This window comes from Jaculus jaculus, chromosome 1 (assembly GCF_020740685.1).
Source record: "Jaculus jaculus isolate mJacJac1 chromosome 1, mJacJac1.mat.Y.cur, whole genome shotgun sequence".
In the NCBI taxonomy this organism is placed as follows: domain Eukaryota; kingdom Metazoa; phylum Chordata; class Mammalia; order Rodentia; family Dipodidae; genus Jaculus; species Jaculus jaculus.
This window is the reverse complement of record NC_059102.1, coordinates 262,125,334-262,268,750: the sequence shown is the minus strand read 5'-3', so window position 1 is coordinate 262,268,750 and position 143,417 is coordinate 262,125,334. Positions and strand designations below refer to the sequence as shown.

The following is a 143,417-nucleotide window of genomic DNA, read 5'->3' as shown; positions in this document are numbered from 1 at the left end:
CAGGATGCCCTGGTGTACCCATTCTTTCTCTCTTTTAATTTTCTTTCTTTTTCTTTTTTTGGTCTTTTGAGGTAGGGTCTCACTGTAGCCCAGGCTGACCTGAAATTCACTAAGGAGTCTCAGGGTGGCCTCAAACTCATGGCAATCCTCCTACATCTGCCTCCTGAGTGCTGGGATTAAAGGCGTGCACCACCACACCCAGTTTTCTCTTTTAATTTTCTTTCTTTCTCTCTCTGTCTCTAGAGTTACAAAAGATTTTTTAAGATTTTATTTTTATATATTTATTTATTAGAGACAGAAAGAGGGGTGAGAGAGAGAGAATGGGAACGCTAGGGCCTCTAGCCACTGCGACGAACTCCAGATGCATGTGCCAACATCTAATCTGTATTACATGGGACCTGGAGAATCGAACCTGCGTCCTCAGACTTCTCAGGTATACGCCTTAACCACTAAGCCATCTCTCCAGCTCAATTTTTTTTTTTTTAAGTAGGACACATTCCCTGCCTCTAAAACTGAAAAAAGAAAAAGTTGAACACACTGAGAAAACTGCAGGTCACTCAATATGACTGAGAAAAAAAAAAAAACTAGGCCAGGTGTGGTGGCAAACACCTTTAATCCCAGCACTTGGGAGGCAGAGGTAGGAGGATCTCTGTGAGTTCAAGGCCACCATGAGACTATATAGTGAATTCCAGGTCAGCCTGAACTAGAGTGAGACCCTATCTTGAAAAACCAAAAAAAAACAAAAAAAAAAAAAAACCTAGAAGGGAGTGAAGTGATATGATTTTAGGATGATGAGGTAACCAAGTCTTGTTAATATTTTTCATTTATTCACAGAGTGAAAGTAGGGGTGTGCCAGGGCCTTTAGCTGCTGCAAAGGAACTTTGGATACATGCACCATTTTGTGCATCTGGCTTGACAAGGCTACTGGGGAACTGAACCCAAGCCAGGGGACTTTGCAAGCAAGTGCCTTTAACTGCTGAGCCATCTCCTCAGCCTGGGGTAACCAAGTCTTATCAAATTTTAAAAACCTTGGGCTGGAGAGATGGCTTAGTGGTTTAGCGCTTGCCTGTGAAGCCTAAGGATCCCGGTTCAAGGCTCAATTCCCCAGGACCCACGTTAGCCAGATGCACAAGGGGGCGCACGCATCTGGAGTTTGTTTGCAGTGGCTGGACGCCCTGGCACGCCCATTCTTTCTCTTTCTCTCTCCCTCCCTCCTTCTCTCTGTCGCTTTCAAAGAAATAAATAAAAATAAAAATAAAAAAATAAAAAAATAAAAAATAAAAAAAAATCTTACTAGTAGACACTTTGAATTTATCTAAAAGGAAAGCTCGATGTGGTGGTGCACACCTTTAATCCCAGCGCTCAGGAGGCAGAGGTAGGAGGATCGTTGTGAGTTCGACACCAGCCAGAGACTAGATAGTGAGTTCCAGGTCAGCCTGGACTAGAGTGAGACCCCACCTTGAAAACCAAAAACTAAAAAAAAAAAAAAAAAAAGGAGAAGAAGAATTTGTCCAAAAAGCAATGGATAGTGCATAATTTTTTTTTTATTTTTATTTTTTTTTAGATAGGGTCTTACTGTAGCCCAGGCAGACCTAGAATTTACTATGTAGTCTCAGGGTGGCCTTGAACTCCTGAGTGCTGGGATTAAAAGTGTGCACCACCATGCCTGGCAGGGCTTAAAATTTTTTTTCTTTTTCAATGCTTTTTATTAATAACTTCCATGATTGTAAACAATATCCCTTCCCCCCATTCCCCTTTGAAACTCCATTCTCCATCATATCCCCTCCCCCTCTCAATCAGTCTCTCTTTTATTTTGATGTCAACATCTTTTCCTCCTATTTTGATGGTCTAGTGTAAGTAGTGTCAGGCACTGTGAGAGGTCATGGATATCCAGGCCATTTTCTGTCTGGGGGAGCATGTTGTAAGGAGTTCTACCCTTCCTTTGGCTCTTACATTCTTTCTGCCACCTCTTCCACAATAGACCCTGAGCCTTGGAAGATATGATAGAGATATTGTAGTGCTGAGCACTCCTGTCACTTCTTTCCAGCACCATGATGCCTTCTGAGTCATCCCAAGGTCACTGCCATCTGAAAAGAGAAGATTCTCTACCAAAAGTGAGAGTAGCATTATATAAGGGTATGAACATTAAGAGAAATGCTAACTGGGCAGTTTGATAAGCCTAGTATATACATTTAGCCATACAGCAGCAGACGTTACACCCCTAGAGCTCATGACTACCCCTGTTTTAAGTTTTCAGTATCAGGGATGTATTTCCTCCCATGGAGCGGGCCTCCAGTCCAATTAGAGGGTAGTTGGTTTCCACCATGACAGACATGCCACTATTACACCCGTTAGCTCATTTGGCCTGGCTGGCCAAATATAAGGCTTGCAGTGTCCACTGTTGAGTATCTTCACTAGTGAGTTCTCTTTCTCCCATTGAACTGTATGCAGAATGGCTTTTTCCAGCTTTCTGACAGCTGGTCTACATGGAGGAGGTTATCAGCTCAGTTCCAGCAGGATTTCTCAGTGGCTTTGCAGCCCAAGTATGTGGAGTCTTCAGCAATATGGTCTTGTCATCTATTCCTGGTGGGAAGCCAAGGAGCTAAGGCCCCTTTTGACGCCATCTCTAAGACCTACAGCTATCTGAACCCCGACCTCTGGAAAGAGACTGTGTTCACCAAGTCTCCCTACCAGGAATTCACTGATCATCTTGTGAAAACCCACACCAGAGTCTCAGTGTAGAGGACACAGGCTCCAGCTATGGCTACCACATAGGGATTTTATACAGAAAAATAAATAAAAGTGGATTAAAAAAAAAGTTTGGCTGGGCGTGGTGGCGCACGCCTTTAATCCCAGCACTCAGGAGGCAGAGGTAGGAGGATCGCCTGAGTTCAAGGCCACCCTGAGACTCCATAGTGAATTCCAGGTCAGCCTGGGCTAGAGTGAGACCCTACCTCAAAAAACCAAAAAAAAAAAAAAGTTTGGCATCAGCTGAGTGTGGTGGCCCACACCTCTAATCCCAGCACTTGGGAGGCTGACGTAGGAGTTTTCACTATTAGTCAGGCCATCCTGAAAGTAGCCCAGATTAGCCTGGGCTAAAGCAAGACCCTACCTCAAGAAGACAAAATAAAGAAAAGAAATTTTAAAATTTGGCTCATTAATGTCATTTCCATGAGTCAGATGACCGCCCCCCAGGAGCACAGCTCATTGTCATGTCTATGCAGGCAAGGGTAGTGAGAAAGAGTTTCCTGGTTCTGGTCTTTGTAGGGCCTGGTACCTGCTCCGCATTTGCCAGGTGCCTGTCAGGCCCAAGGTCTCCACACTCATCTTCAGTTTTCCCCCAGTCTCCTACGTGGAGCTCTGGGTTTACGGCCATTTTTTACACCTACAGCAGGAAAGCAAGCTTGGAGTGTAATTGGCAGCCAAAGGCACTGTCCTGGACAGAGAGGTGCTAGAGTTCATCAAACCACAGGATCTCTGACCCCTCTGTCCACATGGTCTCAGGATGACGGTGGTGTGGATTTCCAAAGCCCAGGAGGAATATAGAAGGATATGGGAGCTTGGACACACCTTGCCACTTGCCGGGCATGTGCTACCACAGGTGACTTCTGTGCAGTCTTGTCTGTAAACCTGGTGGATGTGGCTATGACATTCATCCAACAGGTATGGAAGCAGCAAGACTTGACCCAGAGGACCTTGCTCTAAACACCTGTGGGCTCCTGATTTCTCTGCACAAAACCTAAAACTGTTGGGGGGGGGTGCAGGGGTTGGGGGACTGATCTCTGAGGGGGGGGGGCGTTAGAAGTCACTAAGCCAATGGCTCTCATGTTTTAAGTTCTTATCTAAGAATTGAGAAACACAGACATTAAAAAGGATAGATTATGAAAGATTTAAGTGAGAGTAAAAATAGGAGAGCAGAAAAGCACCCAATCTAAGAGGGGTCTCCTGCCTTCCAGCCAAGAGTGGGGTCCCCAAAGGGAAAGGCTGGGGAAATCCACATGCAACTTGAACAGGTCTTTTTGTAAATTAGGCATCCAAGGAGGCCTCATTGCCAAGTTCAAATGTCTATGAAGGACCTTGATTGGCTGGTGGGCCCAGGAGGAAAGCACGACCGCAGAGAGGGCCCACCAAGCCTGGGAAAAGCGGAGGAAGAACTTTTCAGAAGACCCTGCAAGCCGTCCTTATCACTATCTTCAATCAAACTGGTTCTAGCCCTGCCAGAGCAGGGTGCCACCCATCTTCTTTTGATCTGTGTCCTTAGCTGACTACCTGCAAAACAAGCAGGATGTGGTGACACACACCTTTAATCCCAGCACTCAAGAGGCAGAGGAAGGAGGATCACTGTGAGTTCAAGGCCAATCTGCGACTACATAGAGAATTCCAAGTCAGGCTGGGCTACAGCGAGACCTTACCTCGAAAAAAAAAAAAAAACAGAAAAACAAACAAACAAATAAGTAAAAAGAAAAAGAAGAGAGAAAAAGAAAAAAAAGAGCAACTTTTCTCCTAATCTATATCAAAACCATAGATCCAGGGATGGAGAGATGGCTTAACAGTTAAGGCACTTGCATGCAAACCCTAAGGACCCAGGCTCAATTCCCCAGTACCCACATGAAACCAGATGCACAAGTTGGTACATGCATCTGGAGTTCATTTGGAGTGGCTACAGGCTCTAGTGTGCCTATTCTCTCTATGTATATCTGCCTCTCTCTTTCATAAATAAATAAACAAAAATTTAGGAAAAAAATAAAAAGCATACAGTCCAGTCCTACCACCCTGCCTGGCCTAAAGAAGCCTCATTCCAAGAGCCACTGACACAGAGAGCCGGAGGCACTCTCTCTTGGGGCAGCCCAGGGATCAATCTGGACTATATGAAATGAAGAACTCATTCCGGGCATGGTGGCACACACCTTTAATCCTAGCACTTGGAAGGCAGAGGTAGGGGGATTGCTATGAGTTCGAGACCACCCTGAGACTACATAGTGAATTCCAGATCAGCCCTGGGGTAGAGCGAGACCCTACCTTGAAAACCAAAAACTAAACTAAACTAAAATAAAATAAAAAATAATAACACATGGAACCAGAATGAAGCTCCCTGAGAAATGAGCCCTGAGCACAGTATATGTGTGTTCCAGGGCTGTCCAGGAGCACACCTTCCCCAGGTGATGGTCCTTGTCTGCGACTCACATGGGCCAGCTATGGACCCCTTGATACATGAAGAGTAAACTCCCTCCAATGCAAGGAATGCAGGAAAGTATTTAACAGGAAATGCCTCCTTGCTTAACATGACAGAATCCACACTGGAGTTAAACCCTGAGAACCATAATGTGGGGAGACCTTCAGCCAGAGCACGTACCTCCTTCAGTACTATATGGTCCATACTGGGGAGAAGTCCCAAGAGTGCAGGGAGGGTGAGAAGGCCTTCAACCACAAGTCACACTTTATATGGCACCAGCAGGTTTACGTGGAGGGGAACCTTACAAGTGCAATGAGTGTGGAAAGGCCTTCCCCCAGTGTTCCATTTCTCTCTTGTATAACAAAAGCCACATGAGAGAAACCTTTTGGGGTGCAAAGAATGTGGCAAAGCCTTTTGAGATAGACCAGGTTTCATTTTTTATATCCTCCACACAGGTGAAAAGTCCTGTGAGTGTATATGATGTCACATCATGATTCAAGCAGCAGGAGTGGAGTCACTGGGGAGAAATCATAGACATTCAATAAATATAAAAAAGGCCTTTGCTTTTGTCAGGCATAACAAGGCCCATGCAGGAGGAGAGCCTTGTAAATGCATGGAGGGTGGGAAGGCTTTCAACTGAAGGTCCCCCAGAAACAGCAGGTTCACAAAGGGGACATGCCCTGTAAATGTGTTGAGTGTGGCAAAGCCTTTTGCTGGAGTGCAAACCTATTTGACAGTCCATCATGCACACTGCTGAAAGGCCCTGTGAGTGTAGTGACTGGGGAAAGGCCTTCAGTTGCAGCTCATCTCTCACTCATTATCAAAGAATTCATACTGGGGGGAAAGTCCCTATCAGTGTAAGACATGTGGGAAGAGGGATCACTGGTAGGCAAAAACTACAGTCATGGCTGGAGAGATGGCTTAGCGGTTAAGGCATTTGCCTGCAAAGCCAAAGGACCCAGGTTCATTTCCCCAGGACCCACATAAGCCAAATGCACAAAGTGGCACATATGTCTGGCATTTGTTTTCAGCAGCTGAAGGCCCTAGTGCACCCATTCTCTCTCTCTGCCACTCTCTCTCTCTCTCAAAATAAATAAAAATAGATAAATAATTGAATAAAATAAATTTTAAAAACTACAGTCAACATCTGAGAATTCATATTAGGGGAAGATTTCATGTAACCCCAGAGGAAAATCGGTGGTCAGAGGAAACATCTAACTCAGCCTCTGGCTATTCACACTGAAGAGAAACTCCCTTAGCACAATCTCTATGTGTTTTTTTGTTTTGTTTTGTTTGGGTTTCTTTTTAGACCCAAAACAGGGTCTTCACTCTAGCCCAAGATTACCCGGAACTTACAAACAAAGATGTAGATAAGTTGTCATCTACAGTCATGTTTAGAATTGACCCAGCCGAATTCTTCTAATTCTGTCTGTGTGTGCGCCCACACGCGTGTGTGCATGCGTGTGTGTGGTGTGTGCACATGTATGTGTTGACCGGGTGTCCTGCAGATTCACCTGCGGAGGACTGAGGAGAACATCAGGTACCCCCCGTCTGTCATCACTGTTTGTTCCTTGTGAAGAAGGAGTCTCTTACTGACTTTGGAGCTTGCCATTTGTGAGCTCCATTTCCAGCCTCCCGTTACCCACAGGAGTGTGGCTACAGGCTATGTGGTCATGCTCCGTTGTTGATGTGGGTTCTGAAGACAAACTCCGTAGTCTCAGGTCCCCTCAGCCCCTCATGCTTACGCAGGCAGCACACTTAACCACTGAGCCATATCTCCAGCACAACTCTTCTAATTATTTTTCTTCCTCCTCCTCATCTTCTCTCTCTTTTCCCTCCTCCTCCTTCTTCTGCTTGTTTTGTTTTATGAGACAAGATCTCATATAGCCCAGGCTGGCCTCAAGTTCAGTGTGCAGCTGAGGTTGGCATTGAACTTCTGATCCTCCTGCCTCTACATTCCAAGTGCTGGGATTGGAGGCATGAGTCACCACACCCAGCTCACAGTCTTCTACTCTTAAGACTGTATCCTGGAGAAGTATCCCAGGTGGTGGAGTACTTACCTAGTATACACATAAAGCTTTAGGTCCAATCCGTAGCAGGACCTTACACATACTAAGCATAGGCTCTACTGTGGAGCTGAACACCCATAGCCTTACACTCCTCTACTTGGAAAATGTCCTTGAGCCGGGCATGGTGGCGCACACCTTTAATCCCAGGAGGCACAGGCAGGAGAATTGCCACGAGTTCAAGGCCACCCTAAGACTACATAATGAGTTCCTGGTTAGCCTGGACTAGAGTAAGACCCTACCTTGGAAAACCAAAAAGAAGAAAGAAAGACAGAGAGAGAGAAAGGAAGGGAGGGAGGGAAACAGAAAAAGGAAAAAGAAAATATCTTTGAACCAGGCATGATGACACATGCCTTTAATCCCAGAGCACTTGGGAGGCACCATGGTAGGAAGATTGCCATGAGTTTGAGGCCACCCTGAGACTTCATAGTGAATTTAGGTCAGCCTGGACTAGAGTGAGACCCTACCTCAAAAAACAAAAAAAACAAAAAAAAAAAAATGAGGAAAAAGAAAATAATCTTTGAGACAACATTTCAACATTAACTAAGAAAGATGTGCCTGAAGGGTTGTTCTAATAGATTCTAGTTTTTATTATTGAAGAGTTAATGAACCACTGACCTTGGTAGACCATAAAACTTTCCTGGACCTTAGCATGATAAGGGACATCTGTTACAAAGCGAGCTCATAACCCAAAGATGGGGCCTCAAGAGCTATCAGGCCACCTGGGCAGGTAATTAGTCCATACCTTCACCCCCGTTCCTTACTTCCAAAGACCCCCATCCTACACCCTTTATATCTGTACTCCCTCCCACATTCAAAGGCAGTAGTTCCATCCTGGCAGAGCCGCTGTCCTTCCAATAAAGTCTGTGCTGTTGAGGCTGGCTTTCTTTTCTCTTATATTTCTCTCTATTCACAAAGTGCTGCGAGTGAATGCACATCAGAGCTGGGGGACCTCTGAGGGCAACCCCTGAACTGTACGAACTATACAGAGTGTCAGCTTTTATTGAAAAAAAAAAAAACTACAAAATGTTTATCGCAAAAACAGGATGGGGCTGGAGAGATGGCTTAGCGGTTAAGCGCTTGCCTGTGAAGCCTAAGGACCCTGGTTCGAGGCTCCATTCCCCAGGATCCACATTAGCTAGATGCACAAGGGGGCGCACACATCTGGAGTTCGTTTGCAGTGGCTGGAGGCCCTGGCGTGCCCATTCTCTCTTTCTTTCTGCCTCTTTTTCTGTCTGTCACTCTCAAATAAATAAAAATAAACAAAAAAATTTAAAAAAACAGGATGGGAGTTAAACCATAAATTACAATTCATATGTGACAGCTATAGCCATAAAAGTAATTTTAAACATAGGGAGGAATTTGGTGCATCTTAGAAGATGATAGGGAAGAAGGGGGGGCGACTTGTGAAAGGCTCTGTTTGTCAGTTACAAGGAGGCACCTTGGGGTGTGACATAGGTCTTTAACCAGGAATGTCCCAATAAAACAGCTTATCTCTCCTTAAGGAGTTTGCTTAACATAGCAAGCCCAGGTAATGCTATTCAGACCAGCAGAGCTTCCTGCTTACCTGCCATTTGCTTCCTAGAAGGAAATGACTTCTATATTTCTCAAGAAATATAACATTTTGCTCTCCTTACATTAGCAAATATTAAACCAATCTCCTAATATATAATCCCTTTTCTTTCTACTAGCTAGATCTTCCAGTCTGGGGACAAATATAATGATACAAGAGGGCATGCTTGCCTTATTCATGGTTTTGGGGGAACCATGTCAATAACTGTGGGTAGACATATTTCTTATCTAGTTTAGGAAGTTTCCATTCAAAGTTATTTAGAGCTTTTGTTAGGAATGAGAGTTTCAGCTATGTAACCTGCAGATAAATGGATTGCTTTGGCTGAGTTTTGAGTGTTGAGCCCAGTTTACAGTCCTGTAATAAACTCCGCCCATATTGTCAGAAGGAAATAAAGCAAAGTCTTAGCACCTCTGCCACCATTTTGCGCCTGTCCTCTTTGCTCTGAGATCTTACTTATCTTCTGCAGTCACCTTGCATTCCAGAAATAATGGATCTGATGGATAAACATCTTGCCATAAGAGTGGACCCTTCCCCAAAGCAAAGGTAACTTTCTTATGGAGAACAAGACCCGACCTGACCAACACTGAGATAATGGTCCACCAGACCACAATGTGGCCAATACTGATGAACTGGATTATGCTTCCTGCCTCTTCTCTCCCTCCTACCTATCATCCTGTAGCTCATGTCAGTACCCCAGAAAACATAGCTATGGACTCTGGGCTCCTGGTCTTCCCAGTACAGCTATACTCATTCAAAAAAAATTCCTTTCCTGGTTTTCACTGTTGCCTTTCTCATTTGGATCTTGGACAAGTGGTTGGACCTGATTTGTTCAGATTCCCAGAAGAGGGCTTGTGGCTGAAGACTCTGGGATCATGCACCTCTGCATGTTAGTATAAACTAACACGTATATTCCTTAATGACATCATAGAACTTCTCTAATGATTGTAATATTTGACATTTAGCCACTTTAGTATTTATAACCATTTAGGTATGTCATACCTTTTTTTTTTTTTTTTTTTTTTTTTTTTTTTTTCCGAGGTAGGGTTTTACTCTAGTCCAGGCTGACCTGGAATTCACTATGTAGTCTCAGGGTAGCCTCAAACTCATGGTGATTCTCCTACGTCTGCTTCCCAAGTCTGGGATTAAAGCCGTGAGTCACCACGCTGGCAGGTATGTCTATCTTTATAAGTATGCTATTTTTATTTTTTTTTATTTTTTACTATTGACAACTTTCATAATTATAGACAACAAACCATGATAATTCCCTCTTTTCTCACTTTCCCCTTCATAACTCCACTCTCCATCATACCCCCTTCCCCTCTCAATCAGTCTCTCTTTTATTTTGATGTCGCCATGTTTTCCTCCTATTATGATGGTCATGTGTAGGTAGTGTCAGGCACTGTGAGGTCATGGATATCCAGGCCATTTCATGTCTGGAGGAGCACGCTGTAAGGAGTCCTATCCTACCTTTGGTTCTTACATTCTTTCTGCCACTTCTTCTCAGCATTATGGTGCCTTCTGAATCATCCCAAGGTTACTGCCATCTGAACAGAGAAGGTTCTCTAACCAAAAGGGAGAGTAGTATTAATATATGGGTATGAATATTAAGAAAAGTGCTCACTGGGCAGTTTGTTGAGCATAGTATGTGCATTTAGCCAGAAACCAGCAGGCATTACATCATTAGGCCTCATGACTTTCCCCTATCACAGGTTTTCAGTATCAGGCATGTATTTCCTCTTGTGGAACAGGCCTCCAGGCCAATTAGAGAGTGGTTGGTTTTCCCATACCAGATATGCTACTATTGCACCCATTGGCTCATTTGGCCTGGCTGGCCCAACTTAAGGCTTGCAGTGTCCACTGTTGTTATCTCCACTGTTGACATCTCTCTGTCCCATGGAACTGCATGCAGCATAGCTTTCTCCAGCTTTCTATCAGCTGGTCTACACAGAGGAGATTTTCAGCTCAGCTTCAGCTTGATTTCTCAGTGACACTGCAGTCAAAGCATGTGGAGTCTTCAGCAATAGGGTCTTACCATCTATTCCTGGTAGGAAACCAAGAGCCTTAGCAATGGCCTGTAATGTTTTGGGGGTATCAGGGACCTCTCTGGCCAACAACTCACTTTAAGATATCCCATCTGTGGCTCTGAAATTTTTCTAGTAACAATCTATGGCTTCTGGATGCAACATTGTCAAAAAAAAAAAAGTAGGTTTCCAGTAGGTCACTTATTCATACCCTCTTGGATTTTTTGTTTGTTTTTTCAAGGCAGGGTCTCATTCTAGCTCAGGTTAACCTGGAATTCACTATGTATTCTTATGGTGGCCTTGAACTCACTGCAATCCTGTTACCTCTGGCTCCTGAAGTCTTGTGTAGGATGTGTCAGGCACTGTGAGGTCATGGATATTCAGGCCATTTTGTGTCTGGAGGAGCACATTGTAAGGAGTCCTACCCTTCCTTTGACTCTTACATTCTTTCGGTCACCTCTTCTGCAATGGACCCTGAGCTTTGGAAAGTGTGATTGAGATGCTTCAGTGCTGAACACTCCTTGTCACTTCTCATCACCATGGTGCCTGCTGAGTCATCCCAAGGTCACTGCCATCTGAAAAGAGAAGCTTCTCTAACCAAAAGTGAGAGTAGCATTAACATATGCATATGAATTCCAGATTAGCCTGAGGCTAGAAAGCAAGGCCCTACCTGCTAAAACCATATATGTATTAAGAACTGGAAGCCGGGTGTGGTGGCACACGCCTTTAATCCCAGCACTCAGAAGGCAGAGGTAGGAGGATTGCCAAGAGTTCAAGGCCACCCTGAGACTACATAGTGAATTCCAGGTCAGCCTGTACCAGAGTGAGGCCCTACCTCAAAAAAAACAAAACAAGCAAACAAAAAAAAGAACTGGAGAGATGGCTTAGCACTTGCCTGGGAAGCCTAAGGACCCAGATTCAATTCAATTCCCCAGAACCCACATAAGACAGATTCACATGGTGGCTCATGCTTATGGAGTTCGTTTGCAGTGGCTTAGAGGCTCTGACACACCCATTCTCTCTCTCTGTCTCTTTCCCTTTCTCTCTCTCTCTAATAAAAATAAACATAAAAAAGGACATTAAGGGCTGGAGAGATGGCTTAGCGGTCAAGGCGCATGCCTGCGAAGCCTAAGGACCCCGGCTCAATTCTCCAGGTCCCACGTAACCCAGATGCACAAGGGGGCGCATGTGTCTGGAATTCATTTGCAGTGGCTAGAGAGCCTGGTGCATCCATTCTCACTCTCTTGCCCTCCCTTCCTCTCCCTGTCTCTAATAAATAAATAAATGAATGAAAATAAGATCTTTAAAAAAATACATTAAAATATTTTTTATAAGCCAGGCATGGTGGTGCACGCCTTTTTCAATCCTAGCACTTGGAAGTCAGAAGTAGGAGATTCACCATGAGTTCAAGGCCAGACTGAGACTATAGTGAATTCTAGGTCAGCCTGGGCTAGAGCAAGACCCTACCTTGAAGAACCAAAATATTGTATGCATTTTTTTTTTTTTTTTTGGAGAGAGAGGCAGACACACACACATACACACACATACACACACACATACACACACACACACACACACACACAGAGAGAGAGAGAGAGAGAGAGAGAGAGAGAGAGAGAGTCTCAGAGCTTCCAGCCATTGCAAACAAACTCCAAATGCATGCATCACTTTGTGTGGATGGCTTTATGTGGGTACTGGGGAATCAAACCCAGCTATCCAGCTTTGCAAGCAAGTGCTTATAACCACTGGGGCATCTTTCCAACCCTATATTTATACATTTAAGAAAGAAAAATTCTGGCCTGGTGTGGTAGCCCACGACTATAGAATCTTAGCATTTGAGAGTGGAAATAAGAAGATCAGGAGTTCAAAGTCATACTCAGCTAAATAGTGAGGTTGAGGCCAGCCTTAGCTGAGCTACATGGAACTCTGTCTAAAAAACTAACAGGGGCTGGAGAGATGGCTTAGCGGTTAAGGTGCTTGCCTTTTGTGAAAGTCAAAGGATCCAGGTTTGATACCCCAGGACCCACATAAGCCAGATGCACAAGGTGGAACATGCATCTGGAGTTAATCTGCAGTGGCTGGAAGCCCTGGCACACCCATTCTCTCCATATATCTGCCTCTCTTTCTCTCCATCTCAAATAAATAAATTAAAAATAACTAATATATATATGTATGTATCATTCATATATATATATGGCTGTTAACCTCTCCTAAACTTCCAGGTCCTTGCTCTGGGAAGGCCCCTCATCTCAGCCCAACTGGACTGAGATGTGAGGGGGGTGGGGAATCTTACTCCCATGTGGGCTTTACTACCTCCTGCCTCTCTCTTGGCAGGGTTTCTCTGTACTTCCTCCTCTTAATCTAATAAAGTCTCTCTAAACCTTAAAAAAATCAGTTCTGGGGCTGGAGAGATGGCTTAGCAGTTAAGTCACTTGCTTGCAAAGCCTATGGACCCAGGTTCCATTCCCCAGTACCCACATAAGCCAGATGCCCAAGGGGGCGCATGCATCTGAAGTTCCATTTACAATGGCTAGAAGTCCTGTTGTGTCCATTCTCTACCTGCCTCATTCTCTCTCCCTCTCTCAAATAAATAAATAAATAAAATATATTTTTTAAATCAGTTCTGGGTCTGAAGAGATGCCTCACCAGTTAAAGGCACTTGCTTGCAAAGCCTGACAGCTCAGGTTAAATTCCCCAGTATTTACCTAAAGCCAGATGCACAAAGTGGTTTATGCATCTGGAGTTCATTTACAATGGCAAGAGGACCTGGTGCACCCATATTCACTAGCTGTTTGCCCCATCTCAAATAAATAAATAATATTTAAAACAATTTTTAAAAATCAATTTATGACATATTGAGCTGACAGTGTTTGCCTAGAATATGCCCTTTGGTTTGATCCACACCAATACCAAAAAACAAGTTATAGAAAAGATACTTAGGGGGGCTGGAGAGATGGCTTAGCCATTGAGGCACATGCCTGCAAGCCTAAGGACCCAGGTTCGATTCTCCAGATCCCACATAAGCCAGATGCACATGGTGGCACATGCGTCTGGAGTTTGTTTTAGTGGCTAGAGGCCCTGGCATGCCCATTCTCTCTCTCTCTCTCTCGCTCTCGTTCTCTCCCTCTCTCTGTCTCTAATAAATAAATAAATAAATAAATCTGGAGAGATAGCTTAGTAGTTAAGGCACTTGCCTGCAAAGCCAAAGGACCCAGGTTCAATTCCCCAGGACCCACATAACCCACATGCACAAGATGGCACATGCATCTGGAGTTCATTTGCAGTGGCTGGATGTCCTGGAGTACCCATTCTATCTATCTATCTCCTTCTCTCTCCCTCTGTCTGACTCTGTCTCTCTCAAATAAATAAATAAAAATAAAATATTTTTAAATAGATAACTTAGTGAGAGATGGCTTAGCTGTTAAGGTGCTTGCCTGCGAAACCTAAGGACCCAGGTTTGACTCCCCAGAACCCACTTAAGCCGATGTACATGATGGCATCTGGAGTTCGTCTGCAGTGGCTAGAGACCCTGGCATGCCCATTCTCTAGATATAATAAATAAAAGTTTAAAAATTAAAAAAAAAAAGATACTCAGGAGCCAGGAAGGTGGTTTGCCAGTTAAAGATGCTTGCTTGCAAAGCCTGCCAGCCTGGATTCAATTCCCAAGCCACCCATATAAGCTGGCTGTAAAAAGTGGTTCAAGTATCTGGTGCTCATTTACAGTAACAAATGGCCTTGGCATACCCATGCACGTACACACACACACACACACACACACACACACACACGCAAATAAAAAAAAAATAAAAGGCTATTTAGGCAGTGAATTTTCACCTTTCTCATTGATGCAAAAAAAAAAAAAAAAAAAAAATGCCTGACAAATCCCAGTGTAGTGGTGCATGCTTTTAATTCCAGCACTCAGGAGGTAGAAGTAGGAAGATCAATGTGAGTTCAAGGCCAGCCTGTAACTACAGGATGAGTTCCAGGTCAGCTTGGGCTAGAGTGAGACCCTTCTTTCAACCTCCCCCCACAAAAAAAAAAAAAAAAAAAAAAACCTGACAAAAGTAACTTAAGGAGGAAAGGTTGATTTTTGCTCACACTCCAGGGGGTTACAGTGCATCTTGAAGGGAAGGCTAAGCAGCAGGGCCTGGAGGCAGCTGGTCACGTTGCATCCATATTCAGGAAGCCCAAAGCACTGAATGCTGGTACTCAACTCCTTTCTCCTTTGGAAGCATCAGAGGATCTCGGCCATGGATACTGCCCACATTGAAGACTGGTCTTCCTGCCTTAACCTAATCTAAAACATCCCACACAAATGCTCAGAACTTTGTTTTCATTATAATTTTAAATTCCATCAAGATGACAGGATTAACCATCACAGGTGGTTAAGTCAATAGGCTAGCATAACTATTTGAATAAAGTCCTTGACACTACCTAGCTTTCTGGCCTTAGTAACTGGTTGGCTAATGGATGATGCATTTACAAAGCTGGAGACCTTAGGAAGAAATGTTGGGCACAAGGTGATGATTTCAGTTTTTGGTATGTTGAACTTAAAAGTGTTCTAACTGGAGAATCCTATAATACAGTTGAACAGAGATCTGGGTCAGAGACAAGTCTGAGTCACCACATATAACTAATTCATAACTTGAAACCATGGAAATGGAGGAGACACCTCAGAGAGAATGCAGAGTGAGCTCAGATGGGGGCTGAGGACAGAGTTCCTGGCATCATCAGCTACGCAGTGAGAGCCAGAGAAAGAATTTGCCAAGGACCAAGGGAACAAGAAGGCTTTGTGGTTTTGTGAGGAAAGCAAGATAGAAGTGTGTTAAAAGGAAGGAGAGGGCTGGAGAGATGGCTTAGTGGTTAAGGCACTTCCCTGCAAAGCCAAAGGACCCAGGTTCAATTCCCCAGGACCCTCATAAACTAGATAGATACACAAGGTAATACATGTGTCCAGAGTTTATTTGCAGCTGCTAGAGGCCCTGGTGGGCTCATTCTCTCTTAAATGAATAAGTAAAATAAATATTCTGTTGTTGTTGTTTGTTTTGTTTTGTTTTGTTTTGTTTTTTCATGGTAAGGTCTCACTCTGGCCCAGTTGACCTGGAGTTAACTATGTAGTCTCAGGGTGGCCTCAAACTCAAGGCAATCCTCCTACCTCTGCCACTCAAGTGCTGGGATTAAAGGCACCACCACGTCTGGCTGAAAATAAATATTTTTAAAAAAATAAAAAATAAATGAAGGAGATGCTGTGCACATGCCTTTTTTTAATTTTTAAAATTTTTATTAGCATTTTCCATGATTATAAAAAAAATCCCATGGTATTTCCCTCCCTCCCCACCCCCCACACTTTCCCCTTTGAAATTCCATTCTCCATCATATTACCTCCCCATCACAATCATTGTACTTACATATATACAATATCAACCTATTAAGTACCCTCCTCCCTTCCTTTCTCTTCCCTTTATGTCTCCTTTTTAACTTACTGGCCTCTGATACTAAGTATTTTCATTCTCACGCAGAAGCCCAGTCATCTGTCATCCACATATGAGAGAGAACATGTGGCTCTTGGCTTTCTGGGCCTGGGTTACCTCACTTAGTATAACCATTTTCAGGTCCATCCATTTTTCTGCAAATTTCATAACTTCATTTTTCTTTACCGCTGAGTAGAACTCCATTGTATAAGTGTGTGCACATGCCTTTAATCCCAGCACTTGGGAAACAGAGGAAGGAGGACCGCTGTGAGTTTGAAGTCAGCCTGGGACTATAGAGTGAGTTCCAGGTTAGCCTGGGCTAGAGTGAGACCCTACCTCAAAAATCAAAAAACGACTGCAACTTTTTTAGAATTTGAAAATGTGGGTTTTTTAAATAGTTTACTTATTTATTTTATTTTAAGAGAGAGAGAGAGAATGGGTGTGTCAGAGCCACTAGCCACTGCAAACAAATTCTAGACACATGTGCTACCTTGTGCATCTGATTTTCATGGATTCTGGGTAATCAAACCTGGGTCTTAGCCAAACATGGCAGTGGTGCACACTTTTAATGCCAGCATTTGGGAGGCAGAGGTAGGAGGATTGCCGAGAGTTCAAGGGCACCCTGAGACTACATAGTGAATTCCAGGTCAGTCTGGGCTACAACAAGACCTTACCTCGAACAACAAACAAACAAACAAAAAACCTGGCTTCACAAGCAAGTGTCTATAACCACTAAGTCATCTTTCCAGTCCTATAATGTGTTTTCCTTACTTATTTATGTGTTTAAACAGGCTGTCACGTATCTTAGGCTGGTCTGGAACTTGCTATGTAGCTATGACTGACCCTGAACTCCTGATCCTCCTGCCTCTACCCACCAAGTGCTAGGATTAGAGGTATGTTTCATCATGTCTGATTTCACAACTGTTTTGTTTTTCTTTTCTTTTTCTTTTTCCCTTTCTTTCTCTCTTTCTTTCTTTCTTTCTTTCTTTCTTTCTTTCTTTCTTTCTTTCTTTCTTTCTTTTTCTTCCAGTTTTGCAAAACAGCAATGAGTTTACGTCGGTTAGTTACAGAGCGTGGATGAGATGAGGTGGTTCACTTACAGGAGCATTACAGTTTTCTCCCCCGCCGCAAGCAAACAGCAGCCCCTGAACTCAGAATAGCTCATCTGGCAGCAGTTTAGAGTGGCCGCAGTCAGCCTGACCCTGCATGTGTCTGACTTCTGCCACTGTTCTGTTTCCGTTTTTTGAAATAGAGCTTACTCTAGCCCAGGCTGACCTGGAACTCACAACCATCTCCAACCTCGGCCTCCGGCGTGCTGGGACTAAATGCATGTGCCATCACACGCCCTTCTCCCAGATGCTTTCAAATGTGTAATTTGTTGTGATTTCTTTTCCCTAGTCTATATATAGTCTCTTGAACCTAATTTGGTCTAAATAACTTCATATGTTTTGGAAAGGATTCTGCAAAACCTTTGTTCTCAAACCAAAATCCTAGTGAACATCCTCAAAGGTTTTTATCAATTTTTACTAAAAGGGTCTAGAGACTGAAATGAATGAAATTTATAATTTGAGATGCTTTATATAGAGGAACCTGGCCTTTGGTGGAGACCCTTTACCCTCATAGACACTCGTAAGGACAAGCCCATTCCCGCCCCTCACAACCTTGTGTGCATATACTGGCATAGAGGAAGCACATCTGAGCTCTCCCTAACTCTCAAAGAACATCCCACTAGTGCTCCCTCTGTACCCTTCCTTCCTTTTTTTTTTTTGGTTTTTCTAGGTAGGGTCTCACTCTAGCCCAGGCTGACCTGGAATTCACTATGGAGTCTCAGGGTGGCCTCGAACTCACGACAATCCTCCTACCTCTGCCTCCTGAGTGCTGGGATTAAAAGCATGCACCACCATGCCCAGTCCTCCTTCCTTTTTGAAACAGGGTCTCACTCTGTAGCCCAGGCTGGCCTAGAACTCAAGGCAATCCTCTCGCCTCAGCATCACAAGTGCTGGTGTTTAGGCATGAGCCGTAATTACGGCTCGCCCTTTTTCCAACAGCCTTGGGTTTTTTTTTTTTTTCTCCTTTTATTTTTATGTATGTGTGTGTATGTCGGGGGGAGGGGGGCCATATGTGTGTGCATGAACACATGCGTGCACATGAAGGCCAGAGGTCAATCTCGGGTGTCTTTTTCTTTTTTTTTTTAAAAAATTATTTATTTATTTATTTGAGAGCGACAGACACAGAGAGAAAGACAGATAGAGGGAGGGAGAGAGAATGGGCGCACCAGGGCTTCCAGCCTCTGCAAACGAACTCCAGACGCGTGCGCCCCCTTGTGCATCTGGCTAACGTGGGACCTGGGGAACCGAGCCTCGAACCGGGGTCCTTAGGCTTCACAGACAAGCGCTTAACCGCTAAGCCATCTCTCCAGCCCTCGGGTGTCTTTTTCAACTGCCTTCCACCTTTAAAACAGGGTTTCTTGTTGAACCTAGACCTCACCAATTTGGCCAGACCTGATAGTCAGCGTGCCTCAGGGATTCCTTACCTAAACCTCACCAGTACCGGGATTATACGTGGGAGCTACCATTCCCCAAATTTTTTTTCTTGGTTTTCTGAGATAGGGTCTCACTCTAGCCTAGGCTGACCTGGAATTCATTATGTAGTCTCAGGCTGGCCTTGAACTCACAGTAATCCTCTTACCTCTGCCTCCCAAGTGCTGGGATTAAAGGTGTGCGCCACCACACTCGCCTGGCTCCACACCCAATTTTTTTTTTTTTGGTTTATTTTTATTTATTTGAGATAGAGAGACAGAAATAGGCAGGTATAGAGAAATAAACAAAAAAAAAAAAAAAAGGGTGTTCCAGAGCCTCCAGCCACTGCAAACAAACTCCAGATGTGTGTGCCGCCTTGTGCATCTGGCTTACATAGTCCTGAGGAGTTTAACCTGGGTTCTTTGGCTTTGTGAGCAAATGCCTTAGCTACTAAGCTATCCCTCCAACCCCCAACCTCAGGCTTTTAACTCCTGCCTTCTTAAAATTTATTTATTCATGGAAAATGCTAATAAATTTTTTTAAAAAAATTATTTATTTATTTGGCAGAGGCAGGTAGAGAGAGAGAAAGAACGGGCGCACCAGGTCCTTTAGCCACTGCAAATGAACTCCAGATACCACCTTGTGCATCTGGCTTACCTGAGTTTTGGGGAAGCAACCTGAGTCCTTTTGGCTTTGTAGGCGATCCTCCTACCTCTGCCTCTCGAGTGCTGGGATTAAAGGCGTGCGCCGCCATGCCTGGCGAGATTCTATCTTAAAATAAAGAATAAGAAAAGGGGGCTGGAAATCCAGGCATGGTGGTGCATGCTGGTAATTTCAGTACTCAAGAGAATCACAAGGATCACAAAAAGGATCACAAGTTCAAGCCTAGGCTACAGCACACAAAAAGAGAAAGAACAGAGACAGAGAGAGAGAGAGAGAGAGAGAGAGAGAGGGAAAGAGAAGAGGAGGAGGAGGAGGAAGCAGCAGCAGCAGCAGCAGCGGAAGAAGATGGAGGGATAGCTCAGTGGTAAGAACAAGGACAAGGACAGAGATACATAATAGAAGCAGGAACAGTTTTATCAGGAAAAGATACAATCCAAGGAAGGAAGTGGAACATAGCAGGGAGAGTTTAGCAGCTCAAATTAAAACACTGTACAGTGCTAGAGAAGTGGCTTATCAGTTCAGGTGCTTGCCTGCGAAGCCTAAGGACTCATGTCCTATACTCTTCAGGTCCCACGTAAGCCCGATGCACAGTGACACAAGCATGCAAGGTTGCACATGCATACAAGGAGGCACATGCATCTGGAGTTCAATTGCAGTGGCTGAAGGCTCTGGTGCACCAATTGGCTGTCTCTCCCACACACATTTAAAAAAAAGAGGCCAGTCTGTTGGGCTTGCCTCAAAAAAAAAAAAAAAAATAGTAAGGAGGCCTTTGCATCTAATTTTATGGGCTTTGGGGGGCATTTGCATAGCACAGACTTTGTCTCATGCCCTGTTTATTTATATATATCACACACATATACTTACACAATGTATCACATATCTCATTAGCATCTTAAATCTCCACCTAGAAGTATGCAATTTTGTGCCACACCAGTGGCTCCAGGTAGTTCTAGTGTGTGTATTTCTAGCCTTCTTTTTGCATTATTTATTTTTTTTTTCCATTTAGTTATTTATTTATTTATTTTTTAAAAATATATCCCATGGTAATTCCCTCCCTCCCCACCCCCACACTTTCCCATTTGAAATTCCATTCTCCATCATATTATCTCCCCATTACAATCATTGTAATTACATATATACAATATCAACCTATTAAGTATCCTCCTCCCTTCCTTTCTCCACCCTTTATGTCTCCTTTTCAACTTACTGGCCTCTGCAACTAAGTATTTTCATTCTCACACAGAAGCCCAGTCATCTGTAGCTGGGATCCACATATGAGAGAGAACATGTGGCGCTTGGCTTTCTGGGCCTGGGTTACCTGACTTAGTATAATACTTTCCAGGTCCATCCATTTTTCTGCAAATTTCATAACTTCATTTTTCTTTACCGCTGAGTAGAACTCCATTGTATAAATGTACCACATCTTCATTATCCACTCATCTGTTGAGGGACATCTAGGCTGGTTCCATTTCCCAGCTATTATAAATTGAGCAGCAATAAACATGGTTGAGCATGTACTTCTAAAGAAATGAGATGAGTCCTTTGGATATATGCCTAGGAGTGCTATAGCTGGGTCATATGGTAGATCAATCTCTAGCTGTTTTAGGAACCTCCACACTGTTTTCCACAATGGCTGGACCAGATTGCATTCCCACCAGCAGTGCAGAAGGGTTCCTTTTTTTCCACATCCCCGCCAACATTTATGATCATTTGTTTTCATGATGGTGGCCAATCTGACAGGAGTGAGATGGAATCTCAATGTAGTTTTAATCTGCATTTCCCTGATGACTAGTGCATTATTTATTTTTGAGAGAAAAAGAAAGAGAGAGAGAATGGGCACACCAGGGTCTTCAGGTGCTGCAAACTCAAGATGGGTGCACACGCTTGTGGGCATGTGTGACATTGTGTGATTGCATCACTGTGCGTCTGGCTTACGTGGGACCTGGAGAGTAAGTAGTAGAACATGAGACAGGCTTCTAAGCCATCTCTCCAGCCCCCTAGCCTTCAACTTTGCCAAATGGCTTCTTTCACATGCTAATTTTGCAGCCTTGGCACAAACCACTCACGGTGTTCCTCTCTACCCTATTCTCCTTCCTCACGAGAACAGTTGCCTAGCACGCATGAGGATTCAATTCCTAGTTTCCCATACACAAAGAGCCTTACAGCAAATAGGATGGAGGTGTTGTTAGGATAGGGCTGGCGAGATAGCTCAGATGTAAGGTGCTTGCCTGCAAAGCCAGAGGACCCAAGTTTGTTTCCCTAGTACCCACATAAAGCCAGATGCACATGCGTCGGAGTGGCACACCCATTCCTTTTCTCTCTATCTGCCCCTCTCTCCCAAATAAATAACTAAAAGTAAAACTTTTTGTTGTTGTTTTTTTGTTTTTCAATGTAGGGTCTCACTGTAGCTCAGGCTGACCTGGAATTCACTATGTAGTCTTAGGGTGGTCTCGAACTCTTGGTAATACTCCTACCTCTGCCTCTAGAGTGCTGAGACTAAAGGTGTGTGCCACCACACCCTGCTTAAATTTTTTTTAATTATTTATTTGCAAGGAGAGAGAGATAGAGAGAGAATGAACATGCCAAGGCCTCTAGCCACTGCAAACGAACTACAGATGCATGTGCTCCCTTGTGCATCTGGTTTACATGGGTAGTGGGGAACTGAACCTGGGTCATTTAGCTTTGCAAGCAAATGCCTTAACCTACCGCTAAGCCATCTCTCCAGCCCCTTAAAATTTTTTTTTAAAAGAATATGATAAAGCGGGGCATGGGGGCACACACCTTTGGTCCTAGCACTTGGGAGGCTGTGAGTTCAAGGCCAGCCTGAGATTACATAGTAAATTCTAGGTCAGCTTGAATTAGAGTAAGATTCCACCTCAAAATAAATAAATAAATAAATAAAAGTTGGGCTGGAGAGATGGCTTAGTGGTTAAGGTGCTTATCCACAAAGCCTAATGACCCAGGTTCCATTCCCCAGTACTCATGTAAAGCCAGATGCACAAAGCGGTACGTGTATCTGCAATTTGTTTGCAATGGCACCTTGCTCTGGTGTGCCCATTCTCTCCCCCTCTGTGTTGTGCCCATTGTGTGTTTATCTCTCTCTGCTTGCAAATAAATAAATGTTTAAAAAAACTTAAAAAAGTTAAGATAGGGCTGGAGAGATGGCTTAGTGGTTAAGCACTTCCCTGTGAAGCCTAAGGACCCCGGTTCAAGGCTTGATTCCCCAGAACCTACGTTAGCCAGATGCACAAGGGGACGCATGCATCTGGAGTTCGTTCCTTTGCAGTGGCTGGAGGCCCTGGCATGCCCATTCTCTCTCTCTCTCTCTCTCTCTATCTGCCTCTTTCTCTCTGTCGCTCTCAAATAAATAAAAATAAACGAAAAAGTTAAGATATATTTAAATTAGTAAAATTCTATTTTCCAGAAATGAAAAAGAAAACAAAACAGATTTTAATGTTTTACTCTGTATTTGTTATCTAGGTTTTTTTGAAGGAAAAAAACATTCAAAAGGAAGAATATAGGATAATGTGAATAACAAAACAGAGTTAAATGTTCTTATTTTTCCTTATTGTCCTCCAAACCTCATGATTTTTTTTTCCCCTTGAGAATTGGGAATTGAATTAAGGGCCTTGCACATACAGGCCCTGTGCAAAATGAGATATGTCCTCAGTGGCCCCCTCATGAATCTCTCAGCAAGCATGAATTAGTTTTCTAATACACAAATATGTGGGGGGGGGTCTTTTTTTGAGGTAGGCTCTGGCTTTAGCCCAGGCTAATATGGAATTCACTCTGTAGTGTCAGGCTGGCCTCAAACCACCTGTGCCTCCCAAGTGCACCACTGCTCCTAGCGCCTCGGTGTTGCTGTTTGTTTGTTTGTGTGTTCTTTGTTCTTTTGATGTTTGAAACACGATCTTACTTATGTAACCAAGGCTGAACTATCTCAGGATGAACTTTAACTCCTGATTCAACAGCCTCTATCTGTCAGAACTTGGGATCACAATCCTGTGCCCTGACCAACAGTTTATTTATGTTTTTTTGTTTTCGTGAGGTAGAGTTCTCTCTGGGCCACAGTGACCTGGAATTCACCCTGTATAGTCTCAAGGTGGCTTCGCACTTGCTTTTTTTTTGAGGTAGGGTCACTAGTCCATGCTGACTTGTAATTTACTATGTAGTCTAAGGCTGGCCTCCAACTCACAGCTTCCCAAGTGCTGGCATTAAAGGCGTGTGCCATCACGCAGGGCCAGTTTATTTTCAATTAAATTTACACCTGGATTAGTCACTACGAAAACCTTGTTCATAGTAAACTGAATGCTTGATGTCTAGTAGCGGGTTTCTTGCTTCTCTCATTGATTTTTTTTTTTTTTTTAAGATTTATTATTTACTGGCAAGCAGAGAGACGCAGAAGAGAGACGAAAGAATGGGCACACCAGGGCCTCCAGCCACTGTAAACAAACTCTAGATGCATGCGCCACCTTGTGCATCTGGCTTTATATGGGCCCTTTAATATTTTATTTTTATATTTTATTTAAAGGCCAGGGCCTTTAGCCACTGCAAACAAATTCCATGGGTATGCCACTTTGTGCAGCGGGCTTATCTTGAGGAATTGAACCTCTTTTCTTTTCCTTTTTTTTTTTTGGTTTTTCAAGATAGGGTCTCAGTCTAGCTCAGGCTGACCTGGAATTCACCCTGCATTCTCATGGTGGCCTCGAACTCACTGCGATCCTCCTACCTCTGCCTCCCCAGTGCTGGGATTAAAGGCCTGCGCCACCACGCCCAGCTTTTTTTTTTTTTTTTTTTTTTTGAGGTAGGGTCTCACTCTAGCCTAGGCTGACTAGGCTGACCTGGAATTTACTATGTGGCCTCAGGGTGGACTTGAATTCATGGCGATCCTCCTACCTCTGCCTCCCGATTGCTGGAATTTTTAAAGACGTGCGCCACCACGCCTGACTTTTTCTTAGGCTTCGCAGGCAAACCCTTCACCGCTACCCTCGATTGATTTTTTGTTTGTTTGTTTTGTTTGTTTTTTTCGAGGAAGGGTCTCAGTCTGGTTCAAGCTGACCTGGAATTAACTCTGTCATCTCAGTATGGCCTTGAACTCATGGCAATCCTCCTACCTCTGCCTCCCAAGTGCTGGGATTAAAGGCGTGTACCACCACGCCCGGCTCCTCGTTTGATTTTTAAAACAAATACAACAAAACTTTATTTAAAAGTTTACTGTCTGCAGCAACTTGAAGGAAATCCTTCCGGAACAGAGAAGGAACCCCGCGCCTAAGCACCTCCCTAACCCCCCCCCGCCCCCGCACGTGACCCCGTGACCCAGGAAGCCATCGCTCGCCGCGCCTCCCCTCGGAAACTACATCTCCCAGAATGCCCGCGCCTCGCGTCGCGCTGGCACTTTCACCGGCTAGGTGTTAGAGCGGAGCCCGTCGTCGGGCGCCATCTTTGACGCTGGCACTCTAGGGTTTCTGCTGGCTCTGCTGCTGTTGCTGCTGCGAGGACGGCGGGCGGCAGCGGCTGAGAAAAAGAAAGAAAGGAAGAAAGACGTGGCAGCCGGCGGCAGTGGTAGACAGTGTCTTCGGTCCGGTAAAGTTTCTGTTCTCTGGTAACTAGACCCGTTTCTTGATTCCCGGGTGGCTTGGGGCCTGGGAGGAGGTTGGGGCAGAGGGCGAGGGGAGTGGCAGCGGCCTCCCCTCGCCCCCTGGGTCTCGGCCTAGCCCGGGGAAGTCAGAGCGGCGGCGGGCGAGAGGGGGACCCTTGAACGACCCTCGCCCGTCCCCGGCCCTCGCCACCGTGGGGTGGGAGCCAGACTCCCGCTCACTCCTCCCCGCCCCACCCCCACGGCGCCTGCTCCCTTCCCAACCACCCTTCCTCCCCTCCCCCACATCCGGTGTTCGGGAGCCCGGGATCCCCGCAACTCACACCCCCGCCGCCACCACCACCGCCGTCACCCCGCAGCCCCAGACAAGAGCGCCCGCTCCCGACCCCGGGACGCGGGATTGACACTAGATTGCTTTCTTCTGAGCAGTAGTTTCCGTAGCTCCGCCGACCCTCGCTGCCTGGCGCCAGGAGCCGAGTTTACCTACTCTACTTCCTCTCCAGGGTCTTACCACCTGGGAGATTTTTTTTTTTAATCCCCCCCCCCTCTTTCTCATATTCCACGTACAAAGGAGCCGCTCACTCACTGTATTCCTGTACCCTACACCCATCCCTACCCTAATTACACTCCCACTCCCAGCCCTCAGCGTCGGAGTCAAGAGCTACAGGGACACTTTGTTCTCCTTGTAGGATTGGTGAGAGCGTAATGAAGAGCACCCTAAACTCCCATAATCGGTGTGGATCCTATGGGAAAGGCTCTTATTGTTGACATCTACCAGGCTTGGTTCTGAACCTTGAGGAGGAGGCTGTGGAACTAGGGGTAGTCATGGTTTCTTTTTTTTTTTTTTTTAGGGTAAATATGTAGGTATTGGGAGAAGGGGAAGGAATCAATGGAAACTCATATTTCCGTTTTTGCTGTTAATGTAATGTCAAGTTGAGTTATTTACAGGCTGTAAAGCTGCTTCCATCTAAAAGTACTAACTTTTGATAGAAACAGTATGTGAAAAATACAGCTTTGTTACCTTGTTAAATTTGTTTTTCAGCTACCTACTTTTTTTTTTTTTTTAATGTCAGAATTGAAAGGGCCCAACCATGACCAGTATGTGGAGTCTGATTTAGCTTTCCAGAATTGACTTTTGGGGTTGTATTGGCAAATCACAGTCCTAAACGATGAATGTTGAATGATGCACTATGTTTTTGTTTAAATGAAGTTTCCTGAAAATAGTTTCAGATTAAGGGGAAAAATCACTGTTGCTATCATGAGGAATCTTAAGAACGTATATTAAGAACTGAAGGCATGTCCAGCAGATGTAGTTCTTGATACAGCAGAAAGAACATGAACTTGAGGTTTGGAAGACCTGACTTTTAGCTGCTACTAATCAAGTCCATGACTGTGGGAAAGTGGGCCTCAGTCCTTTTTTCTATAACATGAAGACACTGGACTATTTGAATTTAAAAAATTAGAAGGGAACTTAAGGCCCTCTGAGAAAGTTTGGGAATGTTCTCCATTGCTGTCATTTTTCCTCCCAAAATAATCTGGCTTGGAAGTCATTGGTTCGGAGGGAATTTGATGATTCCCCATAGAAACTGGAGAAAAAGTAATGTAAGGAGACAGGAAGAGCTGTATTTCTGCTTGAATAATAAACGCATGAGCAGGTTCTGGTACGAGTTTTGGAGACATAAGGAGAATGAGTCTATGTGCTCTGAGTGTTCCAGTTTCTTCACTCTCTCCTGGCAGAAGATGCAGTGCTTTCAGTGGTGCTGAGGTTCTGGGTTGTGTTTCCATTAATTCTAATACCGATGAAGATGTGGTAGAGGGAAAGATGGTGGCAGAAGGAGTGGATAGAGAGGCAAAACTGCCCTCCAAAAAGAAAAAAAAGAAGGGTTTGCGAATTAAGGGGAAAAGGCGCAGAAAAAAACTGGTCCTTGCCAAAAAGTTCAGTAAGGATTTGGGATCTGGGAGACCTGTTGCAGATGCCCCTGCTTTGTTGTCGCCCAGTGCCCCTGAGCAAGATGACGAAAGTCTGTTTGAGAGCAATATTGAAAAACAGATTTATCTGCCTAGTACCAGAGCCAAGACGTCTATTGTGTGGCACTTCTTTCATGTTGACCCCCAGTATACCTGGCGGGCTATTTGTAACCTCTGTGAAAAAAGTGTCAGCAGAGGTAAGCCAGGCAGCCATCTTGGTACATCCACTCTTCAAAGGCATCTGCAGGCAAGACATTCCCCTCACTGGACCAGGGCCAACAAGTTTGGAGTCACTAGTGTGGAGGAGGACTTTTCCTTAGATCTATCTTTATCTCCTTCTTCTCCTGGAAGCAGTGGAAGCTTCGAGTATATTCCTAATGATTCACTAGATGAAAATAGAATGGGTAAGAAGCGAGATAAATCTGCATCTGATGCCCTGAGGGCAGAAAGAGGGAGATACCTCATCAAAAGTAACATTGTCAAGCATGCCTTAATTCCTGGAACCAGAGCCAAGACATCTGCAGTTTGGAATTTTTTTTATACTGATCCTCAGCACATCTCCAGAGCTGTGTGTAACATATGTAAAAGAAGTGTGAGCCGTGGTAGGCCAGGTTCCCACTTAGGAACTTCAACACTTCAACGACACCTGCAGGCCACACATCCCATCCATTGGGCAGTAGCCAACAAAGACAGTGGTTCTATTGGAAATGGATTGGAGGAGACTGAAACTGAGGGCAGTGATCACTTGAATGATACTTTGCGTGGAGAGAAGTCTACAGGCAGCCAAGATTTAACAGCTGAGGACCTCAGTGACTCTGATACAGATGAACCTCCTGTTTTAGAGGTTGAAAATAGACCTGAGAGTCCTATTCCTGTTGTAGAGCAAGATCAACTGGTGCATGCACAAGAGAGAGAAGCAACACATTGTGAAAACCCAGCCTCAAGTCAAATAAGTCAGGCCATTATTCAAATGATTGTGGAGGATATGCATCCATACAGTTACTTCTCTACCCCAGCTTTTCAGAAGTTTCTTCAGATTGTTGCTCCTGACTATAGGTTGCCATCAGAGACTTACTTTTTCACTAAAGCTGTACCTCAGTTATATGATTGTGTCAGAGAAAAAATTTTCTTAACTTTAGAAAATGTTCAAAGCCAAAAGATCCACCTGACTGTTGACATATGGACACATGATCCTTCTACGGACTACTTCATTGTGACTGTACACTGGGTCTCTCTGAACACTGCATCTTCTCCCGATAATGGTGGGACCGCCAATTTTAGAAAGTGGGCTGTGCTTTGTGTTACAGGGTTAGCCAAAGACTGTCTGATAACTAATATTTTACAAGAATTAAATGACCAGATTGGTCTGTGGCTTTCTCCTAATTTCCTCGTCCCTCGTTTCATTGTTTCTGACAATTCCTCTAGTGTGGTACATGCAATCAAAGGTAGTGGTTTTACTCATGTGCCATGCTTTCTGCATTGTTTAAATGCAGTGATTCAGGGCTTCTTCTGTGAGCACAAAAGCATTGAGAATATGTTAGTGGCTGCTAGGAAAACCTGTCATCATTTTAGTCATTCTGTCAAGGCCCGCCAGATACTGCAAGAGTTCCAAAATGATCACCAGCTTCCATGGAAGAATTTGAAGCAGGATGAAACAGGCCATTGGATTTCTACTTTTTATATGCTAAAATGGCTTTTGGAGCATTGCTATTCAGTTCACCATAGTCTGGGTAGAGCCAGTGGAGTTGTGCTGACCTCCCTTCAATGGACTCTAATGACATACGTTTGTGATATTCTTAAGCCTTTTGAGGAAGCCACCCAGAAAGTGAGTGTAAAGACCACAGGACTGAATCAGGTGCTGCCGCTAATCCATCATCTCCTCTTTTCCCTGCAGAGACTGAGAGAAGATTTCCAAGTCAGAGGTATTACTCAGGCCCTCAGTCTGGTGGACAGTTTATCTTTGAAACTTGAAACTGATGCCCTACTAAGTGCCATGCTCAAATCCAAGCCTTATGTCTTGGCTGCTTTGTTAGACCCTTGCTTTAAGAGTAGTTGGGAAGACTTTTTTCCTCAAGGAACTGACTTAGAAACTTACAAACAAATCCTTGCAGAAGAGGTTTGTGGTTATATGGAATCTTCACAAGGGGCCTGCCGAGTTGCAACCTCAGAAGCATCTGGTTCTTTAGTTAGTTTAGGCACTGACACATTTCCCTCTTCTGTGGAAGAAGGCACCTCCAGCTCAGCTTCCATGGGGAGCTCAGCTGCAGACAGTGTGGCCATTGGAAGCAAAAGCTTGTTCCCTTCTGCAGTAGCAGTAGTGGATGAGTACTTCAAAGAGAAGTGTTCAGAGTTCTCAGGTGATGACCCTTTGATTTACTGGCAGAAGAAGGTGAGCATATGGCCAGCTTTGACCCAAGTTGCCATTCAGTATTTAAGTTGCCCCATGTGTAGTTGGCAGTCTGAATGTATATTTACTGCAAACAGTCACTTTCATCCAAAGCAGATCATGAGCATGGACTTCGATAATATAGAACAGCTGATATTTCTGAAAATGAACTTGAAAAATGTTAACTATGATTATTCTACTTTGGTTCTGAACTGGGATTCTGAAAATAAGGCTGTTCAAAACCATGAAAAAGAAATATTACCTTAATTTCTTTTTCTTTTTTCTACTTAAAATAGGCAACTTTTGCTATGTCACTGTATCCTTATTGCTATTACTATATTAGTCATACTAATTATCCCACACAGCAGGATGTGGTCACATGCACCTGCAGTTACAGCTATTTGGGAGGCCGAGGCTGGAGAATTACTTGAGCCCATGAGTTTGAGACCATCCTGGACAACATAGCAAGATCCCATCTCACCAAAAAATAAAAATAAAAATAAAACAACCTAGGAAACCTAAAAACACAAAAAGCCTGAAAATTCCTCAGAGGCAGTCTAATGTTGGTAAGATGTTAACAAGTTGCAACTCAGTGTAGCTAGGGTAGAAATTGCTCTACCAATTGAGAAAGAGAAAACTTTTAAAAATATAGTGCAGCATTGAAAGGCTTTAGTTATTTCTTGCTTGCAGATTGAACTAATTGATTTGAAGTAAAAACTTTAAAACATGGGATGTTGGTTACTTGGAAATCAGTGATTTGAGGGGAAAAAATTAAATGTTAGTCTTTTCCCCTCCTATTTTTTAATTTCATTAAAAACCTTGATGCTTATGTAATGATTTTTTTTAAAAAATCACAAAATTGTCTTTTATTTGGAAATTCCTAATTGCCTCCTCATACTGGTCAGTTTATAATGTCAAATTACTACTTATAGTAGAATTACCCTTCATATTTAAGATTAGGTCTATATAAAGGGGGAAACATTAGAAAACAATTGGGAAAAATTACTGTTAGTCTTTGAATTGCCTTTTAAAATCTTTAATACAGTATAAAAACAATAAAGATTGTCTAGGTTAACTAAAGATAAGTAGTCAGTATTTCAGCTTGTTAGGAACCATGGGTGAAATAAGTGAACACTCTTAGTGAATCTTAAGGTTCCTTTCCACTCTGATTGTACATTTCTATGATTGAGTGGAATGCCAGAAAATGATGACTTAGTGAAAGTCTATTAAAAGTTTCAGACTGAATAACTAATGAAAGATCCCAATTTTTCCTTTTTTTCATTTTAGATTTGGGGATATTCCCTGCCCAAAAAAATCCTGGAAAATTGACTAGTATTAAGTGTGAGTAAAAGGTGTCCACTTTTTTTAAGTTTTAATTTTAGTTTTGTCTTGGATAGTATTTGGCAAGATTTAGCCTAGAAAATATGTAGTATTTATAACATAATCAAAATTGCTGTTACTGGGCTGGTTTCAAAGAATTGGAAAACTCATTTCTGTGTATCAAAATATTTTTAATTTTTTAATTTTTGATTTCCTAAATGGTAAATATACCATTGTAAAGTGAAATTTCAACTCCCAAAAGTTTGCCCTTTTACCAACTGGAGTAAAGGGATAATTATAGTCTTTAGCTTTAACCATCACAATAAAGAATTTGGAGCTAGTCTGTATAAGCAAGCCTTTGCAAGGTCAGTATTGACTGCCATGCTAGTGATGCTGGTGTTGATATAAAAGAAGAAAGGAAACCTTCCTTTAGATGCTTTCTGTGTTTGAACAGTGCTGGTTCAGAATGGCTATAATGCTGCTCTGTCTTCTACAGCTTGCTGCACCACTCTGTAGTTACTCTGTAACTATACGCTTCTGTCTTTTTTGGCTAAACACTCCCTGATAATGATGAGTATATATACCATATTCATTGATGTATGTAAGGATTTTCCTTCATCTTGATTTTATGGCTGGGCAAAACATAGTGTAACATGAACTTCATGGTACTTTGGTATAAGAGTAAGTTCACGATTTTCATAATGAACCCAAATCTAAAGGCTTTTATAGTATATTTTAAAAAGGGGTAATCACTACATGTTTTATTTCTATACATTTGTGTGTGTATAAGCCAGTTAGTATATGTGTATAGTATATGTATGTTATATACATAAAACACTTTATTTTTACATACAGTATGCTTTTATTATACAAATAATAAAGATGGGGGAAGATTTCTGTTTTTTTCTTAATAGGTGAAGAAATCTTGGAAGACCAGAAATTGGATCTTACTGAATTTTGGTGTTATTTTTTTTCTTTTTTTCTTTTTTCTTTTTCCTTTTTTCTTTTTAAATCATATTGTTCAGCTATGGAAGATGGATTAAAAAATTCTTTGAATCAAGTTCATCTTTAAATGAACTTTAAAACTTTTTCTTTTTTTTTTTTTTTGGTTTTTTGCTTTTGATGAGATAACTAATGCTAGCTATCTCCAGTTCGACAAAGGTTATACAAATGGACTTAATCTTCCAGAGTTGGGAGATGTTTTAAAAACACATCCTGTGTTTGAATTGTGGCTGAGAGGTTTCCTTGGCAATGTGAGGAAGAAAATTCTTTCTGCCTCATTATTATTAATTCATGGATTGAGTGTTGGTTCGACCTACAGGCGTAATAGATTGGAACTCAATGAAGACACAGATGTTCCTATTGAGAGTAACCAGCTAATGTAAGTGGGTAAATGAATCTATTCTTATTAAAGGAGTAATCACTTTTTGTAATTTAAGTCATAATTTTCCTGGACTAATAAGAAAAAGCCATTTTCTAGACCTTTTGTTCTTGTAATTATTTACAGGGTTTTGGGTTTGGATAGGTCCTTCTTTCCCTTCCATATACATACATACATGCATGCATGCATGCATGCATACATACAGCACCAAGTTGAAGTCTTCCTATAATTCTGCTTCCTTGTAGAAAAAGCACTGATAAAAATTTATCACAATTGCCGGGCGTGGTGGCGCACGCCTTTAATCCCAGCACTCGGGAGGCAGAGGTAGGAGGATCGCCATGAGTTCAAGGCCACCCTGAGACTTCATAGTGAATTCCAGGTCAGTCCGGGCCAGAGTGAGACCCTACCTCGAAAAACCAAAAAAAAAATTATCATAATGTAGTCTTTGTCCATACACACAGCTGTGCCTCTTTTTTTATTGGCTATGTAGGGTTTCATTGGTTGGATGTGCTGTGACTTAATAGATACTCATTGATGGACATTGGTTGTTTGCCATTGCCAACAAAATAGCCCTGCATCCAATAATAGCTTTATGCATGCATGTGTGTGAACTTAGAACAAGTTCTTGAATACAAATACAAATTTATTGAATTGATTTTTGTTACTCTCTAAAGAGGTTGTAACACTTTACTAAACAACTAATAAGTCCTATTTGCAAAAGCTCTCAACTATATCCCCTTTAATAAAGATACTAATCTTAGCTATGTTAGTGATAATTTGCTGTAAAAATGTTTCCCTGAATGGCTTAGCAGTTAGGGCTCTTGCCTACAAAGCCAAAGGACCCAGGCTTGATTCCCTAGGACCCACGTAAGCCAGATGTACAAGGTAGCACAAGTGTCTGGAGTTCGTTTGCAGTGGCTGGAGAGGCCCTGGTGCGCCCATTCTCTCCCTCTGTCTCTCTTCTCTCTGCAACTTACTTTCTCTCAAGTTAATTAATTAATTAAAAAAATGTTTCCAGTTGGGCATGGTGGCACATGCCTTTAATCCCAGGACTCAGGAGGCAGAGGTAGGAGGATTGCCATGAGTTCAAGGCCACCCTGAGGCTCTATAGTGAATTCCAGGTCAGCCTGGGCTAGAGTGAGACCCTACATTGAAAAACCAAAAGAAAAAAAAATGTTTCCCTGAGATGACAGTGAATTCCAGGTCATCCTGGGCTAGCGCAAGAAACTACCTCAAAAAACTCAAAAAATGTTTCCAGGACTAGAGAGATGGCTCAGTAGTTAACTTGCCTATAAAATCTAACGATCCAAGTTCAATTCCCCAGTACCCACGTAAAGCCAGATGCACAAAGTAGCACATGTGCCTGGGGTTCATTTGCAACAGCTAGATGCTCTGGTACATCCATGCTTACTCCCTGTCCTTCCTCTCTGCCAGGTGTGATGGCTCATGCCTTTAATCCCTGCACTTGGGAGGCTGAGGATCACCATGTGTTATAGGCCAGCCTGGGCTAAAATGAGACCCTTCTTTTTAAAAAATGAAAGAAGAAAAAGTAATAAGAAGGCTGGAAATGGACCTCAGAGTCATAGTGCTATGCAGGCTGCTAGGGGAGAAAAGTCATCAATAGTCTTAACCAGCAGTAGATCCTGTAAGCTATACAGCCAGCCATCCCAGAGCAAGATATGCCCACTGGTGTAATGGTGGAAGTATTTATATTTTATTTATTTCCCCGGGGGGGGGGGGAGTGTGTGTGTGTGATGGTTTCTTGAGGTAGGGTCTTATTCTAGCCCAGGCAGACCTGGACTTCGCTGTGTAATTTCAGGGTGGCCTTGAACTCAAGGCCATCCTCCTCCCAAGTGCTGGAATTAGAGATATCTGCCACCACGCATGGCTGGATTATATTGCTTTTTGGCATGCTCTGGAATACAAAAGTCATTCCTAGATTCAAGATCAGAGGCAATCCTACTAGCAGATTGGTGAGGTGTTATTAATAGTCCAGTTCATCTGGGTGTGGGGGTGCACTCCTTTAATCCCAGCACTTGGGAGGCAGAGGTAGGAGGATCACTGAGTTCAAGGCCACCCTGATACTACACAGTAAATTCCAGGTCAGTCTTGGCTAGAGTGAGTCCCTACCTTGAAAAAAAAAAAATAAATAAAACAAAAGGTCCAATCCAAAAAAAAAAAAAAAAAAGGCTGGAGAAATGGCTTAGCAGTTAAGGTGCTTGCCTGCAAAGCCAAAGGACCCCAGTTAAATTCCCCAGGACCCACATAAGCCACATGTACAAGGTGGCCCATGTATCTGGAGTTTATTTGCAGCAGCTGGAGGCCCTATGGCACCCATTCTTTCCCTCTTTTCTGCACTCCCCCCCCCCCCCCCCGTAAATAAAGTTCTGTCCTACCTGGGCATGGTAGTACACACCTTTAATTGCAGCACTCTGGAAGTAGAAGTAGGAGGATCACCATGAGTTTGAGTCCACCCTGAGAATTCCAGGTCAGCCTAGAGGGAGGCTCTACCTCGAAAAATAACAGTAATAACAAAAAATCCAATCCTTGTCCCATGCTGTAGCCAGCCAGTTGTAATCAGGCCAGCCAGGGCAGGATTAAACTATATTACATACAAAATAATTTTCTATGTTCTTCCACATTTTGTTGTTGTTTGGTTGACTGGTTCCTTTTTCTTTTTGTGTGAACATTCAGTTGCTCTGCTATCATATATTGAAAAGACTGGTTTCTGCACTGAATTTTTTTTGCTGTTGCATAAAAAAGGTCATTTGACTTTTTGTTATGTTCTGTGTTAGTGTCCTCAAGCTGCCATATAGAGTGCCACAAACTGAATAGACCAAAATAAATTGTTCATCTCAGTCTTGGAGGTTCAATGTCAGAAAGATGGCAGCAGGGCATGCAAAATTTGCATGGAAATGATCTGTTCTTGCCTTTTCTAGCTTGTGGTTTGGCTAGCAATCCTTGGCATCCTTGTAGTATAGGTGCCTGGTACAGATACATAGCCATCTTGTGTATCTTCACGTCTTGCCTCTTTGCTTGTCAGTCCTGTTCAGTTGGAAGTGGTTGATGGAACCTATGTTCACACAGCAAACACCCTTGGGGTTCTCTATAGAGCATGCTCTTTCCTCTTGCCCTCTTCCCTTTTCTCCCCCTTTTTTTTTTTTCAATATAGTTAGAACAAAAATTTTCCATATCTTCATCTTCTGCCCTTTTTACTTAGCTATGAGCAGAACCTGGGCATGGTGCTTCATGCCTGTTATCTTAGCACTTGAGATGTCAAGTTCTCTGCCGTTGTGAGACCTCAACAGAAGCATCCTTACCATATATTTTTTTTTTTCTGGGCTGGAGAGATGGCTTAGTGGTTAAGGCACTTACCTTTGAAGCCTAAGGACCTGTGTTTGACTCCCCACATCCCACTTAGCCAGATGCACAAGGTCGCACATGTGCCACACATCTGGAGTTCGATTTCAGTGGCTGGAGGCCCTCACGCACCAATTCTCCCTCACTCGTGCAAGAATGCACAACGCTCTCTGTCATAAAATAAATAAATAAATAAAAATAGCCAAGTGTGATGGCACATTCTTTAATCCCAGCACTTGGGAGGCAGAGGTAGGATTGATGTGAGTTCAAAGCCAGCCTGAGACTACCTAATGAATTCCTCCTACCTCTGTCTCCAGAGTGCTGGAATTAAAGATGTGCACGACCATCCCAGCTATTTCTTTATTATAAGTAAGGTAAAGATATATTCTCTTGTGCATTATTATCTTGAATTTTCTTAAATGTTTTATTTATTTTAGAGTTGGGCAGGGCAGATAGGAAGAATGGGCATGCCAGGGCTTCTAGGCACTGCAAATGAACTCCAGACACATGCACCATCTTGTGCATCTGGCTTACATGGGTCCTGGGGAAGCGAAGCTGGGTCCTTTGGCTTTGCAGGCAAGTGCCTTAACCACCATCTCTCCAGCCCTTATTTTTACCTTAGCATAAATTATAGAAGTGGAACCATTGGGTCAAAAGTTTAAACATTTTGCCGGGCATGGTGGCGCGTGCCTTTAATCCCAGCACTCAGGAGGCAGAGGTAGGTGGATCCCTGTGAGTTTGAGGCCACCCTAAAACTTCATAGTGAGTTCCAGGTCATCCTGGACTAGAGTGAGACCCTACCTCGAAAAAAAAAAAAAGTTTAAACATTTTGATATATGGTTAGTCATAGTCATAGTCTTTTGGTCTTCATTCTTGGATTAGGAGTTATTAGTGAAAGATACTGGATTTCACCAAATTGACCTGATCTGGCGTATGAGTCTGTATGACCCCTTACATATCTCATATGTGCTCTTACTATGTGCTTGTGCTTTTGTAGAGGCTGGCTGGCTTTCTTTCTATTTATTTATTTGGTTTTTCGAGGTAGGATTTCACTCTGGCTCAGGCTGACCTGGAATTCACTATGTAGTCTCAGGGTGGCCTCAAACTCACGGTGATCCTCCTACCTCTGCCTCCCGAGTGCTGGGATTAAAGGCGTACACCACCAACACCTGGCTTAGAGGCTTTTTAGTGTGTGTGTGTGTGTGTGTGTGTGTGTGTATATAATATATAATATATAATATATAATATATAATATATAATATAATATATATATATGTATGTATATATATACACATATATATACATATATATACATATATAATATATAACATATTATGTATATATATATATATGTGTATATATATATATATATGTATATATATATATATTTGGGGGGGCTGGAGAGATGGCTTACTGGTTAAGGTGCTTGCCTGCAAAGCCTAAGGACCCAGGTTCAATTTCTTAGATGCAAAAGGTGGAGCATGCATCAGGAGTTTATTTTAAAAATATTTATTGAGCCAGGTGTGGTGGCAAACGCCTTTAATCCCAGCACTCAGGAGGCAGGGGTAGGAGGATCACTGTGAGTTCAAGGCCACCCTGATACTACATAGTGAATTCCAGGTCAGCCTGAGCCAGAGTGAGATCCTACCTCGGGAAAAAAAAAAATTAATTAATTTGGGTAGGAGAGATGGCTTAAGGGTTAAGCTCTTGCCTGTGAGGCCAAAGGACCCTGGTTCGAGGCTCAATTCCCTAGTACCCACGTAAGCCAAATGCACAAGGTGGCACATGCATCTGGAGTTTGTTTGCAGTGGCTGGAGGCCCTGGTGTGCCAATCTTTCTCTCTCTCTCAAATAAATAAAAATAAACAAAAATTTAAAAAATATATATTTATTTTGAGCCAGGCATGGGGTGGTGCACGCCTTTAATCCCAGCACTTGGCAGACAGGGAGGAGAATAGCCGTGAGTTCAAGGCCACCCTGAGACTACATGAGTTCTATTTCAGCCTGAGCTAGAGTGATACCCTACCTTGAAAAAAAAATTATTTTATTTATTTATTTGTTTATTTGAGAGAGAAAAAAATGCATGTGGTTTATGTGGGTCCTGGGAATTGAACCTGGGTCCTTTGGCTTTGCTAAACCATCTCTCCAACCCTGTAGAGGCTTTATTAAATGCTATAGTATGGGGTTGAGTATGGCAGGACTAGGGAGATAAGAATCACTACAGTGTTGCCTGGGTGTGGTGGCGCACGCCTTTAATCCCAACACTTGGGAGGCAGAGGTAGGAAGATTGCCATGAATTCAAGGCCACCCTGAGACTACATAGTGAATTCCAGGTCAGCCTGAGCTAGAGTGAGACCCTACCTCCAAAAAAAAATTATTACAGTGTGGATCTGGTCCTGAAGACTTCTTTTGCTCCTTGTTTATAATGGTTCTTTAACCACTTTCAGTTTATAAGGTAGCTCTACAATTTTTTTTATATCTTATTTATTTGAGAGAGATAAAGGCAAATAGCCAGGGGGAGAGAGGGTGTACCAGGGCCTTTAGCCATTACAAATTCCAGATGCATGTGCCACATTGTATGTGTACATGGGTACTAGGGATTCAAACCTGGGTCCTTAGGATTCCCAAACAAACACCTTAACCAGTAAGCCATCACTCCAGCTCCCACAAATGTTTTCAAAGGTAATTGCTTCCCAATTATAGCTAAATAAGATTTTCCTCAGTTATAACTGTATACTTTGATGTAACAAATGCTTGTGAAGATACTTGAACTTTTTCATATCAATAAAGATAGTTTCAATATAATTTCATTTCAGTAAAGCAAGTATGTTATATAAAATAGTTTAGGTCCTATTAGTCTGAAGTGTAGATCATGTGTTTTGTTGGTAATGCTTATTTAAAATTTTTCAAGCTAGCATCATATAAAATACAAAAGAAAAAGAGTATGGCTGTCCATGACAAAAATCTTAATTGTAGATAGGCATGCATAGTATTCATATTTAGTTTTCTTATAAGGTTCTGTATAGGCAAGCATTTGTTAATACTATTGAAATTTTGTTTTAACAATGTTATCTCATTAGTCAGTAATTTGGAGAAGGAAATTGGAAGAATTTATTTGAAATACTTTAATTGGTTATCTCCTCATTTTAGGATTACGGTTTAAAGACTGTTTCTGTGGTTGAGTTGATATTTAGAAGATTAAACCTGTTTCCAGAGCCCTTGGAGCTGTCCTCACGTTGAAGAACCAGTGACTTTATTTTAGGAAGCTACTTCTGGTTTGACAATTTACCCACCATGCCTAACCAAGGAGAAGACTGCTATTTTTTTTTCTATTCTACATGTACCAAAGTAAGAATTGGCATCTCTAAATAAGCTCTTCCTGCAACTCTTACATAGTTGGCTAAATTTTCCATACATCAAAACTCTGTGTATGTTTGCTCAGCTGCTTATTATCTGCTGTCATTAAAGGATAATGTGTCTAGGCGAATAGACTTCATATTTTTCTCTCATCTTATGCATAACTATAGTTTTCTCATAGTCCACAGACAGAAAATGCCTCTAGCACATAGCCATCAGTCATTGCTTTCTTACTAAAACCTATATGACTTGGCAACTTTGATTTTTATTTATTCATTTTTGAGAGAGAGAGAGAATGGGTACACCAGGGCCTTTTAGCTGCTGTGCATAAATCCAGACATGTGCATCCCCTTCTGGGCATGCGTGGCATTGCATGCTGGCATCACTGTTGCATCTGGCTATCCCTGGGATCTGGAGGATTCAAGCAGGAGTTTTTAGGCTTTGCAGGCAGGCATCTTAATCCTTAAGCCATCTGTCCAGCCCAGCTTTGATTTTTATGTTTTGTATTAAAGGAGCGGGTCTAGAAACCGTTAATGGGTTGAATTTGACCTTTGCTCAAATTTCCTGCTGCTAAGAATACAATATTATCTTTCAAAATACACTGTGGGGTTTTTTTTCTTTCTCTTTGTCAAAACATTCTATTTTTCTGTTTGAGTCCTTGATAGCTCTGTTTAGGTGTATCTGCTACTTTATTTTGTTATGGCTTATTCTATAAATTTGTATGTTACAGCAACTTGCTCTTAAAGCATTTTGATGATGTGTTTAAAATGGTGACTTTATCCAGACATGGTGTTGGTAGGCAGACTATAAATTCAAAGCCAGCCTGGGCTACATAGCAAGAGTCTGTCTCATAAAACCCGGTTTGGGTGTGGGGTTGGTCTGTTTTACAACAAAGAGTGTAGCTCAGTCTTTGCTAATATGCCTAATATGGAGGAAGCCCTAGTGCAGCTCCAGCACTTGGGGAGGAGTTAAAAAAGCAAAGCCCTGGTAATGTCATTTTATCTATCATAAAAGTTTGTATAGTAGCCTTTTGTTTTAAATATTTTTATTTTTCCTATCTTTTTGTTGTTGTTGTTTAATTTTCAAGGTAGGACTTCACTCTAGCTCAGGCTGACCTGGAATTCACTATGTATTCTCGGGGTGGCCTCAAACTCACAATACTCCTCCTATCTCTGCCTCCTGAGTGCTGGGATTAAAGGTGTGTACCACCATGCCCGGCAATATTATTTATTTATTTGAGAGAGAGTCAAAATGGGCAAGCCAGGCCTCTAGCCACCACAAATGAACTCCAGACACATGCGCTACCTTGTGCATTGATGGTTTACGTGGGTTTTGGGAAATCGAACCTCGTTCCTTTGGCTTTGTAGGCAAGGACCTTAACTGCTAAGCCATCCCTCCAGCCCCAGCATTTTGTTTTAGATAAAGTATATAAAGGAGCGTAAGTATATTAGTTATACTTACCTCTTATCCTAACTTTCTTGATTTTCCTATCAAAGGCTAGAATTGCTTGAATCAGCATATATGAAACAATTTTGAAGATGACCTATAAGCTATGTTTTCAGGGAGTGCATTTCTGACACTCTTTTTCAGCCTTGTCACTCATGGTAGACCAGGTGAAGAGTACTAGTTAAGAAATGGGTTGTGCCCAGGCATAGTGGTGCACACCTTGGGTTGTGCCCAGGCATAGTGGTGCACAGCTTTAATCCTAGCACTCAGAAGGCAGAAGGGGAAGATCACTGAGTTCAAGGCCCCCCTGAGACTACATAGGGAATCAGGTCAGCCTGGGCTACAGTGAGACCTTACCTCGAAAAACAAAACAACAACAATAAAAAAGGGTGGGTGTTGTGGGCTGGTGAGATGGCTCAGCAGTTAAAGGCGCTTGCTGCAAAGCCTCAAGGTCTGGGTTCAGTTCCCTAGTATCCATGTACAGCCAGATGCACAAAGTAGAACATGTCTCTGGGTTCCTTTGCAGTGGCAGGAGAATCTGCTGAACCCATTCTCATTCTCTCTCTCCCTCTTTTTCTCTGTTTTGCTCTCAAAAAAACAAAAGTATTTTATAGAAAGAAATAGATTGTAGAATACTATAAAGTTCTTGTGGTCACATCAAGTCTTTTTCTGCTCTTTCTGTCTTTTCTTACTAATTTGTGCTTGTCTTAATTCCAGGAAATTCTTGTGATGGACATGTTGCCTGGGATATATTTCAGTGCCACAATTGTTTCCTCTGTCCTTTTTGGTTAACAGGGTGACAGCTGCCCATTTCGTCACTGTGAAGCTGCACTAGGAAATGAAACAGTTTGCACATTATGGCAAGAAGGACGTTGTTTTCGACAGGTGTGCAGGTTTCGCCACATGGAGATTGATGTAAGTTTTCATTTCATTACCATAATATTATAAGCATTCTTATCAAAATGATTTTTCCATGTATCTTTGTTTTTTGAGTAGGGTCTTACTCTTGCCCAGGCTGACCTGAAATTAACTATGTAATCTCAGGGTGGCCACAAACTCATGGTGATCCTCCTACCTCTGCCACCTGAGTGCTGGGGTTTAAAGGCATGTGCCACCACATCCGGCTTAAATTTTATTTTTATTTATTTATTTGAAAGAGAGAACAAGGCAGAGGAAGACAAAGCAAGAGAATGGGCGCACTAGGGCCTCCAGCCACTGCAAACGAACTCCAGATGCATGCACCACTTTGTGCATCTGGCTTACATGGGTCCTGGAGAATCGAACCGAGGTCCTTTGGCTTTGCAGGCAAGCGCCTTAACCACTAAGCCATCTCTCCTGCCCTCAGGTATCTATTTGTGTTAGTGTGAATTCATGGTTTTGTTTTACTTAGTGTTGTATCCTATCACTCATTCAGTATGGCCTGCAGCACCCTGTTTGATTGATTGATCCTCATTCTTGGAGCTCTAAGGCTTTTTGGCCTATCAAGATTTTCCAGGCTCAGTCTGTAATTTTTCTGCTCTAGTCCTAGAATCTGCCTTTTCTTTTTCAGTTTTATTTGAGAGAGAAAAAAAGGCAGATAGAGAATGGGCATGCCAGGGCCTCTAGCCACTGCAAACAAACTCCAGTCACATGCGCCACCTTGTGCATCCAGCTTTAGGTGGGTACTGGGGAATCGAGCTTGGGACGTTGACTTTGCTGGCAAGAGCCTTAACTGCTAGCCATCTCGTTAGCCCAGAATCTGCCTTCTCTGTGTGGTACAGTTCTGTGTTTTGAAGAATGGCATGTAGACACTAAGCTTTGGTCTGTTGCTGCAGTATTATTGCTTTTCAAGTTCTCTTAGTGGAAAGAGCTATGAAATAAATAAATGTATAGACATGTACATAATTATCTAGTGTCTACATATTGAAATCCATGAGCTTATATAGATGACTCTAGTTCATCAGTGCCCCAAGATTTAGTCCAGGCTTCACATATAATTCTTTCTCCAAAAATGAAAAGCTTGGTTCCATTGTCATGAATACTTTTACATTTGTGGTGAAGCTCCTAGTGTAAACCAGTACTGTGTCCAACCTCTCTCTGATTTACTCTTCTTTCTGTCTCTCCTTTCCTTCCTTCCTTCCTATGTTTTGGCACCATTTGAGGCTGGTTGTTTTGATTGTCTCCTGTGTCAGGCTTCCCCCTAGCTCCAATGTGAGGGCCCCTTGTTTGGATCCACACATCTTACTCTTGATATCCCACTCTTTTACACACTTGCATGTTAGTTCTCTGTGCTAGCAACTCCCCATGTAAGATGCTGTCCTCACCACACTCATTCTCCTTCTAGACACTAGGTTCTCTGAGACCCTTCTTCCCTTTTTTCACTCAGCTTGGTCTTGGATGCTTATTCCACACTGCCTCCGAGAATATTCTCTGATCATTATGTTGAGATCTCTTCTGCATAGAAACTTTGCTCACCACTTGGGCTCCCAACACTTGTCAGACCATCTTCTGTGTGATGTCCTTCTAAACCTTCCTGGGTTCCAGCACCACCCTCATCTCATTCTGGCTCCATATACTGCTTTGGGTCACCTTGCTTTTTTGTTTGTTTGTTTTTTGAAGTAGGGTCTCACTCTAGCCCAGGCTGACCTGGAATTCAAGTATTTCAGGGTGGCCTATGAATTCCAGGTGAGCCTGAGCTAGGGCAAGGCCTTACTTCAGTAAATTATTTTGTAGTTTTTATTTATTTACTTGTTTACTGCCTTTTCAAGCCTCACTGTAGCCCAGGCTGACCTGGACTTCACTATGTAGTTTTAGGGTGGCCTTGAACTCACGACAAGCCTCCTACAGTCTGCCTCCCTCGTACTGGGATTAAAAGTTTGTGCCGCCATGCCCCACTTTTTGTTTTTTTAAAGATTTATTTTTATTTATTAGAGACAGAGAGAGAATTGAGAATGTGTGTGCCAGGGGCTCTAGCCACTGCAAATGGCTTCAGATGTATGCACCATCATGTGCATCTGGCTTAGGTGGGACTTGGAGAATCAAACCTGGGTCCTTAGACTTTGCAGGCATGCACTTTTACTGCTAAGCCATCTCCCCAGCCCAGTGTTTTTCTTTAAAATATTTTTGCAAGCCAGGTGTGGTCTTGAACTTCCTGCCTTCACTTCCCAAGTTTTATATGAATTCCTGGTGTGTACCATCATGCTGTACTTCCCTCATAATTTTAAATTTCAGGAGTAATGCTACCTGTTCTTTTCTGGAATTCTGAACAAGCCTTGGCTGCTTCCTATGATGAAGCCTCCAGCGTGGTGCATTTTACAGTCTGGGTTAATGACTTTGGAGAAGTGCTCTTTTTTTCTCCTTTGTGAAGCTGTTAAAGTAGTAGAGAAAAAGCCTCTTGTTCAAGAGCTAGAGCACTGTCTACATTCTTCCTTCATCCCTTCATTCTCAAAACTAATCACTGTCCTGCTTTGCTGTGGAGAAGGGTTAACCATTTTGATTTGCTCAATTTTGGGGGGTTTTTCAAGATAAGGTCTCAATCTAACCCATCCAAGTTGACCCGGAACTCTGTAGCCTCAGAACTCACGGCAGTCCTTCTACCTCTGCCTCCTGGGTGCTGGGATTAAAAGCATGTACCACCATGCCTGGCTCTATTCCTGACTTTTTTTTTTTTTTTTTTTTTTTTTTTTTTGGTTTTTCGAGGTAGGGTCTCACTCTGGCTCAGGCTGACCTGGAATTCACTATGTAGTCTCAGGGTGGCCTTGAACTCACGGTGATCCTCCTACCTCTGCCTCCCTAGTGCTGGGATTAAAGGCGTGCACCACCACACCCGGCTTTATTCCTGACTTTTTAAAGGTACATGTGACACACTAAAGATGGTATCTATCCTACATTAACACTAGTGTGGACACACTGTGGTACATACAATAGAATACCAACCATCCAGTCATGAAAAGGAGTGAGTGAATGGGCTGGGGAGATGGCTCAGTGGTTAAAGGCACGTGCTTGCAGAAAGCCTGTTTGCTGGGGATTGGTTCTCCAGTACCCATGTAAAGCCAGATGCACAAAACAGTGTATGGGTTCATCTTAAGTTTGATTGGCAACAGGCCCTGGTGCACCAGTTCATCTTCTCTCTCTGCTTACAAATCAAAAAAAAAAAAAAATTTTTTTTTGTTTTTTCAAGGTAGGGTCTCACTCTGCTCCAGGCTGACCTGGAATTAACTGTGTAGTCTCAGGGTGGCCTCAAACTCATGGAGATCCTCCTAGCCCTGCCTCCTAAGTGCTGGGACTAAAGGCGTGCACCACCACGCCTGGCAAAAAAAAAAAAAAAAAAAAAAAAATTTTAAGTAGGGCTGGCGAGATGGTTCAGCAGTTAAGGCACTTGCCTGCAAAGCCTAGTGACCCAGGTTCCATTCCCCAGCAGCCACATAAGCTAGATGCACAAGGTGGCATATGCACCTGGAGTTCATTTGCAGTGGCTAGAGGCCCTGGTGTGCCAATTATCTCTTCCTGCTTGCAAATAAATGAAAAATTAATTCTTTTTAGGCCGAACATGGTGGCACATGCCTATAATCCAGCCACTCGGGAGGCAGCGATAAGAGGATTGCAATGAGTTCAAGGAGACTACATAGTGAATTCCAGGTCAGCCTGGGCCTAGAGCGAGACCCAACCTCAAAAAAAGTTTTGTTTTGTTTTGTTTTTTTCCTAAGAAAAAGTACTAATCAATCTATTTCTGTACTTAATACCACAGGCAAAAATGAAAGGCAGGTCCTGGAGAGATGGCTTAACAGCTAAGGTGCTTGCCTGCAAAACCTAAGGACCCATGTTCTACTCTCCAGGTCCCATGTTAGCCAGATAAACAAATTTCAGGCTAGAGAGATGGCTTAGTGGTTAAGGCGCTTGCCTGCAAAGCCAAAGGACCCAGGTTCAATTCCCCAGGACTCATGTAAGCCAGATGCACAAGATAGTGCATGTATCTGGAGTTTGCAACAGCTAGAGGGAGAGAAAGAGGCAGAGAGAGGGAGAGGGGAAGTCTAACTTTTTAAAGTGTGGACATTTAGGGGTTTCGGAACAAGGACAAAGGAGAAGATTCTTTTATTTATTCACTGTGCCTAAAATATGTCATTTTTAACAACTTTGATTTGCTGAATATCATCTTACCTGTCTCAGATTTTTGGATCCTATATAAACTGTTCAGAAAGCTATTTATCTACCAAGTCAATGTAAGTCTTCATTTCTTATTTGAAAACAAATATGTTTTTTCTCTCTTACAGAAAAAACGCAGTGAAATTCCTTGTTACTGGGAAAATCAGCCAATGGGATGTCAGAAGCTAAACTGCGCTTTCCATCACAACAGAGGACGTTATGTTGATGGCCTGTTCCTACCTCCCAGCAGAAGTAAGATCATTGTTGATGGATGCATGATCTTTCAAATACAATGCCAACTATCCTGTTATTTTATGTTGCCCTTTTTTACTTTCATAATAAAATTCTATCTTTAAAAATTGAGATCAAAGCTGGGACATGCCTTTAATCCCAGCACTCAGGAGGTGGAGGAGGAGGATCACTGTGATTTGAAGGCGAACCTAAGACTACACAGTGATTTTGAGCTCAGCCTGGGCTAGTGTGAGACCCTACCTTGGAAAAACAAAAGGGAAAAAGAAAAAAACCGAGATCAGGCCAGGCATGATGGCATAGGCCTTTAATCCCAGTACTCAGGAGGCAGAGATAGGGGGATCACCATGAAGTCAGCCTGGACTAGAGCTAGACCCTACTTAAAAAAAAAAAAAAAACCTTTTAGTTTAGTGAAAATAGTATTAGACACTTGAGAAAATGAAACCTTGTTAAGGGTAAATGATGTGCCATATTTTATTGCTGCAGTTTGTCTTGTTTTCTTACCAGACCTATACAGGTTTTCAAAAGAAAAGTTTACTGTCCACAGCAGGGATTGGCAGATCTGGTCCTCTGCCTATTGTGTAAAATATTTACTGGAGCTTTGTCAGTTCATTTCCATATCTTCCCTGACCAGTTTGGTGTTAATGCTGTGGAACTGAGTAATTGAGATAGAGATCATATGGCCCTCAAGGCCTAAAATACTAACTATCCAATTGGTTTTTGTTTGTTTTTGTTTTGGGACAGGATTGTGCTTTGTTGCTTAGGTCTGCCTAGAACTTGCTATCAAGAGAATCTTGAAATTGAGTCCAACCTAAACTATATATATAGCAAGACCTTGTCTGGGAGGTGGAGGGAAAACAAAGACACAATTGAAAACAAATACCAAAGCTGTATCTAGGACTGGGGAGTATACTCTGAATGGTAGAGTGTTTGCCTAGAATGTGCAAGGCTCTGAGTTTGGTTCCCTGCTCTGTAAAAGAATCTAAATAAGCTGGGCATGGTGGCGCAGGCCTTTAATCCCAGCACTTGGGAGGCAGAGGTAGGAGGATTGCTGTGAGTTCGAGGCCACTCTGAGACTCCATAGTGAATTCCAGGTCAGCCTGGGCTGGAGTAAGACCCTACCTAGAAAAACAAAACAAAACAAAAAAATCTAAATAAAAGGCATATTTGAGGCATATGTGGTGGTACACGCCTTTAATCCCAGCACTTAGGAGGCAGAGGTAGGAGGATCACCTTGAGTTCAATGCCACCGTGAGACTACATAGTCAGCCTGGGCTAGAGTGAGACTCTACCTGGGCAGGGCGGGGGAGGGGGGAGCGGGGAGACAAACAACACAAAAAGACTCTAGAATCTCAAAATTAAGTAGCTAAAATTTTCCAGCAAATCCTTCTGTGTGTTCTGTTTTCATTGGTGCCGTGTGTTTAATACACAACGAAGAGTTATTGGCTAAAGGCATATTTTATCATTTCTGGGAGTTTAGAGCAGCAATCAACAAATTAGGCATATGTACCTAAGGAAAAGGCACTATAGTTCTTACTAAAGGACAAGGATTGGGATTGTATCTTCTGTGTTTGATTTCTGTCTGTTTTTTTGCGTGTTCAGCTGTGTTGCCCACTGTGCCCGAGTCACCAGAAGAGGAAGTAAAGGCCAGCCAGCTCACAGTCCAACAGAACAAATTGTCTGTCCAGTCTAACCCTTCCCCTCAGCTGCGGAGTGTTATGAAGGTAGAAAGCTCCGAAAATGTCCCTAGCCCCACACATCCACCAGTTGTGATCAATGCTGCCGACGATGATGAAGATGACGATGGTAAGTTTTGGCCCTTTTTGTTTGTTTGTTTTAAACACAGATAAGGTCATGTAGTGAATTGATCAGGATCAGGTAAAATTTTAGACCTATTTTAAAATAGAAATATGTTTTAAATGTCAATTTACAGATCAGTTTTCTGAGGAGGGTGATGAAACCAAAACACCTACCCTGCAAACAACCCCTGAAGTTCATAATGGATTACGAATGGCCTCTGCCCGGAAACCTGGAGTCAGTTTAAAGCCAGGTGAGAAGAGGCTGTGTCCTACCTAAACCTTACAGCACCATTACGTGTGTCCACACTGCTCTCTACCTTGGAAATTTAGTTCATAGTCCCAGCCTTTTCCCTCCGTTGTGCTGCTCATAAATACTGGTGTGTAGTTTCTTATCCATTCAGGATATATGTGAGTACCTGCTATGTACTGATCATATGCACAAGTGAAAAAGCTCTAGTGATATCCTCATGTGATTTCTTTTCCCCTCTCATTTCTCAGGTGAAGGTTTGAATTTTGGAATAAAAACTCTTGAGGAAATTAAATCAAAGAAAATGAAAGAAAAATCCAAGAAGCAAGGTGGTAAGTTATTACAAGTTTATACATGAGTAGTTTCATGTTACCAGAGAAAAATAATGACATTCTGTCAGCCATAGCCAAAATGAGCAATACAGATTTTAATATACGTGGCTTCTTTAAAATTGAACAAATTTCCTATGGTTGTAACTATTTAGAGCTAAGCACATATAATGAGGAGCCCAAACAGGGCCTGGGGAAATGGCTCAGTAGGTCAGGTGCTTATTGCCCAAGTGTGTAGCAAGCATCTGTAATCCAAGCCCTGCTTCACCAAGATGGGAAACAGTGATGAGAGAATCCCCAGCAGCTCATGGGCCAACTAGCCTGGCATATGTAACAGGAAACAAGTGACCAGACCCTGTTTCAAACAGAGTGGAAGGTGAAAACCAGCATCCAAGGTTGTCCTCTGATTTCCACATCACATGTTCACACTTACACACATGGACACACAAACACAGCATTCACGTGTAGATAGATATATAGATAGATTTTTGATTTATTATTATTATTTGGTTTTTCGAGGTGGCATCTCACTCTAGCCCAGGCTGACCTGGAACTCACTATGTAGTCTCAGGGTGGTCTCAAACTCACGACAATCCTCCTACCTCTGCCTCCCAAGTGCTGGGATTAAAGGCATGCTCCACCATCCGCCCAGCCCAATAATAAAATTTTTTTTTTTTTAATTTAAAAACTGAACAAACCTGTGCTGAAGAGATGGCTTAGCAGTTAAGGTGCTGACCTGCAAAGCAAAAGGACCCAGGTTTGATTCCCCAAGACCCACATAAGCCAGATACTCAAGGTGGCACATACACCTGGAGTTCATTTGCATGGCTGAAGGCTCTGGCATGCCCATTTTCTCTCTCTGCCTCTCTTGCTGTTTCTCTCTCAAATAAAATAAAATAAATATTAAAAAGTACAGAAAGACTGAATTTTATTGAAGTCAGAGAAAGTTATGTTGGACTTAAGCAGTCATAAAAATAAACATCTGTGATTTGTGATAACCTTATTTTCCATAAATTATCTGTTATTGTTTGAATTTTCTTATTTTAGAAGGTTCTTCAGGCATTTCCAGTGTTTTAAATCAGCCTCAGCCAGTCCCAGGTCCCGAAAAAGAGAATGTTCGCACTGTGGTGAGGACAGTGACTCTGTCAAGCAAACAAGGTAAGGTGCAAGCAGGTCTCAGGGGCTGCTGGGCTGCTTTTATGTAATTGGGAACACAAATCCTTGGTGGCTTGTTATTGATCAAATGTGGTACATTTGACCCTACTGTTTGAAAGGTGACCTTTTTTAATTTATATATATTTTGGTTGTGTTTTTTGGGTTTTCAAGGTAGGGTCTTACCCTAGTCCAGGCTGACCTGGAATTCACTGTGTATTCTCAGGGTGTCCTGGAACTCACGGTGATCCTCCTACCTCTACCTGCCTTCCAAGTGTTGGAATTACAGGCGTGCGTCACCACACCCAACTTTTTTTTTTTTTTTTTTTTGAGGTAGTGTTTCACTCTAGTCCAAGCTGACCTGGAATTCACTATGTAGTCTCAGGGTTGTCTCGAACTCATGGTGATCCTCCTACTTCTACCTACCAAGTGCTGGGGTTAAAGGTGTGTACCACCATGATGCCCAGCTACATTTATATGTATTTTTTTTGAGTTTTACATTTATTCCTTGTTTTTACATATTCAGCAAGTTTATTGACTGCCTACTGTGTGTAAGAGTTAAGAAATTATCAGTCTTTTGTAAATAAAGTATATTTTATTTACTTATTTATTTGAGAGAAAGAGGCAGAGAGAGAGAGAATGGGCATGCCAGGGCCTCCAGCCACTGCCCACAAACACCAGATGCATGTGCCCCCTTGTGCATTTAGCTTACGTGGGTCCTGGAGAACCGAACTGGAATCCTTTGGCTTTGCAGACAAATGCTTTAACCGCTAAGCCATCTCTCCAGCCTGGATATGTCAGACTTTACCAAGTAGTTTAAACCTAATAAATATAATGCAGGTAGTTGGAGTGTACATTTAAATGTTCAATTTGAAAAACAAAGTATTGGAAAAAGTTAATTTGCTTAAGTCATAGTTATGTTACTTGAAGTATACAGCTTGGACTTCATGACCAGTTGGTTTAAGAACATGTTGTTTCTCTTGCCTCTTACACGTATTCAATTCTGTGCAACTGCTTTTCTTGGGGCTGTTCATTTGACTGTTTATTGTCCTTTTAAAATGGGACTTACACTGAGTTCTAATTTTGAAGATAATTCCTAAATGAACTAATATTAATGTTAGTCAAAATACCTTGCAGCCACTAGTATTTACTAAATACAAAAACTTTGACTAATGATAGAGAAATTCTGTTTTCCAATTTTAGGAGAAGAACCCTTGGTTAAATTGAGTCTTTCTGAGAGACTTGGAAAACGAAAATTTTCAGTAGGTAAGATAAATATCTTAATGCCTTTTATAGAAGTTACAGAAATTTGTATTGTGACCGTGTCTGACTTTTTTTTTAGAAGGTTTAGGTTCAAAAATAGTAACAAATACTTAAAAATGTATTGGGGCGGGGGGCTTGATTAATATAATTAGAATCCTTAAATTTATGGTGCTCTTTTTTGAAATAATTTATCTGTGAGGAAAAAAAGAGGCAGAGAGAGAGAGAGACCTGGGACGCCAAGGCCTTTAGCTGTTGTAAACAAACTCCAGATGCACATGCCACTTTGTGCATCTGGCTTTACGTGGGTACTGAGGAACCACACTGCAGTCTCAGGGCTTTGCATGCAAGTGCTGTAACTGCTGAGCCATTCCTACAGCCCCTGTTGGTGCTCTGATAATTCTTAGGGAAATACTTTATTACTAAATTGTTGTATATCTATAGTTTTGAAGATAGAGTAGTAAGAATATTAAAGAAAACACAAAATTAAAGCAAGGTTTCATTTTGAGCATATTTAAGACAGTATTAAACAACCTTGTCTCAATTTTCTGTTTTCTGTCACTGCCCTATTTTAAAATGGCTCTTGCCAGGTCTACTGGTACACTTCTATAATCCCAGCACTCAAGGCAGAAGTAGAAGTCAGAAAAATCACAAAGTTTAAGGCCAGCCTATAATTGCTGTAGCAAGACTGTCAAAAAATCAGAGCTGAGGGCTGGGCATGGTGGTGTTCTCCTTTAATCTCAGCATTCTGGGAGGCAGAAGTAGGAGGATCGCCATGAGTTCAAGGCTACACTGAGACTCCATAGTGAATTCCAGGTCAGCCTGTGCTAGAGTGAGACCCTGCCTCAAAAAAACAACCCAAAAATCAAAAGCTGAGCTAGTGTGGTGGCGCACTCCTTTAAGCCCATCACTCGGGAGGCAGAGGTGGGAGAATCACCATGAGTTCAAAGCCAACCTGAGACTACAGGGTGAATTCCAGGTCAGCAAGAGCTAAGGACGTAGCTCAGTGGTAGAATGCTTGCCTGGTGCATGTAGTGCTCTGAATTCAACTCCTAATACTGCCAAAAACAAGACAACAAAAAAGCCTGTTCTGAACCTAACTGCATTTCAACTATTTTTAGAAAGTTTTTGAAAGTATGAATATATTAGTGAATCAGTTAATGCAGTTACTGTCCTATAAGTGAAGTAAACCACCTACTTGCTGTGGGTTTCCCGTGGTCACGGTACCTATAAAGTATACCGCATCTAATCTAGCACCGCTGAGGCAGCTACGCCCAAGTATGTGGCATGTCACAAATATGAGTAGATTTTTTTTTTTTTTTGCACTGAGCTCAAATTTAGGTTTAAGTAATTTGCCTCCAGTTATATTGAAATGACTATATTGTGTTTTCAGAAAGACAGAAATGAGGCAGTCCTTTTGGAACTCAGAGCTTTTTGTGTGTTAGGCAAGCCTACAGTCTTTAGAAATCTTTGAATGATTTGTCATGAAACAGTATCAACTCTACAATGAATGGATTTGATGAATTAGGTGGGGTTTTCTTTAAAAAATTATTTTCAAGCCAGGCATGGTGGTACACGCCTTTAATCCCAGCACTTGGAAGGCAGAGGTAAGAGGATTGTTGTGAGTTTGAGGCCACCCTGCAATTACATAGCAAATTCCAAAAACCTGAACTACACTACCTCAGAAACAAACAAACAAACAAACAAACAAAAGAGCTGGGCCAGGTATGGTGGCACAAGCCTTTAACCCTAGCACTTAGGAGGCAGATGTAGGAAGATTGCTGAGTTGGTGGCCAGCCTGGAACTACAATATGAGTTCCAGGTCAGCCTGGGCTAGAGTGAGACCCTGCTTTAAAAATACCAAAATAGGCCGGGCGTGGTGGCACACGCCTTTAATCCCAGCACTCGGGAGGCAGAGGTAGGAGGATTGCTGTGAGTTCGAGGCCACCCTGAGACTCCATAGTGAATTCCAGGTCAGCCTGGGCTAGAGTGAGACCCTACCTCGAAAAACCAAAAAAATAAATTAATTAAAAAAAATAAAAATACCAAAATAAAATAAAATAATTAGGCTGAAAAGATGGCTTAGTGGTTAAGGCACTTGCTTGGGAAGTCTAAGGACCCAGGTGTGATTCCTCAGTACCCATGTAAACCTGATTTACAAGGTAGCTTATGTGTCTGGAGCTTATTTGCAATGACTAAAGGCCCTGGAGTGCCATCGTGCTTGCTCTCTCTCAAGTAAGTAAATTTAAAAAAGGAAAATTTGGGGGCTGGACAGATTTCTCAGTGGTTGAAGACACTTGCTTGCAAAGCCTGACAGCCTGGGTTCAGTTCCCCAGGACCCCACATAAAGCCAGATGCACAAAGTGGCACATGTGTTTGGAGCTCATTTGTGGTGGTCCTACTTCCATTAGATGTGCCCATTCTTATCTCTCCCCCACCCCCATCTCTTTCTCCTTGCAAATAAATAAAAATGTGTATGAGCACTCCTGGGCCTCTTGCATTGCACATTGCAGACAGACTCCAGACACATGCACCACTGTGCATATGGCTCTACATGGGTACTAGGGAATCTAACTAGAGTCTTCAAGCTACACAAGCAAACGCCTTAACTACGGAGCCATCTCTCCAGGTCCTGTTTGTATTTTCTTGACCTTGCTAAGGATTTGAATCTTAAATAAGTTCTCTCCCTTTGTAGGTGGTGACATTGATCCCCCATTAAAGCGGAGCCTTGCACAGAGGCTAGGAAAAAAAGTTGAAGTTCCAGAAACTGACATTGACAAAGCCCCAAAGAAAGGTAAGTTCTTTAGCTCTAACTCACCTTGTGAGTGTTTGCACAATGATAGCACTAGTTTGTTGTGATGTTAACCTACTTTGAGTGACTAGCAATATACTGTAGTAGAGCATTTTCCGTTACACTGGAGAGGACCATGGGCATACCCATTAGTAGGGTACTATCCATTATACGAAAGACAACTAACAATACACTGTGTGGTAGAGCACTTGTCTTAACATGCATGAGTCCCTGCGTTTCAAAAAGAAAATTAAGGATTTTGAGTTGGCCATGGTGACATGTCTTTAATCCCAACACTTGGGAGGCAAAGGTAGAAGATCGCTGTGAGTTCAAGGCCACCCTGAGACTATGTAGTGAATTTCAGGTCAGCCTGGGCTAGAGCGAGACCTTACCGCAAAAAAAAAAAAGAAAGAAAGAAAATTAAAGATTTTCAACTAAAAAACCGTGTTTCAAATAGATTTGGGGATGTGAAGGCAATCTCACTGCAACAACTATCACCCCCATCCATCACTGGGGTTTATTTTGCTGATCTGGCTAGCTGCTGACTTGGTCCAAGAGGATGACTTTCAGTCTAGGAGAACCATTCTTCCACCAGGGCTATTCAAATTGCTCTGCTACACATCTGTAACCTCCAAATAGCCTTAGGGGGGGAAGACTTGTCTAAAATACTTGAAGCCGGGTGTGGTGGCACACATCTTTGCCTTTAATCCCCGTACTTGGGAAGCAGAGGTAGGAGGATCACCCATGAGTTCGAGGCCTTCCTGAGACTACATAGTGAATTCTAGGTCAGCCTGAGCTAGAGTGAGACCGTGTGACCCTACCTCGAAAAATAGAAGCCGGGTGTAGTGGCATGTGCCTTTAATCCCAGCACTTGGGTGGTAGAGCTAGTGGGATCTTCATGAGTTCAAGGACACCCTGAGACTACATAGTTAATTCCAGGTCACCCTGAAACAGAGTGAGACCCTACCTCAAAAAAAAGAAAGAACTTGAAATGTTGTTCAATAGGAGAATTATTTTTCGAATTTAGTAATTTTTTGCCTTTGTGGTCTGAAAGATTTTTCACACTTTCCAGAGTGCTCTAAGGAATCTGTAGTTAACATAAATTTGTTTTGTGGGGAAGAAAAACTAAAAACTTTGATAAAATTATTATTATTATTTTATATTTAAGCCAAGTGTGGTGGTGCACACCTTTAATCCCAGCACTTGGGAGGCTGAGGTAGGATTGTTTGAGTTTGAGGCCAACCTGAGACTACATACTACATAGGGCTAGAGTGAGACCCTACCTCAAAAAAAACAAAAGAAAAAAAAAGTGTTAGAATTATAGCCTAGTTTGTTTAAAAAAAGAAATCTGACCTATAAAAAGTCTTGTTTCAGCTTTTGAGCTTTGAAATTCTTTTCTTTTGATAGTTCAAGTTTCCAAGTCCCTGAAGGAGCGATTAGGCGTGTCAGCTGGTTCATACAATGAGGAGGCAGCAGGTACTTGAATAAAATTGAGAGAGGGGGTTCTGGTATTTTTTTCCTTTTTTTTTTTTCTGGTTAACATATTACAGTTAGGTTAGAAATTGTGCTTTTGATTTGTGTGTGTGTGGTTCTGTTCTCTTTTAAGCAGTACTCAGATGACAAAATGGTTGTTCATTATGACGATAGGATATGAGGATATGCAGCAGAAGGGATTAGATAAAAATATAGTAATTCCAAGTCGGGCATGGTGGTGCATGCCTTTTTTTTTTTTAATTTTTTTTTTTTTTTAATTTGAGAGTGACAGACACAGAGAGAAGGACAGATAGAGGGAGAGAGAATGGGTGCGCCAGGGCTTCCAGCCTCTGCAAACGAACTCCAGACGCGTGCACCCCCTTGTGCATCTGGCTAACGTGGGACCTGGGGAACCGAGCCTCAAACCGAGGTCCTTAGGCTTCACAGGCAAGCGTTTAACCGCTAAGCCATCTCTCCAGCCCTGGTGCATGCCTTTAATCCCAACACTCAGGAGGCACAGGTAGGAGGATTGCCATGAGTTTGAGGCCACCCTGACACTACATAGTGAATTCCCGGTCAGCCTGGACTAGAGTGAGACCCTACCTCAAAAAACAAAACAAAAAAAAAATGTAGTAGTTCCAGGTCAGCCTGGGCTATAGTGAAACTCAACTCAAAAAAAAAAGTAGGAATGTACTAAAATAATGATTGACATAAAAAAGTCATGCTGGGCATGGTGGCACACACCTTTCATCTCAGCCCTTGGGAAGCACAGGTTGGAGGATCACTGTGAGTTGTGAATTCCAGGTCAACCTGGGCTAGAGTGAAACCCTACCTCGAAAAACCAACAAAAGTTGTGTTCTGGCCTGGAGAAGTGGCTTAGTGGCTTAGTGTAAAGTCTAATGACCTGAGTTCAATTCCCTAGTATCCACATAAAGCTAGTTACACAAAGTGGCACATGTACCAGGTGTGGTGGCGCACTCCTTTAATCCCAGCACTCAGGAGGCAGAGGTAGGTGGATTGCTGTGAGTTTGAGGCCACCCTGAGACTACATAGTGAATTCCAGGTCAGCCTGAGCTAGAGTGAGACCCTACCTTGAAAAACAAAACAAAACAAAAAAACTAAAAGTGGCACATGCATCTGGAGTTCTTCTGCAGTGGCTTTGGGTCCTCATACACCTATTATTTTCCTCCTTCCCTCTCTCCCTCCTCTCTCTCTCGCTCTGTCTGCTGCACATGGGAGGCTAAGGTAGGAGGATTGTTAGGAGTTCAAGGCCACCCTGAGACTACTTAGTGAATTCCAGGTCAACCTAGGCTACAGTGAGACCCTACCTCCAAAACCAGGGCTAGAACTTGGTGTGGTGGCACACACCTTTAATCCCAGCACTTGGGAAGCAGAGGTAGGAGGATCACTGTGAGCTCAAGGCCACACTGACATACATAATGAATTCTAGGTCAGCCTGAACTAGAGCAAGACCTTACATTGGAAAACCAAAAGTAAATAAATGAAAAAAGAGTCTCATGTTCGACTGCCTTGTTCTTTTGTAGAAAACCTTCCAGATTAAAAAAAAAAAATTACTCATTTATTTTGGAGGTAGGGTCTCACAATAACCCCAGCTGTCCTGAAATTCATTTATGTAGCCCGGGTTAGACATGAACTCATTGCAGTCCTGCCACAGCCTCCTGACTGCTAGCATTACAGGTGTGCATTCACCATGCCTGATTTTGTTCTCCAGCAATTTTTAGGATCTCTCTCCCCACTGTGCTGCAGATTCACTGTGGTGGATCTAAACACAGATCTTAGAGCATTTTTTCCCTCTGTTTTGTATGAGTTTGTGTGTGTGCGCATATGCATGTGGAAGCAGGAAGTCGACTTCAAGTAACTTCCTCAATTGCTCTCTACTTTAGTGACTAAATCAGAGTTTCTCACTTGAACCCAGAGCTCACCCATTTGGCTAGTCCAGCTTGTCCCAGGAATCCCAGTCTTTGCCTCCTGAATACTGAGATAACAGGAGCCACTATGCCCGCTCAGCATCTGTGTGACAAATCCAGTATTCATTGGTCCTTTTGAATCTAAAGAACTTTTTATGAGATTCTTACTGGAGATGTCGGAATCTTGGTACATATGTGTCATGGTGTGCCTTCACCTTGCCTTCATCCTTCCTATTCCTTTGGTTTTCACCTCACATTTTAGGAGCTTTATTTTATTTTAGATCATGAGGTGAGTGGCAATTTTCAGTGACAGTTCATGTAGTGAGTATTTTGGGCTTTGAAATAAGGAGCTTATTAGTTTGGTGGTAGAGCACTTGCCTTCTCTATTTTTCCATTTTCTAGAAATTCCATAAAATTTTTTATACTATCTATAAGTTTATGTATCTATTTATTAAAGGAAATGGGGTTGTGTTTTATTTATCTATTTATTTATTTGACAGAGAAAGAGGGAGGGGAAGAAAGAGAGAATGGGCATGCCAGGGCCTCCAACCACTGCAAATGAACTCCGCACACCTGCATACCCTTGTGCATCTCGGTTAACCTGGGTCCTGGGGAAATTGAACCTGGGTCCTTTGGTTTTGCAGGCAAACGCCTTAACCGCTAAGCCATCCTTCTAGCCCAATTTATTTATTTATTCATTTACTTATTCATTTATTTGTGTGTGAGAGAGGGAGGCAGAGGCAGAGAGAGTGGGTGCACCAGGGCCTCTAGCTACTGCAAACAAATTCCATACACATGTGCCACCTTGTGCATCTGTCTTAGGTGAGTACTGGGGAATCAAACCTGGGTCCTTAGGCTTCCTAGGCAGGTGCCTTAACTGCTAAGCCATCTCTTCAGCCCCTGTCTATAAATTTATATCAACTGTTAGCAAATTTCTATCTACTTTTTTTCTGTCTTAGATAGTCTTTTTATGTTATTTATGGGTTTCTTTTTTTTCTTTATTTTTATTTGAGGGGTAGGGAGAGAAAGGCAGAGTGGGGGGAAGAGAAAATGAGCACCCCAGGGCCTCTAGCCATTGCAAACGAACTCCAGATGCATGCGCCCCTTGTGCATCTAGCTTACGTGTGTCTTGGGGAATCGAACCGAGGTCCTTTGGCTTTGCAGGCAAGCACCTTAACTGCTAAGTCATCTCTCCAGCCCTTTTTTTCTTTAGAGATAGGGTCTCTCTCTGGTTCAGGCTGACTTGGAATTAACTAAGTAGTTTCAGCATGGCCTCAAACTCATGGAAATCCTTCTGCCTTCCAGGTGCTGGGATTAAAGGCATTGCTATTGCTACTACACCTGGCTTTAGGGATTTTATATATTATATTATATTATATTATATTATATTATATTATATTATATTATATTATATTATATTATATATCTGTTTATATGCATGCAGAGAGAGAGAATGGGCATGCCAGGACCTGTAGCCACTGCTAATGAATTCCAAATGCATACGCCACTTTGTGCATCTGGCTTTACATGGGTCCTGGGGAATCAAGCCTGGGTCCTTTGGCTTAGCAGTTAAGGCTCGTGCTTGTGAAGCCTAAGGACCCAGGTTTGATTCTCCAGGTCCCACGTAAGCCAGATGCACATGGTGGCGCATGCAGCTGCAGTTCGTTTGCAGTGGCTAGAGGCCCTGGTGTGCCCATTCTCCTTCCCTAGTAAATAAATAGCCAGCCAGCCCCCTGGCTGCTATTTTGTTTTTGAGGCAGCCTCCCACTCTAGCCCAGGCTGTTTTCAAAATCACCAAGATTCTCCTACCTAAGCCACCATTCTCCCTCTTGCCTCTCCTTTTAATTTTTTAAAATATTGCTTCCTGTGAAGTTTCCTTAGCTCCTAAAAAAGCATTGACTTTTATTTCATAGTAAGAGGAAAAGAGAGCAGAAAGAACAGACTTCTCTATGGGACTGTTTCAATAAGAGTAGAGAAATCACAAGTTGTTAAGACAATATAATAGGATTTTTTTTTCCCCCAAAAAACAGAGAGAACTGGTAAAGTTAGTGAGATCCATGTGAAGACATTAGAAGAAATCCTCCTTGAAAGAGCCAGTCAGAAACGTGGAGAATTGCAAACTAAACTCAAAGCAGAAGAACCTTCAAGAACAGATGATTCTACATCTGGAACAAAAAGCTCTTCCACTGTGCGAATTAAAACCTTTTCTGAAGTCCTGGCTGAAAAAAAACATCGGCAGCAGGAAACCGAGAGACAAAAATGTAAAAAGGATACAGGTTGCATCAAGCTAAAGACTGAGATTGAAATGAGAAAGACAGTGGTTTTGCCAGCGGTAGTCGTCAGCAAAGAACAACCCGAGGAGCCTGCTGGAAGGACAAGGTCTATGCAGGAGGTACACATTAAGACGCTGGAGGAAATTAAACTGGAGAAGGCCTTGAGGGTGCAACAAAGCTCTGAGAGCAGCTCCAGTTCCCAGCCTCAAGCAGAGGTCAACTCAGGGGCGAGGCGGCTGCTGCGCATCACCAAAAGAACAGGTCTGTAGTGTCATGTCCCCAGATAACATTCCAGAGGACAGGACAGTGAGTGTGCCACAGAATCTGCCAGGCAGTTTTTCTGAGAACTTTCTTTATTCAGATAACTTTGAATTCCAGGAAGTTCAGGGGAGAAAGCTGTTTCCAGCTGCACTGTATGGCTTCAATATTTTAGTGTAAATTTTGAGACTATTGGACCAGTGGACTTACCTACAAATTTCTTAATGTTATTCTTGTGGTTGTTTGTTTTTTCAATTTATTCCATCATGCAATCTTCTGAAGTTGTTCCTGAATGAAGTAACTTAACAGTGTCTTTAACATGAATATAGGTGTAAACGAAGAGAAGTTTCAGGACGGAAGTGAAGCTGCTCCTCAGAGCAGTGTGAGTAGGACAGAGGCTAATGAGGTGAGCTCCCTTCAGAGGGGTGGTCGTGGCAAACCACAGCTGCATGAGTGGTGGTGTGCTTTTCAGTTATAGTTAACAGGCACTTTCTGCCAGGTTTTGGTGGTGGTTTTTGTTAGCATGTGGTATGTGTGTAGTATGCATGTGTCTGAGTATGTAGTCAGTAATGTTTGGCTTAGGGTCATAGTTGTACAGCCTGTGGAATCTGGCTTATTCTGTTGTTCCAGAAGTCTTCCTTTCCAGTCTTTCATAGTTGACAGCATATCCTGTGTATTATCAGATAATGAGCTTTCTCTTGTCTGCTTAATTTAGCCTAGCACTTTATAAATGATAATCAAAGGTTATTAGTAGTTCTTTTTCTATGTGTGTACATGTTCATGTATGTACATGTGCAGGCTAGAGAACAACCTTGGGTGTCACAATTCTCGTGTACTACCCACACCCTTTTTACTTAAAGCAAAGTAGAGTTTGTGGAGGAAACAGAGCAGGCATGTTTAAGGTTCCATGCAGTGTATCCAGAGTAAACTCAGCCAGGTGCACTGGTGCTGAATTACGAAGAACACTGTCAGTTTAAAGCCAGCCTGGACCAGATAATAAGTTCGAGGTCCATTTGGACTAGAGTGAGACCCTCAAAAGAACAGAAAAGAATCCAGGCATGGGGGCGCTCGCCTTTAATCCTAGCGCTCAGGAGGCACAGGTAGGAGGATCGCTGGGAGTTCGAGGCCACCCTGAGACTACATAGTCAAAAGGAAAAAAAAAAAGAGCTGGGTGTGGTGCTGCATGCCTTCAGTCTCAGCGCCTGGGAGGCAGAGGTAGGAGAATTGCTGTGAGTTCGAGGCCAGCCTGAACCACATAGTGAATCCCAGGTCAGCCTGAGCTAGAGCAAGACCCTACCTCAATACCCCTCCCCCTCAAAAAGGGCGGGAAACTCAGAAAAGTAGATAGTCTTTAACAGTAAAGATCTGGAAGCAGCTAGAGAGATTTTGTTTTTGTTTGTTTGTTTTGTTTTTGAGACATGATCCCTCACTGACCTGGTATTAGCTAAGTAGGCTAAACTGGAGGCTAGCAAGCCCCACAGTTCTACTTGCACATACCGTCACTTCCAACTTCTTTTTTTGTTTGTTTGTTTGTTTTTTCGAGGTAGGGTCTCACTCTAGCTCAGGCTGACCTGGAATTCAGTATGTAGTCTCAGGTCAGTCTTGAACTCATAGAGATCCTCTCTGCCTCCCAAGTGCTAGGATTAAAGGTGTACGCCACTACACCTGGCCCTCAACTTCTTTTTATATGGGTTCTGGGGGTTGAAGTTAGATCCTCATGCTTAAAAAGTAAACACTAACTGACTGAGCTATCTTCTTGGCCCTGACAAGCTAGAATTTTAATTCTGTCTTGTAAATTTGTCCTCAGGCCTCAGAGGAGACCACAGGAGTTGATACCAGTACAATTCCAATAAAGAGATGTGAGCTGGTGAAAGAGAAACACATACAGAAGCAGCAGGACAGAGGAGCCTCACAGAAGGAGAAATCAGTCTTGACATCTCTTCAGGGAGATGTCACCTCCTGCTATACCCAAGTAGTGGAAAAACCAGTGCTCACTGCTGTGTCTGGCATCACACGGCACCTGACAAAGCGGCTTCCCACAAAGTCATCCCACAAGGGGGAACTAGAAACCTCAGGGATTGGGGACTCAGTATTGAATGTGAAATATACGGCACAGACTCTGGAAAAAAGGGGTAAAGGTGAGTTTAAGTAATATTCTGGCATCAATGGGCTTGAATTTCATTTGTGTACTACTCACATGGATAGATGGATGGATGGGTGGATCCTGGTCAGATTGATGGATAGACAGACACAGACTGACTGACTTCTAAGAGTAAGCTACAAAGATGAAACTTAGCTGAGATTCTTTCTCACAGTTTAAATTTAAAAAAAAAAAAATTTTTTTTTTTTAAAGGTAGGGTCTCACTCTAGCTCAGGCTGAACTGAAGTTCACTACGTAGTCTCAGGGTGGCCTCGAACTCATAGCAGTCCTACCTCTGCCTACCGAATGCTGGGATTAAAGGCATGTGTCACCACACCCAGCTCTTTCTCACAGTTTAAAATTGCTGTTTTTCACTTCTTTGGTGTGTCTTTCCCTCTGTTTTGTGGGGGTGATAGTGGTGGTAGTTTTTTAAGAAAGGGTCTTGCTATATAACCAGCACTGGCCTTTAGCTCTGAATTCTTGTGACTCAGCATCCCACAATAAGATACTATCTCACACTTCAAAGTGGTCATTACAAACACATGCATGTACACATGCACATTAGCAAGGATATAGAGAACTTTTTTGCATTGTTGTTAGGAATGTAAAATGGTACAATTATGAAAAGCAGCATAGATGTGCCTCAGAATGTTATAACCTCGCAATCCCAGTTCTAGGTTGATAGCCAAAAGAATTAAAATTAAGATCTCAAAGACATATTCACACATCTGTATTCATGGAAACATTTAGTCACAATAGCCAAAAGAGAGAAGCAACCCACAATGTCCATTGACAGACATGGATAGATAAAGAAAACATGGTGCATACATATAATAAAATACTATGCAGGCTTAACAAAAGAAGTCCTGCCACATACTCCAGCATGGACAAATCTGGAGGATTGTAGGCTATCAAATTTCCAGTCAGAAAAGGATAAATACTGTATGATTCCACTCATAGGAAGCACGTAGTGGAGTAAAAACCACAGAAACAAGACAGCAGATCAGTGATTACCCAGGGCTGTGGATACAGACCAGCAAGGAGTTCTAGTATTCTACTACAGTGATGTGAACCTGTGTATATCACTGTTCATCTGTATACTGAAATGGTGAAGATAGTAAATTTGGGCCTGTGGTTTTTCTTTTACTACAATTAAAAAAAAAAAAAAATCTGTGATTTGTCTCTCTCTATGCAGCCTAGCTTCTGAATGCCTGGCCAAGGTCAGTAGAAGTCAGGATCATGCCTGGTGAGCCCATTAAAGAAAGTCTTTAGTCATCTCTCCCAAAAAGCAATTAATAATTCTTAACCTAGTCTCTGGTTTTTTGAGCCCTCCAAAGCTCCTCTTCTAGTAAGACAAGAAAGGACTGGTTTCCTAAAGGATGTGTAATGAGCTGGACTACGTCCATCCACCGTTTCTTCCAAACAAGGGGCACTGCCATAACATGGTAGGGTTTGTGACCCTCAGTAAGTCACATGCTGCAAGCTTGGTCCCCAGTGTGGTGGTGGTGGTAAAGAGGTAGAGGGGTAGTAGAAGGTAGATTCTGGAGTCACAGCCTTGGGAAGCCACCAGGGTCTTTTGCCATTGAAAGCAAGTACCATTAACCACTGGGACATCTCCCCATCTCCCACAACCTCTGGTTTTGAAGATGAAGAACAAGGAATACAATAGTAACATTGATGAGGCATTCAGTAGGGTTGAGTAAGCTGGGTGTGGTGGCGCACACTTGTGATCCCAGCACTTAGGAGGCAGAGGTAGGAGGATCGCCATGAGTTGGAGGCCACCCTGAGACTACACAGTGAATTCCAGGTTAGCCTGGGCTAGAGCAAGACCCTACTTCAAAAAAAAAAAAAAGTAGGTTGAGTATGTTTGTCTGCATGATAACCACCTGTAGTTATTTTGAGGTATTCTTTATGTAAAGACTATTCTACTTGTTTATTAGTACTTTCTGTCCCTTATAGCCAAACCCAAAGTAAATGTGAAGCCATCTGTGGTCAAAGTTGTTTCATCTCCTAAACTAGCTCCAAAGCGCAAGGCAGTGGAAGTGCACCCAGCCGTCATTGCGGCCGTGAAGCCGCTCAGCTCCAGCAGCGCCCCACAGGAAAGCCCAGCCTCAAAAGCAGCTGTGGTAAGGACCAGATCTGCTTCCATGGTGCTTAATTTTGTGTGTGGTATGGGAAATCAACTGTTGGCTTTCTGTGTGTATCTGCATGCCATTTCCTAAGCATCCTTCTTATTGAGGTAGTTACTGCATTTTACATTATTAGACATTTTTAAAATGACAGAGCGGCATTTTTTGTTTTGTTTTTTTGAGGTAGGGCCCATGCTGACCTGGAATTCAGTATGTAGTCTCAGGGTGGCCTCGAACTCATGGAGGTCGTCCTACCTCTGCCTCCCGAGTGTTGGGATTAAAGGTGTGTGCCACCACGCCCAGCAGGACAGCATTTTTTAAAATTGATTTTTGGGTTGAAATGTATTTTGCTTACTTGTACACAGTCTTCACACAATTCATTTTTGTATTCCCAAGGTGTTTTTTGTTTTGTTTTTCTTTGAATTTACAGACCTCTGGGCATGGACATTATCTGGCTCAGTTCTGCAAACTTTTAGAGTATTTGGTTTTAATTAATTTATTTATTTGGGTTTTTTAGGTAAGGTTTCACTCTAGCCCAATCTGACATGGAATTCACTGTAGTCTCAGGGTGCCCTTGGACTCACTACAATCCTCCTACTTCTACCTCAAAAGTGCTGGGATTAAAGGTGTGAGCTACCACTGGTTAACTGGCATATCTGCATAGTTAGTATTCAGAAACTGACGATAAGGGTATCACAGTGATGCAAGCTTTTGGGGTTTAGGAGGGGTCTCTTAAGAATTTATGAACCCCAAGTTTTGTGTTCTGTCATACCTTTACAAAGAATTGATAGACGGGGCTGCAGTTAAGGTATTTGCCTACAAGCCAAAGGGCCCAGGTTCAATTCCCCAGGATGCACGTTAGCACAAGGGTATGTACACGTCTGGAGTTTGTTTACAGTGGCTGGAGGCCCTGGCATGCCAATTTTGTCTCTCTCTCTTTCTCCCTCTTCTCTGTCAAATAAATAAATAAAAATATTTTTAAATAAATAATTGATAGATGACTCAAGGATAAATTGAGGCTGGAGTGATGGCTTAGCGACTAAGGCACTTACCTTCGAAGTTTAAGGACCCAGGTTTGATTTTCCAGTACCCACGTAACCCAGATGCACAAGGGAGTGCATGCATCTGGAGTTCATTTGCAGGAGCTGGAAACTGGCGTTCCCATTCTCTTTATCTGCCTCTTTCTCTCAAATAAATTTAAAAAATTAAAGATAAATTATAAACTGTTAAGTTTGTTGAGGGGGGAAATCATAAATTACAGGGTTTACTTACGAGAGAAATCACACATTATGGGGTTAGGGAAACATGCTGTCATGTGAAAACACTGCATTAGTTACAAGGTTCATTTAAGAGAAATTACATTTTGGGGGGGGCTGAACTGGAGTAGAGCCACAAGCACGTGGACTTAAGAGAACCCAGTTTTTAGACAGAGATTAGGGTAAAGCTGTAGGCATGTGGAAAGTAGCATCTAGGACCTTATGTAGGGAAACTTGGGGAGAACCTGCACATGGAAGTTTCAAAAGCAGAGGAAAATCATGCATGTAATCAGAGTCCCCAAACTGTGAAGCAGAGACAAGCAGAAATCCCATCCAAACCACAAAACAGTTTTATGCTCTTCCCCCTCAAGCCAGATTTAAGTATATCCTTTTGGCCTTAATGAAGAGTGGTATGGGCAGAGAAGCAGAGCAGAAGAGGGCAGGGCAGAATTACAGAGTTCTATTCCCAAGTTTTAAAAAGAATGATATGTGGGGGGTGGTGAGGGAGGGAATTACCATGGGATTTTTTTTTATAATCATGGAAAATGCTAATAAAAATTTTAAAAAATTTAAAAAAAAAGAATGATATAGCCCTGGGCTGAATGTGTAACTCATTAGTAGAGTGCTTGCCTACCACATACAGAACCCTACTTTTTGATCCCCAGCACTGAGAAATAGCCATAATTTTAGGAAGACAGCAAAAGAAATGCTCAAATTGCTGTGCATGGTGGCGCATGCCTTTAATCCCAGTGCTTGGGAGGCAGAGGTAGGAGGATCGCCATGGGTTCGAGGCCCCCCTGAGACTACATAGTGAATTCCAGGTCAGCCTGGGCTAGAGTGAGACCTTACCTCAAAAAACAAAACAAAACAAAAAATGCTCAAATAAACAAGCCTGCAAAGCCAAAGGACCCAGATTTGATTCCCCAGGACCCACATAAGCCAGATGCACAAGGGGGTGCATATGCTTATGGTTTGTTTGCAGTGGCTGGAGGCTCTAGTACACCCATTTTCTCTGCAATAAATAAAATACTTGTTTTTTGGGTGTTTTTTTGTTTATTTTTTTTTAAAGCCTGACTCTTGCCAGGCATGGTGGCACACACCTTTAATCCCAGCATTCAAAAGGCAAAGGTAGGAGGATCATTGTGTTTGAGGCCACTCTGAGATTACGTAGTGAATTCCAGGTTAGCTTGTAAAACCCTACCTTGGGTGGGGGGGGGCAGCAGCTCACTCTAAGCTGGAGGAATGGTTTTGTGGTTAAGGCACTTACCTGTAAAGCTAAAGGACCCAGGTTTGATTACCCTGGACCCACATAAACCAGATGCACAAGGTGGCGCATGCATCTGGAGTTAGTGTGAAGTGGCTGGAGACCCTGGCATGCTCGTATTCTCTCATGCTCTTTCTGTCTGTCTGTGTCTGTCTGGCTTTCTCTCTCTCAAATAAATATTTAAAAAAAAAAAAAATTAGGGCTGGAGAGATGGCTTAATGGTTAAGGTGCTTACCTACAAAGCCAAAGGATCCCACTTCGATTCCCCAGGACCCACGTTAGCCAGGTGCACATGTCTGGAGTTTGTTTGCAGTGCCTGGGGCCCCTGGCATACCCGTTCTCTCTCTCTCTCCCAAATATATAAATATTTTTTAAAAAAATTTTAAGTCTGACTTCCACTGATTTACCCCATGCTTTCTTTTGCAGGCTGTTGTCCCACTCCTTTCTGAGGAAAAATCGGTCACCGTGCCTGAAACAGAAAAACCCAGAGACAGGTAATACCTTGTAATCCTTCTTAACCAAACTCCAGTCCACTATTCCTGGTTTTGTGCTGATAAATAACTGGACATTTGCAGTTTATCCACATCTCAACTTGTAGAACAGTGGCTCACACCTGTAATCCCAGGACTGAGGAATCCAAGGTAGAAGGATTGCTATGAGTCCAACACAGCCTATGAGTTCCAGGTCAGCCTGGGCATATGATATAGCCCTGGGCTGAATGTGTAACTCATTAGTAGAGTGCTTGCCTACCACATACAGAACCCTACTTTTTGATCCCCAGCACTGAGAAATAGCCATAATTTTAGGAAGACAGCAAAAGAAATGCTCAAAACAAACAAAAATCGGGCTGGAGGAATGGCTTAGCAGTTAAGGCGTTTGCCTGCAAAGCCAAAGAACCTAGGCTCAGATTCCCCAGGACCCACATTAGCCAGATGCTCAAGGGAGCGCACAAGTCTGGAGTTTGTCTACAGTGGCTGGAGGCCCTGCCGTGCCCATATTCTCCCTCCCTCCCCCCCTCTCTCTTTTCCCTTTCTCTGTCAAATAATAATAAATAAATGGACAAACGAACAAAAATCTGCTGGACTTAAAACTAATGGCAAGAAAACACAAAATTCACCGTTGGCGATATGGCTTAGTTGTCTAAAGTGTTTGCCTAGAGTACACCAAACCCTGGGTTTAGTTCTCAGAACTTAATAAACCAGGTAGAGTGGCCCACGCTTGTAATTCCAGCACTTGAGCGGTAAAGACAGGAAGATGAGAACTATAAGAGCTGACTGGAGAGATGGATCAGCAGTTAAGAATGATGCTTGGATTGGAGAGATGGCTTAGCGGTTAAGCGTTTGCCTGTAAAGCCTAAGGACCCTGGTTCGAGGCTCAATTCCTCAGGACCTATGTTAGCCAGATGCACAAGGGGGCCACACATTTGGAGTTTGTTTGCAGTGGCTGGAGGCCCTGGTGCGCCCATTCTGTCTCTCTATTTGCCTTTCTCGCTCTGTCTGTCACTCTCAAATAAATAAATAAATAATGAACAAAAAAGTTTTTTTAAAAAAAAAGAATGATGCTTGAAAGCTGAGTGTGGTGGCACGCACCTTAATCCCAGCACTTGGGAGGCAAAGGCAGGAGGATTGCCATGAGTTTAAGGCCACCCTGAGACCACATACTGAATTCCAGGTGAGCCTGGACTAGTGTGAGATCACACCTTGAAAAACCAAAAAAAAAAAAAAAAAGAATGCTTCTTGAGCAAGCATGAAGGGTAGATGAGGCTTGAGACCACTGGAGTTTTATTCCTAACACCCACATAAATAGCTGGGCATGGCCACACAAATTTGGCCAGTCCTGCAGAAGAGCACAGACTGGAGTATTGCTGGGGCTCATGAAATGGCCAGTGTTCCATCTCAACAAAACAAGCAGTAGAGCAAGTGAAGGGGTACCCACCATTCTCCTGGCCTCTCTCTGCTGCTTCTACATTCACCACACATGCACAGCAGAGCTGCCTCACACGCGTGCATATGCAAAAGAAAAGTGGTAGTTCAAGGCCAGCCTGGGGCTACATTAGACTTCCCCAAACAACAAAATGAAAGCATGAATTCAAGATTGCAGTTATCTAAGAGATGTTTTAGTAGTACCTGACTAAATTTTTCTCTAAACTATGAAAATACTTGGTCCCAAATCAGTGAGTGAGTTCTTAGGTATATGTACGTCTTCAAAGAAATGACTTTTGATAAACTGTGTGTGTCCCAGAGAGTGGGGAGTTCAGCTAATTCTGGAAGAAGGTACCACGGGCCTGACCGTCTTTATTATTTCTTTCAGTTTCGTGCTGCCTCCAACTCAGTCTTCAGATCCCTCACCCCCAGAAATATCCGGCCCTTCTTCATCCCAAACGGCCACAAAACCTCGCCGACTGAGCTCTGCCTCAACAGGAAAGCCTCCACTCTCTGTGGAAGATGATTTTGAGAAACTGATATGGGAGATTTCAGGAGGCAAATTGGAAGCTGAAATTGACCTGGATCCTGGGAAAGATGAAGATGACCTTCTGCTTGAGCTCTCAGAAATGATTGACAGCTGAAGGTGGTAGTGAGACACTTAAAAAGAAATCTCACCAAAAACTGAACTGAACTTCATCTGTTATAACACTTACCTGAGGTGATCGATCATTTCTTTAGTCGCGAATCTGCCCCAAATCAAAAGTATACCTCTGAATTACCTGTGTGTGTCCTGGATTTCCTGGGTCAAATTTCAAGTCCTTCAGTAATCATTTATTCATTTGATGCCATTATTTAGCATCTTTGAGAAAAAAGTTCTATAACACCGTTCTCTCCACCCAAAAAAAAAAAAAAAAAAAAAGACCCCGAAGGAGATCCGAAAGAGAAGGGTGCAGGAGAACTCGGTGGCTCCTTGAGGAGGTGTCTGCTCTGGTTGTCCCTCCACTGCATTCTTCCTGTTGTGTACTGTCTTAACGTGCTTAGGGTTACTGGGATTTGAGATGAAGACAGCTGCTGCCATTGTGGACCAAATTTCATTCTGCCACTAAAAAACCACACTCAGTCTGTGTTAAATTGTATGTCTTCTTAAAGTTATTTGGAGATTCATCTAAGCTTTAAAGAGGGCTGAGCAGCTCAAGAACCCTGAAATGCGGACCTGATTCTGATGCTTCAGCTGCTCTGTAGGCCTCTGAGAGCAATAGCTAACTGAATACTGTAATCTTTTAAAGGCTTTAAAGTGCCTCTGGTCCCTAGAAGCTAACTTCCTACTTCTGGGGTCCTTTGCATTCTTTATAGAAGGAGATATGACATTACTGTCAATACCTGTCAATACTCCTACTGGCATTGAATTATCACAGGGATAAAAATTGGTTAATTTTTTATTTGTAACTCTCATAAAACTCCTCTTGCCCAGTATTTATTTGATGTCCTTTTACCATGGGAGGAGGGGGTTGAGGGAAAGGAACTCATTCAGGCTGCCAGTATTTATCTGGATGTAACAGTATACTGAGTTGTACTGTAGCAGGGATATTGAGATGTCTGGGGGTGTATTGTATACCTTCCAGTTTTCATTTCTGAATTTGAATTTCTTTTCTTGGTGTTAGTCTCCTTCATATCACCTCAAGGTTTAGACTTGTGAAGAAACAAGTGTGATGAGGATAATAGTCTTGAAAGGAGACAGTGTACATAATGGGAAGGAGGAGGAGGAAGGACTTGTTTGATACATTGCTCTAGGTGGTCAGTTTGTTTCTCATGGGGAAATCTGAACCACCTGTTGTGTTGGCTCCTAAGGAACTGCTGTTGTAAGCCGCTCATCAAGAGTTGAAACTTCATGTAGCCTTGTTGGGAATATGAAAAAGGAAGAAAGCCACAGGACTGCCCATTCACTCTTGGGAAGATCTGGATGATTCTACACAAGCAAAATGACTTGAAGTTTATGTATAGACACCTCTACCAATCCATCTTCAGCTGACTGAATGTTGTATGATAGCCCTTCTCCAAAGCAGGGGTGGAATGTTCCATTTCACCACACATTTTGTAAAACTCATTTCACTTTTGGAATCAGCCTACAGATTGCAAGTCCCTTTTGTATATAACTTTCATTCTTTTGCTTTAAAAAAAATTTTGTTCATATTTAAAGTCCTGTATTAGCCAATGATTCGTGTTCAGCATTATTTGAAGACATTTACCATTACAAAAAGAAATTCTTGTGTTTTAAATAAAACGTATAGGAAATTCTTGACGTTATGAGTTAATATAGTTTTATATCACTTCAGCCTAGATCTGCCTTGATACGGGGTCCCAGTCACAATGTTACTGGCCTCTTGGTAAGGGCCCCATTTCTGTGTGGCTTTGGATAGCTTTCACAAGAACAGATTGCCACGGTGTTGTCAGTTTCAGCTGCTTATGCTTTAGATAAAAATATGTTAGGTATAAGGGTTTTTTTCCCCAACATTGTTATACTTACTTACTGTCATAACTCAGGTGAGCTCTTGATCTTACAGTGATGTAGAATTTTCAAGCATGAAGGTAAAACTTGAAAGATTTAATTATACAGCTACTTAATGTGTGCATCAACTTTTATTTACAGCTATAAAGACACCTAGAAATTTGTTAGCAACTAAAGAGCAGGCTTTTTCCTCTCGGTCATTGGATATTTTCTGGGGTGGATAGACCACTTGTCTACCGTGCATAGGCCTAGTTGTGCTCCCCACCCCTGCCAAAAAAGGAAAAAAGAACTAACTTACAAAAGATTTCATGGTAAGAAAGGGGTCCAACAGTTACATTTTGGCCATATCCAGATGGTGGTACAGTTAGTGTATTATCTCAACAAGTTCTGACATTAAGGCCTAGTGGGTAGTTAATCTCATTGATACCCTTTTTCTTTTATTTATCCATTTTGAGAGAGAAGCAGATAGAATGGGCATGTCAGTGCATCCAGCTACTGCAAACGAACTACAGATGCACATGTCCCCTTGTACATATGTCTTATGTGGGTACTGGGGAATTGAACCTAGATCCTTAGGCTTCACAGGCAAATATTTTAACTGTTAAGCCATCTCTCCACCTCTTTTTCTCTTTGAGGTAAGGACTCACTCTAGCCCAGGCTGACCTGGAATTCACTATGTAGTTTCAGGCTGGCCTTGAACTCAGCAATACCTCTGCCTCCCAAGTGCTGGGATTAAAGGCACTGGCTTCCATTCTTGATTTATAACTTCTGTGATCCTTTTCTAAAGTGGTGGCTTCATTTGGTTAGAATAAATGCATTTATTTAAAATGATTGCTTTGGGCCATGGTTAAGGCTTTTGCTTGCAAAGCCAAAAGACCCAGATTCAATTCCCCAGGACCCATGAAGCCATCTGCACAAGGTGGTGCATGTGTTTGGAGTTTATTTGCAGGGGCTGAAGGTCCTGGCATGCCCATTTTCTGTCTGTCTGCCTGCCTGCCTGCCTGTCTCTCTCTCTCAAATATTAAAAAATAGGGGGCTAGAGGGATAGCTTAGCAGTTAAGGCATTTGCATGCACAACCAAAGGACCCAGGTTCAATTCCCCAGGACCTACATTAGCCAGATTCACAAGGGGTCACAAGCATCTGGAGTTTGTTTGCAGTGGCTGAAAGCCCTGTCGCACCCATTCCCTCTCCTCCTTCTCTGTCAAATAAATAAATAAAAATATTTTATTTTTAAAAAATTGCACTCAGCAGTTTGGCAACAAGAAATGCATGGCCTCCAGATATAACTGCTTAATGGTAACACTGACTGCAGATTTTTTTTTTCTTTTTTTTTTTTTTTTTGGTGTTTTGAGGTAGAGTTTCACTATAGCTCAAGCTGACTTGGAATTCACTCTGTAGTCTCAGGGTGATCCTCCTATTTCTGCCTCCTGCATGTTGGGTTTAAAAGGTGTGTGCCACCACAGCCAGCAACTTTTTTTTTCTTTTTTTTTTTCTTTTTTTTGAGGGGGAGGGTTTCACTAAATCCTACACCACAATAGGAAATTCACTGCATTGTTCCCCACTGTAGTTTCAAGGTTGCTGTGCTCAAGTTTAACTTAAAAGTTTATATGGTTTTTAGAGACAGGCTTTCACGTAGCCCAGACTGGCCTCGGATGACTGAATTTGTGGTCCTCCTTTTCCGTTCCAAGTGCTGGGGTTGCAGCAATGTACCACTCCTGATTTTGTGTTAGGGATCAACTCCAGGGTTTTGTGCATTAGGAAGCCTTATGCCACTTAGCTGCATCCCCAGCCAGAATGGGTATCTTTCTTAGTGCCATTAGTTTTAATGTCTTGAACATTTAAAGAATTTTTAAAAATTCATTTTAAGGGCTAGGGAGATGACTCAGCAGTTAAAGGCACTTGCTTGCGAAACCATCTGGTCCATGCTCAATTCTCCAACCACCCACATAAAGGCAGACACACGTTTTTTTAATATTTTGTTGTTTGAGAGAGAATGGGTGCAGTGGGGCCTCTAGCCACTGCAAACGAACTCCAGATGCATGTGCCACCTTATGCATCTGGCTAATGTTTGTACTGGGGAATCAAACCGGGATCCTTAGGCTTCACTGGCAAGCATCTTAACCATTAAACCAACTCTAGACCCACACCCAAGATTTAAAAAATCTTAATTCATTTTAGGAAACTGCTCAGTTTTTGAAAATTCTTTTCACCTAGATAATGATGTGACTGCATTATTAATAAATCTCCAAGCTGCAATTCATTTGTTGTTATTACAGAATCTTATACCCAGGCTGGCCTTCAGCTTAAGTGTGTAGCTATGGATGGCCTTAACTGATGCTGCCTGCCAATTGCCAGGATTCTAAGTGTGCACCGTCATGCCTGGCATATGCAGTTCTGGGGGCTGAACCCAGGGCTGGTACATGCTAGGCAAACACTCTACTGACAGCTGTATCCCTAACCCTTCAACCTTCTTTTATTTTTTGGCATTTTCATTTCATTGCTCTAGTCCAGGCTGACCTGAAATTCTCTATGTAGTCTTAGGCTGGCCTTGAACTCACAGCAATCCTTGGCCTCTGGAGTGCTGGGATTAAAGGCATGTGTCACCACACCCAGCTCTGCAACTTATTTTTAATTTGTAAAATGATATTAAAGGGTCCAAGCACAAAAACATTACTTTAACAAAATTTAAAACTTGGATTTTGACCATTTTCTTAACATTGCTCAATAAGGTGAACAAAATTTATGTAATAAGTATGAGCAATCTGGGATTTTATATTTTAAATATTTTAGAATTCAGAAGCCTGGGGCTGGAGAGATGCCTTAGCAGTTAAGGTGCTTACCTGTGAAGCAGGTGGACCCAAGTTCCATTCCCCAAAACCCATGTCAACCAGATACACATCGTGGCACATGCATCTGTAGTTCATTCACAGTGCCTGGAGGTCCTGGTACACCCATCCTATCTGATGCTCTCTCATATAAAATAAAGGAGCTCATATTAAATAGTTATATATTTGTTTATAAAGTGGCACGTGTCTGATGTTTGTCTGCAGTGGCAAGAACCCTGACATGCACAACACACACACACACTTATGCACGCGTGCAAATAGTAAAAATATAAAAATGTTAAGCCACCAAAAAGAAAAGTTAAATATATTGGCATTGCCATAATTTTGGACTCCCATATCTTGAAGAGGCTCAGATTACAGCATTTTGATTTAAAATCTAATAAAGGCTGGAGAGGTGGCTCAGTGGTCAAAGGTGCTTGCTTGCAAAGCCTTCCAGCCTGGGGTTTGATTTTCCAGTACCCATGGAAAACCAGATGCACATATGCATCTGGGGTTTGTTTGCAGCAGCAAGAAGACCTGACAAGCCCATATACTCCCTTTCTCCCTCCATGCCAGGCCTCTTCCTGCTGCGAAGGAACACCAGACACTTGTACCACTTCTTGCATCTAGCTTTTGTGGATGGCTTAGGAATTGAACCAAGTCCTCCCAAGTGCTGAGATTAAAGGTGTATACCACCACACCTAGTCCTGTTCTTTTTAAATTGAGACAGGGTCTCCTGTAGCCACATACTCACTATATGTCAAAAATGAGCTTGAACCTCTGCCCCTCCTTGACTCCACTTCCTAAGTGTTGGGACTACAGGCAAAAGTCACCACTGCTAGTCTAACCCCCATGTTTTTATCTCCATTTCTGAAACAAATGCACCAGATAAGGCAAAGAGGAATAATTTATCGTCACACAAATCAAAGAGAGCTGTATTTCAGCTCAGCAAGCACATTTCTGTAACTTTTAAGTTATTTTTAAATGTTTTTTTTATATTTTTGGAGATGGGTTCTTTTTAAAAATTTTTTTTTATTAATAACTTCCATGATTATAAAAAATATCCCATGGTAATACCCTCCCTACGCCTACTTTCCCCTTTGAAACTCTATTCTCCATCATATCCCCTCCCCATCTTAATCAGTCTCTCTTTTATTCTGATGTCATGATCTTTTCCTCCTACTATGGTGGTCTTGTATAATTAGTGTCAGGCACTGTGAGGTCATGGATATCCAGGCCATTTTGTGTCTGGGGGGAGAACGTTGTAAGGAGTCCTACCCTTCCTTTGGCTCTTACATTCTTTCCGCTGCTTCTTCCTCAACAGACCCTGAGCCTTGGAAGGTGTGATAGAGATACTGAAGTGCTGAGCACTCCTGTCACTTCTCAGCACCACAGTGCCTTCTGAGTCATCCCAAGGCCACTGCCATCTTAAAAGAGAAGAGTAGCATTAATATATGGGCATGAACATTAAGAGAAGTGCTTACTGGGCAGTTTGATAAGCATAGTATATACATTTAGCCAGACAGCAGTAGACGTTACACCCCTAGGGCTCATGACTACCCCTGTTTGAAGTTTTCAGGGATGTATTCCCTGCCATGGAGCGGGCCTCCAGTCCAGTTAGAGGTGGAGATGGGTTCTTATTGCCTTGAATTTATTACTATGTGAGGATGACCTTGAACGGATCCTCCAACTTGTTCCTCCGAAGTGCGTCAGGAATTACAGATCGGTACAGGGCAGTGGCTTTAGGCACAGCTGACAGAACCAAAGGACTGGTGCATGCTAGGCATGCACTCCACCAACAAAACTACACTCCCAGGCCTAGCCTTTTCAGGCTATGTTGCCATTTTCAATTGAAAATCTTAACAGTAAGTTCCCATAAAGGAGATGAGAGTTGAGAGATGGCTTCGCGGTTAAGGCATTTGCCTGAAATGCCAAAGGACCCAGGTTCAATTCCCTAGAACCCACGTAAGCCAGATGCACAAAGGGGTGCATGTGTCTGAGTTCGTTTGTAGTGGCTGAAGGCCCTGGCATGCCCATTCTCTTTCTTTCTCTCTTTCCTCCCTCTCTCTCAAATAAATAAATAATAATAGGAAAAAAATTAATTGAAAAAAAAAAAGATGAGAGTTGAATCCGTTATTGGACAAAGCACTGCTTCAGGCACTGGAATTCAGACGTCTGTGGCCCAAAACTACAATAAGGAGGTTGGAATTTGGGCAAGATGGGACCGTATCCTTCCCACTACCACGCTGCAGCTACACGCCCATGCTCCAGAACAGCTCTCAGGATCAGCACGGATCAGGATGGACATGACATCGCAGGCTCTACCTCTTAAAGGCCATCGGTGGTGACACATGAACAAGCCCGGGCGCCCGCCACCCCACAGCCTGTGCCTCTCCCGCCTTCCTCCAGGTGGCGCCGGAGGCTCGACCTGGGTTCCCAGCCGCAGCTGTCTCAGTTTGGCGGACCACGGAAGCACGAACCATAGAGACAGAGCGTCTCCGGGCCTAGAGAGACATTTCCCAGGAGCCTCCCGGGTCGCTGCCTGACCCTCACGCACTTCCGCTTCCAGTTCTTCGTTCCGGAAGTTGCTTTCCTCGGCGGCGTGCGGATTCGTGCGGTCTTTGTGACAGGTTCCGCCATGGCGTACCGCGGCCAGGGCCAGAAGGTGCAGAAGGTGATGGTGCAGCCCATCGTATCCTAGGCGGCGTGTCGGGACTGGGAGGTTGGGGTCTGCGAGAGGGGCCGAGAACGGGCGGGAGGAAGCCGAGAGCAGGCCCGCATCCCATGAGCCCCCGGGGCGGCGGGAAAGCGCGGCTGGGCGCGAGGTTGGTGGAGGTGGGACGTGCGCTTGGGAGACCGGCCTGCGGGGCCACGCGGCATGTCGGGCTGATCCGGGGGAAGGCGGCTTCGGGAGGTGATGGCAGCGGCCAGGCAGTCCCTTCAGGGCGCCCTGCGGGAGTGCCCGGATGGTCACTGTGCCTTTCAGTAAGTAGGCAAGCAGGCCTGGCTTTCAGGGAGGCAAAGGTGAGATGAAGGTTGGGGTCGCCGTTCGCAGCTCCAGGGAGCCGAGTCCTCTTTGTGTCTTCTCTCCTTAACCGATGTGGTGCAGAACTTGATCTTCAGATACTTGCAAAATGTACGTAAGTTACTTCCTGTTGTTTCCTAGCGACTACTTAAGTAAAGTTGGATTTGTTTGGCTGTTTGTATCCACTTACCTGATCGATGTTTCTACAATTAAAAAGAAAGAAAGAAAAGAAAAGAAAAAAAAATATGAGGGCTGGGGAGATGGCTTAGCGGTTAAGGCGCTTGCCTGCGAAAACTAAAGACCTAAGTTCGTTTTCCCAGGACCCACGTAGTCCAACTGCACAAGGTGGTGTGTGAGTCGAGTTCGTTTGCAGTCGCTAGAGGCCCTGGTGCACCCATTCTTTTTCTCCCTCATCTGCCTCTTTTGCTCTTTCAGATATTTTAAAAGCTGAATATCTGCGCTCCAGGCATGCATAGAATTGTCTTGCAAGCACTCGGTTATTAATTGCACAGTATTATCTGTGGACATTATCGTGGCATTTGAGTATTACTACTTTTGCTGGTGGTGATAATAGAACACTGGAGACTACACTGAAACGTTGGAATATAAAAGCCAGTCACTTTAAGCCAGGTCACAAGATGTGTTTGGTTGATTTGGAATTTTTGAAGAAAAACCACTAAAAAGGAAGGGTAGGTTGAGAGAAGTTAGTGGCAGCTGCAAGAAAGTGAAAGAATGAATGTGCCAGGACGTCTTGCAAATGAACTCCAGGCGCAGTGCCACTTTGTACATCTGGCTTACATGGGTCCTGGGGGATTGAACCTAGCCCATCAGGCTTTGCAAGCAAGCACCTATAATGGCCGAGCCGTCTCTCCAGCCCCCTTAAGCCGTTAATTACCAGAATTAAGTGTCCCTCCCCTGTTAGGTGTATGACAAAACTTAGAAAAGACTCTGGGGCTGGAGAGTTTAAGGACCCAGGTTTAATTTCCTAGTACCCACCTTAGCCTGACACACAAGATGATGCATGCATCAGAAGTTCAGTTGCAGTAGCTGGAGGCCCTGGTGTGCCCTTTGTATCTTCCCACTTTTTTCTCTCAAATAAATGAACTAATGAAAAGGCTCTTTTTGATCTGTTATATAACAGGTAAAAAAGAAGTACTTGGTCAGTAGAAATTACCATGGGGCCTGGGAAGATGGTTCATTGGTAAAAGGCACTTACTTGCAAAGCTTGCCTGGGTTCGAGTCCCAAGCTGCCCGTGTAACCAGACACAAAAGTGGCACAAATGTCTCCTCTTCATTTGCAGCAGTACAGTGATAAACAGATACATACACAAAGAATATATTTTTTTAATTTACTACTCTGTTATACTGTCACCAGTTTTCACCTAGGTGTATTGAGGTCTCAGGTTCTCAGGAAGATTATTAGCTTGGAGAGTCCCATCATAGCATTTGTTAAATGAAAATGTTTGTTAGCAAGTAACTTGTTTTAGCTACCAATCTTAGATATGGAGTAATTAGCTAAAATTCTTAAAGTAATCCCTTTTTAGAAGTAATTTGTTGTTTGGCAAAGTAGGGTCTGTACACTTTTTAAACAACTCTTTTATTATTTCAGAGATCTCGGATTCAGGTGTGGCTCTATGAGCAAGTGAATATGCGGATAGAGGGCTGTATTATTGTGAGTACCCATGCTGGTTGGTTGTTGTTTTTTGTTTGTTTGGTTGGGATGGGGGGGTTGTTTGTTTGTTTGGTTGGGTTTTTTTGTGGTTTTTGTTTTTTTGCTGCCTTTGTTGTTTTTTCCAGGTATGGTCTTGCTATGGAAGTCACTGTGTAGTCTCAGGCTGGCCTTGATCTCACAGTGATCCTCCTAGCTCTGCCTTCCAAGTGCTTGATTAAAGGCATGCTCCACATCACCTAGCTTGTTTTGTTTTTGAGACACATTCTCACTGTAGCCCACGTTGATGTGGAACTCACTTTGTAGCCCAGGTTGGCCTTGAACTCATGGAGATCCTCCTACCTCAGTCTCATGCTGAGTCTACAGATGTAAGCTTCCATAGTTGGCTAGGTAATCTCTTAAAATGGTTTGGGTATGATTATACCTGAAAATGATTCAATTAACATTTTTCTAGGGTTTTGATGAGTACATGAACCTCGTGTTAGATGATGCAGAAGAAATTCATTCTAAAACAAAGTCAAGAAAACAACTGGGTAAGAGCATAGTTTGCTTGACAGGATTTATTTCTGGGAGGGGGGCCACACATGTAGCGATCAGAGGACAACTTTGATGTGTTAGCTGCACTTTCTTTGAGACAGGGTCTCTTCCAGCTTCCAGTCTCCTCGGTCGGCCTCCTGTTGTTGAGTGCATTGGGGTCACAGGTGCATGCACTGCTTCACATGTAGCTTTTATGTGGGTGCTAAAGATTATTTTAATTGCTATGCCTTCTCCTCAGCCTTGAGACGGGCTCTCATATAGCCCAGGTTCATCTTGAACTTACTATGTAAGCTTGAGCTGGCCTTGAACTCTTGATCCTTTTGCCTCCAGCTCCCAAGTTCTGGGACTATAGGCATGTGCTCCTATGCCCAGCTAACGGTGTTAAATCTAATTGCAATTACTAGTGTTCAGTTATATTATCTCTTAGCAGAATTTGACAAGTTAGCTGTTACTTCCTTCAAACACTTTGATCCCGTGGTTCTGCAGTGCCATACACAGGCTTTCATCTTTCTTCTCTGGGCATACATAAATTCATCTTTTGTCACCCAACCATTAAATGTTTGAATCACTCAAGGTTTGATTCCATGCCTCCTTTGACTTAGTATTGTTTTCTTCCAGCCAATTACTAACCAGGCCTGACTCTTCTTAGCTTACAAAATTGGGCACATTCAGGGCCATAGACCAGTATTGTTTTCTTAGGCACTTAACACCAGTTTCCTACTATCTGTGGACTTAAACATTATGTGTGCAGCAATATGTCTCCTGAACCTATTTAGCATTTCCATATGAACATTAAAAGCTTCTCAACCATCATATTAGAAATGAAATTCACAAGCTGGGCATGGTAGAACATGCCAGCACTCGGGAGGCAGAGATGGGATCACCATGAGTTGGAGGACATCCTGAGACTACATAGTGAATTCCACTCTAGCCTGGGCTAGAGTGTGATCCTACTTAAAAAAAAAAAAATGAAATGAAATTCATTTTCTATTTGCACGTGTTTGGGTTTTTCTGTGGCAGGGTCTCACTCTAGCCCAGGCTGACGTGGAACTCACTCTAGTCCTAGAGTCATCGCAATTTTCTTACCTCTGCCTCCCAAGTGCTGGGATTAAAGGCATGTGCCACCACATTTGGTGTTACTCGCACAGTCTTTTTTTGTTTTTTCGAGGTAGGCTGTCAGTCTAGCCGATGCTGACCTGGAATTCAATATGTAGTCTCAGGGTGACCTCAAACTCATGGCTACTACCTCTCTGCCTCCTAAGTGCTGGGATTAAAAGCATGCCCCACCATGCCTGGCTCTTCTTGCACACACTTTTTTTTTAGTATTTTTAATTTATTTTATTTGCAAGCAGAGAGAGACTAGGCACGCCAGGGTCTCTAGCCACTGCAAACGAACTCCAGATGTATGTGCCCTTGTGCATCTGGCTTATGTGGGTCCTGGGGAATCGAACTTAGGTCCTTTGGCTTCACAGGCAAATGCTTTAACCGCTAAGCCATCTCCAGTCCTCTTGCACACTCTTTAGAACAATTTTGGTGTTAACTGCCTTGCTGCATGGCACCAGTCTCCTCTAAGATTATTAATTGATTTCTGACTCCCTCATCCTCCTGCAGATTGCTGTGTAGGCTGCTCTCTAGCCCTCAATTTTTTTTTTTTTTTTGATTGTCATATCTATTTGCTTGCAGAGAGAATGGGCACACTAGGTCCTCTTTCCATTGCAGACAAATTCCAGTTGTATGCACCACTTTGTGCATCTGGCTTTACATTGGCACTGACGACTCAAACCTAGGCCAACAGGCTTTAAAAGCAAGTGACTTTAACCACTGAGCCTCAAACTCTCAGTGATCCTCCTACCTCTGCCTCCCGAGTGTTGGGATTAAAGGTGTGTGCCACCAAGCCCGGCTGAGCTGTCTTTTTAAAATGTGCTTTGTGTCTAGCCATATTGTCCTTTCCCCACCCAGCTATGGTCTTACTCTAGCCCTAATTAGTCTCAGGCTGGCCTCAAGCTCGCAGCCTCCCAAGTGCTGTAATTAATTACAGATATGTGCCATCATTCCCAGCTTGTGTGCGTATGCACTCTGGCAAATAGAGAAAGTGGGTGCAGTAGGGCCTCTAGCCACTGCAGACAAAGTTCAGGTGCATGCACCACTTTGTGCATCTGGCTTTATGTGGGTACTGGGGAATTGAACCCAGGGCCTTAACCACTTAACCATCCCTCCAGCCCCTTGTTTGGTTTTTCGTGGTATGGTCTCAGTCTAGCCCAGGCTGACCCGGAATTCATTATGTAATCTCAGGGTGGTCTCAGACTCATGGTGATCCTCCTACCTCTGCCTCCCAAGTGCTGGGATTAAAGGTTTGTGCCACCATGCCTAGCTTCCTTTTTAATTCTGTTTATTTGAGAGAGAGGCAGAAAGGGGGAGAGAGAATGGGTGTGTCAGGGCCTTCAGTCACTGCACTCCAGACACGTGTACCACCCTGTGCATCTGGTTTATGTGGGTCATGGGGAATCAAACTTGGGTCCTTAGGCATTACAGGCAAGTGCCTTAACTGTTAAGGTCTCCCCACACCCCTTTTTACTTTTTTTTTTTTTTTTTTTTGAGGTATGGCTTCACTCTAGCCCAGGCTGACCTGGAATTAACTATGTAGTCTCAAGGTGGCCTTGAACTCAGCGATCCTCCTACCTCTGCCTCCCGAGTGCTGGGATTAAAGGTGTGCGTCATCACACCTGGCATTATTTTTTTACTCTTAATAAATTTAGAAACTTAACTAAGTGTCTAGCACATCAAAGAAAATAATTTTGAGCAGCTGTGTTGTTCTTAGGATTCATGGTTTCATCAAGAGCCATTGAATCATTTCCTTGTACATCATTCACTTGGTTTGGTTTGTTTGTATGTTTTGAGGTAGGGTTTCATTCTAGTCCAGACTGACCTGGAATTCACTATGTAGTCTCAGGGTGGTCTTGAACTCAGAGTGATTCACCTACCTCTGCCTCCTAAGTGAAGACATGAGCCACCACACCCAGCATAACTTGTTTGTTTGTTTTTTTGTTTTTAGGTAGGGTCTCACTCTGGCCCAGGCTGACCTGGAATTAACTCTGTAGCAGTCTCAAGGTGGCCTCGGACTCAGTGATCCTCCTACCTCTGCCTCCCGAGTGCTGGGATTAAAGGCATATGTCATCACATCTGGCCAAGGTTTTTTTTTTAAAAATATTTTTTATTTACTTATTTATTTGAGAAAGAATGGGTACACCAGTGCTTCCAGCCACTGCAAACTCCAGACTCATGCACCACCGTGTACATCTGGCTTATGTGGGTCCTGAGGAATCGAACTAGGGTCCTTTGGCTTTGCAAACAAACACGTAACTGCTGAGCTATCTCTTCAACCTCTTATTGAGGTATTTTCACTTTTATGTGCTAAAAATGATCAGTGTCCAGCTCACCAATACATATACTAATGGTGTGGCTCAGGTGCCTTCCCCAGACTGTTTAGAATTTCTCAGACTTCTACTAGACGGGTAGAAAGTAGATTATGAGATGGGGTTTAGGGCTTGGTTTTTTTCTCTCCTTGTATTTATTTATTTGAGAGAGAAGCCAGGAGTGGTGGTGCGCACTTTTAATCCCAGCTCTCAGGAGGCAGAGGTAGGTGGATCACTGAGTTCAAGGCCACCTTGAGACTACATGGAGCTCCAGGTCAGCTAGGGCCAGAGTGAGACCCTACCTCGAAAAACCAAATTATTTAAGAAAGAGAATGGGTGCACCAGCACCTCTAGCCACTGCAAGTGAACTCTAAACTCATGAACATGCCTTGTGCATTGGCTTATGTGAGTACTGGGGAATCAAGCATGGGTCCTTAGACTTTGCAGGCAAGTCCCTTAACCACTAAGCCATCTCCAGTCCCAGGGTTTGGTTTTTCTAAGTGCTTGGAGAGTTTCACTTTATAACAAAGACTGGCCTTAAACCTACAATCCTGCCTTACCCTCCCACAAACTGCGATTATAGGTGTGGACATCTCACCTAGCTGTTGCAAGTTTTTTTCTTGTTTGTTTTGGGGGGTTTGTTGTTTTGTGGCATGGTCTCAGTCTGTCACAGCTGCCCTGGAACCCACTTTGTAGCACAGGCTAGCCTCAGACTTATGGTGATCCTCCTATCTCAGCCTCCTGAGTGCTGGGATTATCAGTATGCCCCACCACACTTCGTGCAGTGGAGTTTTGGTTTTAATTTATTTATTTGAGAGAGAGAAAGTGGCCGCAAGTCATTGCAAACAAACAGATGCATGTGTCACCTTGTGCATCTCACTTATGTGGGTACTGGGGAATCAAACCTGTGTCCTTAGGCTTTACAGGCAAGCACCTTAACTCCTAAGCCGTCTTTCTAGCCCAAGGTTGATGTTTGTTTTTTTTTTAATATTTTTTGTTCATTTTTTATTTATTTATTTGAAAGTGACAGACATAGAAAGACAGATAGAGGGAGAGAGAGAGAATGGGCGCGCCAGGGCCTCCAGCCACTGCAAACGAACTCCAGACGTGTGCGCCCCCTTGTGCATCTGGCTAACGTGGGACCTGGGGAACCGAGCCTCGAACCAGGGTCCTTAGGCTTCACAGGCAAGCACTTAACCGCTAAGCCATCTCTCCAGCCCTTGTTTTGTTTTTTAACTGATGGCAATCCTCCCACCTCTGTCTCCCAAGCTTTGGACTTACAGGCATAAGCCACCATGCCTGACATTTTAAAAAAATTTTAACTTTTTGTTAATGCAAGAGAGAGAAATGGTGCACCAGGGCCTCCAGCCCCTGTAACCAAACTCTACACTCGTACCACCTTGTGCGCATGTGCAACCTTGCGCACTTGCATCATCTTGTGCATCTGATTTATGTGGGATCTGAAGAGTTGAACACGGCTCCTTGGACTTTGCAGGCAAGCGCCTTAACTGCTATGTCATCCTCCCCAGCTTGAGTTTTTAACATTAGCGATTCTGAGGAGAGGATTAGAATGTGCATTTACCAGGGCTGGAAAGATGATTCAATGGTTAAGGTACCTGCTTGCAAAGCCTAATGGCTTGGGTTCAGTTTTCCAGTCCCCACATAAAGCCAGATGCACAAACTGGCCCATGCCTTTGGAGTTTGTTTGCACCTACTAAAGAACCTGGCATGCCCATATTCTCTTTCTCTTTGTGTGTATTTCTCTCTGCATCTGTGCCCCTGTTTATAAATAAATGAATGAAAGTGTTTTTCAAAAATGTGCATGTAGGCTAGAGAGAGATGTCTCAGCAGTTAAGGTGCTTTCCTGCAAGGCCTAATGACCTGGTTCAGTCCTCCAGTACCCAGGTAAAGCCAGATATACAAAGCAGCACATACACACACCCTAGTTCACTCTCCTTTATAAATGAACTATCATGAACTTAGTGTTAATGGATCTGTCCTCTTTTTTTGTCTTAGAAACCACTCTTTTTGCAGGGGTTGGCGGTTGAGATAGGGTCTCACTCTAGCTCGGGCTGACCTGGAATTCACTGTGTAGTCTCTTGAGTGGCCTCGAACTCATGATGATCCTCCTACCTCTGCCTCCCAAGCGCTGGGATTAAAGTCGTGCACCACTACGTCCGGCTCTAGAACCCACTTTTCATTAAAGTAGTGCCATCTTAGTTAGGTTATCATTGAAAAAGTATACCTGTGCCAACAGACTTAGTATAGCAAAATATGTAATAGTAAGTCTTTATATGTCCACATACCTGCACAAGAGAGAAGCTTTTCAAAACATTGTTTAGGGCTCGAGAGATGGCTAAGTGGTTAAGGGGCTTGCCTTCAGAAACAAAAGATCCAAGTTTGATTCCCCAGTACCCACATAAACCATGTGCACAAAATGGTGCATACATCTGGAATTCATTTGCAGTAGCTAGAGGCTCTGGCATGTCCATTCTGTCTCTCTTCTCTCACTGCTTGCAAATAAATAAAAATTAATTTGGTTTTTTGAAAGACATTATTCAAAAACAGTACACTTGGAGCTAAAAGTTGATTTTATGTCTGGATATTAATAGCTTTTGTTGTTGCAGGTCGGATCATGTTGAAAGGAGATAATATTACCCTGCTACAAAGTGTTTCCAACTAGAAATGAGAAGTGAGAAGATGAGAACACAAGATTTGGGGGGGGTGTCTTCTGTTGGTAGTATAATTCTGAAACATTTGTTCATAGTGTTTTGATGGCCCTTATGTTATTACTGTGTGACAATAAATGTGAGGTTGTTTTATTAAAAATTGAACCTCTTTGGTATCAGGTAGTAAAGTTCTTTTACTTTTCATTTAGGTTGGCTGACTAGTGAGCTCCAGTAGTCTTCCTGTCTCTGCCTCTGCCTGGTGCTGTGGTTACAAGCACGTGTGACCACACCTGCCTTTTACATGGTGCTGGGGACTGAGGCGAAGTCTTCATGCTTGCACAGCACTCTTAGCTACTGAGTCATATCTCTGGCCCCTATTTATTTATTTATTTATTTATTTATTTATTTATTTATTTATTTGAGAGAGGGAAAGAGGCAGAGAGAGAGAATGGGCACACCAGGGCTTCCAGCCACAGCGAACAAATTCCAGATGTGGGTCCTGGGAAAACGAACCAAGGTCCTTTGGCTTTGCAGGCAATTGACTTAACCACTGAGCCATCTCTCCAGCCTTCCAACTTTTCTTTTATTTATTTATTTATTTTTTTTGTTTGTTTATAGCCTTCCAACTTTTAAAAAAACTTTTTTTTAAAAAATTTATTTTGACACAGAAAGAGAGCAAGAAAGAGAGAATGGGCACACAAGGGCCTCCAGCCACTGCAAACGAACTCCATATACATGCATCCCCTTGTGCATCTGGCTAATGTGGATCCTGGGGGATCGAACCAAGGTCCTTTAGCTCAGCAGGCAAATGCTTTAACCACTAAGCCATCCCTCCAGCCCCAAAACTATTTTTTTAATTTATTTATTTGAGAGAGAAAGCGGGGGGGGGGGGAATTCATTTATTTGATAAAGACAGGGGGGATGGGCGCCCCAGGGCCACCAGTCACTGTAAACGACTGGCTTATGTGGGTCCTGGAGAATCGAACCAAGATCCTTTGGCTTTGCAGGCAAATGCCTTAAACACTAAGCCATTTCTCCAGCCCTCCAATTTATTTTTATGTTACTATTTTTTGTTCGCAAGTGGAGGAAAGTGAGACAGTGGGTTCCCTTTCTGCTGTGAACAAACCCCAGATGCAGGCACTACTTTGCATCTGGCTTACCTGGGTTCTGGAGAAGTGAACAACAGTTGTTAGGCCTTGCAGGCAAGCACCTTAATCTGAGCCATCTCTTCTCTCCAGTCCCAGTCCTATTTTTTATTTAAAGAGAGTATTGTCACACTTCCTGCCATTGTAAATGAACTCCAGATGCATGTGCCACTTTGTACATCTGGCTTTATGTGGGTACTAGGGAATCGAAACTAAGCATTCATGCTTAGCAAGCAAGCGCTGTTAACCACTGAACCATCATTTATTTATTTGAGATAATGGTTGCACCAGGGCCTCCAGCCACTGTAGACAAACTTCAGACATTTGTACCACCTTGTGCATCTGACTCACCTGGGTCCTTTGGCTTTGCAGGCAAGCGCCTTAACCACTAAGCCATCTCTCCAGCCCTTCAGGAAAATTTGAAAATTTTTCCCTGATTTCTTCAATGGTCAGCTAGTCTCTTTAGAGTATAATATTCAGTCTCCATATATTTGTACTGTTTCTGTAATGAGAAGAAATTGATGGGGCTAGAGAGATGGCTTAGCACTTCCCAGCAAAGCCAAAGCCCCCAGATTCAATTCCCCAGCACCCACGTAAAGCTGTATGTACAAGGTGATGCATGTGTCTGAAGGTCTTTCACAGTGGCTTAGAAGCCCTGGCACACCCATTCTCTGCCTCTTTCTCATATAAATAAATACTAATAAATTGAGGGCTGGTGAGATGGCTTAGCAGTTGAGGTGCTTGCCTGTGAAGTCTAAGGACCCAGGTTCAATTCACCTGTACCCACATAAACCAGATGCACAAGGGTGTTCATTTGCAGTGGCTGGAGGCCCTGGCATACCCATTCTCTATCTGCTTCTCTCTCCTCTCCAATAAATAAATGCAATATTTTTTTTAAATTGAGATTGTGTGTTGTATGTGCAGGTGCATGCACACAGATGCAAGGCAGAGGAGGTTGGATGTCCCTTCTCTGTCATCCATGTATTTCCTTGAGGCAGTATCAGAACATGGATCTGCTGAGGGGTCCGGTGATTCTCTGGTCTCTGCTTCCCACAGCACTGGGGTTACAGGCACGCATGATCACACGCAGCTGTTTGTGTGGGTCCTGGGCAATCAACCCTTGGTGGTGTCAGTCTTGCATGCTCATAGTAAGTGCCCTTGCCCACTGAGCTATCTCCCAAGCCTGAGAAATTATTGTTTTGTATTTGATAAGATTTGAAGAAAATAATGAAAGAACCAAGTTCAGCTGGGCAAGGCGGCACACACTCCTTTAGTCCCAGCACCTGGGAAGCAGAAGTAGGATCACTGAGTTCCAGGTCAGCCTGGGCTAGAGTGAGATCCTTCCTGGTGTAAGTGGGGGGAGAACACTTGTTGAGCAGCTTCCTTCTGGGATCTTTGTTTTTCTGGATCTAAGAGCGACAGGGGCATGCATACTAGGGAGAAGAGGGGAGGGTGTACACATGAGCAGGGGAGTCAAAAGCACTCTTCCTGGGTTCTTTGAAGGCTATTATACACGAGTTGAGGGCCAGCTGGACTTGTCTTTCCTGTGGTTTGTGCATTTGCTGAGTGTGGTGGACAAGGGTCTGACTTCTGCCAGCGCTGTCTTACCATGGTAGCCTTCCTCCGAACCAGCTGCCTCTGCTGCCTAAGTTCTTTGGGTTGGGCAGGTCCTCATCCTCCTGAGATTGCTCAGATCACACCCCTGGTGTGGTTACTCTATGGCAAGTCTCCCGAGTGCCCTGGGATTGTGGAAAGCAACCATAGCACAGATTGCAGGCCTGTCTTCACATTCTCAAGACATCCTGAGTCTCACTGCTGGCAGGGTGCAGCCAAGACTATCAGGTAAAGCTCTGCAGTGTGCTAGTTCTCAGACTACAGCATTGAACAACAGATGAATGTCTCTTTAAATTGATCCACCCGCTGGCCTTGGTTCAAAGCTAGCAAACTCCAGGGTTATTCTCAGTTGATACCTACGCCTTGCCACTGAAGGCTTTCTTTCCTAGGTACTTCCTTGCTTAATCTGAGCCTGTACCCGTTGCTTGGTTAGACTCTAGCCCTTCTGCTGAACCACAGCTGCTTCCCTGGGCCTTTCTTCATCTGAGGGCTGTATCAGACCTGTGGTTCTCTGATATCAGCTTTTAGTTGTTTGGGGATTTTTAAAAACATTTTTATTTTTATTTATTTGAGAGGGGGAGAAAAAAAGAAAGAGACAGAATGAGTGTGTCAGGGCCTCCAGCCAATGCAAAAAAATAAGAAAAACTCCAGACACATGCACCACCTTGTGTATCTATCTTACATGGGTTCTGGGGAATTGTATCTGGGTCCTTTGGCTTTGCAGGCAAGTACCTTAACCACTAAGCCATCTTTCCAGCCCTGTTTGGGGATTTTTTTGTTGTTGTTTTAAATATTTGAGAGAGAGAGAATGAATGGGCACACCAGGGCCTCCAGCCACTGCAAATGAACTCCAGATGCATGCACCCCCTGTGCATCTAGCTTATGTGGGTCCTGAGGAATCAAACCTGGGTCCTTAGGCTTCACAGAGAAGTACTGTAACCACTAAACCATCTCTCCAACCCTGTTTATTTTTATTTTTATTTTATTTGTTTGAGATAATATGGCACATCAGGGCCTCTTGCTGCAAATGAACTCCAGACACATGTGCCACTTTGTGCACCTGGCTTCACATGAGAGCTGGGGCTTTGAACCTGGGCCACCAGGCTTTGCAAGTAATCACCTTTAACCAGTGAGCCATCTCTCCAGTCCTATTCTCAACATTTTTTTTTTTTTTCCTCAAGGTAGGGTCTCACTCTAGCCCAGGCTGACCTGGAACTCACTCTGTAGTCTTAGGCTGACCTCAAACAGAGATCCTCCTACCTCTGCCTCCCTAGGGCTGGGATTGAAGGGTGTGCACCACATACCCAGCATTATTCTCAACACTTTTTTTTTCAAGGTAGGCTATCCCTCTAACCCAAATTGACCTGGAATTTACTATGTAATCTCAGGTTGGCCTTAAACCCACTCCTATGTCTGCCTGCACTACCAAACCTGGCTAGTTCTTTTAAAATACTTGAGTTTGCTGAAATTCATTAAGCCAGGTATAGTAGGCACAGAAAATACTGGGCAGTAGTTGCTGTCCCTGGAGCTGCTTTAACCTTGCTGGTTAAAAAAAAAAAACAAACAGCCAGGTGTGGTAGTGCACACCTTTAATCCCAGCACCCAGGAGGCAGAGATAGGAGGATTGCCATGAGTTCGAGGCCACCCTGAGACTACAGAGTGATTGCCAGGTCAGCATGGGCTAGAGTGAGACCTTACCACAAAAAAAAAAAAAAAAAAAAAAAAAAGGCTTTCAAAGGAGAGCCTACACCACCCTGCCGCTTTTGCTTTCTTGGCACCGTCGTAGCCAGGAAGGAGGATGAAAGCTGGAGCAGTGTCATTCCTGAGAAAACCTGCTGGCTGCTTTTTCCCTTTCCCTGTGTGGCCTTTCTGACCCGCGCCCTGAGTAAGCAGAGCTGCGCCGGCCTGCTGCCATCGTGCCTTCTGAATGGATGGAGACGCGGAAGAGTCTATTTTTGGCAGCACAAACAATGATACAGTGAGAAGGTACTCTCACAATGGAGCTCTGTATTTAGAAATCTCTGCTTGCTCTCCTGGAGCCTGTGGTGTTTGCTTTTTAAATTGTACTTTTCCACAACCCGTAGATCCTTTCTTCCACCCAGGACTTGTGCTGCAGGAGGCGTTGCTCCCTGCTTCATTAAGGCTGCTAAAACATACTACTGGGAAGCAGCTCTTGTTGGCAGCCCTGGGTATGTGAGCAGTTATTGTTCTGGAATAACTGTCTCGGAGGGGGTCTTGCTAACCACCCACCAACTCTTGTAACTCTTGTAAGAGGGAGAGAGGGGAGGAGCCAGAGAAGCTCACAAGGAAAAGTAAGTTTTGATGCTCTACCAGTAGAGAAGGGAGAACTGGAAAAGCCTCTGACTAACACGAAGGGGTGTCATCATGGGTGCCAGCCCTTGTCACACTCGGGACTAGGGGAAGGCTCTGTCTCATTTTGATTAAGGTCAGGAAGTGTTGTGACAGATCTAATACCATTTCCTGATAACTGGATGCATAAGAAATTTTCCTTTACTTATCTTTTCTATAATCTTAGCCACTATTCATAAAACATGTTCTTGTGAAGAAATACTTGGAAATACATTTTTAAAATTTATTTCATTTGTTTGAGAGTGGAGAGAATGGGTCCACCAGGGTGTTCAGCCGCTGCAAATGAACTCCAGGCGCATGCGCCACCTTGTGCATCTGGCTTATGTGGGTCCTGGGGAATTGAACTTGGGTCTTTTGGGTTTGAAGGCAAGTGCCTTAACTGCTAAGCCATCCCGCCAGCCTGGGAATATATTTTTTTTAACTTTGTGTGTGTGTGTGTGTGTGTGTGCGTGCTCCAGGGTCTCTTGCTGCTGCAATTGAATATGGCTTTATGTGGGTGGCTGGGGAATTGAACCTGGGCTGGCAGGCTTTGCAAGCAAACATCCTTAATGGCTAAGCCATCTCCTCACGCCCCTGTAAATATTTTTTAAAAAAATATTTATTTATTTATTTGACAGAGAGAGAATGGATGTACCAGAGCCTCCAGTCACTGTGCCCCCTTGTGCATCTGGCTAATGTGGGTCCTGGGGAATTGAAGCCAGGTCCTTTGGCTTTGCAGGCAAACACCTTAACCGCTAAGCCATCCCTCCAGCCCAATACTTTTTTTAAAGCAGTAAGAGAACTTAAGTACTTAAGAGTATAATTTTAAAATTAAAATAGGCTAGAGAGATGGCTTAGCAGTTAAGTGCTTGCATGTGAAGCCTAAGGACCCTGGTTCGAGGTTCAATTCTCCAGGACCCACATTAGCCAGATGCACAAGGGGACGTATGATCTGGAGTTCATCTACCTGCCTCTTTCTCTCTGTCGCTCTCAAATAAATAAACAAAAATAAATTAAAAAAAATTAAAATAGTTGCCAGGCATGGCGAAGCACACCTTTAATCTCAGCACTCACAAGGCAGAGGTAGGAGGATTGTCATGAGTTCAAGGCCACCCTGAGACTACATAGTGAATTCAAGGTCAGCCTGGACCAGAGTGAGACCCTACCTCCGAAAAAAAAATAGTTGAATTTGGTTTGTTAGTTTTTGTTTAGGATTTGTGTGTGTGAGGGGTCTCCCTCTAGCCTAGGCTGACCTTGAATTTTCTATGTATTCTCAGGCTGGCCTCGAACTCACAGTGGCCCTCCTACCTCTGCCTCCCAAGTGCTTGGATAAAAGGCATGTGCTACCTCGCCCAGCTTTGTTTTTAAGTTTTTATTGACAAGTTCCATACATATAGACAATATAATGTGATTGCAGTTCCCTCCCTCCCGTCACCCTCCCTTTCCCCCTCCTGAATCCCTTCTTCTTTCCATTTAGTCTCTATTTTTGTGTTATTTTTCCCCCTTGTATTGTTCAGGTCTTGTGTAGGTAGCATCAGCCATTGTGGAGTCATGAATACCATGGCACCTTTGTATTTGAAAGACAGGCTTGGAAGCACTCCTCCCTTTCCTTTGCTCTTAAATTCTTTCCACCACCTCTTCCGAAATGGTCTCTGAGTCTTGGAGGATGTGGTAGAGATGTTTCAGTGCTGAACGTTCCACCATCGCTTCTAAGCACTTTCATGAGTTTTGAGTCTCCCCAGTGGTCACCTCCTTGTAAAAAGAGAAGCTTCTCTAGCCAAAAGTGAGAGTGGCATTAGCATATGGGCATAAATGTACGTATTTAGAGGGCAGTTTGGTAGTCATAGCCATTTAGCTAAATAACAGTAGTAGTTTCCTCCCTAAGGTTTATGTTTCATTAGGTTTTTCAGTACCAGGAAGCAAGGCTTTCTACTGTGGATCAGGCCTTAAGTTCAATCAGAGAGCAGTTGGTTTTCCCCATAATGACATGCCACTATTGTACCAGTTTGTGTGTTTGGCCTGTCTGTTCAGCAGTAAGGCTTGCAGGGTCCACTGCTGGTTAAGACCATTGATTACTTTTCTCCCCCAACAGGCTTCATAGCCTTTCCACCATTGTAACAGTCAATAGGGAGGAGGCCCAGCCGAACTCCAGCTTGATTTCTCAGTGATCTGTACCACAAGCATGTGGAGTCTTCAGCAGTAGGGTTTACCATCTGGCTCTGGTGGGCAGCCAAAAGCCTCAGCAATAAATTGTAATGTTTTGGGGTCATCGGGGTCCTTTCTAACCAACTAACTGGAAGGTATTCCACCCCCGCTACTGAATTTTTCTTGTAAGAATCTATGGCTTCTGGCTCAGCACTATCCATGCTCACAAGATACTTCTGCCCAGACTCCTTTTTTGACATTTATATTATTAGGTAGTGAAAAAGTAGATTTCCATATGACTTATTCATAATATATTATTATTATTTTTTGCAAGATAGGGTCTCATTGTAGCACAAGCTGTCCTGGAATTCACTATGTAGTCTCAGGGTGACCTCAAACCTCACAGGGATCCTCCTACCTCTGCCTCCCAAGTGCTAGGATTAAAGGCATGTGCTACCATGCCTAGCCTTTCATAACATGTTAAATTTTGATTAACCTTCCTCCCATCCTCTCTTTCATCCCCTCCTCTACCTCACGTAGACCATTTCACCCCAGTATTCTGTCCCTCTATTCATGTATCGATTATACCCTTCCCTTTAAGCCCTCCCCTCTCCTACCTCCTTCGTGGGTACTTTCGAGCCTCCTGACCTCTGCTACTGACTTTCACTCCAACTCACATACAAATCTAAACACCTGTAGCTACCATCTACCAATGAAAGAGAATGTATTGGCTTTATGAGTTCTGCTTTCCTTTGGAGACAGGGTTGCCCTTGTTTATACCGCTGCATGTATGCCAGCCTGGCTGGCCAGCAAGCTTCTGGATTCCCTTGGTTCTGCCTCCCATTTGCCTTAGGTGCATTAGGATCACAGGTGTTGGAGAAATCTGGCCCACAGGCTTGGAAAGAACTGCCTCTAACTGCTGAGCCACCTCCCCAGCTGCCAGTCTCTGTTTTTGTTTTTTTCTTTATATTGTTTAGTGGTAAGGTCTCATTTTAGCCCGGGCTGACCTGAAATTTACTCTGTAGTCTCAGGTTGGCCTTGAACTCATAGTAATCCTCCTACCTCAGCCTCCCAGATGCTGTGTATACCACCATGCCAGGCTCAAGGTAAATTTTTTATATTTATTTATTTGAAAGCAGAGAGAAAAGAGAGACAGACAGAAAGAATGGGCACGCCAGGGCCTTCAGCCACTGCAAAGTCTAGAGGCATGTGCCACTTTGCACATCAGGTTTGCATGGGTAATGGGGAATTGAACCTGGGCTTAGGCTTTGCAGGCAAACGCCTTAACCAGTAAGCCATCCCTCCATCCCTGCAAGGTAATTTCTTATGTATGTGTGCATATGCACATTTATGTGTGTGCACATATGTGCAGGTGAAGAAGAAACAAGAGTAAGATAGCTGTTTTATACAGTTCAGTCAAGAACAGAGGCCCCAAGAGAGAACCTGCCTTGGCAGAACTAGAACTTGCGGCTTAGCCAGTCTCATGCACCTTGGCTGCAGCGCCCCCTTCTGCTTCTCCAGTCTAACACCACCTAGGCGAGCCAGCCTCTGGGTCAGCCCTGAACCCACCAACCAATCGGGTCTCTCCCTTACACAGGAGTCTGAAGACAAGATCCACCCTAATTAACGATTATAAAGGGTCCCTTGGTGGTGTTCTCCTGGCCCCAGCTCTTAGCGCTTGCTGGGAGTAGGAAAGGGGAATTTGGACCCTCTCTTCCATTTTGGCCACCTAATTGACCTGCGGGTCTTTCATCTGAAAGTGAGTCGGTGCATCCCCTCGAGGAGGAGAGGGCTCTCGCTGTCCTGTCCTGCTACTTTCCTTCCTCACATGGATTGTTTCCAGATACTTTTTTCACTTTGCCATGATTGTCCTCTGAACTCTGGGTCAACCACGTGTGTAATGACTTCTTGTCTTTCTTTCCTACTCTGAATTTCCTGTCCCTGCTTTGGTGCTTTCTGTCTGTTATCCCTCCTCAAGCCCTGAGTCCTTCACTGCCATCTCTCTCCTCTGTGTGGGCTGCAGGGCTGGTGATTTCAGCCTTTGCTTCCGCAGGAGTGTGAGTGCTTCTTCCAAATCTTCCAGCATGGGCTTCTAGGTCCTGCCTTCCACCTGTGTTTTAACTGTTCCAGCCTTTCCCTAGATACCAATTTTCCCTAAATAAAGCTCATAATTTATAAATTCTCCCTCAATAGATACAGTGATTTATAATTTGTCCTTCTCAATCTGATTTATTTATTTTTGGTGTTTCGACATAGGGGCTCAATCTAGCTCAGATTAACCTGGAATTCACTATGTAGTCTCAGGGTGGCCTCGAACTCTCAGTGATCCTCCTACCTCTGCCTCCCGAGTGCTGGGATTAAAGGTGTGCACCACCATGCCTGGCAGTCTGCTTTTTTCAATTCTTTGTTAAGATAGACAAGAGCATCTCTCTCTCTCTCTCTCTCTCTCTCTCTCTCTCTCTCTCTCTCTGCCTATTTCTCTCTCAAATAAATAAATAGGGCTGGAGAGATGGCTTAGCAGTTAAGCACTTGCCTGTGAAACCTAAGGACTCCAGTTCGAGGCTTGATTCCCCAGGACCCACATTAGCCAGATGCACAAGGGGGCGCACGCATCTGGAGTTCATTTGCAGTGGCTGAAAGCCCTGGAGTGCCCATTCTCTCTCTATCTGCCTTCCTCTCTCTCTCTCTCTCTCTCTTTCTCTGTCACTCTCAAATTAATAAATTTAAAAAATGAATCAAATAAATAAATAAATAAATAAATAAATAAAAAGGGCTAGAGAGATGGCTTAGTGGTTAAGGCACTTGCCTGTGAAGCCTAAGAACTCATGTTCAAATCTCCAGGTCCCACATAAGCCAGATGCACAATGACACAAGGGCCCAATGTCCCACCTGCACACAGGAGGCACACACATCTGGAGTTTGTTTGAAGCAGTTTAAGGCCCTGGTGCACCCATTTTTTCTCTCTCTCTCAAATAAATAAATAAATATATAAAAATAGACAAGAGCCCAAGAGTTGGGGTTAATAAACCCTCCCTGGACTCAAATCCTGCATCATGCACATGCATGCGTGCATATGGAGGTCTGAGGTTGATGTCAGTATCTTCCGCATTATTTACTGAAGCTAGGTCTCCCAGTTGAACCCAGAGCTCAGTGGTGAGGCTAGTCTAGCCATCTTGCCCCAGGGATTTCTTTCTTTCTTTTTTTTTTTTTAAATTTATTTATTTGAGAGCGACAGACACAGAGAGAAAGACAGATAGAGGGAGAGAGAGAGAATGGGCGCGCCAGGGCTTCCAGCCTCTGCAAACGAACTCCAGACGCGTGCGCCCCCTTGTGCATCTGGCTAACGTGGGACCTGGGGAACCAAGCCTCGAACCGGGGTCCTTAGGCTTCACAGGCAAGCGCTTAACCGCTAAGCCATCTCTCCAGCCCCCCCAGGGATTTCTTGCCTCTGCCTCTCAAGTACTGGGATTACAGGTTGCCTGGCGTACCAGCAGGCATTGATATGGATGCTGCTTATGCCAGCTGGGATCTTCATGCTGATATGTGGCACATGCTACGTCCACTGGGCCGTCTCCTCCAGCTTTCAAGGTAACTACTACTGGTAAGAACTTACTACCGCCATTGTACTGTCTTACAGATGCTTATTTGTCCTTCTCTTGTCATTAGTTTATAGTTTGATATCTTTCTTTTTAAAAAATATTTATTTATGGGGGGAGGGGGATAATGGGTGAGCCAGGGCCTCCAGCCACTGTAAACAAACTCTAGACATATGACTTTAAGTGAATACTGGGGAATTGAACCAAGGTCCTTAGGCTTTGCAAGGAAGCACCTAAACTGCTGAGCCATCTCTCCAGCCCATTTTTGTTTCTCTGTATTATACTTCTAATCCTTTCTGGTTTTCCCCATCCAGCTACCCACCCTTCTCCACATCCACTAGAGATTAAACCTGAGGCTTTGTACATGCTAACAAGTGCTCTGCCTCTGAGCTCAGCCCAGCCTTCCTTTCTGTTTTTGTTTTGTATTTCTAAAGATCTTTGCTTTGGAGCCCAGCATGTCTTTAATCTCAGCCCTTGAGAGGGAGAGGTAGGAGGATTGCTGAGAGTTCTAGGCCACCCTGAGACTACATAGTGAATTTTAGGTCAGCCTGAGCTAGAGTAAAACCCTACCTCAAAAAAACAAAAAATAAAATAAAATAAAATTTTTAAAGTGGGGGGCTAGAGGGATGGCTTAGCGGTTAAGGCATTTGCCTACAAAGCCAAAGGACCCAGGTTTGGTTCTCCAGGACCCATGTTAGCCAGATGCACAAGGGGGCATGCCCATCTGGAATTTGTTTGCGGTGTCTGTAGACCCTGGTGTACCCATCTCTCCCTCTTTCTCTGTCAAATAAATAAATGAATATTAAAAAACAAAATCTTTGTAGTTACTGTGTGTAGACCTTATAATACTCAGTTTCAGACTGATGACAATTTTAACTTTGCATATAATTCTACACTCCCCGTCCATTTATATGGTTTTGGTTTTTCAAGGTAGGGTCTCACTCTAGCCCAGGCTGACCTGGAATTCACTATGTAGTCTCAGGGTGGCCTTGAACTCATGGCGATCCTCCCACCTCTGCCTCCCAAGGGCTGGGATTAAAGGCATGTGCCACCACACCCAGCTCCTTTGCATATACTAATTGTGCAAAATTACAGATTTCAGTCTATATGGTTTGTTTGTTTGCAGGGCTAAGGACTGAACCCAGGCTCTTTCATATGCTATACAAATTCTCTGTCACTGTGTCATATGTTCAGTAAATGACAGGTTCTATTATGACATTTTCATATATGTCACTTTGATGGCATTCACTCCTCCTCTATGCTTGTTCCCCTCTCCTGCTGACTCATCTTCTTCAATAGTCCCCTTAACTTTCTCACACACGTGCGTGCGTGCGTGCGTGCGTGTTTTGTTTTTCCAGGTAGGGTTTTATTGTAGCCCAGGCTGACCTGGAATTCACTATGGAGTCTCAGGGAGACTTGAACTCACAGCCATCCTCCTACTCAGCCTCCTGAGTGCTGGGATTAAAGGTGGGCACCACCACACCTAATTCCTTTTCATTTTAATTGTTTGTTTATTATATTTATTTTCATACAAGATTTTGCTGTGTAGCCAGGCTAGCCTTAGAGTCAAGATCTTTCTTCCTGAGCCTCGTGGATACTGGAATATAACTATGTGTCACCACACCTAACCCTCTTTTATTTTTATTTTTGTTTATTTTTGTTTTTTTGCAAGGTATAATCTCACTTTAGGCCAGGCTACCTGGTACTCACTATGTAGTCCCAGGCTGGCCTCAAACTCACGACAGTCCTCTTACCTCAGCTTCCCAAGTGCTAAGTGTCATGTATCAGGTCATTGCAAGCTGGCCTCAGATTCCTAAGTAGCTAAAGATGACCTTAAACTTCTGATCCTCTATCCTGCACAAACATGCATGATTTTTTGGGGTGCTGGGGATCAAACTCAGGGCCTCTTACATGCTAGGCAAACACTCTGCCAACTGAGCTACAACCCTATCCACTGCCCATGTTTTAAATTGGGTTGTTTGTTTTCCTCATATTGTGTTGGGAGAGCTTTTTATATATTCTGAATGAAACCTTCCTTATCATGTAGGTGGTGTCTTTTTTCAGAATAGAAGTCTTTCATTGTTTCAATAAAGCATCATAAATTGTTCGTGTGATCCAGGGTCTTATTTCTATAGCTGGAGAACTTGGATCTTATTCTTTATCCTGCTGCACTGTTCCTTTTTCAGAAACATAGATACCATCCAAAATTTTTCTGATATCTTTGTTTTTAACTGTTGTGGCTTGCTGAATTTGAAACAAGTTTAATATCATTTCCTTCAAGGATTAACTCATTTTTCTGGGCTTGAGAAACAGAACATGCAACAGCTGTCCTCATCTGAACCTTGCAGATATATTTTTCACCCAAGAAAACTTGGATTTCCACCAGAGACCCATTCTCCTGAATCCACAGCTTTGATGGAGAGCTGAGCATATGTGGACCGTCTTGTAACAGAAGCCAGTGTGACAGCCTGAGCCATGGTCTCTACGTAACTGTAGAGCAGCAGCCGGTTCCTGTCTGCTTCCTCGCTGTGTTTACTGCATAGTAATTTACTACATAGTCAATTGTTCCCCACTTGGTTTTCCGAGGTAGGGTCTCACTCTGGTCCAGGCTGACTTGGAATTAACTATGTAGTCTCAGGGTAGCCTCGAACTCACGGCAATCCTCCTGCCTCTGCCTCCCGAGTGCTGGGATTAAAGGCGTGTGCCATCATGCCTGACTGAGTTTTAGGACATCTTGGACTAGAGTGAAACCCTACCAAAAAAAAAAAAAAAGTTGGGGGCAGCCAGGCATGGTGGCATATACCTTTAATCCTAGCATTCAGATGGCAGAGGTAAGAGAGTTAGGATTGCTATGAGTTTGAGGCCAGCCTGAGATGACATAGTGAATTCCAGATCATCCTGGGCCAGAGGGAAACCCTACCTCACAAAACAGGGAAAAAGAAAAAAAAAGTTGGGCCGACTGCTGGCGCATACCTCTAATCCCAGCACTTGGGAGGCAGAGGTCAGAGGAGTTTGTGACCACCCTGAGACTATATAGTAAATTCCAGGTCAGCCTGGGCTAGAGCTAGACCCTACCTTGAAAAAACAAAACAACAACAAAAAAGTTGGGGGCAGGCTGGAGAGGTTTCTCAGTGGTTAAAGGCATTTGTTTACAAAGCCTGATGGCCTGGGTTTGACACTCCAGTACCCACATAAAGCCAGATGCACACGTGTGTCTAGAGTTTGTTCTATAAGAGTTTCTACAGAATTGATGTCATACTCTCTTAAAGATTTGTCCTGTTCCACCTGTAAAACTGTCTGAGCCTGAGTTTTCTTTGGTCGAACACTTCTATAAGTTTTCCTCCAAGTTAGGAAATCTTTTTTTTTTTTAATTTTTTTTTGGTTTATTTTTATTTATTTATTTGAGAGTAACAGACAGAGAGCGAGGCAGAGAGAGAGAGAGAGAGAGAGAATGGGCGCACCAGGGCTACTAGCCACTGCAAACGAACTCCAGACGTGTGCGCCCCCTTGTGCATCTGGCTAACGTGGGACCTGGGGAACCAAGCCTCGAACCGGGGTCCTTAGGCTTCACAGGCAAGCGCTTAACCGCTAAACCATCTCTCCAGCCCAGGAAATCTTTATTATGTGATTATAAGTAATTTAGGGACTTGTCTTACACAGCTCTACAGAAATGATTACGTAAGCTAATATGTCAATACAAAAGAATGAATGGCCAGGCATGGTGGCACACACCTTTAATCCCATCACTCGGGAGGCAGAGACAGGAGGATCACCATGACTTCCAGGCCACCCTGAGACTATATAGTGAATTCCAGGTTAGCCTGGGCTAGAGTGAGACTTTAACTTGAAAAACCAAATAATAATAATAATAATAATAAATGACATAGAAATACAGATTGTGTCCTGTAGTTTAAACTCATTTCCATTTTATTGATGTCCATGTTACTATTACATGGTTTGCTATTCAAAGGAAAATTTGTTCCAATAAAACACGTCCAGATGGCTGTTTACACTCAATCAGCAATGCCAGGAAATCCTTGGGTAGCCAGGCAAGGTGGGTTTTCACTTTGTCAAGGCCCAGGTCCTCTGGAGTGGAGATCTCTCCATTGGGATCAACAATTCATTGAAAATTGTTCTAACTTCCTGGGGACATAGGAGTAGATTTTTCTCATGGGGCCCAGCTTATTCTTCACAATGTCTAGGCTGCAAGCCACTGGCAGTCATTTACCTGGCTTCAGGGCCACAAAGCAGCATCTGTGACTGGGCTCTGGAAGCAGATCAGGGCCTACAGGTGTGCTCATCCCCTGACGTATTTCCCAGCCATCCAAGTCTGGTTGGTTGGAGTATGTCACCCAGAGAGCATCAAACATCTCATCTGTCTCATGTGACCCAGAGGAATAGCAACGAGCTGACTGGATTGCGGTGGTGACCCTGGAGGCCAAGGCAGGGTGCAAGAAGCCTCAGGCCCGGCCCCGAAGCGGCTGCCGAGCAGAGCCCAGCACAACTGTGACGGCAGCTTCTGCCCAAGGCCTGCTCAGGAGCTCACGGGGCTGCACCCCTGTCTGGGACTTCTTACAGCTGACTGTCAGTATTTTGCCATTTCATTTACACCTCCAATCCCTCTCCCTTAGCCTTTGTGCTCTTTTTTTTCTTTTTCAAAGCAGGGTCTCACTCTAGCCCAGGCTGACCTGGAATTCACTATGGAGTCTCAGGGTGGCCTCGAACTCATGGCGATCCTCCTACCTCTGCCTCCCGAGTGCTGGGATTAAAGGCGTGCGCCACCCCGCCTGGCCTTTGTGCTCTTTTTACTATGCGTTTAGATATGTCCCACAACACATTGTTCATGTCTGTTTTGGACATTTGTCAGGATTCAAAATGTGTACCTGTGGATTGGAAAGTGTCCTTCCTATCTTTTCTGTCTTAGAAATTTTATAAAAATTTAACAAACTTTTGGATTAGAAATTTTTTAGGTCACTCTTTTTGAAAAGGTATGAGGTTATTTTTGCCACATGGATCTTTTCTTGGCTTTTTCTTGAGATCTTTTCTTATAGCCTTCCCACTCTTTATTAAGGAAACCGGAGGGTCAGCTTCATGTCTGTATCAGCTGCTTCCAAAGCCTCAGCTAAAGTTCAGAGTTAGGGGACTAATGGCGGAAAAGGCTGGAGAGAGGTCATCGAGGGCATCTTTTTTTCTTCTCCTATTGTTAATTCCTTCACACAACAGCAGAAAGGACAAGGCACTTTCTGCTCTATTCTATGCTCCACTTAAACTCTGAGGTGTTTCTTTTTTCCTCCTAGATCCTGTAGTTAAAACAGTTTGTTATGGCATGTGGGAAATTTCTTTGTTTTTTGTTTTATTTTTTAATTAAAAAAATTTTTTTTTGTTTATTTTATTTATTTATTTGAGAGCGACAGAGAAAGAGGCAGATAGAGATAGAGAGAGCGAGAATGGGCGCACCAGGGCCTCCAGCCACTGCAAACGAACTCCAGATGCGTGCGCCCCCTTGTGCATCTGGCTAACATGGGTCCTGGGGAATTGAGCCTCGAACCGGGGTCCTTAGGCTTCACAGGCAAGCGCTTAACCGCTAAGCCATCTCTCCAGCCCTATTTTTTGTTTTTTTGAAGTAGGGTTTCACTCTAGCCCAGGCTGACCTGGAGTTAACTATGTAGTCTCAGGGTGACCTCAAAATCACAAGATCCTCCTACCTCTGCCTCCCAAGTGCTGGGATTAAAGGCATGCGCCACCATGACCAGCCTAGGAATTTTAAAAAATATTTTATTTACTTTTTATTTATTTGTTTGAGAGAGAGAGAGACAGAAATAGGTGGGGAGAGAGAGAGATAGAAATAGGTGGGGAGAGAGAGAGAATGGGTGTGCCAGGCCTTCCAGCCACTTGCAATTGAACTCCAGATGCATGCACCCCCTTATGCATCTGGTTTATATGGGTCCTGGGAAATTGAACCTGGATCCTTTGGCTTTGCAGGCAAGCACCTTAACTGCTAAGCCATTTCTCCAGCCGTAAGGATTTTTTTTTAATATCACCAATACTCAGGCTTTCTATACCCCGTGTCCTGCTGCCCCCTAGGCTTTGTGCATAATACTTCGTTGGACTGACAATCTATGAAATACTGTGTTTCAGCTTTTCATTGCCACAAGTTATGATGTAGTGAATCTCGTATCTCACTACGTACACTTCTGTGAGGGGGTTTCTGTGTTTTATTGGTTTTTTTGTTTATTTTGTTTTCTGTTTTTAGAGGTAGAGTTTCACTCTAGCTCAGACTGACCTGGAATTCACTATATAGTCTCAGGGTGACCTCGAGTGCCGGGATTTAAAGGCGCCACCACGCCTGGCCCGCGTTTCTGTATTTTAAAAGTATCAACAGATCAGGGGCTGGATGAGAGATGGCTTAGCAGTTAAGCACTTGCCTGTGAAGCTTAAGGACCCAGGCTCGAGGCTCAATTCCCCAGGACCCACGTTAGCCAGATGCACAAGGGGGTGCACGCGTCTGGAGTTCATTTGCGTGGCTGGAGGCCCTGGTGTACCCAGTCTCTGTATCTGCCTCTTCCTCTCTCTGTCTGTTGCTCTCAAATCAATCAACAAAAATGAACCAAAAAAACAAATTTTTTTTAAGTATCAACAGATCAACCAGATGTGGTGGCACACCTGTAATCCAAGCACTTAGGAGGTAGAGGCAAGAGCTGCAGGAGGTGAGGCGTGGTGGCGCACGCCTTTAATCCCAGCAGAGGTGGGAGGATCGCTATGTTTGAGGCTACCCTGAGACCACATAGTGACTTCCGGGTGAGCCTGGACTAGAGTGAGACCCTACCTCAGACAAAAAAAAAAAGTTAAAAGAAAAATACAGAGCTGGGTGTGACGGCACACAACTTTAATCCCAGCTCTTGGGAGGCCGAGGTAGGTGGATCACTGTGAGTTCAAGATCACCCTGAGACCACATAATGAATTCCACGTCAGTCTGGGCTAGAGAGGAAGACCCTACCTTAAACCCGCCCCCAGAAAAAAAAAGAGTGCTCACTGCTCAAGCATAAGTACCTGAGTTCAATCCCCAGACCCCACACACAAGGCTAGAAGCTGTGATGGCTTCCTGTAACGCAAGGGCACCTACAGCAAGAAGGGAAGCAGAGACAGGGGCATTTCCAGGAAGCTCATGACAATGAGAGACCCTGCCTCACACCAGGTGGAAAGCCAGGATCAGCCTGAAAATTGCCCTCGACCTCCCCATGCACGCTGTGGATACCTCACACATACACACATGTACACACACGCGTGTAAGCAATTAATAAATATTTATTCATTTGAGAGAGACAGACTATGATGGATACACATTTCAGATGAACTCCAGACACGTGCCACTGGTTTTATGTGGGTGCTGGAGAATCCAACTGAACTACAGAGTGAACTCCAGGTCACCCTGGGCTAGGCATGGTGGTGCACACCTTTGATCCCGGTACTCCGGAGGCAGAGGTAGGAGGATCGCCATGAGTTTGAGGCTACCCTGAGACTACATAGTGAATTCCAGGTCAGCCTGGGCTACAGTGAGAGCCTACCTCAAAAAAAATAATTAATTAAAATAAAAACAGGGCTGTTTTATAGCTAGTGATTAAAGGCACTTACTTGCAAAGCCTGATGGTCTGGGTTCAATCCCAATAGCTACACAAATTCAAATGCAGAAAATGGTGCATACATCTGGAGTTCCTTTTCAGTGGAAGGAGATCCTGGCACTCCCATACTCTCTCTCTCTCTCTCACACACACACTCACTCTCTCTCTCTTTCTCTCTCTCTTAAATAAATAAACTATTTTGAGATTCCATCTCATCACTAGTTAGGATGTCCATCTGAGGAAGTATGACAGCCAATGCTGGCTGGTGAGGCTGTAGAAAAGAGGAAGCCCTGTTCGCACTGGTGGGAGAACAAACTGACGCACGTGCTGTCGAGGTCAGTGTGGCAGTTCGTGGTAGACATGAGCTGAAGAGATAGGTACGCAGTCAAGAGCACTTCCTGTGCGAGCATGAGGACCTGAGAAGTCCTGAGAAACAGGACACATCTGTAACCCCAGTCCTATGTGAGCAGAGACTTCAGGATTGCTGGGATGTTCAGGAAAAAACAAACAAAAAACAAAACCAAAACCCAGCAAGCTGGACGATCAGTGATTCCCACTCAAGGAAGAAGAGGACAGTGGAAGCCGGGCGTGGTGGTGCACGCTTTTTTTTTTTTAAATTATTTATTTATTTATTTGAGAGCGACAGACACAGAGAGAAAGACAGATAGAGGGAGAGAGAGAATGGGCGAGCCAGGGCTTCCAGCCTCTGCAAACGAACTCCAGACGCATGCGCCCCCTTGTGCATCTGGCTAACATGGGACCTGGGGAACCGAACCTCGAACCTGGGTCCGTAGGCTTCACAGGCAAGCGCTTAACCGCTCAGCCATCTCTCCAGCCCCGGCACACGCTTTTAATCCCAGCACTCAGGAAGCACAGGCAGGAGGATCGCTGTGAGTTCAAGGCCACCCTGAGACTACATGGTGTATTCCAGGTCAGCCTGGGCTAGAGTGACACCCTACCTTGGCAAAAAATAAAATAAAATAAGGAGTGGCAGTGAGCTACCATATGACCCGGCTCTACTACTTCTGGGCATATACCCAAAGGACTTTATCCTACCACAGAAATATTTGCCAACCCATGTTTATTGCTACTCTAGTCACAATAGCAAGGAAGTTGAATCAGCCTAAAGGCCATTAACTAATGAATGGATGATGAAAATGTGGTCCATAATACATAATGGGATTTTACTCAGACATTCAATAAATAAAATTATGAAATTTTCAGGGAAATGAATGGAACTGGAAAATATATTAAGTGAGGTAACCAGACTCAGAGAGAGAAATGCAGCATGCTGTCCCTCATATGTGGACATTGGTGTCTAATAAGTATGTTAAGAGAACTGGAAACTAGAAAGGTGAAGAAAGAGGCTTCAAGGGAGAGGGATAGGGAGGCAATAGAACTTGTGACAGAAGAAGGAGGAATACTGAGGGAGGAAGGGTTTAAAGTGGGATGGGAGTAGGGAGAATAGTGAGGAAGGTAGACCAAAACAAAGTATGTTTGAAAACGCCATAGGGGCACTGGAGAGGTGGCTCAGCAGTTAAGATGCTTGCCTACAAAGCCTAAGGAGCCCAGGTTGGATAAAGTAAGTAGTAGGAAACGGATTCACCGTTCTCACTGAGATAGCCCAAACTCTAGGCTAAACACAGAAGCAATGGTTTCAACATGCTGAACAGCAGAAATCCAGTGATTTCTGATTCCTGGATCCTCACTATTGGCCCAGCTTACTGCCTACAAATAGTTGCCGGCTTGTTGAAAGGGGAACCCAGATAGAACCCAAACATCTCCCTGCGGTACAGACGTGGATCTCGGGTGGGTGCTGGGGGCCCGAGGAAGAGTTTTCAGGGTAGAGTACCAGATGGGAGGGGCAGAGTTGTCCATCCACATCTCCAGCTTTCAAGGGTTGCAGGGGATCACATACATCTATGACGAAGAAGAAAGCAACCCTGGACTAAACCACAATGTCTTTTCAATGCCTTAGAAGCACTGCTTACCCAGAACTAGAAAGACTCTTAGGAGAAGATATCCGTGATCAACTATTGTGTATCATCTGTACAGTCCAAATTTGTGACATTACCGGTTAACTTGTAGATCACGATCTCTCCAGTCCCACGCACACACATTTTTTTCATATTTTATTAATTTTTTTTGGCATTAAATGATTTTTTTAATTAACAACTTCCATCATTATGAAAAATATCCCATGGTAATACCTTCCCTCCCCCCACTTTCCCCTTTAAAACTTCATTCTCCATCATATCCCCTCCCCCTCTCAATGAGTCTCTCTTTTATTTTGATGTCATGATCTTTTCCTCCTATTACGATGGTCTTGTGTAGTTAGTGTCAGGTACTGTGAGGTCATGGATATCCAGGCCATTTTGTTTCTGGGGGAGCACGTTGTAAGGAGTCCTACCCTTCCTTTGGCTCTTACATTCTTTCTGCCACCTCTTCCGCAATGGACCCTGAGTCTTGGAAGATGTGATAGAGATATTGCAGTACTGAGCATTCCTGTCACTTCTTCCCAGTACCATGGTGCTTGTTGAATCATCCCAAGGTCACTGCCATCTGAAAAGAGAACATTCTCCACCAAAAGTGAGAGTAGCATTAATATAAGAGTATGAACATTAAGAGAAGAAGCACACAGATTTAAAATATATATTTTTTTATTTATTTGTGTGGGCAGCAATGAACAGACACATGGGCCACTTTTTGTGTCTGATTTGAGAATTAAACCCCGGCCTGGTTGCTCTGTGTTTATTTCCCCATACCCACATAAAGCCAGACACACAAAGTGGCACATGCATCTGAAGTTCATTTGCAGTGGCAAGAGGACCAAATGTACCCATAATTTTTCTCTCTCTCCCTCAAATAATTTGCTTTTGTTTTTTGAGGTAGAGTCTCACTCTAGCCCAAGCTGACCTGAAATTCATTATAGTCTCAGGGTAGCCTCAAACTCATGGCCATCCTAAGTCTGCCTCCCGAATGCTAGGATTAAAGGTGTGCACCACCATGCCCAGCTAAGATAATTATTTATTTATTTATTAGAGACAGAGAGAGGGCTGGAAGGGAGAGAGAGAGAGAATGGGCAGGCCAGAGCCTTTAGCCATTGGAAATGAACTCTAGACACATGTGCCACCATGTGCATCTGGCTTACATGAGACCTGGAGAATCAAACCTGGGTCCTTAGGCTTCACAGGCAAACGCCTTAACTGCTAAACCAGCCCTAAAATAATCTTTAAAAAATTTTTTTTATTGCTGGGCATGGTGGCACATGCCTTTAATCCCAGCACTCATGAGGTAGAGGTAGGAGGTTTGTTGTGCGTTCAAGACCACCCTGAGAATACAGAATGAATTGCAGATCAGCCTGTACTAGAGAGAGACCCTACCTCAAAAAACGACAACAACAAAAATTATTGCCAGGTGTGGTGGCACACGCCTTTAATCCCAGCACGCAGGAGGCAGAGGTAGGAGGATTGCTGTAAATTCAAGGTGATCCTGACTTTACACAGTGAATTCCAGGTCAGCCTGGGCTAGAGTGAAACCCTACCTCAAAAAAAGATAGTTTTTATTTATTTATTTGCAAGAAGAGAGAGATAGAAGAGAAACATACAGAAACAGCTGGGTAATACACACCACCAGAGTCTTGTAAACAAACTCCAGACTCATGCGCCAATCTGTGCATCTGGTTTTATGTGGGTACTGGGGAATTGAACCTGGATTGTCAGGCTTTGCAGGCAAGCGTCTTAACCGCTCAGCCATCTCTCCCAGCCCTCAAATAATATTTTTGTTTTGTTTTGTTTTTCAAGGTAGGGTCTCACTCCAGCCCAGGCTGACCTGGAATTCACTATGTAGTCTCAGGCTGGCCTCAAACTCACCTTTGCCTCGTGCATGCTGGGATTAAAGGCGTGCACCATCACATCCAGCTACAAAAAATTTTGTAAAGGAACACTTGGCCTGGGGCAATGGCTCAGCAGTTAGGGACACTTATTTGCAAAGCCTGACAATCCAGGTTCAATTTCCCAGTACCCATCTCAATACCCTAGTACCCGCATAAAGCCAAATGCATACAGTGGTGCATGCATCTGGAGTTTGTTTGCAGTGGCAAGAGGTTCTTGCATGCCCATTTGCTCTTTCTCACTCTCTCTCTCTCTACTTGAATATAAATAAATGCAAATATTTAAAAGGAACTCTTACTTAAAGCGAAGATCATCTGATCATAAATATACTGATAATGCAGCATACATATTTTTACATTATTACTTAAGGGGCTGGAGAGATGGCTTAGCGGTTAAGGCACTTGCCTGCAAAGCCAAAATACCTTCTCTTTCTCCCTCTGTCTGTCTCTCTCAAATAAATAAATAAAAATAAAATATTAAATTATTACTTTAAATTCTTTATTTTTAAAAATATTCTATTTACTTTTATTTTTTATTTGAGAGGGAGAGAAAGAGGCAGAGAGAGGAGAATGGGCATGCCACAGCCTCTAGCCACTGCAAACGAACTCCAGACGCATGTACCACCTTGTGCATCTGGCTTACGTGGGTCCTAGAGAATGGAACCTGGGTCCTTTGGCTTTTCAGGCAAGCACCGTAACCACTAAGCCATCTCTCCAGCTCTAAATTATTAATTTAAATGTATTTGAAAGATCTAGCTAAAGTTGAAAATGTGGAAAAATGAGGGCTGGGTCATAGCTCAATGATTAAGAGTACATGGTTAGCATGCCAGAGGCCTTGATTTCAAGCCCCAGCACCAAATAGTGGGAGAAAAATAAATCAGGCTGGATGTGGTGGCACACACTTTTAAACCCAGCACTTGGAGGCAGAGGTAGGAGGATGGCTGTGAGTTCGAGATCACCCTGAGACTACATAGTGAATTCCAGGTTAGCTTGGGCTAGAGCAAGACCCTACCTCAAGAAAACAACAAAGAAATAAAATAATCTTTTCTTTATTTATTTTTTATTTTTTGGTCTTTTGAGGTAGAGTCTCACACTAGCTCAGGCTGACCTGGAATCCACTATGTAGTCTCAGGGTAGCCTCGAACTCACGGTGATCCTCCTACCTCTGCTTCCCAAATGCTGGGATTAAAGGCATATGCCACCATGACCCCACACAATAAAAAGCTCCCCACTTTTTATTTCTAATTTATTAACTCAGCAACTTTTTGCAGAAGTGAGGGATCAACCCAAATTGCCTCAGCTAATATTATCATAAAGAAAACATGAGCCAGGTGTGGTGGCGCACGCCTTTAATCCCAGCATTCGGGAGGCAGAGGTAGGAGGATCACCGTGAGTTTGAGGCCACCCTGAGACTACATAGTGGATTCCAGGTCAGTGTGGGCTAGCGTGAGACCCTACCTCAAAATACAACAACAACAAAATAATTAAATAAATTAATTAATTTAATTAAGTTTTTAAAAAGTGGGGTTACAGAGATGGCTTAATGGTTAAAGCACTTGGCTGCAAAGCCTAAGAACTCATGTTTTTTTTTCTTTTCTTTTTTTTTTTTTTTTTTGGTTTTGTGAGGTAGGGTCTCACTCTGGTCCAGGCTGACCTGGAATTAACTCTGTAGTCTCAGGGTGGCCTTGAACTCACGGCGATCCTCCTACCTCTGCCTCCCGAGTGCTGGGATTAAAGGCGTGCGCCACCACGCCCGGCTTGAACTCATGTTTTTTGTTCACAATTTAAATGCTTTACTTTTTGATAAAGCAGAGTATAATAGAAAAACAATTACTTTCCAGTAATATCTATATCTCTATTCAGAATTAAGTCCTCCACAGACATGTTACCTGGAAGTAAAAGCCTGTTACAATATGCAAGGCTTCAACCAAAGTGGCTACTTTTTGTGCCAGGAAAGTTTATCCCTATAGGAGGAATGATGTGCTATGTAAATTGGCTGTAAGGTCACAGCGTTTAGGGCATTGGAAGTATTAGCCTATCCCACATCGAGTCGTTCAGTGAAATCCAAAATATATAACCATGCTGGCTGGTTACCATTGATATTTCAATCAGGTAAAAAATAAATTAAGAAATCCCTTAACTGATGTTCCTTGAATTACAATGTTAAAAGGTACACAGTCCATACTATGTAATTCTGGCTCAGAATTACATTTGAGACCCCCTTGCTCAGATTTTGGTTAGCAATAAGAATCTTTCACAAATTCAAGTCCTTATTATTCAGTAATTTGTCAGCTAGGATACATTCAGACAACAGCTGCAACTACCGAATAGGTGCACTGCCTCGGGGCTTTGGAAAGACATCATCGAAAACACTACTAGCAGACAAAAAGTATCTGTGACTGGAGAGCAGAGTGCAGTCCAGCAAGACAAGCATATTCATATGCTGGCTTATTTAAGCCCCAAGCCCTCAACCCTTGGTTGAAGTTCAATTAGTTTTATTCCTATGGTTCTTACTACCAAGAACTCAAGCTCCACGAGGGCTAATGTCTAATTTGTACTCCAAACCAAGTAGTGGTGCAAATTCACTACTCCTGAGGCTGAATCCATACAGACTTTAAGACTAAGTCCAGAAGGCAGTTATTATATAATATCATAACAAAGTCTGAAAAATAATTACTTGTATACATAGATGGTCCTCCAGATATTTTATCTATAATATTTTATCAGTGAACATTACTTAATATATTAGAAATAACTGCAACTTACTAATCAAATATTTGAATACTTATACTTACCTGGGATTTCATTTCTGCTGAAAGAAATAGGAAGAACAAGACTCACTTTAAAAAAAAAAAACAAGCTTTTGGGCTGGAGAGATGGCTTAGCGGTTAAGCGCTTGCCTGTGAAGTCTAAGGACCCCGGTTCGAGGCTCAGTTCCCCAGGTCCCATGTTAGCCAGATGCACAAGGGGGCGCACGCGTCTGGAGTTCATTGGCAGAGGCTGGAAGCCCTGGCGCGCCCATTCTCTCTCTCTCCCTCTATCTGTCTTTCTCTCTGTGTCTGTCGCTCTCAAATAAATAAATAAAAATTTTTTTAAAATAGTTTAAAAAAAAAAACTTTAGAAAGGAAGGTAAATCTTATCACACACTATCACTTTTGGAAGCAGCATAGAAGGGGCAGTCAAGGGTTGAAACACTGGTGAAATAGGTTAAAATTATGCAAAAAAAAATCTACATTATTATCAATGACAGTACCACAATTGTGTCCTTCATGATTAAGAATCACTCCTAAGAATTTTCATTTGGCACCAGATGGTGTGTTTAAGAGAAACACTCTGGGATGTCTTAAATCCAACATGGTTAAGTCACAGGAGAATTTTTACAGGGAAGCCAAGGGTTGGGGAAAAGGATATGGGAAATAGATTGGGGAAAAAATGATTAGTCATCATCTAAATAAACAAAGCATGATCACTCCAAGCATTAGGTCAGGTACTAAAGTGACTGATATAGGCTGAAGTGGTTTATAAAACCTATGAAAAGACTACACCAGCAAAGTCCCTGTAAATCTGTCAAAGTTCAGACACTAAAACAGGGAGCAAGATTTTAGCTTAAAACCTTATCTCAGGAGACTCAAAATAACTTCACAAATGAGTAAAAATAACTGAAAGCAAATGTGTTTTTTTTTTTAATTCTAATACCCAAAATATAAAGAAAAAAAAATAATGAGAAGACTTGATCAATCCATGGAATCAGAAAATGGCCAGACAATCTATATCTCCCCTCCACATTAAGAATCCCATGGTCATAGAAAATGCTAATAAAAATTTAAAAATAAAATAAAGAAAAAAAAAAAAACAAAGAAAAAAAAAGAATCCCATGGAAGACCAAGAGAGACCAGACCTTCCAGACTTCTGCACCACCTGGTTGCTGCAAAACGCTATGGAGATCCCTTGTGGGACAGCAGTTCTCCAATCTCTTATGTCTCTCCCTATCATGCAGGAAGCAAGTCTGGCTGGGCTATTCTATTATCATTATATATCACCCATCTGCAACATGGTACTGTACAGACAAGTAAGAAGTATGTATGTTACTGAGTTTCCTTTCCCCCAGAGGGTTGAGGCTCAGGTATGGAGATAATTCTCCTGTGCAGTCTTTATTCACGCTGACTCAGTGACTTCAACAGGCCTAATCATGTGATCAGGTTTGTTGCCAGCTGCATAATGCTCCCACATCTGCAGGTAGAGCCGCCCTAGTTCCATTGTATATTGTTTGGTGTTGAACAGAGGACTAGATATTCTCTGCTTCCAGACTTTGCCGCGGATTTTCTTCAGGTATTCTAGATCCGTTCCCAGTTTCACAGCTATGTCTTCATATTCTTGTCTGCTTTTAGCAATGAGCTCAAGACATCCTAAGCAAGTAAGCTGGGAAGCTGCGACACGTGAGGCAAGAGTCTCTCCTGGCATAGTCACCATCGGTGTTCCTGCCCAAAGAACATCCATCCTTGTGGTGTGGCCATTACACAGTGGAGTGTCCAGGCAGACATCAGCCAACTGGCCTCTCCTGACATGCTCTTCTTTAGGAGCAACAGGTGAAAAAAATTATGCCGAAGAACTCATGTTAGATAGGGCTTCCAGTTAAGATGGCAGCATAGTAGCCATGGCCAAGGCAGCCTAGGGAGGGGAAAAAGCATCAAAACAGCAAAATACACTCTTCTACTAAAGAGTGAAGGTGTATAAGTTATCATCAACCACAGCAGAGAGGGGCCTCAGATCTTCTAGAAGGGAGGAAATCGGACAGAATCCCGCAAGACACCAGAGGCCCTGGTCGGCATGCCAGGAGCAGAAACCAGGTGAAGAGACTTTCCACATCAACCTCCTGGTAAAGTCAAGAACCCTGAAGGAGAAGACAGTAGGGACCAGCTGGGCAGCTGCTCAAGGAAAACACAAACAGAACCAGCTGAGCAGCTCCAGGCAGGATGCTCAGCCTCTCATCCCCCAACAGCCTGCGCCACAGTGAACCGCCAGGGAGCTCATTCAGTCCCTAACCACAGGGCATCCAGCACAACCAATCAGATCACCAGACCTACAGAACAACAGAGAGGGTTCGAGGTGGGCACTCAGCATTGGTGAGATTGGAAGCCATCCCACAAGGTAACAGGACCCACTTATACAAAGGCAGAAACTGGAAGTGCTCTCTCTTTCCATGTCAGGACAGGTTATGTGTTACATATTCTTGGTTGGCTTTACCATTTTCAAATAAATTGTATTTTGGTGTTGACTATTGTTGACATTGATGTTCCCTGAGGATCTTTGTCTTTTTCTTCTGTCATTATTGGGGGCAGGGTCTCACTCTGCCCCAGGCTGACCTGGAACCCATTACAGACCAGAAATTTCAACCTCTCAGTTAACAGGATTAAGGATGTGGGGTAACACACACCCTTAGGGACATTGGCTTTATTATACTATCTGTTTGTTCTAATTGTCACTCTTGCATAAATATTCTGTGCTGGTTTTGACTGAATGTGTATATTGCTAGTTGAATTTTAGAATTTGCCAGTAAATTGCTCCACCCATTCTACTAGAATACTTCAGTAGCAGGCAAACTCAACACCTAGGGTCACTCCTGCTGTTTCTTTTGGAGTATAAGAGCTATACCTGGCACCTTAAACTCCTACCCTGAAGATACATAAAGTCATATTTACATAGCTAAGAATAATGCAAGTAACTAAAAAACCCAAGCATCAAATTAATTCAAGATGCAAAAATCTCTACATTATAATACAAGAAACACAAAAAATCAAGACAATACAATCCCACCAAAAATTATAAATCCATCAGAAATTACCTCCACTGAGACTGTTTTAAATGAAATACCTGACAAACATGTCAAAAAAAAAAATGATATCTAATGCTCAAAGGAATCCCAAGAGAACACAGGAAACCAACTTAATGAAATAAGGATGTCAATACAAGACATGAGTAAGGACAGAGATAATAAAAAAAAATCAGAAATACTCTAAATGACAAATAAGTCAAATAGAAAACTCTGTAGAGAGCCAGGTATGGTGGCGCACACCTTTAATCTCAGAACTCAGGAGGCAGAGGTAGGAGGATCACAGTAACTTTGAGGCCACCCTGAGACTACATAGTGAATTCCAGGTCAGCCTGGACTAGAGTGAAACCCTACCTCAAAAAACCAAAACCAAAACAAAAAAAAAAAACTCAACTCCCAGAAAGTCTCACCAGTAGGATGGATCTAGGAGAGGACAGAATGTCTAAGAAGCTCTCACTCTCATATTATAATTAAACTACAAAACACACAAACCAAAGAAAATATATTGAACGCAGTTAGAGAGAAAAATCAAGTCACAGACACAGGCAAGCCCATCAGGATCACAGCAGATTACTCAACACAAACTTTAAAAGCCAGAAGGGCTTGGAATGATGTGTTCCAAGTTCTGAAAGATAACAACTGTTGACCAAGTTTGCTTTATCCTGCAAAGCTATCCATCCAAGTTAATGGAAAAATAAAGACATTCCAAAAACAAACAAACAAAAAAAACAGGCTCTAAACCAACTCTACAAAAAATTATTGAAAGGATCCTCCATGCTAAAGAGAAAGCAAAGCACACACACAATGAAACATGAAAAAATAAACCATACTCAAATAATAGTTAATAATATAAGGGCCCGAGAATGACTGAAGAAAGACCCCAGACTCAAATAGTATGTAAAAGCAAAGAGTGTTTAGTCTGCAGAGTCAGCCAGCATGCGGGGCTTGACCATTCATGAAAAATGGCGGCCCTGAGAGCAGCTCACAGGCTCCTTTTTTTTTTTTATCTTTTCACAATTTTTATTAACATTTTCCATGATTATAAAAAGTATCCCATGGCAATACCCTCCCTCCCCCCCCCCCGCACTTTCCCCTTTGAAATTCCATTCTCCATCATATTACCTCCCCATCTCAATCATTGCACTTACATATGTACAATACCAACCTATTAAGTATCCTCCTCCCTTCCTTTCTCTTCCCTTTATGTCTCCTTTTTAACTTACTGGCCTCTGCTACTAAGTATTTTCCTTCTCACGCAGAAGCCCAGTCATCTGTGGCTAGGATCCACATATGAGAGAGAACATGTGGCACTTGGCTTTCTGGGCCTGGGTTACCTCACTTAGTATAATCCTTTCCAGATCCATCCATTTTTCTGCAAATTTCATAACTTCATTTTTCTTTACTGCTGTGTAGAACTCCATTGTATAAATGTGCCACATCTTCATTCTCCACTCATCAGTTGAGGGACATCTAGGCTGGTTCCATTTCCCAGCTATTATAAATTGAGCAGCAATAAACATGGTTGAGCATGTTTACTTCTAAGGAAATGAGATGAGTCCTTCAGATATATGCCTAGTAGTGCTATAGCTGGGTCATATGGTAGATCAATCTCTAGCTGTTTTAGGAACCTCCACACTGATTTCCACAATGGCTGGACCAGATTGCATTCCCACCAGCAGTGCAGAAGGGTTCCTCCTTTTCCACATCCCTGCCAACATTTATGATCATTTGTTTTCATGATGGTGGCCAATCTGACAGAAGTGAGATGGAGTAGTTTTAACTTGCATTTCCCTGATGACTAGTGATGTAGAACATTTTTTTAGATGCTTATATGCCATTCATATTTCTTCCTTTGAGAATGCTCTATTTAGCACCATAGCCCATTTTTTGATTGGCTAGATTCCTTATTATTTAACTTTTTGAGTTATTTATATATCCTAGATATTAATCCTCTACCAGATGTATAGCTGGCGAAGATTTTTTCCCATTCTGTAAGTTGCCTCTTTGCTTTATTCACTGTGTCCTTTGCAGTGCAAAATCTTTGTAATTTCATGAGGTCCCAATGGTTAATCTGTGGTTTTATTGCCTGAGCAATTGGGGTTGTATTCAGAAAGTCTTTGCCAAGACCAATATGTTGAAGGGTTTCCCCTACTTTTTCCTTTAGCAGTTTCAGAGTTTCAGGTCTGATGTTAAGGTCTTTAATCCATTTTGACTTAATTCTTGTGCATGGCGAGAGAGAAGAATCTATTCTCATTCTTCTACAGATATATATCCAGTTTTCCCAACACCATTTGCTGAAGAGGCTGTCTTTTCTCCAGTGAGTATTTTTAGCATTTTTATCAAATATCAGGTGGCTATAGCTACCTGGACTTACATCTGGGTCCTCTATTCTGTTCCATTGATCTACATGTCTGTTTTTGTGCCAGTACCATGCTGTTTTTTTACTATAGCTCTGTAGTATAGGTTAAAATCAGGTATGGTGATACCACCAGCCTTATTTTTGTTGCTCAGTATTATTTTAGATATTCGAGAGTTTTTGTGATTCCAAATGAATTTTTGGATTATTTTTTCTATTTCCATGAAGAATGTCTGGAATTTTGATAGGGATTGCATTAAATGTGTAGATTGCTTTTGGTAAGATTGCCATTTTCACAATATTGATTCTTCCAATCCAGGAACAAGGGATGTTTTTCCACTTTCTAGTGTTTTCTGCAATTTCTTGCTTTAGAGTTTTCAAGTTCTCATTGTAGAGATTCTTTACTTCCTTGGTTAGGTTTATTCCAAGGTACTTTATTTTATTTGATGCAATTGTGAATGGGAGTGATTCTCTGATTTCATCCTCTGTGTGTTTGTTGTTAGCATACATGAAGGCTACTGATTTCTGTGTATTTATTTTGTATCCTGCTTCACAGGCTCCTTTTAAGCACAGCTAGAGGAACTTTGGTGGGCTTAGTCTTTTCTAACATGATTGGCTAACTTGAACAGTAGCTGTACTTGCATTCTTTTGATTGGTCCTAAGGTTTTGGTGGGCTAGGTCTAGGAGAATTTCAGGCAGGTTAGGTAATTTTTTAAATGATTGGCTAAGCAAGCAGCAATTACAGTTGTGCATCTCTGATTGGTTGGGACAGAAGGGTTGCGAAAGTCCCAAAAAGGACATGTCTCCAGGAACTGACTCAGCTCCTGGGCGGTTGTCTTTTCCGGCCACATGTCAGGATCACTGTTAATTAACAGTCTGCCCTTTCTCAGAGGTCTTGCCTGCCTCTCCCAGAAACTGGAACTTAGGCCTAGTGAGGGTGGCATCTTACTGAAGCCTGTCATGGTGTCAGTTTTGTCCCTTCATTCCCCCCTTGAGTGCAGCCCCATCTCGAATCCTTGAGATGTATCTACAGGTTGGTATTGTTGCCTTAGAACCATTAATTGTACTCTGGCTAAGCGATCCTTAACAAATTTGACCAAGGCATTAACGATGCAGGGCCCACAAGTGAGGCCCAGCAACCAGAGGATAAGGAATCAATCTTCTCGCCAGAGAAGAAATTAGGGTTGTTAACCAAGGGAACAGCTGAAGATTCATACCAGTTTTGATTTTGCTGTCTGATTTTAGGTCTTTCTTCTAACCTCTTTTTTTTTTTTAATATATTTTATTTATTTATTTGTGGGTGGGAGAGAATGAGTGCTCCATGGCCTCCAGTCACTGTAAACAAACTCCAGACTCATGCGCCCCCTTGTGCATCTGGCTTACATGGGTACTGGAGAATCGAACCAGGGTTCTTTAGCTTTGCAGGCAAATGCTTTATTACTAAACTATCTCTCCAGCCCTTTCTTCTAACCTCTTGCAGACCATGGCTAGACTGTTTCTGATAACTCCTGAGTTGTTGACATAAAAACAGCATTGTTCTCCCAGGGCCTGGCAAAACCCTCCTTGTAGAAAGAGCAGGTCTAATCCCCTTCTCTTTTGCAGTACTACCTCAGCTAGTGAGTCCAATGACCACTCTAGGTGATGGACAGACTTCTCTAATTGAGCAAGATCTGAGTCTATATGGTTATTTAGAGCCTGATAAGTCTGATCTGCCCTAATTAAGGCCGTTGTACCAATGCCAATTCCTGCAGTTATGCCAGGAACCAACACTGTGAGAAGGATCACTGAGGCCCCAACATCTTGTTTTCCTCTGTGGTGGCCTGGGACTATCTCCACATAGGAGCTGAAGGGAAGGTAATAAACCTGAGGGAACAGTGTTACAAGAGTGCACATGCTGGGATTCTGAGGTAACAGTGGGTGGATGCAAGGGGTTAAACCGGTGGTGCATGCAAACCAGGTTCCTTTAGGGGGCACAAGGTAGGAAGTACCAGAATTTGTGGTGATGGTATGATTACAGAGATGCTTAAGGTGAGGGAAGCTATCTAGATCTCCCCCTGTTCCTATCGCACATAGCCCCTTTCCAGTTACAGCTTGACGGGTAAGGACCAGGGACCTTCCCCAAGAGCATCTCGGTGGGCTTTCTGAAGGCATTGACAGATTTCCTGTGGTAGCCCAGCCAGCGCAGTATGGGGGCCTGGGGTCTAAGCAGAGCCAGCAGTCTTCGCTGGTGAGGTTAGTGGTAAACTTGAGGAAATTAAAGGTGAAACTGAGTAACCCAAATCAAATGGATGGATCAGGGACCCCTGAGGGGTGTTATTAACCAGGGGGTGGCTGGGTCCAAGGTGGGGAGGTGTCTGAAATGGAGACCGGTGCCACGGGTTTTGCAGGTTTTAAAACAGGCAAAGCTGGAGCTGCTGACCCTATAGCTATGGGGGGAGGGGAAGGCCTTGCCAGGATAGCCTGTTTCTGGATCTTTAAGAGGAGTCCCCTAGCTGATCCTGACGCATATAACCTTAGGCCCCAAATGTTTTCAGGCTTCCCATCCTCTGCTAGTTTGTCCCTTTTTGTCATTGAGATGGAGATGGGGTTTCTCTTTCCCTGTGATGTCTGGTTTTTTGCTCTACTTATCTGGATAAGATCCCGATTATTCTTTACCCAGGCGGCATTGGTCTCACATCCCCATTTATAGCAAAAGAAACTTTCCGTTCCCCCACAAGTCTCATAGTCATTTGTCCCTGGGCAAACACAAAATTGCACAGTTGCAAGATTTTGTTCCTGGCAGTTGTCTCTGCAGGTTGCCATGGCGTTTTGTCAGTCTTAATAGGACCAACAATTTCCGCCCTTTGGACTTGGATGTCTCCATATGGAACTGGCCAGGGCACAAAGATCTAGGTGGAAGTTGGGAAGAGTGGTACTTACAGAACCAGTTACTGTCAAGGTCTGTGCTTCTCTCCCTAGGTCTCGTGGGGAAGTCTCAGGGCCCCGAAGTATCCTCTTGGTAGTAACAGCTCGGTGCGGGTTAGTGTCTGATGTGGTCTGAACCCCAAGCAGGGCTATGATAAGGATCAGGTGGATAACCTTTTTCATCATTGAGTCTCTAGCTTACGGATCTTCAATTTGAGTGGACTCTGTGGGTGTGTGATGGCTCGCCACAGTCCTGGCTTCTCTTCAGGAGCATAGTCATCCGGATCCGTGTGTGGGTCAACAGACTTCACATGGGAGTGATGTATACAGATGGGAACACCGTCCACCTTGACAGCAGTTGGGGTGGTCAGGATCACGGTGAAGGGTCCCTTCCAGCGTGCGTGGTTCAAGAGTCTCCTTTTGGTGTCTTTTGACGAGCACTAGATCTTCCCGCCTGAACCCATGGTAGGTAGAGGTGCCTTCTCATAGATGGCCTGCTGCTGAGGCCAGAGATGTTCTTGCACCTGAAATAAAGCTTGTAAGGAGGAGAGGAATCTCTTGTCATCAAATTCTGCTTTTATATTAGGCAACAAGGGTGAGGGCCTTGCATACATGATTTCAAAAGCGGTCAGCCCCATGGTGTATGGGGAATTTCAAACTTGGAAAAGGGCAAAGAGAAGGAGAGACACCTAGTCACCGCCAGTTTCAAGGGTTAATTTAGTTAGGGTCTCCTTTAGGGTCTGATTCATTCTTTCTACCTGTTCTGAATTCTGGGGATGATACAACTAATGAAGTTTCCAATTTGTCCCCACAATTTTAACTATGGCCTGGGTTACCTGTGAGATGAAGGCTGGCCCATTGTCTGACCCCAAAAGAAGAGGTAAACTGTACCTTGGGATGATGTCATTCAATAGTTTCTTGGCCACAGTTGTGGCAGTCTCATTCTTAGTTGAAAAAGCCTTGGTCCATCCTGAAAAGGTGTCCATAAATAGTAGTAAATACCTGTATCCACATAAACCAGGTTTTATCTCTGTAAAGTCAGTTTCCCAATTTATTCCTGGTCAGGTTCCTCTTTCCCTGATTCCTGACTGAAAAACTCTTCTTTTTGCATTTACCAGGCAGTAGGCATGGCATCGGGCTATGGCTTCCACTGCCTTACTTAGACAGTGGGCCCGTCTAAGTAAGTCCTCAATCTTCTGTTGTCCTAGATGAGTGCTCTGGTGTATTTCTCTGATGGGTTGACTATCAAAGTCCAATGGGAGGATGATCCTTCCATCAGGAGTCTTATACCATCCTTGCTCCTTACAGGCTGCCATTGCAGGTCTTAATCCTCCATAGTTCTGAATCCATGTGGTTTGATATCTTGGCAAGGTTGGCACCACCATTGGAGGCAATTTTGCCACCAGGGTAGTAGCGACCTGGAGGGCCGCCTCTTGTGCTGCCTTGTCAGCCCTGGTGTTCCCTTTAGAAGTAGGATCCTCCCCTTTCTGGTGACCAGGGAAGTGAATGATTGCCATCTCTTTGGGGAACCATATAGCCCACAGGAGGTCCAAAATCTCCTGTTTATTTTTGATGGTTTTTCCTTCTGCTGTCAATAGTGCCCTTTCTTTATAAATGGCCCCATGAACATGTACCATTGCAAAAACATAACAGCTGTCAGTATAGATATTAAGTTTCTTTCCTTGGTCCATCTGTAAGGCCTTGATCAGGGCTATCAGTTCAGCTGTCTGGTGAGACGTACCTGGAGGGAGGGCTTCTGACCATACAGTTGTTTCTTCCGTTGCCACTGCAGCTACTGCATACTGGATGCCATCTTTAAGGAAGCTGCTTCCATCTGTGTACCAGGTCAGTTCTGCCCCCTTAAGGGGAACGTCCTCGAGATCTTGTTGGGTCCCTTGTAAACTGCTCAAGATCTCCAAGCAGTCATGTATGGGGCTGTCTAGATCTGGATCAGGTAACAGCCTCACAGGATTGAGGACCTGACTGATGGCAAATTGAACCAGTGGGGGGTTGAGAAGAAGAGCCTGATAATGAGTCAGTCTGGCATTAGTCAGCCACCTGTCAGGGGGCTGCTTTAGCACTCCTTCAGTAGTGTGAGGAGTAGCCACTCTCTGGGTTTGGCCCAAAGTCAGTTTATCTGAGGCTTTGACCAATAAGGCAGTGGCTACTATTATTCGGAGGCATAGGGGTCATCCCATTACCACTGAGCCTAATTTCTTTGATAGGTAAGCAATTGGCCTCTTCCAAGGGCCGAGAGTTTGAGCAAGTACCCCGTTAGCTGTGCCTTGGTTCTCATCCACATGAAGATGGAAAGGGTTGTGGATGTCTGGCAAAGCTAATGCCAGGGCTTCAAGGAGGGCCTTTTTCAAATGGAGGAAGGCTTGTTCCTTTTCTGGGGTTAATTCAAGGGAATTTTCCTGTCCCCTCATGGCCTCATGGAGAGGCTTGGCAATCTCTGTAAATCTGGGTATCCAGAGTTTACAAAACCCTGCCGACCCCAAAAACTCACATACCTGTCACTGGGTTCTGGGGTGGGGAATGTTGAGGATTGTCTCTTTGTAGGCTCGAGACAACAGATGTTGTCCCCCCTTGAGTATGTACCCAAGGTACGTTACTTCCCTCTGGCAGAGCTGCACATTTCTGGCTGAAACTTGATACTCCATGTGGTCCAATTCTCTCAGCAAGGCCTCTGTGGCTAAGTAGGAGGCTTCTTCATCTGAGACTACTAGGGTTATTTGGGGATGGGCCTGGCAGTACCCACCCAGATCCTCACTGAGTGCCTCATCAAAGATGGTGGGTGAGTTTTTAAATCCTTGCAGCAGTCTGGTCCAAGTCAACTTCCCATTGAATCCATGCTCTGGATTGCTCCATTCAAAGGTGAATAGAGAGTGTGAGGGCAATCTGGCTGCTACATCTGTCACCCCATTGATCACCAGGATTGATTTGGCTAATCTGGCTGGCTAGGCGGGTGTCCCCTTCCTCCCTCACTGCTCCATGTGTGTCCCTCCCAAAGCTGCATGCTCAGTTGAAGAGGACAACCTTCCCCGAATAGAGGAGGACCGGTCTCCGGCCAAGGGTATACAAGTAGCTGTACTCCCCTGCTAGACCCTCCAAACAAGCTCTCAAAGGTGAATAGAGGTTGACTGGCCAGGGTCAGTGGCAGACTGAAGAATGTGTCCTTGAGGTCCAGCACCATGTACACATTGCACTCAGGTGACAGAGTGCTTAGCAGAGTGTATGGGTTTGGCACGGTGGAATGGATGTCTTCCACCCATTTATTAATTTCCCTCAGATCCTGCACAGGCCAGCAGTCATTGGAGTGGGGCTTCTTTACTGGCAGGAGAGGAGTATTCCAGGCGGACTGACAAGGGACTAATAAATATCCCTTGTTCCCAAAGTTGGTTTATGAGGGGTGTTAGTCCAAGTTTGGCCTCTCAGGGCATAGGGTATTGGCAGACTCAGATTTGGCTGGTATTAGCCCTCATGATTGGGGCCCGATGCTTGGCCAGCCCAGTCTGATTTCTTTCTGCCCATACACCTGGAATCCTTTCCCATAGTTCCCACAGATATGGGCTTTCAGAGGTGGCTTGGGAGGGAGAGGCATAAAGTTTATATTCTTTCTTCCGTGACACAGTTAACATGTGTACAGGACCATTCTGGTTAAGAACCTGTACTCCCTCGGAGCTGAAATAGATTTGTGACCCCATTTTAGTAAAAAAGGTCTTGCCCAAAGAGTGGATATGGGCACCCAGGGAGGATGATGAGTGAATCGGTTACCCGTCCCATTCCTAAGTCCACTTCTCTTTGGGTAGTCCATGAATATTGATTTGTCCCAGTGGCTCCCTGGACCCATGTCCTTTTGGTGGACAGGGGTCCCATGAGCTGTTTCAGGATCAAATGCTAAGCCCCAGTATCGACTAAAATTTCTACTGGTTTCCCCTCCACCTTCAAGGTTACTCAGGGCTCATGGAGGGGACATGAGCCCTGACACCCTCAGTCACTGAGTTCTCCTATCTCCAGGATTTTAGGATTTCTGTCCCTTTGTCTTTGTGGACATTCATTTTTCCAATGTCCCACCTCTTTACAATAGGCACATTGGTCTTTTTGGAGACAGGGTTGGTGTTTCCCTTCCCCTCTCAATTGCAGGGCTAGTTTGCCCCTGTTTTTCCCATAAGCCATGGTTTTTAATTCCCTTGGGAAAGATTTTCCCATGGCAGCCAGTAGTATTTTGGCCAGGCCTCTAGTTTGTTTATCTTCTGGAGTCTCTCTATTATTATAAACTTTTTCTGCTATTGCTACAAGTTCTGACATCTGCTTACCCGCAAAACCATCCAGACATTGGAGTTTTCTGCAGATGTCTGGTGCCACCTGGTTGACAAAAGCCATGTTCATGGCAGACTGGTTTTCTCTTGCTTCTGGGTATAGGTCTGGTAGGATTCTAGTAGCCTCTCTAAAAAGGCCCCTGTGCTTTCCTCCTTACCTTGTATAACCTACCCTACCTTAGATAAATTTGTGGGCTTCCTAGCAGCCTCTCAGAGACCCCCCCCCCATCAGAATCTGGTGGTAGGCTTTGAGTCTCTCCTTGCCTTCAGGGCTGTTGGGGTCCTAGTCAGGGCAGGCAAAGGGAAAGGCTGCATCCATGACAGCCTGCACAATCATGGGTTGGCTGTTAGGTCCAGGAACTAGCTTGCGGGTGGCAGCTAGAATCCATTCCCTTTCCACTGTTGTGAAGAGATCTGCAAAAGCTGCTGGCAGTTGTCCCAGGAGGGCTGATGAGTTAACATTATAGAATCTAACAAGTCTAGGAGGACTGAGGTTTTTTTCTGGAAACTTTGGATTCTACATCTTCCAACTATACAGGTCACTAGTGGAGAAGGAAATATGGGCCATGAACTCTTGGCCATCCTGATCAGGGGGCCCTACTGCTCACAAGGACCACTGTGGGGTCTGCCTGTCTTGTGGTCCAGGCCCATGTATGGGGAGGATTTGTCATATTTCTTTCTTCTTCTTTTGGGCCCAATAGGCAGCTGCCAACTGCATTGTGGGTCCTGGTGCAGGAGAGGGTAAAGAGGGAGGCAGGTAGAAGTTCTCCTCAGGGGCAGAAGGGGGCAGGACCGCCAGCTTAGGATCCTGTGGTGGTTTAGACTCAATAGACAGGATGGCTGGGGCTGGCAGCAGAAAGGGGCTCAACCAAGGAGAGGGACTTTCTACCAGGTCTTTCCAGGCTATGATGTATGGGACCTGGTCAGGATGCCCTGGATTCACATACACGATACCTTTAACTTTATAAATGGTAAGGAGGTGGAAGGTGCCTCCCTCTGGCCATCCCACATTGGAAGTCAGCCATTCATTCCTGCAAAAGATGGTTAGTTCCCCAACCATACTACTAAACCTAGATTGTCTGCCAGGCATCTGAAATCCTTGAAATATGACTGGACTAAGTCCAGTGGGGTGGAACTGGTTGCCTGTCCCATGGTACCTTTCAATAAAACTTTCAAGAAACCAGAAAAAGCCGGGCGTGGTGGCTCACGCCTTTAATCCCAGCACTTGGGAGGCAGAGGTAGGAGGATTGCTGTGAGTTCGAGGCCATCCTGAGACTACATAGTGAATTCCAGGTCAGCCTGGGCTAGAGTGAGACCCTACCTCAAAAAAAAAAAAGAAAAAAAGAAAAAAAAAAAGAAGCCAGAAAAGGACAAACAAGACACAGACACACAGACACAAAAACAAATTTGCTGGGAAGCACAAAAGAAACCAAAATGCTATAGACAGCAGCCTATCCCAAAAACAGGCTCTGCCATATGGGTGCAACCCATCAGGATTTACCAAAACCTGAGGTAGCCTGGAGCTCTCAGGCTCCACCAGATTGGAGCTTTCTAGCTCCACTAGATGGTGGCCTATCCTGTAAACAGGCTCTGCCAAACCTGAGCTCTCTGGCTGCACTAGAAGAGGGTCTAGAGCGTCCTTGGAACCCTCCGATCCCGAGGTAATTACTGGCTCATCAGTCTTACCTCCACAGGCCTCCAAGTTGCACTTAGATACCCAATTTACCAGAAATGAAACAAAGAATAGAGCAGACCACACAGTACAGAGGGGTTCCCCGACTCACTGATCAACTGGAGGAGAACCAAATGCTCTCCTGGAAATGCTCCACTATTGAATGGGGGGGTGGTTCCCAGCGATCCCAGATGAGCCCCCGAATGTAAGGGTCTGATAATCGCTGAAGAAAGACCCCAGACTCAAGTAGTATATAAAAGCAAAGAGCGTTTATTTTGCAGAATCAGCCAGCATGTGGGGGTCAACCATTCACGCGAAATGGTGACCCTGAGAGGAGCTCACAGGCTCCTTTTAAGCACAGCTAGAGGAACTTTGGCAGGCTTAGTGTTTTCTAACATGATTGGCTAACTTGAACAGTAGCTGTACTTGCACTCTTTTGATTGGTCCTAAGGTTCTGGAAAGCTAGGTCTAGGGGAATTTCAGGCAGGTTAGGTAATTTTAAAAATGATTGGCTAGGCAAGCAGCACTTACAGTTGTGCATCTCTGATTGGTTGAGGCAGAGGGTTGCAACAGGCATGAAAGAGACATGTCTCCAGAAACTGACTGAGCCCCTGGGGGTTGTCTTTTCCGGCCACATGTCAGGATCACTGTTGACAAAAAGCCCGCCCTTTCTCAGAAGTCTTGTCTGTCTCTCTGAGAAACTGGAACTTAGGCCTAGTTAGGGTGGCATCTTACTGAAGCCTGTCATGGTGTCAGTTTTGTCCCTTCAAATACAAGAGAGTCAATGGAAAACCAGAAGAACTACAAAACAAGAATGGTAAGAATAAATACACCCTTTTCAATAATAACTCTTAAATTTTATTTAAGACAGAGAGAGGGAAAGAGGGAGGGAAGTAAAGGGAGGGAGGGAGAGAGAATGGGTACACCAGGGTCTCTAGACACTGTAAATGAACTCGAGTTGCATGCACTACCTTGTGCATCTGGCTTACATGGAACCTGGAGAATTGAATCTGGGTCCTTAGGCTTTGCAGGCTAAGCCATCTTGCCAGCCCTCAATAATAACTCACTATCAATGGCCTCAATGCTCCAACTAAAAGACACCAGTTTGCTGACTGGGTTAAAAAGCAGGTTCCTGGGCTGGAGAGATGGCTTAGCGGTTAAGCGCTTGCCTGTGAAGCCTAAGGACCCCGGTTCGAGGCTCGGTTCCCCAGGTCCCACATTAGCCAGATGCACAAGGGGGCGCACGCATCTGGAGTTCGTTTGCAGAGGCTGGAAGCCCTGGTGCGCCCATTCTCTCTCTCTCCCTCTATCTGTCTTTCTCCCTGTGTCTGTCGCTCTCAAATAAGTAAGTAAAAAATGAACAAAAAAATTAAAAAAAAAAAAAAAAAAGCAGGATCCTAGCCGGGAATGTGGTGCTTGCCTTTAATCCTGGCACTTGGGAGGCAGAGGTAGGAGGATTGCTGTAAGTTTGAAGCCACCCTGAGACTATGGGGGAAAATGATATTTCAAGCAAATGAGCCTAGTAAATAAGCAGGTGTTGCTATCTTAATATCTGACAGGGTAGACTTCAAACCAACATTAGTTAGTGTGATGGTTAAGTTTTGTTGTCAACTTGACCTGAACTTGATCTGTTTAGGAATCTACACACATTCCTCATGAGGGGGTCTCTGAAGTTGCTTCTCTGAGGAAAGCTTAACTGAAGGAGGAAGTCTCTCCCCCAGGGTGAGCCGTCCCCAGAGTGGGTGGCCTGTCTCAGAGGGAGGAGGCTTTATCTAAGGAAGCCCTCCTCCCCCTGGATGCCAGTGCTGCTTGCTGCTTTCCAGCGTGGACTGAGGACGTGTGGCTCCTCAGGAAGCTTCCAGGCCTTCAGTGACAGATTGGTTCAGTTCTGTTCCTTTAGAGAACCTTGACTAATATAGTTAGGAAAGATAAAGAAGGCCATTTTAAAAAATATTTTATTTATTTGAGAGAGAAAGAGAGAGAGAGAGAATGGGCACTCCTGGGCCTCTAGCTACTGCAAATGAACTCATGCATGTGCCACCTTGGGCATCTGGCTTTATGTGGGCACTGTGGAATTGAACCTGTGTCATTTGGCTTTGCCAGCAAGTGCATTAACCACTTAGTCCAGAAAGTCATTTTATATTGATCAAAGGAACACTCCAACAGAAGAATACTATAATTCTAAACATATATGCACCTAACATGGAGGCTTCCAATTTCATCAAACAAAACACTATTAGAATTAATGTCACAGATAACACAAAATGTAGTTGTAGTAGGTGACTTCAATACCCCACTGTCATCAATTGATGGTTATCCCAACAAAAAATAAACAGAGGAGCATCTGGATTAAATGAGGTCATAGAACAAATGGACCTAACAAATATCTACAGAACAGTTCATCCAAATGCTGCAGAATACACATTCTTTTCAGCTGCACATGGAACATTCTCTAAAATAGACCATATATTAGGACACAAAGCAAACCTTAACAAATAAAGGAAAATTGAAATAATTTCTTGCAGTTTATTTGAACACAGTGGGATTAAACTACAAATCAACAGCAAGAAAGGCTATAGAGCATACATAAAATCATGGAAACTAAACAATACACTACTAAATGATGAATGGATCGATGAAGAAATCAAAAAGGAAATAAAAAAATTCATAGAATGAAATGATAATGAGAACACAATGTACCAAAATCTTTGGGACACAATGAATGCAGTCCTATGAGGGAAATTTATAGCTTTAAGTGCTTATATTAAGAAATTAGAAAGGTCACAAGTAAACAACTTAATGCTTCACCATAAGGCCTTAGAAAAATAAGAACAAGGCAAACCAAAAAGCAGTAGGTGGGAAGAAATAATAAAGATTAGGGCAGGAGATGCACCAAGTGGCACATGCATCTGGAGGTCATTTACAGGGGCTGGAGGCCCTGGCATACCCTCTCTCTTTCTCTCTTCTCTATTTCTGTCTTTTCTTACAAATAAGTAAATAAGGAAAATATGCCATTCATTATGATTTTACACAAGGTTGTTTTCAGCTACAAAATGAGGCCAACTTGAGGATTACTGTCAGTTCAAAGCCAACCTGGAACTAGAGAGAGTTCTAGGTCAGCCTGGGCTAGAGTGAGAGACGTTACACAAAAATCACAATAAAAAATAACCATAAGTCATTAAGAAAAAAGATTAGGGCAAGAATTGATGAAATAGAAACAAACAACAACAAAAAAAAAATCCAAAGAATCAATGAAACAAAGAGTTAGTTCTTTTAAAGTTTATTTTTATTTATTTGTGAGAGAAGGAGAGAGAAAGAGGCAGATAGAAGAATATGCACCTCAGGGCCTCCAGCCACTGCAAATGAGCTCCAGACACATGCACTCCCTTGTGCATCTGGCTTACGTGGGTCCTGGGGAGTTGAACCTGTGTCCTTTGGCTTTTCAGGCAAACACCTTAGCTGCTAAACCATCTCTCCAGCCCAGTTCTTTGAAAGGATAAACAAAATTCATAAACTGTTAGCAAATCTGACCAAAAGAAATAGAGAAGAGACTCAATAAAATAAAATCAATAAAATTGGAGATGAACCAGGCGTGGTGGCACATGCCTTTAATCCCAGAATTGGGGAGGCAGAGGTAGGAGGATCACATCAGTTCGAGGCTACCCTGAGACTCCATAGTGAATTCCAGGTCAGCCTGAGCTAGAGAGAGACACTATCTCAAAAAAACCAATAAATAAATAAATAAGATAAAATAAAATTAGAGGTGAAAGAGGCACAATTAAACAGCTACCAAAGAAATTCAGAAAATCATAAGGACATACTTTAAGAAGATACACTCTACTAAAATTGAAAATCTGAAAGAAAAGGATGTTTTTCTTGATTTATATGGCCTACCAAAATTAAAGAAAGATGAGATTACCCCCTTAAATAGACCTATACTAAGTACAGAGCTCTAAGCAGTTATAAAAAAATCTCCCAACTAAAAAATGTCCAGGCATATCCATGACCTCATAGTGCCTGACACTACTTACACAAAACCATCATAAGAGGAGGAAAAGACCATGACATCAAAATAAAAGAGAGACTGATTGAGATGGGAAGGGGATATGATGGAGAATGAAATTTCAAAGGGGAAAGTTGGGGGGGGGGCATGGAGGGTATTACCATGGGATACTTTTTATAATCATGGAAAATGTTAATAAAAATTGAGGAAAAAAATGTCCAGGCCCAGATGGATTCACTATTGAATTTTACCAGACCTTCATGGAAGAACTAACCCCAATGCTTCTCAAACTTTTCCATGAAATAGAAATTGAAGGAATTCTACCAAACTACTCCTACCAAGCCAGAAACACCCTGATACCAAAACCAGACAAACAGAACAAAAAAGGAAAATTACTGACCAATTCTCTCATGAACATAGATGCAAAAATTCTCAACAAAATGTTGGCAACAAAATACAAGAATATATCAAAAATGTCAGATGTGGTGGCACATGCCTTTAATCCCAGCACTCAGGAGGCAGAGGTAGGAGGATCGCTGTGAGTTTGAGGCCACCCTGAGACTACGTAGTAAATTCCAGGTGTGAGCAAGAGTGAGACCCTACTTCATTTAAAAAAAAAAAAAAAGAATATATCAAAAGGATCATTTGGGATGGAGAGATGGCTTAGCGGTTAAGGTGTTTGCCTGTGAAGCCTAAGGAACCAAGTTCAATTCCCCAGTACCCATGTAAGAGGTGGCGCATGTATCTGGAGTTCACTTGCAGTGGCTAGAGACCCTGGCCTGCCCATTCTTTCTCTTACTCTCTCTCTCTCTTCCTCTCTCTCAAATAAATTTTTAAAATCTTAAAAAATGAAACATCAAAATAAATAATAATATAAGATCATTCCCAGCCAGGCATGGTGGTGCATGCCTTTAATCCCAGCACTTGGGAGGCAGAGGTAGGAGGATCACCATGAGTTCGATGCCATCCTAGCCCAGGCTAGAGTGAGACCCTACCTCAAAAAAAACAAACAAACAAAAGAGGGGGCCAGGCGTGGAGGCACATGCCTTTAATCCCAGCACTCAAGAGTGAGTTGTTGGCCAGGGAGGTCCTGATGCTCCCAAAACATTGTAGGCCATTGCCAACGCTCTTGGTTTCCCACCAGGAATAGATGGTAAGACCCTATTGCTGAAGACTCCCCATACTTGGCCTGTAAGGTCATTGAGAAATCCTGCTGGAGCTGAGCTGAAAACCTCCTCCATGTAGACCAGCTGACAGAAAGCTGGAAAAAGCTACGCTGCATGCAGTTCCATGGGAAAGAGAGAAATCATTAATGGAGATAAACAACAGTGGACATTGCAAGCTTGAAGTTTGGCCAGGCAGGCCAAATGAGCCAATGGGTGGCACATCTTTTATAGGGGAAACCAAGTACTCTCTAACTGGCCTAAAGGCCCTCTCCACAGGAGGGAATACATGCTTGATACTGAAAAGCTTCTGATGGAGCCGGGCGTGGTGGCACACGCCTTTAGCCCCAGCACTTGGGACACAGAGGTAGGAAGATCCTTATGAGTTTGAGGCCACCCTGAGACTACATAGTGAATTCTAGGTCAGCTTGGACTAGAGTGAGACTCTACCTCGAAAAATAAAAAAATGAAAAAATTATGATGGGGAAGTCATAAGCCTTAGGGGTGTAATGTCTGCTGGTGTCTGGCAAGATGCATATATTATGCTCACCAAAATGCCTGGTAATCACTTCTCTTAATGTTTATACCCATATATTAATGCTACTCTCACTTTTGGTTAGAGAAGCTTCTCTTTTCAGATGGCACTGACCTCTGGGATGACTCAGGAGGCATCATGGTGCTGAGACGTGACAGAGGAGTGCTCTGCACTGAAACATCTCTATCACACCTTCCAAGGCTCAGGGTCCATTGCGGAAGAGGTGGTGGAAAGAATGTAAGAGCCAAAGGATGGGTAGGACTCCTTATAGTGCACTCTTCCAGACACAAAATGGCCTGGATATCCATGACCTCACAGTGTCTGCCACTACCTACGCAAGACCATCATAATAGGAGAAAAAGATGATGACATCAAAATAAAAGAGAGAACAGGCGTGGTGGTGCACACCTTCAATCCCAGCACTTGGGAGGCAGAGGTAGAAATATTGCTGTGAGTTCGAGGCCACCCTGAGACCACATAGTGAATTTCAGGTCAGCCTGGGCTAGAGTAAGAAACCCTACCTCGAAAAACCAAAAATAAATAATAATAATAAAATTTGAAAAAAGAAAATAAATAAATGAGAAAGTGCTGGAGAGGGGGAGGGGATATGATGGATAGTGGATTTGTCAAGGGGAAAGTGGGGGGGAGGGAATTATCATGGTTTATTATCTATAATTGTGGAGGTTGACAGTATAATAATAGAAAAAGAACTCATGTTCAAATCTCCAGGTCCCACATAAGCCAGATACATAGTGGCACAAGCACACGAAGTCGCACACGCACACAGAGGGCACACTCATCTGGCGTTTGTTTGCAGCAGCTGAAAGCCTGAGCACACCCATATCTCTCTCTCTCAAAAATTAAAAAAAAAATTAAGTACAAGGTGGAGCATGTGTCTGGAGTTCCTTTGCAGTGACTACAGGCTCTGGTATGCCCATTCTCTCTCTCGCCTCTCTCTGTCATAAATAAATAAAATACTTAAAAAATATATACGTGTTGAGTATGTAACTTAATGGTAGCACACTTGCCTAATAAACACCAGATCCATGGTTTGATCCCTAGTACTGAAACGAAAAAAGTTGGTTAAAAAAAAAAATCTTAGTCAGGGGCTGGAGGGATGGCTTAGCAGTTAAGGTATTTGCCTGCAAAGCCAAAGGACCTGGGTTCAGCTCCCCAGGACCCATATAAGCCAGATACACAGGGGGCACATGTGTCTGGAGTTCGTTTGCAGCAGCTGGAGGCCCTGGCATCCCCATTCTCTCTGTCTCTGTCTCTCTTTCTCTCTCTCTTAAGTAAATAAATAAAAGTTTTTTAAAAATAATATTTTATTTTTCTTTATTTATTTGAAAGAGAGAGAATGGGGATGTCAGGGCCTCCAGCTGCTGCAAACGAACTCCAGACACATGTGCTCCCTGTGCATCTGGCTTATATGGGTCCTGGGGAATTGAACCTGGATCCTTTGGCTTTGCAGGCAAGTGTCTTAACCGCTAAGCCATTTCTCTAGTCCAAGTTAAAAATATTTTTTAAAAAGTCTTAGTGGGTGCTGAAGGAATGGCTTAGCAGTTAAGACATTTGTCTGCAAAGCCAAAGCACCCAGGTTTGATTCTCCAGTACCCATGTTAGCCAGATGCACAAGGGGGCACACACTTCTAGAGTCCATTTGCAGTGGCTGGAGCCCTTTCTCTCTGTCTTTCTCTCTCTCTCTCCTTCAGTTAAGGCATTTGCTTGCAAAGCCTAAGGATCCAGTTCAATTCTCCAGGACCCATATAAACCAGATGCCCAGGGCATCCAGAGTTTGTTTTCAGTGGGTGAGGCCCTGGTATGCCCATTCTCTCTTTGTCTTTGCCTCTCCCTCTCTCTCTCTCTCTGTCAAATAAAAAAAGTAAATACATAAAGTCTTAGCCAGGCTGCCTTCTCATGGGCAGGGGCCCTCTGAATTCTCTTTGTCTTAATCTAATAAAGTTTCTCAAATAAATAAATAAATAAAGCTTAGTCAGGGCTAGAGAGATGGCTTAGTGGTTGCTTGCAAAGCCTGACAGCCTGTGTTCAATTCCCCAGTACCCACATCAATTCTATTCTGTCTCTCTCCTTTTCTCCCTCCTGCTTCCTCTTCTCTCTCTCAAGCAAATAAGTGTATTTTAAAAATGAGTTGGGGGGCTGGAGGGATGGCTTAGCAGTTAAGGTATTTGCCTTCAAAGCCGAAGGACCCAGGTTCGATTTTCCAGGATCTACATTAGCCAGATGCACAAGGGGGCGCATGCGTCTGGAGTTTATTTGCAGTGGCTAGAGGCCCTGGTGCGCTGATTCTTTCTCTCTCTTTCTCTGTCAAATAAATAAATAATAAATATGTTTTATTTTTATTTTTATTTTATTTATTTTTTATTTATTTATTTGAGAGTGACAGAAAGAGAGAGAGAGGGAGGGAGGTAGGCAGAGAGTGAAAGAGAGAATGGGCACACCAGGGTCTCCAGCCACTGCAAACGAACTCCAGACACGTGTGCCCCCTTGTGCATCTGGCTAATGTGGGTTCTGGGGAATTGAGCCTTGAACTGGGGTCCTTAGGCTTCACAGGCAAGCGCTTAACCACTAAGCCATCTCTCCAGCCCAATAACAAATATTTTAAAAAGAATTAGGGTTCCCTCATATGTGGATCCTAGCTACAGATAATTGGGCTTCTGCGTGAGAAGGAAAATACTTAGTAACAGAGGTCAGTAAGTTAAAAAGGAGACATAAAGGGAAGAGAAAGGAAGGGAGGAGGGTACTTAATAGGTTGGTATTGTATATATGTAAGTACAATGATTGAGATGGGGAGGTAATATGATGGAGAATGGAATTTCAAAGGGGAAAGTGTTGGTGGGGGAGGGAGGGTATTGCCATGGGATATTTTTTATAATCATGGAAAATGTTAATAAAAATTGTGGAAAAGAAAAAAGAATTAGGGAGCTGGAAAGATGGCTTTGCAGTTAAGGTGCTTGCCTGCATAGCCTAAGGACCCATGTTTGACTCTCCAGATCCTATGTAAGCCAAACACACAAAAGTGAGACAAGCACAAGTTTGCATGTGCCCACTAGGTGGCACAAGTGTCTGGTGTTTGATTTCAATGGCTGAGGTCCTGGTGCACCAATTCTCTCTGCCCCCTCTCCTCTCTCTAAAATAAAATTTAAAAAAAATTAATTTTTTTTTTTTTAAAGTTAGAGCAGGGCATGGTGGCATACTCCTTTAATCCCAGCACTCAGGAGGCAGAGGTAGGAGGATTGCCTTGAGTTTGAGGCCACCCTGAGATTATATAGTGAATTCCAGATCAGCCTTGGCTAGCGCAAGACCCTACTTTGAAAAACCACCAAAAAAAGAGAGTTAGGATTACGGGCTGCTTAGTGTTTAGAGATTGGTTAGTGGTTAAGGTGTTTGCCTGAGAAGCCTAAGGACCCAGGTTCAATTCCCCAGTACCTACATAAGCCAGATACACAAAGTGGCACATGCCTCTGGAGTTCGTTTGCAGTGGCTAGAGGTCCTGGTATGCCCATTCTCTCTCTCTCTCTCTCTCTCTCTCTCTCTCTCTCTCAGTCTCTCTCTGTTTGCCTCTTTCACGTTCACTCTCTAATAAATAAAATATTAAAAATAGTTAGGATTCTGGGCTGGAGAGATGGCTTAGCTGGTAAGGCACTTCCCTGTGAAGCCTAAGGACCCTGTTTTGACTCCCCAGAACCCATGTAAACCAGTTACATATGGTGGTACATGCATCTGGAGTTTATTTGCAGTGGCTAGAGGCCTGATGTACCCATTCTCATTCTCTCTCTCTCTGTTTTAAATAAATAACCAAAGAAAAATTTAAAAGTTAGGATACAAATTCTAATTAATAGCCTATAATATTGGGTGCTACAGTTTGAATATGATTTTATTGTATCCCCAAAGAGTTTATGTGTTGGGAGCTTGGCTCCCAGGATGATGGTGTAGGGGACTGTTCAGAACTTTCAAGAGATGGAGTGTAAGGTAATTAGGTCACTGGTGGACTGATGCGGGTCTCGTGAAGCAAGCTAGTTGTTCTACAGGAGTGAATAGTTATAAAAGAGCTAGCCTGACCCCATTCCGTCCCTGGCTGCCCATGTGCCATTGTGATCTCCTTCTTCCATACAAGCTCTCACCAGCGGGATGTCATCCACCATGAAGCCCTCACTAGAGGTTGAACAAATGGCTGTTCCTGCTCTTGAGGCTTTTAGCCTCAAACACTGTAAGTTAAATACCACTCCAACCCCCACCAGACAGTCTCATAAAGTCTAAACTGGCCTTGAACCCGTCACCCTCCTGCATCCGCCATCCTGAGTGCTAGGATTACAGGCATGCGCTACCATGCCCCATTTAATCTCTTTACTTTATCTATTTACTTATTTTAAAAAATATTTTGTTTTTACGTATTTACCTATTTGACAGAGAAACAGGGAGAGAGAGAGACAGACAGAATGGACACACTAGGGCCTCCACCACGTTTCCAGCCACTGCAAACAAACTCCAAATGTGTACGCCCCCTGTGCATCTGGCTAATGTGGGTCCTGGGGAATCCAACCTAGGTCCTTTGGCTTTGTAGGCAAATGCCTTAATTGCTAAGCCATCCCTCCAGCCCATACATTATCTATTTATTAGCCAGCTTCAGGTTTAGCATTGGGAGAGACAGTAATAAATTGGACTAAAAAAAAAAAAAAAAAGAGGGCTGGAGAGATGGCTTAACAGTTAAGCGCTTGCCTGTGAAGCCTAAGGACCCCGGTTCGAGGCTCGGTTCCCCAGGTCCCACGTTAGCCAGATGCACAAGGGGGCACACGCATCTGGAGTTCGTTTGCAGTGGCTGGAAACCCTGGTGTGCCCATTCTCTCTCTCTCCCTCTATCTGTCTTTCTCTCTGTATCTGTCACTCTCAAATAAATAAATAAATAATGAACAAAAAATATTAGGAAAAAAAAAGAAAAGAAAAGAAAAGAAAAGCCAGGCATGGTAGAACATGCCTTTAATCCAGCACTTGAAAGGCAGAGGTATTAATATCACTGTGAGTTCGAAGCTACACTGAGATTACATCATGAGCTCCTGGGTTAGAGCGGGACTATACTTTGAAAAAAAGGAAAAGAGAAAAGAAGCAGCAGCAGCCCAAGGGAGTTTGATCCTCAGAACCAGGAAGAAAATCATACCCTAAAAACCACTCTAGGGCTGGAGAGGTGGCTTAGCGGTTAAGCGCTTGCCTTGAAGTCTAAGGACCCTGGTTCGAGGCTCAATTCCCCAGGACCCATGTTAGCCAGATACACAAGGGGGCGCATGCATCTGGAGTTCATTTGCAGTAGCTGGTGGCCCTGGAGTGCCCATTCTCTCTCTCTCTCTCTCTGCCTCTTTCTGTCGTTCTCAAATAAATAAATAAATAAAATAAACAAAAAAAAAATTAAAAAACACTCTAAGCCGGGCGTGGTGGTATACACCTTTGATCCCACCACTTGGGAGGCAGAGGTAGGAGGATCGCTGTGAGCTCGAGGCCACCCTGAGACTACATAGTGAATTCTAGGTCAGCCTGGGCTAGAACGAAAGCTTACCTTGTGGGGAGGGGGAAAACACTCCAGCAAGGCCTTTTTTGGTTTTTGGTTTCTTTTTCTTTCCTTTTATGTTTAAGATTTTATTTTTATTTATTTATTAAAGACAGAGAGAGAGAGATAGCAAGAGAGTGAGAATGAGTGCGCCAGGGCTTCCAGGCACTGCAAACGAACTCCAGATGCAGGTGCCACCGTGTGCATCTGGCTTACATGGGACCTGGAGAATCGAACCTGGAACCTTAGGCTTCACAGGCAAGTACCTCAATTGCTAAGCCATCTCTCCAGCCCAGCTGTGGTCTCTTTTGAGACAGATTCTCATTAAGTAGCTGGGATGCTGTAGAAGTGACGGCCCTCCTGCCTCAGCCTCCTGCATGCTAGGGCCACAGTGGAATCCAGTGCAATCCATCACGCGGAGCGCTGATGAAGACTTTCTCACTCACAGCAGGGGGTGGTGCTCTAGATTGGAAACCAGCCGGGCGTGGTGGCGCACACCTTTAATCCCAGCACTCAGGAGGCAGAGGTAGGAGGATCGCCGTCAGTTCGAGGCCACCCTGAGACTACATAGTGAGTTCCAGGTCAGCCTGGGCCAGAGTGAGACCCTACCTCGAAAAACAAAACAAAACAAAACAAAAATAAAATAAAATAAGATAAAATAGATTGGAAACGAGATATTGCCCCCTTCTAGAATAAACTCTCAGCTTCTTTGTCAGACTGCTTCCTGAGTCCACATCCCAGTCCAGTTGACCAAAGCCAGGTCAAATGTCTACTATGGTCCACAAGCAGCCGGGACAGTAATTACCAGGTGTCCCTTCTACTTCTGTAGTGGGATACTAGCCTTGTCTTTTACTGGTGCTCAAATGGTGAAGAATCCACAAGTGTAAGGAAGGAGGCTCACATGGTGGACAGTCACCAAAAAAAAAAAAAAGGGAAAAATCTGCACCAGGCCATGTCAGAGCATGGAAATGTATCAGACTGCTGATTTGGGGGCAGGAGAGCTACAACACCCAGGCTGTTCTGAAGTCACCAGCTGGCCTTGAATTTCTGGCAGTCTGCTTGCCTCAGCCTTCCTAGTGACAAAATGTCATGTATGCACCACCACACCTGGTCAGAACCAAAACTCTTTTTATTGTTTTTTTCTTTTTTCTTTTTTTGAGGTAGGGTCTCACTCTAGCCCAGGCTGACCTGGAATCACTATGCACTCTCAGGGTGGCCTGGAACTCCTGGTGATTCTCCTACCTCTGCTTCCTGAGGGCTGGGATTAAATGGGTGTGCCACCACACCTGGCCAGGACCATAAATCGTGTATTTATTTATTTATTTGACAGAGAAAGAGGGAGGGGGAAAGAAAGAGAATGGGCACGCCAGGGCCTCCAGCCACTGCAAACGAACTCCAGACACGTGCGTCCCCGCCTCCCTGCCTTTGTGCATCTGGCTAACGTGGGTCCTGGGGAATCCAACCTGGGTCCTTTGGCTTTGCAGGCAAACGCTTTAACTGCTAAGCCGTCCCTCCAGCCCAGGACCATAGCTCTTAATAGGTAGAAGTCTTCAAAGAATTGCAAGGAAGCAATCTGGGAGGCTCTCATTCACAGCCATGAAAGCATATCAGACTTCAGCAGGAAGATGAGCCGTTAGATTATCTCTCCACAGCACCAAGCGTCAGCCACACACTTCCTTTTGCTCTGCCCACCTCTTACCACAGCTCTTTGAGGCTGGGATTCTTTTCTTCTATAACATGTTTTTAAAAACTCCTTTCTTTTTATTTTTAAATCTTTTTTAAAGTCTGTTTAAATTTTTTTTTAATCTTTATTTATTTGAGAGTGAGAGTGAGACCGAGAGAGAGAGAAAGAGAGAGAGAGAGAGGAAGAGAGGGAGCAGTTGGGAGGGCAGGAAGCAAGCAGAGGGGGCTGCTACGGGAAAGGATGCCCACCTGGGAAGGTGGAGGCTGGTATCGCTAGACCCATCAACACTCATAGCTTTCTATTGAACAATGGAAGACCGATGCCATTTACTCAAACTGCAAACCACACCAAAGCTGAAAGTATAGCCTCAATTATTCTGGAACATGCTATTAAAAGATGGCCAAACTCAAACGTACCCATCACAAGTGGAAAGTACTTGAGATTTGAGCCCGGACACTCCCCGTAGTCCTCAATGCTTTTCTAGCTCTTGAAGCAATTTATTTGTTTACTAGGGACAGGGGTGATGGCTCAGCCATTAAAGGCACTTGCTTGCAAAGACTGACAACCTGTGTTCAGTTCCCCAGTACCCATGTAAAACCAGATGTACAAGGTAGTACATGTCTAGAGTTCATTTGCAGCAACTGGAGGTCCTGACACACCCATTCTCTCTCCCGCCATCTGCTTCTCTCTCTCTCTCATAAATAAATTTAAAAAAAATAAAATATACTTATTAAAAAAAAACTTAGCTGAGAGGTTGGAGAGATGGCTCAGCACTTAAGGCATTTGCCTGCACAAACTAAAGACTCAGGTTCAGCTCCCCAGTACCCACATAAAGCCAGATGCCCAAGGTGGTACATGCATCCGGAGTTCATTTGCAGTGGCTAGAGGCCCTGACATGCCCATTTTCTTGCTCTTTCTCAAATAAATAAAATATTTTTTTTTTTAACTTGGGCTTGAGAGATGGCTTAGTTGTTAAGGCACTTGCCTACAAAGCCAAAGGACTAAGGTTTGATTCCCCAGGACCCATATAAGCCAGAAACACAAGGTGGAGTATGCATCTGGAGTTCATTTGCAACGGCTGGAAGCTCTGGTGTGCCCATTCTCTCTTTATCTCCCCTCCCCACCCCTCCCTCTCCTTTCTCTGCTTCTTTCTCTTTCCCAAATAAATAAATACAAATAAATAAAATAATTTTTAAAATCTTAGCTAACCCGGGTGTGATGGTGAAAGTCTTTAATCCCAACGCTCAGGAGACAAAGGTTGGAGGATCACTGTGAGTTCAAGTCCAGCCTGACTATGGAGGAAGTGCAAAGTCAGCATGTGCTAGAGTAAAACTCTACCTTAAAAAGGGGGGGGGGGTCAAGAGATGTTTTAGCAGTTAGAACTTTTGCCTGTGAAGCCTAAGGACCCAGATTCAATTCCCCAGTACCCACGTAAGCCAGATAAACAAGGTGGCGCATGTGTCTAGAGTTCTTTTGCAATGGCTAGAGACCCTAGTGTGCCCATTCTCTCTCTATCTGAATCTCTCTCTCTCTCTCTCAAATAAATAAATTAATTAAATATTTTAAAAAAGAAAAAGAGGCTGGGCGTGGTGGCACACACTTTTAATCCCAGAACTCAGGAGGCAGAGGTAGGAGGATTGCTATGAGTTCCAGGCCTCCCTGAGACTATATAGTGAATTCCAGGTCAGCCTGGGCCAGAATGAGACCCTACCTCGAAAAACCAAAAAGAAAGAAAGAAAGAAATGGCTTTGTAGTTAAGATACGTGTCTACAAAGCCTAATGGCCCAGGTTTGACTCCCCAGTATCCATGTAGGGACAGGTGCACAAAATGATACATGCATTTGATATTTGTTTGCAGTAACTGGAGACCCTACCTCAAAAAAACAAACAAGCAAACAAACAAAAAAGTTTAAAACTAGAGGCTGGAGAAATGGCTCAGTAGTTAAAAGCACTTTCTTGCAAAGCCTGGCAGCCTGGGTTCGATTCCCCAGTACCCATGTAAAGCCAGATGCACAAAGTGGCTCATGCATCTGGAGTTTATTTACAGTGAAGAGGCTTCTGGCATGTCCATTTTCTTTCTCTTTGCAAATAAAATTTTTTATTTTTATAGTTTTTTAATATATTTTATTTATTTATTTGAAAGCAAGGGAAACAGATGGTGTGGTGGGGTAGAAATAGGCATGCCGGGGCCTCCAGCCACTGCAAAGGAACTCCAGACACATGCACCACCTTGTGCTTCTGGCTTATGTGAGACCTGGAGAATCAAACCGGGATCCTTTGGCTTTGTAGGCAAACACTTTAACCATTAAGCCATCTCTCCAGCCCAAATTAAAAATTTTTAAATAAATAAATAGCCAGGTGTAGTGGCCGATGCCTTTAATCCCAGAACTTGGGAGGCAGAGGTAGGAGGATTGCCATGAGTTCAAGGCCACCCTGAGACTACAGAGTGAATTCCAGGTCAGCCTGGGCTAGGTTGAGACCCTACCTAGAAAAAAAAAAAGAAAAGAAAAGAAAAGAAAACTAACTAAATAAATAAATAATAAAATAGTTGACCATCAAATCATTTGGAATCTTTGAATACTTTATTCAAGGCACTAGGCATGCAAATGCTCTTATCTGTAAAAAGGTTACTCATATTGGTCAGAAACTTAAAACTGTTCCTTTATTTTCATTTTTATTTATTTTTTGTGAGATGCGGTTTCACTATGTAACCAAGACTGTTCTGGAACTCGCTATGTAGCACAAGCTGGCTTTGAACAGTCTTCCTGCTCAGCTTCTGAAGTGCTCGATTACAGATACGCACCACCACACCCACCCGGTTACACTGTACTTAACAGAGTCTTGTCAGAGCCTCATGTGTTTGGTGTTATTGGCACCATAAAGTATGTTCATATAAAAGGCTAGGTAATGACCTGGAAGTGTATTGAATGACTGGTGACTGCCAGTCCCTGCCAGAGTCCACGGATGACCAACGAGAGACCACAGGAGGCTCAGAGATTCAGCACATACACGCCTTATCCATCAGAGCTCCGCGTGCTACAAAGCAACTTGGATCAATAAACTCACAGTGAAAACAACAAAGAAAAATAACAGCTTGGGGGATGCTCAAGAGAAGAGTGGTGCGTTTGTCAGGAACTGGACTTCTCCATGGAGCAGTCATCCGAGACTCCCAGGGAAGACAGGAAAAGTTTCTAGTGTGTTTTGTCCTTCCCGGGCAGTAGAAGGCTCGGTATCTGGGTCAGGGTTCCAGAACGGAGGGAGAAATTCCACCAGAGCACCACAAAGCACAGACTTGCACTCGGTGCTGCAGCCAGGACTGGGAGTGACTCTCATCTAGAAGAGTGCTGGCCTTGCCCACCCAACGCCTCATCACCACACAAAGCAGACATGGCGGTGGATGCCTGCAATCCCAGCACTTCAGAGGTAGAGGCAGGAAGATGAGGACTTCAAGGTCAGTCTCAGCTGCGTAGTGAATTCAAGGTCAGCCTGGGATACAGAAAGCCCTGTCTCAAAAACAAAGAAGCAGGTCTGGAGAGATGGCTCAGTGCTTAAGGCACTTGCCTGTGAAGCCTAAGGACCCATGTTCTACTCTCCAGATCCCACATAAGCCAGACGCACAAAGGTGAGGCAAGTGCAAGGTCATACATGCCCACTAGGTGGCGCAAGCATTTGGAGTTTGATTTCAGTAGCTGAGGCCCTGGTGTGTCAATCCTCTCTGTCTCCCTCTGCCTGTCTCTCTTTCTCTAAAATAAATAGATTAATTTGAAAAGGAAGAAAGAGAGAGAGAGAGAGAGAAAGCAAGCAAGCTGGCCATGGTGGCACACGCCTTTAGTCCCAGCACTTGGGAGGCAGAGGTAGGAAGATCACCCTAAGTTCAAGACCAACCTGAGACTACATAGTGAATTCCAGGTCAGCCTGAGCTAGAGTGAGACCCTACCTTGAAAAAACAAAATAGATAAAAACAAACAAACAACAACAACAAAAAAAAAAACAATGAAATAAAGAAAAAGAAAACAGAATGCAGGCTGAAGAGGTGGATCAGCAGTTAAAGACTGGCTTGCAAAGCCTGTCAACTGGAGTTCAATTCCCCAATACCCATGTAATGCCAGATGTGCAAAGTGGCACATATATCTGGAGTTTGTTTCCTGTGCCATAGGCCCAGGTGTGCCCATTTCCTCCCTTGTTCTCTCATTCTCTCTCTGTTTCTCTGCTTGCAAATAAATAAAGATGAAAGAAAGAGCCAGGGATGGTGGCGCTATGTCTTCAATCCCAGCACAGGAGGTGAGGCAGAGGTAGGAGGATGGCTTTGAGTTCAAGACCAGCCTGCGACTACAGAGTGAGTTCAGGTCAGCATGGGCCAAAGTGAGACCCAACCTCAAAAAAAAAAAAAAAAAAAAAAAAACAGAGCCAGGCATGGTGGTGCACTCAACACTCAGGAGGCAGAAGTAGGAGGATCTCTGAGTTCGAGGCCACCCTGAGACTACATAGTGAATTCCAGGTCAGCCTGGGCTATAGTGAGACACTGTATCAAAAAACCAAAAGAAAAGAAAGGAAGGAAGGAAGGGAGGGAGGGAGGGAGGGAGGGAGGGAGGGAGGGAAGAAGGGAGGGAGGGAGGGAGGGAGGAAGGAAGGAAAGAAGGAAAGAAGGAAGGGAGGAAGATGGAAGGAAAGGAAATGAAACAAAAAAACAGAATGATAAATATTCTAAAGACTTTTTTTTGTTTGTTTTGGTTTTTCGAGATAGGGTCTCACTTTAGCCCAGGCTGACCTGGAATTCACTATGTAGTTTTAGGGTGGCCTCGAACTCAAGGGGATCCTTTTACCTCTGCCTCCTGAGTGCTGGGATTAAAGGTGTGTGTCGCCACACCTGGCAGGTATGATATGTTTTGCCTAGAGGAAGAAAGGTTAAGGACTTTTATAGAACATTAGTTTAAGAGATAAGATTGTCCAATTAGTTTTGAGACAATGTGATCCAAAATGCTTCTTGGGAGAACCAAGGATTCTTCTTTTTGTGTCCACAGACCAGACAGAACCAGCCAAAGGATACTACCATTTACAAGAAGCTGACTACCAGATGTGGCTTGGAGGGAATGGAACATGATTCAGCCTCTCAGAGAGCAATGGGTATCGCGCAATGGACCTTTGATGGAAAACGTAAATTCACTCTCTGATCAAGGAAATAAATACTTGACCTGTAGGGAGCTGATGATTTCCCAAGAGGCAGCAAAAATTTGGCAGGTTAGTCTTGGTTAAGGAAAGAGTGTCATAGAGGGCTGGAGAGATGGCTTAGTGGTTAAGGCAATTGCCTGCAAAGCCTAAGGACTCAGGTTTGATTTCCTAGTACCCATGTAAGCCAGATATACAAGGTAGTGCACCTGGAATTTGTTTGTAGTGGCTGGAAGCCCTGACACACCCATTTTCTCTCTCTCTCTTCCTTCTCCTCCCTCTTTCAAATAAGTTAAATAATTTTTTTTTTTTTTTAAAAAGACTGCCATGTAGAGATGAAATGTTGCATGCATAGAACTAAAGTGATCTTGGGCTCTTTTAGACTCTTCAGAACAGATGTTTTCTAGTCTACTTCAGCCATTTACTTTTTTTTTTTTTTTTTGCATTCTCATGACTCTTAGGTAACCCTCTTGGAATGTATTGTTAGGCTTAGTTAATGTTTGCTACAATCTGATGGAAAGCAGACCACTGAGGTCCACCAGCCCCAAAGCTAAGAATGCTCCCAGATAACATCAGAAGCATATAGGGAAGATTTCCTGCCTTGAGGTAACCCCTCACCTCATGTTCCTGGCCAATGCATTGTATTTGTTAAAAGTATTGATTCTTGACTTTCTTTTCATGTAACCTCTTCCATTTAGCAGACACCTGAACCCATGTTCCTTGGCCTTGGCCTCTCAGATTTGGCTCAGAATCAAATGATCCCTGATTTTCTTCAAAGCAGGGCGATTCATTTGTGCCCATACTTGCCACTTGAGACTTGTAGGTGCTACTTTTTGCCTCAATGTCTTTACCCAGCAGGGTGTGGCATGTGGCTGAGCTATGATCAGTGTCTGGAGCTATACTGGAAGTCTTCATGATGCCCTTTCCTAAGAGGGAATCTTTTTGTTAAATAAACATTTTGGCTGGCATAGTAGTGCACACCTTTAATTCTAGCACTCGGGAGGCAGAGGTAGGAGGATCGCTGAGAGTTTAAAGCCACGCTAAGACTACATAGTGAATTCCAGGTCAGCCTGGGCTAGAGTGAGACCCTACCTTGAAGAACCAATAATAATAATAATAATAATAATAATGTATATGTTTTATTTATTGACTTATGAAAGGGAGAGAGAGACAGAATGGGTGCTCCAGGGCCTCCAGACATATGTGCCACCTTGTGCATCTGCATCTGGCTTACATAGGTATTGGGGAATTGAACCTTGGTCCTTAGGCTTCATAGGCAATTACCTTAACCACTATATCATCTCCTAAGAGGGACTGTTTATACAG

The 143,417-nt window shown here is 43.5% G+C and overlaps 3 protein-coding genes across 9 annotated transcripts; all 3 read left to right on the top strand.

Moving 5' to 3' along the window:
• Positions 1-24,945: 24,945 nt before the first annotated feature.
• Zbed6 (zinc finger BED-type containing 6) lies at positions 24,946-41,214 on the top strand. 5 transcript variants are annotated; one of them, XM_045131078.1, is made up of 5 exons: positions 24,946-25,069; positions 25,772-30,777; positions 32,078-32,137; positions 38,647-38,844; positions 41,017-41,214. In XM_045131078.1, exon 2 carries the CDS (start codon positions 26,770-26,772, stop codon positions 29,701-29,703), a length of 2,934 nt encoding a protein of 977 aa, XP_044987013.1. In that variant the 5' UTR covers positions 24,946-25,069; positions 25,772-26,769; the 3' UTR covers positions 29,704-30,777; positions 32,078-32,137; positions 38,647-38,844; positions 41,017-41,214. The 5 variants fall into 5 exon arrangements, with proteins under 5 accessions (XP_044987013.1, XP_044986995.1, XP_044987020.1 ...); XM_045131060.1 differs by having other exon boundaries at positions 24,954-25,088; XM_045131085.1 differs by lacking the exon at positions 24,946-25,069 and having other exon boundaries at positions 25,096-30,777; positions 38,711-38,844.
• On the top strand, positions 38,711-70,192 carry Zc3h11a (zinc finger CCCH-type containing 11A). 3 transcript variants are annotated; one of them, XM_004663579.2, is made up of 16 exons: positions 38,711-38,844; positions 41,095-41,214; positions 45,549-45,672; positions 47,272-47,475; positions 47,603-47,719; positions 47,967-48,047; positions 49,092-49,202; positions 50,400-50,462; positions 53,152-53,250; positions 54,655-54,723; positions 58,679-59,182; positions 59,509-59,585; positions 60,987-61,317; positions 63,279-63,445; positions 66,395-66,462; positions 68,279-70,192. In XM_004663579.2, exons 1-16 carry the CDS (start codon positions 38,791-38,793, stop codon positions 68,532-68,534), a joined length of 2,445 nt encoding a protein of 814 aa, XP_004663636.1. In that variant the 5' UTR covers positions 38,711-38,790; the 3' UTR covers positions 68,535-70,192. The 3 variants fall into 3 exon arrangements, with proteins under 3 accessions (XP_004663636.1, XP_044987047.1, XP_044987054.1); XM_045131112.1 differs by lacking the exon at positions 54,655-54,723; XM_045131119.1 differs by lacking the exons at positions 38,711-38,844; positions 41,095-41,214 and adding an exon at positions 41,607-41,644.
• Positions 70,193-75,785: 5,593 nt separating this feature from the next.
• Positions 75,786-84,715, top strand: Snrpe (small nuclear ribonucleoprotein polypeptide E). The gene is made up of 5 exons (XM_004663577.2): positions 75,786-75,918; positions 76,336-76,362; positions 77,861-77,923; positions 78,375-78,453; positions 84,498-84,715. Exons 1-5 carry the CDS (start codon positions 75,865-75,867, stop codon positions 84,551-84,553), a joined length of 279 nt encoding a protein of 92 aa, XP_004663634.1. The 5' UTR covers positions 75,786-75,864; the 3' UTR covers positions 84,554-84,715.
• Positions 84,716-143,417: the final 58,702 nt, after the last annotated feature.

Bases quoted from the DNA above. Each gene is read 5' to 3' on its own strand.
- Zbed6 (XM_045131078.1), top strand. From the start codon at position 26,770: ATGAGTCTATGTGCTCTGAGTGTTCCAGTTTCTTCACTCTCTCCTGGC.
- Zc3h11a (XM_004663579.2), top strand. From the start codon at position 38,791: ATGCCTAACCAAGGAGAAGACTGCTATTTTTTTTTCTATTCTACATGT. The intron at 48,048-49,091 runs GTAAGTTATTAC...TTCTTATTTTAG, and splicing joins AAAATCCAAGAAGCAAGGTG to AAGGTTCTTCAGGCATTTCC. The intron at 61,318-63,278 runs GTGAGTTTAAGT...TGTCCCTTATAG, and splicing joins TCTGGAAAAAAGGGGTAAAG to CCAAACCCAAAGTAAATGTG.
- Snrpe (XM_004663577.2), top strand. From the start codon at position 75,865: ATGGCGTACCGCGGCCAGGGCCAGAAGGTGCAGAAGGTGATGGTGCAG. The intron at 75,919-76,335 runs GTATCCTAGGCG...GATGTGGTGCAG, and splicing joins AGGTGATGGTGCAGCCCATC to AACTTGATCTTCAGATACTT. The intron at 77,924-78,374 runs GTGAGTACCCAT...ACATTTTTCTAG, and splicing joins GGATAGAGGGCTGTATTATT to GGTTTTGATGAGTACATGAA.